At 49.6% G+C, this 121,896-nt stretch overlaps 2 protein-coding genes across 6 annotated transcripts; one reads left to right on the top strand and one right to left on the bottom strand.

The window, feature by feature from the left end:
* The first annotated feature begins 9,352 nt into the window (after positions 1-9,352).
* On the top strand, positions 9,353-78,161 carry LOC144161584 (high-affinity choline transporter 1-like). The gene is made up of 11 exons (XM_077692229.1): positions 9,353-9,596; positions 10,873-10,980; positions 11,893-12,048; positions 24,075-24,223; positions 28,466-28,615; positions 30,168-30,473; positions 37,553-37,682; positions 43,142-43,359; positions 59,107-59,308; positions 75,982-76,201; positions 78,158-78,161. The coding sequence occupies exons 1-11, from the start codon at positions 9,353-9,355 to the stop codon at positions 78,159-78,161; spliced, it is 1,887 nt and encodes a 628-aa protein (XP_077548355.1).
* Positions 78,162-82,423: 4,262 nt separating this feature from the next.
* Positions 82,424-114,297, bottom strand: LOC144162598 (ribonuclease P protein subunit p40-like). 5 transcript variants are annotated; one of them, XM_077693204.1, is made up of 7 exons: positions 114,096-114,297; positions 109,486-109,627; positions 104,009-104,077; positions 101,056-101,151; positions 87,996-88,329; positions 85,346-85,486; positions 82,424-82,715 (listed from the first exon to the last, which is right to left on the bottom strand). In XM_077693204.1, exons 1-7 carry the CDS (start codon positions 114,207-114,209, stop codon positions 82,541-82,543), a joined length of 1,071 nt encoding a protein of 356 aa, XP_077549330.1. In that variant the 5' UTR covers positions 114,210-114,297; the 3' UTR covers positions 82,424-82,540. The 5 variants fall into 5 exon arrangements, with proteins under 5 accessions (XP_077549330.1, XP_077549329.1, XP_077549333.1 ...); XM_077693203.1 differs by having other exon boundaries at positions 103,943-104,077; XM_077693207.1 differs by lacking the exon at positions 104,009-104,077.
* Between the last annotated feature and the right edge of the window lie 7,599 nt (positions 114,298-121,896).

Here is a 121,896-nt window from a genome sequence, read left to right on the forward strand (position 1 = left end):
CGGAAGACTGATGTTGAGCGGTGAAAGCAAGCTTTGGGCATACACACATTGAGGACGATTGTATCGAGGCCATGGATAGTTAAAAAACAATGCTGGCTGAGCCACCATCAATGACAAAGGTTTGCTCAAAGGAGACTCGAAGATTCCCGTCATAGTCTGCACTGTTAAAAGTTTAAATCGACTCTAGACACGGCGAGCGGGCCTCTAAATACAGAATGCTGTTTGCCACATATCGCGGAAGGCCGAGGCACAATCTCAGTGCTCGTCGCTCCAAAAGAATAAGAGGACGGAGTTTGTACGTTGCTGCACCCGAAAAGAGGACACACCCAAATTCTAAAATGGGTCTTACATAACCACCGTATATAAAGAGTAGGGTGTCCCTCCGCATGTCAATCTTTCTGTTGCTAATTCTACGCAACAATGCTAGAGCTCTTTCCCCTTTTGTCGAAATGTGATTTATGTGCGGGCGCCAATCAAGCGTACTGTCATAGATAATACCCAAGTACTTCAGAGCAGTCACCTGAGGGATGTTCTTCTCGCGATAACTCAAACAAAGGTTAACAGGAGTGGATAATGGTGTTGTGAAATGGTTTATTGTTCAGCAGCGATTTAGATCTAGCACCTCACAGTCCACCCAGTTCGCGCATCACAGTTCCCGCAGCACCAACAACCCAGTCCCGTCGGTCCCGTCGACCCGCACACAGAACCCGTCTCCACCACCATCTCACTCCGCCATCCTCTGTTGATGTCCATGCCGCGCCGATCTCCGGTGGGCTCCCTCCGCTTGATCGCGATGCCGCTGCTGATCTGCCGATGGGCTCCCGCCCCCTCACAATTCTCCCCCCCTTAATCCGTGCATGAGGGCTTCCACGGCGTGTGGTACGTGGCAAGTTGGTCTGCGTTTGCCAACCCTTTCTGTTTCCCTGTGAGGGGATCTTTGAGGGCATACGTGTTTTGCCCTACACGGGCAGTCACCACGAAGGGGCCTAGCCGTCTGGGTGCAAGCTTTGCGGTGAAGCCTGTCCGTGCATTGCTCAAAGGGTGAGCAGTGCGAAGCACGAGGTCTCCTGCCCTGAAGGCAAACGGTCTACGTGTCCTGTTGTACTGTCGCTGCTGGAGCTCCCTAGCGTGGTCGACCTTGATGCTGTTTGGCCATTTCAAGAGCATCTTGTAGGTAGATCTCGAGCTCCGCTGCCAGTGCATGAGAAGCGGATGGCGAGGTGTGCTCGCTGCTCAGCTGCTGGCGCTCAGCCCAAGGTGTTCGCAGCTCCCGTCCATAGCAGAGGAATGCAGGAGTGAAGCCTGTGACCACGCTCTCTGTGGTGCGCATAGCAAAAGCTACTTCTGGCAGTCTCTTGTCCCAGTCTCGGTGAGATGCACAGTAGTTGACGATGGATTGCTTGACCGTGGCATTGTGCCGCTCCACTGGCTGGCCTGCTGGTCTGTAGGGCACAGTGTGTCTCTCGTCAATGCCCCAATGCTTGAGGACTCCTTTCCAGAGGTTGCTGACAAATGGCTTGCCGTTGTCGCTGGAGATGGCACTGGGTGTACCGTGACGGCAGAAAACTTCGACCATTTTGTCAATGATAGCCTTGGAGGTTGGTGCTCGGAGAGGGAATAGCTCGACAAATTTTGTGAATGTGTCGAGCACAACCAAGATGTACTTGTGCTGCCGAGGCGTTGAAGGCAGTGGCCCAATGAGGTCCACGCTCAGTTGCTGCATGGGTTGTGTCGGCCAAGTGCTGTCCATGAGGCCCTTTGGCTTCTGTCGGTCCGGCTTGAACATCTGACACTGCTGGCAGGCTCTGACATAGCGAGATGTGTCCGAGCGGAGGCCTAACCACATAAAACGGCTCCGGATCCGCCTCAGGGTTTTGAACAACCCTGGATGGGCGCTAAGTGGGTGGTCATGTTCCATTTGGAGAACTAGGGCCCTCAAGTGTTGTGGCAGCCAGACAACCCGCTTCAGACCTGCTGTGTAGTAGAGAAGTCCCTCCGGTGATACAGAGCTGTCCTCAGCTAAATCTCGGATGCGTTTCGCCTCCTTGGTGTCATCAGGCAAGCACCCCGTCTGAAGATACACTAGCAAGAGCTGCAGCAATGGGTCTTTCTGCTGTTCTGCCACAAGTTTGTCCGGCTCGGAAAGCACAGAGGTGTCAGTCGAGCTTACCAGGGCAGCCTCTTCCAAGATGATGGTCGGCGGTGGCTCTGGTGTTTCAATGGGGAACCAGTCCTCGGCTATGCCAGGCGGCGTTGGGTCAGGAGAGCCGGTCGGGATCCGGCTCAGCGCGTCGGCCGGTATGTTGGCACGGCCTCTACGGTGCCTGATCACGCAATTAAGACCCTGTAGTCTCAGGACCCACCTCCGTACTCTGCATGATGTTTGCTCCGTGCTGAACATCCATGCCAAGGATGCATGGTCGCAGTGAACCTCAAAGGAGGAGAACTCTATGTAAGGCCGGAATTTATCAACTGCCCACACCACGGCCAAACATTCCCACTCCTGAACAGTGTAGTTCCTCTCCGCCGTGGTGAGAGTCCTGCTAATGAAGGACACTGGTCTGAGTTGGCCATTCACCTCCTGCAGCAAGACTGCTGCGATTCCTGTGCCGCTGGCATCAGTCTCAATGATGAAAGGCCGGTTCAGATCTCGCAGGGCTACAACAACATCACTGGCCAGCGTTTCCCTCAACTCCTGAAAGGACTGCACTTGTGAATGCCCCCAGCTCCAGCGCGTACATTTTTTGAGGAGCGTTGTGAGAGGCCTTGCTTTGTCTGAGAAGTGGGGTATGAAGTTCCTGTAGTAACCCACTAGTCCAAGGAACCTCTGGAGTTCCTTGACTGTTTTGGGCTCTGGGAAGTCTGAAACAGCCTGCACTTTGTCTGGATCTGGACGGCAGTTCCCAGGAGAAATAACGTGACCCAGGAACTTCAGTGACTGCTTACAGAGGGACACCTTAGCTGGATTGATCATAAGATTTGCTGCTTCAATCCTGCGTAGCACCTCTGAGATGTGCTCGAGGTGCTCTGCAAATGTGTTGGAGTAGACCAGTACATCATCCAGGAATGCCATACAATAGTGGTGCTTAATGCCCTCCAAGACCTTGTCCATTAAGGCCTGAAATGTTGCTGGACCACCTGCAACGCCAAAAGGCATCCTTTTAAACTGGAAAATGCCCTTGTGGCATATAAAAGCAGTCTTAGGCCGATCTTCAAGAGCAATGGGAACCTGAAAGAATCCCTGGGACAGGTCCAGGCTCGTGAACCACTTGGCTTGACCTAGCTGTGCGAGCACCCAGTCAGTACGGGGCATAGGGTGCACGGGCACTTTGGTTCTTGCATTTAGTGCCCTGTAGTCAACAGCCACCCTGTAGCCACATGTTTTCTTGCCCACCAGAACAGGCGCGCTAGCCCACGGCCCCGTGCATGGTTCGATGAGATCTTGGCTCAACAATTCATCCACACCCTGATCAAGAATCTCTCTTTTGCGGCCATTGGCAGGGCGTAGCTTGCAGCGTACGGGGGAATGTGACCCAGTGTCGATGTTGTGCACCATTAGTGTTGTACAACCTGGTTGGGCAGTGAACAGATGCCCAAAAGCATGTAGGAGCTTCTGCAGTTGTGCCTCATCTGTAACGTCACCATCAGCTGCACTGTGGGACTCTTGCAGTTCAGCATCCTCTTGCTGTGTGGCAAACAGTACCGCGAATAGTTCTGTCAGGTCTAGGTCGTCTTCACGATCCATTTCACTGCTGCGGCCCCGCGAAGTGACCACGGGCATGGGCTCTGTAGCAATTTGTCGGGCCTGTGGTGGTTTGTCAAACTTTACAACTGGCTGTGGGTCAATGCCCAGGGTCCAGCCCCCTAAGCCCATGTGCAAGGAAATGTTGGCAACTGCCAGAAAGTCTCGCCCAAGCACAACGTCGTGGCATAACTCTGGCATGAACAGAAAATGCTGTTTCCTCGAACCGCCTTCCCACTTAATGCGGCACCGCACTGCTTGAGCCGTCTCCGACCATCCTTTTGCCAGGCGAAGCGTGCGCTTTTCCTCCGTGATGGTAGCCCCCGATGGCTTGGCAGCACTTAAGGCCCGCGCATTCATCAGGCTGACACTAGCCCCTGTGTCTAGCAGCGCATAAAAGGCAGTTTGCCCAACCAGAATCTCCAGCAACGGTTCTCTGCCCCCAGCTGTCGCCAGTACTTGGAGGGACGATGCGTAGCTGCTTGCCGGAGGGGCAGCTACGCCTGCCCGTTTCCCGGGCAATCCGCTTGCCTGTGGCCTGGGCGGTTGCAGCTGAAGCACCGCGAACGAGTCGCACAGGCCCGGGCCATGTGGCCCCATCCGCCACACCGGTGGCATTTCACCTCGCCTGCTCCTGGGTTGCCTCGGGGTGGAGGTCCTGGTTGCCTAGGAGGTGTGCCGCCGTGGTAGTAGCCCTGTGGCCCCGGCGGGGCCAGGCGACGCGGTCTTCCTCCGGGTGCCTGCTGTGGTGGGAGGCTTTGCAGTCCGCTGGCTGTTGGCAGCGAAAGATGCGGCTCCGGTGTCTGACCAGAGGCCATCACTGCAGTCGGCTGGAGCGACCACATGTACGGCGTCGAGACATTTGGCATGGCCGCCACGTTAGTGCAGGGCGCACAGCCAGCAAACGCAAGGTCAGCGGCTGCCTGCGTGCTTCTTGGCGGCGGCGGTGCATAGCGGAGGCGATGCCACGCCCGTTCCATGATGGGCCCTGCTGCCGCAGCCATGTCCTTCAGACTAGCGAAAGTCATCCCCGCTGTCAAATCCTGGAATGTAGGGTGCATTTGTCGGCGGACCCTCTCCACCTTGTCCGCTTCCGGGACGGATTCGCCGATGCGGTCATAGTATTCCGCGATCACGTGGATGAAACGCTTTAAATTTTCGGAAGGGTGCTGCGTTCGCTGGTCGAGCTCAGCCTTTAGTTTGGACTTGTAGTCCACACCCGCGAACTCGGCCTCGAACGCCGCCGTGAACGCGCTCCATTCCGAGAATCCCCCAACAAAGCGCCACCATTGTTTGGCCGTGCCGTCCAACGCCGCTGGCAGCAGCTGCACCCGGCTCTCCGTGGGGATGCCGCACACGTCGCAGTATTCTTTGTAGCGCTCAAGGAATTCTCTTGGCGACTGTCCGTCCTCATAGCCAACGAATCTGGGGAGTGCGATGGGAGCACCTTTGAGGTTCAGAGAGTCGTGGCCAGCGTGGCTGAGAGGCCTAGCTGGCGCAGGCACTCCCGTGATGGTGGCGGTGGCATCGTCCGCTGACGGGGCCGCGAGTATTACGTTGCGAATTTGCGCGGCAAGGCGCTCCAGTTCTATCGGTGTGCCCGACGTGCTGTCCCGTAGCTGCTGTAGTACTTCGGGTGGAATTAACGGCGCTGGTGGCGTTGCTTCCGAGCCGTCGATGTTATTCATGGTGGCCGGCGACCGGACGAGCCCCCACTTGTTGTGAAATGGTTTATTGTTCAGCAGCTATTTAGATCTAGCACTTCACAGTCCACCCAGTTCGCGCATCACAGTTCCCGCAGCACCAACAACCCAGTCCCGTCGGTCCCGTCGACCCGCACCATGCTTTTTTTTCCTCCATGACCCGCACACAGAACCCGTCTCCACCACCATCTCACTCCGCCATCCTCTGTTGATGTCCATGCCGCTCCGATCTCCGGTGGGCTCCCTCCGCTTGATCGCGATGCCGCTGCTGATCTGCCTATGGGCTCCCGCCCCCTCACAATGGAAACACCAGGACCGCGCATTTAGCTACGTTAATGGACAAATTTAAACCTGTAATCCACCTCTCGATAGAACCAAGATATGCCTGTAATTGTTCATATAGATCGTGAATATTCCGCGCAGCAGAAAAGAAGGCTATGTCATCAGCATATACATAAGAGAAAACTGCCTGATTGATTGGAATAGAACTTTGGCCTTGCGCCATTAAACACTAACCATCATCATCATTGGAATAGAACTCAGCAATATATTAAAAAGGATAGGAGAAAGAACCGATCCTTGCGGAACACCCCTTGTTTGCTGTCGAGTCGATGAATTAAAACCATTTTGGGAACAAAAATATTGACGATCAATTAAAAAGTGTTGTATCCAGGAGATGATGTATTTGGGAAGACCAATCCTTGAGTTAGGCAATCAGGATGCTATACTCCACGCTGTCATATGCCTTGGCCACGTCCAGTGTGACCAGCGCGCAAACCTGCTTACATCTGCGGGAAAATTGTATTCTGCTCTCCAAGTCAACGTGAGCTGACCAAATAGAGCAGCCTGGGCGGAAGCCGATTTGATGGGGACTAAGGATATTTTCTTTAGAGAGGAAGCGGAGTAAACGGCCATGTAAAATTCTTTCCACCAACTTGACCAAGTTGCTAGTGTTACGAATCGGCCAACGCCGCCGTACTTTCCCGCATCACTCCTCGGCTGTGCGGCGAAGCCACTGCTTGCGCCTTTCACCCGTCAGGCGCCACCATGTCGGTGACAGGTTTCGACAAGCCGAGTCAGACGCTTCGCTTTCGGCGCATTTCAAAACTTCGGCGGCTGCCGGCGAGGCTCGTCTCAACGCTATTCAAGGACACACATGCCCCGCGATCGCACCGAAGTTCTCCTCTCTCCCCTCTCCCGGACTCAACGTGCGCCGAGGCTATGAACTGCTTACGAACTCTGGAAAGAGCGTTGTGTGTGTCTGTGACGTTCGTGGCGTGTTGCCGCTTGTTGGCGTTTTGACCGTTACCGCTTTTGGATATAAATAGACCCCCGCAAGCGCTGTAAACCATTACTGTTAGAGCAGCGAATCCATGCTGTCACTCTGATCGAGTCCTGTATTGTAACCTCGCCCGTCGGGGCATTGTTCTTGGGCTTTGGCTCACCTCTCGCTATGAAGTAAACAGTTACGTTAGCCTACGGCCTCTGGACTTCTTCACGGCTGCAACAGCGGCTGGCCGCTCGCATCATACATGCTACCACTCGTATGTCGGAGGCCACGGAGCTCGGATCGGGTGCCCCCGCCCGGTCGCAACACTAGTCAGAGCGATTGGACGAATGTTGTCGGGGATAGTTCCTAGACTAGGGTTTTTTTAGCAGAGTAACAATTTTCGCAATTTTTTAATCTGCGGGGATCCATGATTTTTCTAAGGAAGTATTGACGATATTTTACAGATCCTCAGGTGACTCCTGAAAGAGGAGCTTTATACAGGCGGTAGAGATACCATCGGGCCCTGGAGAGGAGTCCGGGAGACGCATGATGACATCAGCCATTTCTTCCATCGTTACCGTGGAAAAGTCTGAACTTGGGTCTTTTTCAAGTATAATAGAAGGAAGGGTTGCAGTAAACCTTTTTTTGTAATTCCCTAGAGATCTGTTAGAGGTAATCTAAAATTTCTTCCGGCTTCTCTGTACTTGGATTACCAGTACTTTTACGGTTGCGCAGGAATTAAAACAACGCACGCCGGTTTTTCTTTTCTGAAAGCGCGGAAAAGCGACTTTTATGGAACTCCTCCTTCGCAACAGATATAGTTCGGCGGAAAATGGCAGAGTAATATTTGAAATTCACCCAGTTATCAGGGCTTTGATTGTGAATAAATTTCTTCCATGCCGCCTTTCTACGACGAGAATCCCTGGCGCAGTCCTGATTCCACCAAGGACTGACTCCGTCTTTTTTGGTTGAGGAGGAGGAGGAATAAACTTTATTTCAATATTAGTTTTTGTAGTAGTGGCAATGGGGGGTCTTCTCAGTCCAGAAGTCCCTGGGCGGTCGCTGCCAGGCGGGCCCTTTCAACCAGCCGAAGCTGATCGCCGGGGTCCGGGCTGGCTAGCATGCCTTCCCACTGCTCATGGTTGGGGGAGGGAGTAGGGGGGAGGGATGGTGTGTGGGAGCACGCCCAAGAAACAATAAATTGTGAGTTTTTTAGTGAGCTTTTTAGTACTGTTGTTACCTCCAGAGCCCTCGTTTCCGCAGGGTCCTTAGGTAGAGAGGAGAGGGCTGAGCGTAGTTTTCGTTGCATTACCTGATAGTTTATTAAAGTGCGCACTACACGATTTGGTGCGCTCGGGGAGACTGCTACATTAAAAACAATGACTACATGGTCGCTACTCAAGGGGCAGTCAATGGTACTTCACGAAGAAATTAATCCGCCCTTTGCAAACAGTAAATCGAAAACTGAATGCGTTTGACCCCTAAAGAATGTCGCATTGCCCGAGTTGAAGCAGACCAAGTTATTTTCTGCGGTCCAATCCAATAGCCGGCAGCCGCTTATGTCTGTTTTGAAACCCCAACTAACATGATGGGAATTAAAGTCTCCTGCGACTATGACGTTTTGCTGACAGGATGACATGGCCGAATCAAGAGGATTGGTGGCAAGCACACCGGTAGGGAAATAAGCATTAAGTAACGAGAAGGGCACACACCCAGGGAGGAAGATATCAATGGCCATGAGTTCACACTCTGACGAGAGGTACTGGAAGGACAACTTGGCTTTGCGGCAAAAGTTTGACGCTATGAGAATCAATAATCAACCACCTCTTGTTGACCTGTCTAGACGAAACACACTAAAATTTGGAAGCATGAAGTGCTTGCCGTGAGATAGCCAGTATTCTTGTAGAATAAAAACATCTGGGGAATGATTGTGGATAAGATATTTTAGATCCGCGTGGGCCGCTATTACTGATCGACAATTCCACTGAAGAATGCGTAGGGACATTAAGGGGAGTTGATGGCAGCCACAGCTGCCTCCAAAATGCTTTCTTTGAGTTTAAGCACGGATTGGCCCTTTTTTGCTTTTTTCGTACGCACTTCTGAAGGGGACGTGGGCGGTTGTCAACTGGCTTATAACGAGAAGAGGCTGTGTCCGTGCCACCCAGTGCTTCATCGGTGTCGTCGTGGGTCTCCTGGAGCTGCTACGTGCCCGTGTTCACTTCTGCTTCCCGTAGCAATACCTTGATCTTATAAACCACGCATCAGTACAGATTTAGATCTTTCGTAGACGCGTTTACTTAGTGCGCGAAGAATCGCCGCACTGGTTCGTTCTTCGTGTGGACTTCGATGGTTTGACGGTTGACTTAGGCGCACTTTTAGCGAAGGCTGGACGCACTTCTAGGCACAGTTTTTACTCTCTTTTGACGCACTTGATGGGAGAAAGCTTTCGCGCTTCTCTCAGCTATATTTAGGATGGGATGGTGACGTTTTTTGTGTGAACATGCGATTGCAGCTTCAATCTAACAGTATGGTGCGCATATTATCATCGTTACTGTCACGGTCAGAGCTCGCGGTTCCACGCGGTGTAAGCGCACGCCCTCCGCGAGCAGAGGAGAAGGGCAGTCGAGAGCAGCAGTCATGGTCCTGAACACGTTCGCAGTGCTGTTCCTCGTCGTGTACTACGCAGTGCTGACGTTCCTGGGCGTCTGGTCGGGGCGGAAGGTGAACGCGGTGTCGGGCGCCACCCGTCCGGGAGGCCACCGCGACAGCCGCCTGTGGTCTCGGGGAAAGCTGGTCGACGACGACGCGGACGCCTTCTTCCTCCGGTACTTCGCGTGCGACCGCAAGCTGTCGCTCCTGGTGGGATTCACCTCCATGACGGGTGGGTTAACAGCAACGTTCCTAGATCTTAGGATCTAATAACGTTGGGTTACAGTGTACTAGAAGATAAGTTGTGCCGTGCGGGGAGGGAACCAATGGCGAGCGCGGGTCCCGTTTGCGATGAAAAAATTGTATCGAGCGCAAACGTTCCCCAGAGAACTCCTGCTGCAGCCAGCGCCACCTATAAGTTTTTAAATCAAACTAAACAGTTATTTGACGGGTTTTATAAAAACTTAAATCATGAAATAAAGAAATAAGACTATCTAAGGCAAAAGTACAGATTAATTTAACAAACAAAACTTCTGAAACGAACTGGTAAGCAACGGCCTCCAGGGGCGCTGCTTACAACAGGAGTTCCTCGGCAGAAATTTTCATCGCAAAAGTAACCCCCTTTATCGTGCCCGAATGACACACCACTCACTAGGTGGGTACTCTGCGCCCCTCGTGTGGTCGGGAAAGACCCGATGGCTTCAACAACTGATTGTTCTTAACGAGGCCACGAAGACAAAACACGAGTTCCTGTGTTTGAAAGAATTAGCCTTTGGTAAATCACTCAGCTTCATTCCAGCCACGACTGCCATCTATCACTAGCTACCGCGAAATACTCCGCCACTACAGGAAGGGTAGGGCACGTTTTCCCCCACCTCGCCACTCCCTCACTCGACAAGAACAATGCATCTATCGGCAAATTCAAGCCGGGTCTTTTCCACACCCTGTACTTCAAAACAAAATTTACCCCGCGCGATACCACAAGGAATGTCCTTTCTGCAAACGACTCGGCAAGCTCCGCAACGTAATTGGAGAGTGCGAATTTTCCCACGCCATCAACAATTGATTGCCATCAACTCGTATTACGCGTTGCTTGCTTACTTGATCTAATTTATTGTTTGTTGTTATTCATGCAGGGTCCCATTACGTTTTTCACTTTGGAACCCTCGCATATATAATACTATTACTGTACTACTTTTTTGGAATCCCTAATAAACTGAAACTGAACTGAACTGAAACTGACACGCTTCCTTGATAAGAAAGTAATTGTTATCGCTGTGCTTGCTGTTAAACGAAACGAATCACAAAGTACGACCTTCGTGTAAAGTTTGAGCATGAACGGAGAGGCGGTTTCCGAGCAAATTTTGTTTCAAATACGGTAATGTGACGTTGTAACATCCCGTTACGAATTGTTAAATGCGTTTCCTTTCAAGCGCAAAGCGCCGATGTTTAGGCGACTGAGTGTAAGCGCAAAACAAGATAACGCTTCCCCGACATCCATTTTGCAGCCACGTGGGTCGGAGGCGGGTATCTCAACGGAACGGCCGAGGCCGTCTACCGAGACGGCCTGGTTTATTGTCAGGCGCCATTCGGGTACGCCGTCAGCCTTCTCCTCGGTGAGTCTGTCTGTCTGTCTGTCTGTTCTTACCCTCTCCCTGCCTTTTGCCGGATTCAGGTACTTTCCACCCGGCCGAAAATTGGACGCGTAGCTATTTACTAAAACGTTAAAAATGCTTTCACGGAGAGGTGAGATACAGCGGCACCGCTCCAACAGAAGCGCGCGAGCATTTCGAGTGCGGGAAATTTTAATTTAATTGAACAAACCTCCATTTCATTCATCATGGGAGAAGTGATAGGGGAGGGCAATGGCGTCAGCAATCAGAATGGGAGAGAGAGAAGAGAGAGCTACGTGCGTTATGTGGCAGCAGGCAGTCATCTCCGGATGGCATCTGCGGGAAAGGAAGCAGATCTTTCTGTTTCTGTTCACCGATATAATTCATATAAAAAACCTAGCGGCCACCTCAGGATACATTACTTCCCGTGAGAGAGAGACAGACAGAGAGAGAGAGAGAGAGATGGATGGATGGATGGATGGATGGATGGATGGATGGATGGATGGATGGATATGGGGGAACCAACACTGGTTCAGCTCCATAGAATGTATGAAACGAATGTTAAACTCTTCTCTATGGACGGGCGGATGGATGGACGGATGGAAAGTATAAAACCAATGTCAAAGTCTGCTCTAGTGCATTTTCGATGTGCCGCCCTAGGGCTATGACAGCTATGGGCTATGACAGCTGCGGCGGTGTCTGGAAGTCAGGTAAGCTTGGAGTTTTGTAAGGACATTCCCATAGGACATACTGCTGATCGGGATATCCACCACAATGTTTACGCTGTTGGTTCTTTTGTAAGTTCCGCGAAGTACGTGCAATACCACAGGCAGGGATGTAGACGCGCGACAACCGGGAAACTACGAGGCGTTCTCACCGAGTGAAGCTGCTTCGTTTTCGCCCTCTACTCGCCAGGCGGGTCCTTGTTCGCGGTGAAGATGCGTAAGACCGACGCGATCACCATGCTGGACCCGTTCCAGCGGCGCTACGGAAAGTGGGTCAGTCTCCTGCTGCTGCCGCCTGCCGTCTGCGGCGAGATCGTTTGGACGGCCGCGATGCTGGCCGCGCTGGGTGAGTGCGAACTGCAGCTCTCTCTTCCAACCCCCTCACCGTCTACTATGGCGCCTGCACTTCCCCCTTCCCTTTGGCTGGTGCTCCATCCTGTCACCAGGGGAAGCGAGCACTCCTCGCGTGAGCCCACTGGGCTCTCTTAGGCGAGGTAATGGTTAAAGGCGAGGAAAATATGTACAGGTGAGGACATGCGTGGAAGAGGAGAAGCCCACCTTTCCGAAGCACTAGGGGTTCAAAGGTTTTACGCCGAAAGTAAAGCTTCAGAAATGTGGAAGTGACTAAGGGAGGTTAGACTACATGAGCAGGAGAACCAGAGAGAAGAAAGTACCGTAGACCAGATTGAGTCGCCCGCTAAAAGCAGCGCCAGGATTGGAAGGGTAGTATTGAAAGATGATGCATAGAATACTATGGTGAGAACTCCCGGCCGGCGCACCAACACGAAGAAGATTCCACAAAAATGAAAATCCGATGTTGAGTTTGAGGCGTGCAGACACCAAGGAGCACGCAGACGATAATTTCGATCCAGGGGTACGGCCTGCAAGGATGTTTGCTTACTGTGCGGCTACGGCCACAAGAAACTTTTAGCCTTTTTCAGTATCGTCGATTTGCAGAGCCGTGATCCGCCGCGATGGCTCAGTGGCTAAGGCATTGTGCTGCTGAGCCTCAAAGACGCAAGTTAGTTTCCGGCGGCGGCTGCCGCTTTTCTGATGGAGGCAAAAAGCGAAAACGCCCGTGTGTCGAGATTTCGCCGCACGTCAAAGGTTCCCAGGGAGTCAAAACTAATCCGGAGCCCTCCACTACGGTGCACCTTATAGTCCAGGTGTAGCTTCCAATCAATCAATCAATCAATCAATCAATCAATCAATCAATCAATCAATCAATCAACCAATTTTCAGAGCATCTCCGAGCCCATTCCACTTTTTCATGGGCTGAGCAGAGATATATCCTCAACGCTGGTGATCAGTACGTGCAGGTGCGAATTACGAGTGCCCACATATTTCTGCACGGCCGATTATAGGGCTGACTGCGCGCACATAACAATACTACATAGCCACACGCACGTGAGGTTGCCACTACTTTTTTGCCTCTGCCTCGCCGCACGAACAGGGCAGAATTAATACTTCCTCGCCTTGATTGCCGTATCGACATTGACGAAGACCACATCTCTCAGGCCGGGGAAGGAGCGCTATCCAACGTCAGAACTGCATGTGTATTCGATTATGTGGAGTCGTGGAAGCAATCTCCGAAATTATACGAAAGAATGAAATTTCTATGCATCAGGAAACTCTTCGAGAGGTCGAAAAACGAAGAGGAGCACGGGCGCGGTAGCCCGTGCCGGGAAAGAGAAAGCGCAGCGCTAGATGAGGGTTCTGAGAGAGGGCTACACTGCAAAATAATTTACCCCCTTGTAAATCACTGTCTTTAAATAACACTCTTACACCCTACTAAAGAAACAGGGGAAATGCCCTTTAATACTGTTTTGTTATTTATCGCACCCTTAAACCCTAGCAAAAACACAAAAAACACTTTTTTAAAAGGCATTTTATTGTTACTTACACTATTTCAAAGGGTGTTTTTTTGTTTTCGATAGGGTGTAAGGGTGTCCGAAAACAACCTTTTCAAGGGTGTTTTATCGTTAATTACACCTTAACAAAAGACGCTTTTAGTTTTTGATAGGATGTAAGGGTGTTAGATGTATAGACAAAAAATTAACGCCTTTCCACTCAACGTGAAAGCTGTCGGAAGTGCAGAGCAAAGATTCGCCACGGGCTGTGGCGCCGCTATCCGCGCACTGCTACCACCCATCACTCTCTTCGCCTCTTTATCTCGCTCCTTTCTTGATGAAGTGAACGGAGGTTTGTCCAATTTTAATTATTATAACTCTTTCTTCGGATGGGGAGACTCAAGGTCTATTCAGGTATGGGGAAGGCGGTAACGAAGGTGAGAGCGTCCACATCCCCTTGTGCATCACCGTGGTATACTAGCGAAAGTCCACAGGGACATAAGTCTTTTTTGGCTGAGTCCGGCCCAGAGGAGGCGACTCCCACTCCTGGAGGGTCTTGACGTACGGCGGAAGATGGGCACTTCTCTGCTCCGCGAGCCGCGAGCACTCTCACAGAATGTGCTGCATTGTGGAACTCGTTGACGCGTGACACGAGGAGCAGGTCACGATGATTGTCTCCCGGAAGTTCTCGGAGTGTTCTCTCAGGTGTCTCGAGCGTCGGGGAGCGTATGCCCGCCCCTTTTCGAGCACGTCCTCCGTAAGATCAGCCCCTGCTCTTATTTTGTGTAGCAGAACTTGGGCCCCCCTGGGAAGTCCTCCTGGCAGTGGTCGTGGGTCATGGGGTGTAGCGGCACGGAACTTCGCCCTGCTGTCTTGCTTGGCAGCGGCTCGGTCGTCCGCAGGGTTTGAGTCGTGCTGTGCTGGGGGGAACAGGATGTGATGGGTCGGGGCGGATACTTGCTTCACCGCGTCGCCCACGTGTGGGCGGCCTCGCTTCCGACGCCACCCGCGTGTCCCGGCACCCAGTCCACCCGCACAGTGAAGTATTTCGTTGTGCGAAGTCTCTTCGAAACCGTCTTGATGAGGTGGCTTGTGCATCCGATGATTGGCGTGCCACCGAGTCTTGTCACGGCCTCTCTACTATCAGTGTATATGGTAAACATCCGGCCCCGGTGCTCCTCCGCCTGGTAGCGCTCTTCGATGTGGTTCGCCGCCAGCAGTACCGCCTCCAGCTCGCATCGCACTGTGCTGGGCGTGGTGTCAAGCTGAAACGTCCGCCTCGCCCGAGATGGCCTATCTGCACAAGCAACGCTAACTCTGTTGGTCGCCGCATCGACGGCGGCGTCCACGAATATGGCACGTTCTTGCAGGTCGGCTCGCGCCGCGGCGGCGGCGCGCTCCTCTCTGTGGTGGTGCTTCCTGCAGAGCCTCGTAATGGGTTTGGGCGTGCGTCGGATAAGCTCGTCCTCCGGAGGGGGGATAGGATTCGGCGGAGGCAAAATCGGCGACTCGTCGCTTGCCGTGTCGTTGATGAGACGCTGGATGTGTGCCCCGGCACTGGTGGACCCGTGATAGCTCGCAGGCACTCGCGGTGCAGCGTTTCTAGTTGCACGTGTTGCGCTTGGGTGAGCTGGAAGCGGACCTTCCCGTAGCATGCCTTCAATGTAAGCACCGCCTGGATCAGCGTACGTATCACCTGCGTCAACGCACCGCCGAAGCGAATTCCCATCCGTCGGATGATATGGAGCTGCTGCCGCCACGTAACCTTCAGCTGTCGGATCCACTCGTCGGCTCCGCACTGTTCGTGCAGTGGGACCCCTAGGACCCGGATCCAACGGGAAGCAGCCCGCTCGATGCGGTGGCCGCCTAGCCTGATGTCGATGGCCTCCCTAGTCTGCTCAGTACCACCTAGAACAATGCACTGGGTCTTCCCTGAAGAGGCGTGCATGCCTGTGGCCGTTAACCCCCGTTCAATGGCGTCCAGTCCACGCTGCACCGCCGCAGTGGCCGCCTTGACGTCGGTCGAACCATGAGTCCAGATCGTGATATTGCCCGCGTATACTGTATGGTTCAAGTGGTCTCTTGTATCGAGCTCGCCAGCGATGTCGCTCATCACAATATTAAATAGCATAGGAGACAGAATCTCCCCCTGTGGCACCCCGACTACATTGTTGAAGGTCTGTGGTTCGTGGCTGTCGGTGTTAATCTCGAATGTCCGATCTTTTAGGAATCCTTTCACAAAATTGGTGATGCGTGGGCCAGCTCCACACTCGTGAAGTATTTTCACAATCCGGGTATGGTTGTTCTTCAGGTCTAGGACTACAACGATGGCTGGAGTCTTGGTGGGGCCGCGACGGTGCCCCACCGTGAGGCGGAGCATTTGAAGGCTATCGTGCGTAAGAGCCCTGGCCGAAACCCGGTCTGCGTGGCCGCAAGTATCCTGTGTGGTGCTCTACTATGTAGGTCAACCAGGCCATCACCATGCGCTCTAATAGCTTACATATTGTGCACGTAAGCGAAATGGGTCGGAGGTTCTGCACACTGTCTAGTCTCTTCCTGGGTTTAGGAATTGGGCATACGATGGAATGGCGCCACTCTGCGGGCAGTTCTCTGGATTGCCACACAGTGTTCAACTCGTCCAGGAGCTGTGTACGGCCCTCTTCGTTTAGGTTCCGCAGCATTTGCCACATTATACCGTCCTTGCCTGGGGCGCTGCGGACGTTTACCGCCTCTAACGCCACAGACAGCTCCTGTAGCGGGAACAGAGCGTTCTGGTCTAGTTCTTTCGTCACTGGCTCTGGTTTGTATACGCTGGGATTCGGTGGCGCCTGTGGTTGTGGGAAGAAGGTTTCGGCCGCCTCTTTCTCAAATTCCTCGATCCTCAAGCACGTGGCCAGCCTTATGTTCTTGGTGGTGTTTGGCACCTTTGTTTTGCTGACCATGGCACGGTACGTGCGCCACATTCGATGGCTGCCGGTTTTCTCATCGAAAGACGCGCAGTGTTCTATCCAGCGAAACCTCGCCAGGTGCTTGGCCTGTACCGTCTTGTTGCGCACACAAACAAGATCTTCATATCCCTTCTCATTGGTGACGTAGCGCATGTGCAGCTGCTTGCGGGTCTCCCAGAGGTTGGCAAGATGCTTGTCCGGTGTGGGCAGTCTTCGTTCACTTCGGTCTTTCGAATGGCGGTCTCCACCGCTTGGCGCAGCTTCCCCGTGATGGGTAGGTTTCACTCGCACTTGCCTATGGCCTCTAGAAAGTCATCCCAGACGACGGCACACGCTGTGCGTCCGCTTGTTTTTATCTCCAGTGTCCTCGCAGATACAGATTGGGTAATGGTCGGAGCCCATGAAATCCACGCCACACCGCCATTCCCGTACAGTTCACTGGTCTGCCCAGGCTTGGTCGGGCTTTGTGTCTTGCTTCCCGGCGTGTAACCGGTGTCTTTTTCGGTACTCGAGGTCATTGGTGAGCATCAGGCGCGCTGCCTCCGTCGTCTCCTGGAGCTTCGAACCGCGTGCATCTGCCTAGAAGTGTCCCCAGTCGAAATGGTGCGCGTTAAAGCCCCCAGCGATCAGCATCTTGTCTGACGGGTGGCGTCTTCGAAGGTCTAGGATAAACTTGTACGTCACCCCGCCACGAGGAACATTTCTGTGACCTACGCAGCTGGAGTCAGGGCGAGCGCAGTACGACACCAAAATCACATTCCGACGTCCCAGCGTTGCGCGAGCTGCCGCTATTTCTTGGCGTTCGGTACAGTGTTCGGAAGTGTCCAGGTTGGCATGTGGGACGTCCCGCCGCACGAAAACCGCGGCTTCGGCCTCCGTTCTTGTTTCGCTTGACCCCCGTGGAACTGTATGTTCGATTGTGGGTTGGAAGTATCCGACGTATCCAGAAATTCGGGGAATTTCGCCTCTGATCTCCTGCAGCAGTAGCATTGCCATTCGGCCGGCGACGCGGAAGAGCTCGGTGATCTGTCACACATCCTCGAAGAGAGCGTCAATTCCACTGCAGGACGTCCGGGGCATTAGGCGTAGGTGGGCTGCTCTTGTCCATGTTGGTGCTGGAGGTGCTGCTCCTGCGCGTCCTGTGGTTGTGTCGCTGTCACCGCTGCTGTTTGCAGCGGTATCTGTGCGATGGCTTGCATTATCCGCTGTAGGGTGCCTGTTGTCTGCTGTTGCATCTGTAGTATCAGCTGTTCCGTTTGCAGCTGCTGGGCCTGCATCTGCTGCTTTGCATCTGTTGTTGCAGAGCCTGCACCTCGTGTTTTTGGGCTTGCTCTAGTCGCTGCAACCACGTAGGTGCGTCGGTAGCGGGCGTGGGCGCTCTCGCTTCCTCTCACGACTGCTTGTGTTGTTGAGATGAACATGTTTCGGTTGCCGGCACACCTTCCTGTGTTTGTTGTTTTCGATGCGAAGCATCTCATGGTCGGGGCTATGTCCCTCCCTTGTTGTTGTTGCGCCGTCCACACCCCCACTGCGTATGCTCGGCTTGCTGAACGCCCGGTGGTGTCTTACCCTTTAATGGCTCCTGGAGCGACAGTGTTGCCAGTGTCTTCCTGGGCCGGCACGAGACGAGCACGCTACCCCTTTAAGGGCTCCTGGAGCGACAGTGTTGCCGGTGTCTTCCTGGGCCGGCACGAGACGAGCACGCTTCCCCTTTAAGGGCTCCTGGAGCGACAGTGTTGCCGGTGTCTTCCTGGGCCGGCACGAGACGATCACGCTTCCAAACGTTCACGTGCAGGAAAATGGCGTGCCTCAAGGTGGCGTTTTGAGCTGCACCTTGTTTATAGTAAAGATGAACTCTCTCCGAAAGGCACTGCCGCCAACCATCTCCTTCTTCATGTTTGTAGATTACGTTCAAATATCTTTTGAATCATGTAACATGTATACATGTGAACGTCAGATCCAGCTTGGGGTTAACAAACTTGCTCGCTGGGCAGACGAAAATGGGTTTAAACTTCATCCTTCTAAAAGTACCTGCGTTGTATTTTCAAGGAGACGTGGGATGCAAGCAGACTCTGATATTAAGCTTCATGGCGACTCGATTCCCGTAAAAAAGGAACGCAAGTTTTTATGCGTAGTCTCAGATGAAAAACTCACATTCATTCCACACATCAAACAACTCAAGCATAAATGCCTCAAAACGATAAACATAATAAAGGTCCTCTCACACCAATCATATGGGGCCCATGAGCAACTACTCCTGCGTGTTTTTACCAGTTTAGTGGTATCTCGTTTGGACTATGGGAGTGTTGTGTATGAGTCAGCCACGAAAACCCAGTGCTTCCCGTGGGGCTTCGCCTCTCCTGTGGCGCATTCCGTACGAGCCCTGTCTAGAGTCTTTTACGCAGAGTGTGACAAATGGTGCTTATCACGCCAGCGAACCTATGTTGACTTGTTATACGCCTTTAAAATTTCATCAATGGACAACCATCCTTTTAAACCTTTTTGAGTGATACATCCACGTCCCAGATCTTTTTATATCGCCCAACCATTTCTGCACCTTTCTCGCTCAGAGTCAAATAGAAGGTGCCTGAACTTACTGTCTCATTTTAGATACCTATAAAACGTCCCGTAGCACGCTTTTACCCCCATGGCAAGTTCGCCCAGTGCTATGCGACTTATCATTCGTAAAAATTGAGAAAAATCAAGTTCAAAGAAGCGCAAGTTTGCAGCACTTCTTGTTTTTACAGGATAAATATCACCGTGTAGAATTTTACAGTGATCCTCCCCCGTGTCTTGTGCTGCGCACGGTCCCAATTTTATTGCAAGTAGAACTATGAATATAAACACCAGTATCTTTACGGCGGAGGCGTATGTCATTTTTCTTGTTACAAGTCTTGATACAAGTCTGTAATTTAAGTCTGTAATTTATACAGACTCGTCGAGTGTGGTGCAAACATTGGGGATCCTTGATTTACCAGTCCTGGACGGTCCGCGGGCAGTCCGAGGACTACCTTCAGACCGGAAGTCCCATAAGAATACACGAAAAAATCGAGCGCCGCATCGCGTCTCGGGCAGTCCGCGGACGATTCGGGACTGATAATCGAGGAAGCCCATTGTCGTCCACAAAGTCATCCAAAAACTATGTCATCAATCTCATCCTAAAGACCATTATCTCTGCATATGCCTCAAATCTTGAACTGATTGTGTTGGGTCCCTGGCCACTCTGGAATAGCCGGAACGAGACCGCGCGATCAGATGGCCGCTGCTGCTGTACTTTCAAATACACTGCACATGCCGACATTACCCTACACTGACCTCAAGCCACACATCAGAAAGCAAGCAGACTGGAATACCGAGACAGACAACAAGTTACACCTAATAAAACCACACTTGGGACCATACAATACGGACACACGAAACAGGCACTCTGAAGTCACCCTGGCCAGGTTACGGATAGGCCACACACATGCGACGTACTCACACCCGCTCACTGGGTCTCCAAGGCCCGTGTGTAGCAGGAGTGGGGAGGGTCTATCCGTACTTCACATCCTCATTACATGCAAAGCACTCCAGACAACAAGACGCAAGCACTTCAAAGAACAATTCAGACAACACATTCCGCTGCACCCTTTCTTGTTTTGGGTGACAATGCCATGGTTTCCAGGAAACGCGTTTTTAAATATTTGTATGATGTTAACTTTTTAAACCTCATTTCTTATCATGCATAATCAAAACTGGCCATATACACTAGCCATCACCATTGTCTTTAATTAATTGATTTTACTGTTATTCTGGCTTACAAATTTTAGTAGTTACTGTTTACTGTTATATACTTTTGTTTGGCGCTCTTTGCCCCAGCTGGCCTTGCGCCAAAAAAAATCCAACTATCATCATATTTTGTGCCTGCCCTAAGAGAAATCTCGAACAAACGAGCGTTCTCGCTTTACGCCTCTATCATAAAAACAACTCCCCTTGTACTTTGTACTTGTACTTTCCTGAATAAAATTGAATTGAAATTTGAATTTGAATTGAATCTGCTTAGGTATTTATGTCACAATACACTGCAGGCTGATTTAGATCCATTTTGTCTATAACCACACTGTAACATGAGTTGCACCCTTAAGGGTGTAAATACTGTCTATAGCTAACACCCATACACCCTAGCAAAAATGTAAGCTTCCGTCGTTCTTTCGCTACAACGCCCATCACAGGGTGTTTTTCTTGTTTTTCTTATAGGGTATATAAGGGTGTCAGACAAAAAATGTGTAAATCATTTAACACTGTAACACCCTCACATCCTTTCTAATAACAAAGAAAAACACCCTTTCAAGTGTGTAAATTACGATAAAACATTCTTCAAAAGAGTGTTTTCTTGTGTTTTTGCTTGTGTGTAAGGGTGCTATAAACGACAAAACACCATTCATGGGTGTTTTCTTGTGTTTTTTAACAACGAAGGTGTTGAGGAAATCGTTGTGTGTGGTGTCCGCAGAAGAAAATTCTGAGCACTCGTGCACGCGTTCCTCGAGCGCACGTTCGTCAAGCCAAGCATACCCACTTAGGGAGATTGGCCAAAATTGGCCACAAAAAAAATTGGTCGCCATCCCGCGCTGCGAACATGGATGTCCAGCAAAGTTGTTGTAAGCCACTACAAATGGCGGTGGTGGAGGAGGGCATTAAATAATTCTCATCGTCTCGGCGGGCTTGTCGCTTGCGCTCGTCTATCGTCACTAGATAAGGGTACAGAGTATCGGCACTCTTTTCTCCTATTGTTCCGTGCCGCCGCCATGATCATTGGCCAGTTCGCATTACGTGACATTTGTTTACACTGCGACGGTTCATGGGCGCCGCCATTTTGTTGTTTACGCGTTTTGGTCGCTCATCTGTAGTAGGCTTAGCTTTTCCTCCCTGCTCGGCGGATACGCGCGACTGACGTCGTTCCGAATGCAAATCAAAGATAACGCCTGTAACAGCATTTCAGCGGCGGAAGTGTGTCGAAAGATGTCATTGTGCTGCACCTCCGGTAGTGTTGTTAACAAACGACCCGGTCGAAGTTAACGACGATGTATGTATGTATGTATTTATTGTTCTTAGGAAAGGAAGATCCACCAACAGGCGTAAATTGGCTCGCCTAGGGGGCGGACACCGGAACGCCTGCTGGTGTAGGGAGGGGGGGGGAGGATAGGGAGAAAAGAATACATAGGAATAGGATGATAGGGGAGAAGGTTGGCATTACAATGTATATAACACACAAAAGGGTAAATATAAAACACAAAAGAGGAAAAAAAGAGGAATAAGAAAAAAAAAGAGTTACACATTGAGAAAATTAACATTACAGAGAAACACTACAGATATAGACAACACATGAATCTACAAAGGACAATGTTTAGCACACATGTAAAAGGGGTCACACACACACACACGCACACACAAGTACAGAAGCTGCTTCAGCAGCAGCACTCCACCACAATCTGGGCAGCAAGGCAGAGTTGTAGTGGAGTGCGCTGTGCAGCCCCGAGGCCCGCAGGTATGTACCCAGGGCCTCGAGCACTTTGTCTCGCTCCCTAGCACTGCCCGGGGGCCAAAGCAGCTCCTCAAGTGGCCGCACTCCGTGAAGCACGACCAGCAGCTCTGCCCGCCCTGCCGCAAACTTGGGGCAGGGCGGGCAACTTGGGACTGCACGGGCGCTTGGCAGTGAGTGCAGGCGGGGCTGGTCACCCGCCCCAGACGGTGCTTCCGCTCCGCCGTCCACACGTCCCCCACGCGGAGGCGCAGGATGGCCAAGCGCAGTCGTCGAGGCAGGCGTGAGGCCCGCACAGGCGGCAGGCCCCCTCCGACACGCAGCCGCGGGTCCGGATGCCTGGTCCGGATGTGTCGCTGGATGAGCAGGCGGGCGTCGTCCGCTGCCGCCTGAGCCACCATGTCCGACGGAGGCAGCGCGTGTGCCCCGGCGGCCAGCTCGTCCGCCCGCTCGTTGCCATCCAGAACAATGTGGGCGGGGACCCACTGCAGGCACAGTTGATTGCCCCGGTCCGCCAGCTGTGCCGCCTTCTCCCGGATGCCACGCACCAACAGGGAGTGCGAGTCTCCGTCCTGAAGACGCACCAGGGCCACTCGGGAGTCGCACAGCAGGGCGCAGCGCTCGGGCAAGGGCTCCATCTCCAGCAGCAGGTCCAGGACCAGTCCGACCCCCACCAGCTCAGCCGTGGCCGAAGAAGAGGCGACAGCCGCACCTGTCGGGTGGCCTCTCCCAGCACGGCGGCCGCTGCGGCCTACCCCTGCTGCTGTCGCACCGAGCCATCTGTGTAAACTAGGGCGTGGCCGTCTAGGTCGCCCCCGACGACACCCCGAGCCAGCTGCAGTTGCCCGCAGTGGGGCGTCCGCCACTTGCTGTGCAGCCCCGCAATGTCCAGCCGCACGTCAGCTGCCAGAACAGGACCGGGGCCACCAGGTCCCTCGTCCACGGGGGCCACCACCTCCTCGTAGAACATCAGCATGCGCCCCATGCGCGAGTGGTGGTGGCTCTTCAGCCGCCGCAGCAGCGGACCGCACCCCTCGGCGCGTCGCAGCCGGTCAATCTGGCCAAGTGCCCGCAAGTCAGCTGTCATCTCTACGACGATACCGTAGATGCGGCAATGTCGCAACAACGCCAAAATGACCGCCATTTCTGACTTGCGTTCCTCAGTGGCGGTACTCTAGTACCTCATTTGCTGACACTACGCTCAGCTTGTCTGGAGAGGTATACAGCTTTGCTGTAAAAGTCTCGTCTCTTTGAAGCACGAAGCATTCTAGCCCGAGGTGTTGGAAAACTAGTGTCTCGAGGTGTTCCTTTAGTACGCGTTTTCACCCACGTAGATGAAACGTGTTAGCATGAGGCGTTGGAAAACAAATGACGCAGTGTGTTCTTTTAGTGAGCGTTTTTGGCCACGGAGATGATTTTTGCCCACAGAGCCCCGGAGATGAACCCATTGGGGGTAGATATATGTAAACAGCTTTCCCGTAAAAACTGCAGCGTTCGCCCTATCGTGGCAACACTTGCTCGGTACGAGAAAGGCACGTCATAGCGTACGCCTCTTGTTGGTTCGTCCTCGTGCCATCGTGCGAATACGCTCTGTACCGTAGAAGAGCAAGGATTTCAATGTCGAAGCTGCTGATCATTCCCTACACACGGCCCGGCCACCGATAGTTCGCATGGCCGAGGAAGAGGCCGCGCTTCCATAGGCTGGGCGTGCAAAGCATCCTCTAGAGACGATTAGTGGCGCGTGGAGAGTGTCGTACGAAAACGTCGATCAAAGCGACGAGCTCACTCTGGCCTTGCTCAACATGAGGTCATTGAAATGCCATGCCGCCGACGTCAACCACCACATCACAAGGATACTAAAAATCAACTTTGTGTCCGTCATTGCTCACCTACAACAGCTTCAACATTCAAAAAGATTCCCTGAACATTTTTTTGCTAGGGTGAAAAGGTGTATAGTCATAGACAGTGTAAATCATTTCACAGTGCACATAACAGTGAATCAGCATTGTTAAACAATCCTTTCACCGCTTCCGCTTTTCTTTGTATTCTCCGGCAGGATCGACAGCTGAGGTCATTGTGGAGCTGGACCAGGTAATCGCCATCGTCGTGTCAGCCACAGTGACATTTTTCTACACCTCCCTGGGCGGCCTCTACTCCGTGTCCTACACCGACGGCTTCCAGGCCTTCATCGTGACTCTCGGCCTGGTGAGGAAAACATTCTCAAGCGAAGCTTGTATTAGCTGACTTGTGCCGGCGGTGGTGGCGCCCGCCAAAGCGCCTAGCGGAAGAAACAGCTTTGTCCGGGTGGTGTAACGAAGATGATGATGATGCCCTCCCAATGCTTATCACGTATCCACTCGGGGGGATCGGCCAGGAATAAAGTGTTGACTGTACCCTGTTGGAGCTTATAGATTGAATTATGAAGTCACGGATGTGACGGGAGCCCGTCCGGTAGGGATGCATTTTGGTCAAGAAAGACAAGGACGCCAACCACAAGATAGTTGACTTTGAAAGGAAATAACGTTTCGGCTGCCACACGGAAGCCTCGGCCACAATAAAATCTTGAAGGGAGATAATCGCCTCATATAGGTTTCACAACGCTGCGCAGGCAGTTCGCGTAGATCGACGGCAGGTTTCCGGAGTTGCGATTCAGCGTTGTGTGAATTACAGGTTTCGCAACTCCGGAAACTTGCCGTCAATCTACGCGAACTGCCTGCGCAGCGTTGTGAAACCTATATGAGGCGATTATCTCCCTTCAAGATTTTAGATGCGAACGCATCTCATTCACTCGCCTTGTCCCTGCATCCATCCGGCGTTGTCGGCGTCCACCCCTCCCCCATTCTCCTCGCCGCGCCAGCTGCGCTCTCCGCCGCTCACCCCCTCTCCTCTCCGATAGCGAACACTCTCTCGCGAGAGGCATTGGATTGGAATTATTGGATTGGCTTGGCCTGGCTTGGCTTGGATTGGATCTGGATTGGATTAAAGTGGATTGTGTTGCGTCATAGCCGCGGCAGACGCACTGGCGCCGGCGCGTCCCCTCACCGTTATGCGCGCTATAAAACGCGGTGCCTGCGCCGCTCCGCTCCATCGTTCCAGCGCCGTTCCTCCGCTGTCCAACGCTGCAACGTGAACCCCCTATGCGTCGCATCTACACAGGGGTTCCCGGGAGGGGAGGTGGGAGTTTTTATTGTGGCCGAGGCTTCCGTGTGGCAGCCGAAACGTTTATTTCTTTTAAACTCAATGAACTTGTGGTCGGCGTCCTTGTCTTTCTTGATTAGATTGAGTTATCCTGGGCGCAGCTACCTCTCTTTCACCGTTCTTAACCGGCGCGGGTGTGCGCGCACAAGTGTCGCGCTATATCACCCCACATCGCAGGTGCGGTCGCTCGCTCTCGTCATGCAGTTCGCCTTGTAGAGCGGCATGGGTAGGCCGCGCGCGGTGAGGTCCGCCGAAGCCGTTGAGCAGCCGATAAAGAACGTAAACGTTCTTTTGAAAATAATATCCGCACTTTCGCGGCACTTCAAGTTACCAACACTCTCCAACACAGAGATATAAACGCAAAGTTTAGCCACGCGTTTATAACTCGTACCGAGTTTCGATCAAGGAAGGCTCCACGTATCGCATTCCAAATGTTCACCTACATGTTCAGTTCAGTTGAGTAACCCTGAATGTTCAGTTGAGTAACCCTGCGTTCCCTCTTTTGTATGTATGCATTACACACTGCTTTACTGCTTCTAATCGTTTTCCTGTTTTGTTATTTTTGTTTTTTGTTATTGTTTTTTTCCTCTTTTCTCGTTTCTTTTCGCCCCCACCTTCCTTTTCTTTATATTTTTTCCTGGTGTAATTTATAGTGTCCTGACACTGGCTGCCGGGTACAGCCCGACAAGCCTGTTTGGCTTGGGCCGACCCGTCATGTACTCTGTACATGTACGACAAATAAAAACATTTATTGTTATTATTTATTATCCGGGATGCTTCAATGACAAGTCCCGTCTGGTTTCGCTTAGATGAGTGGCAACCTGTGAACACGCTGTATAAAAATTAGCCCCCTTCGTTTTTCTGTTAAGAGGGTGCAAAGTTCAAATAGAAAAAAAATGCAAGAAGCTCACACTAACGCTTACGACTTGAAAGTAGCAAAGCTGTACGAAACCTTCATCACCATCGCGACGGTTTATGTCCAAGATTGCTGCAATTTGCTTCTTCTTCGCTGCAGCATTTGTATACATATACTTCTACAGAGGTTCGAATTACCTATAAATTCCGATAATTGAATTCCGAATTAACGAGCCTCTCCACTGTATTGCTTGTACAGTGAAAGCTCGTTGATTCGAACTTCAATAATTCGAATTTACGAACAATTCTAACAGTCGATTTCGTCCGGTCAAGTCTCTAATCTATGCATAAAGTAACCCACTAATTCGCACCCGTGTAGGTTCCAGCACGCATATTTTGAACTACGCGCCACCGAGCGGCGCCTTGCACACGGCGACAGAAACGCATTCGCTTCCTACGCACGAGGCTCTGTAAAACGCAGAAGGAAAAATAGGGCAAAGCAATCTGAATTTCACACGACGTACGTTGTGGAAAACGTCACCTTTGCGCACCACGGCAACGTGGACACGAATACAGTGGCCTGTAATGGTACACTGACAGTTGAGGGCATCGTATCTCAGGTGAGAAGCGCTACCATTGACGATACCATTGACACTGACACTTGATTGACATTGACACTGAATTGACACTGACACTGACACTGAACATTGACACTGACCATTGACACTGTGGCTACCATTGACGACAAGGAGGACGAGGACTAAGGGTGGTACGGCCGTCATTTCCGAAATCGTGGCAGTATAGAATGGCTTCCGTCTCTTCCTCAGTTGTGAAGAAGCCGAAGAGGAGGATTTCGTTTGTTAGAACAAAAAGTTCTGGCTGTCACCTTGAGGCACAAAGGGCAGGCCACCATCACGGGCATTTTCAAGCATCAAAGTTTTTAATTGCCTTACGGCCTCCAATTTCAGTGTACTGTTGTCCTCCTTCCCTTTCGTTAGTTCGAACTTTTGTTACTTCGAACTGAGATGGCGTCCTTTCCGGCTTCAAATCAACGAGTTCTAACACTAAAGTGTTTTGGTACACGAAAAATTCACATACGTCATATCCGTCACGGAAGTGACTCCAGTACACCCGCCGCGGTGGCTCAGTAGCTAAGGCGTTGTGCTGCTGAGCACGATGACGCGGGTTCGATTTCCGGTCGCGGCGGCCGCTTTTCTGATGGAGGCGAAAGCAAAAAAAATCACGCCATATCCACGGAATGAATGATGATAAGTGCGGCGAAGCTCGAGAGGGGGAGATCATCGGTAACCGTAACTCTCCCGTGAAAGTTCGCCCATTACATCATTAAGAAAGACGTAAGACTGTGTGCGTACATTGTACAAATCAACTTTTATTTTCGGAGTCAATGCTCCCAGGCCCAGACCTGGTGAAAGACCCCGCGCCATCGAGGACTACCCCGCACATCCACCACAATTTGTCACGTAGGATGGGACACAACGGTAAAGAAAGAACTTTTATTTAGGGCGAACTTGTGCCCGAACAAGACGAGAGGAAACGAGCAAAGGTCCTTGCGTCTCGTTCGATCTCCGAGAACGACTGCCTGCGTTCGTGGCGTCATCTCTTGCGTGATCTCCCCCTCGCAGTGCACGTGCGCTCGCGCCTCCGTTGGCGAACACAGACAAGCTCGCGCTCCCGGTGCCGAGTTTGCGCTGCCGGTTGCAGCCGGTTCTTGCGCGTGCAACGCGGCCCACTTTGCGACATCTCCGAAAGCATGCGGCGGTCACGTACCACGAGACACAAGGGATGGACAGACCCATGGCTTTAGGAGCTTCGCCCCTAAAACGCCCGTGTGTATGAGATTTCGGCGCACGCTAAAGATCCCCAGGTGGTCAAAATTAATCCGGAGCCCTCCCTTACGGCGCGCCTCATCGCCTGCGCTGCGCCGGCGCTTTAAACCATACAATCAATCAATCAGTGACTCCAGTACAACAAAGCAAGCGGCCTGTAAAGGGTGCACCCCTGCAGACAGGGTGTTCTTGCGGGGAAGCAACCTGTAGTACTAAAGAGTACGTTATATTTCGGGTTGTTCGTTTTCATGTTTTATATTTTAAGACCAAAGTTTTTTATGCCGGGATACACCAAGATTTAACTGACGTCATATCCGTCGCGGAAATGAGCCCAGTACACCTTTGCCGAAGGGACCCGCCAGCAAGACGTCACTCGCCAAGCACACCCACAAAGCAGCCGCCGTCCCGAAAATCATGCTCAGCTGCAGATTTCGCTCCACATTTCGCTTTCGTGTTCTACCGATTCCTATGACAGAGGAACCAGCCACAGTTCTTTTCACCGTACTTTGCCCTTGGGTGAACAATGTCGGCGGCCGCTTCTCCCCAGTGGGTGTGCGTTCCCTTCTGCCTGGGCCACCGCGCCGTGGGCAAGGCTCCTCTCCCGGATCGAGCCTGGGCAGGCGAGATACGCTTCGGCGACGCGGGAACGCTCGTCGACCACTTCGCCACCACGGCACTGGGTGGAATACCCTGGCAGGCAAGTACGCCGGTATACCGTCCTTTTGGTAACACCGAAGCCATCACTGGGTGGATAATTTACAGACGGAGACTATCGGTGTGTCTTAAATGGGCCAAGGAGAAATAAAAAATAAAAGGTTGGTTTATTAAAAATTTTGTCGCGGTAACAATGGTACTAATTTTACCACAAACTTCCAATCCAGGTAACAAAGAAAACGAACGGGAAAAGCAGAATTTCGCGTGTGGTATTCGCAGCCGCCAACTAAAGCCACCGCCAAGGACATGCCTCTGCAATGGGGCCTCTAATTTAATTTTATCCTATATTTTGAATGCTTACGGGCACTTAACGCGCTGATAACTTTGTTTTGGTGTTCCCTCTATAGCATCGCTGCTGACGTCGTGTGCAACCAAAATTAATGTTTTGATTATTTTCGGCGTTTTTATATGTTAAAATACGTGGCTGGAATTTAGCTGAGTCAGTTACTAAACGCTAGTTCTTACAACTTGAGCAAGGTTGTATTCTTTATGTATTTCTTTATGTATGGTATGTATGGTTGTATGGACCCTTTAACAGTGGACAGCAAACGAAAAGCAACACTTTTAACAGCGATGCTGTTTAAGCTGGTGGTTGGGCCGGGGAAACGTGCGCAGGAAAATCTCGCCGAGCAGGCGGGACTCGTGTCGCCACCTGTCGGAGGCGCGACACAACCGGTACTTGGAAACGCGTCGCGGGGTGGCTCGCTCTATCGCTTGTTGCGACGAGTGGTGTAGTTTGACAGCGCAAAAAGAAGAATCATAGCCAAAATGAAAGAAGCCAAAAGGTCTAGTATCGATAACGTTAATAAACTTCTTAATTACCGTCTCACACGCCAGACCACAAAACGAGTTCAAAAATTTTCGACAAAAGCTCGTCCCCTTGCGCCCTCCGCTACTCTTGGAGCTTCCCCTTAAAGCCCGTGGGCACGCGTACATTGAACATAATTTTATGACAAAGAGTCCATTTCTCTTTGGGTGGCTAACGACGACACCACGTAGAAAACTTGACGGAGTCTCGAAGCATAACAAAGCAGAAAAAAATTAAAGCCGTTCCACTCAATGTGAAAGCTGTCGGAAGTGCAGAGCAGTGATTCACCATAATGGGTGGTACCGCCGTTGTCCGCTCACTGCTACCACCCCATGCAATTCAAATTTCCCGCCTTCGCAGTGCTCGCGCGCCCCCTGCCTGTTTTGTTCTCTTTGTGCTTTTCTCCCCGCACGGGCCGGCGTTGCACTGCCACGTTTTGCGTTTACTATCGTAAAAACCAACCCAACTGGCGTCCTTAACTTAATGAACGCGGGCGCTGCCAGTTAATTACGTATATTTTTCCTCAAATGTACCTATAGTTTTCTTTGCGCTAAAAACAACGGGAAGATGTATGACAAGCGCCATCGTTTCGCGAGTTTCGAACGCTTATGACTATATAAACCGCTTGGCTTTCGAAGCCTCTGGGGTACGCCGCGAACAACAGCGTTACCCGTTAACATCCTGTGTCGGAAAACTCACGGAGCATATCGTCCTCGCTCGCCTCCAGCGTCACATAGACGACCGGGATCTCATGCCGGCCTCTATGTTTGGCTTCAGACCTCACCTCGCCACCCAGGACATCCTCCTCCAGATCAAAGAACAGGTCATGACCCCGGCCACCCGGCACTCCCCCACAGCGATGCTGGCATTGGACTTCAAGGGGGCATTTGACAATGTGTCTCACTCAGTCATTTTGGCCCACCTGCGAGAGCTGCATTGCGGGGAACGCACGTATGCATACGTGCGAAACTTCCTCACAAACAGGCAAGCAGTGATCCACGTCGGTGAAGCAAAGTCCCACCCCATCAACCTGGCGAGCAGAGGCACTCCACAAGGAGTAGTACTCTCACCAATGCTCTTTAATATCGCCCTAATCAAACTGCCACAACGCCTTGCGGCTCTTCCAAAAATTAAGCATGGTATCTATGCCGACGATGTGACAGTCTGTATAGGCACAGGCTCATGGGGGGACATGGAAGCTCGCCTTCAAGAAGCAGCCAATGTGGTCACTGAGTACGCCAAATACTGCGGACTCTCTTGCGCCCCGCAAAAGTCGGAACTCCTCGTGGTCCAACCAGGGAGACCCAAACGGGACCCACTCCCACCGGTCAAAATACACCTACAGGGCCACACTATTCGCCCCACACCTGAAATCAAGATCCTTGGAATGATCTTCGAGCACGACAAACGAAACTCCACTCTCGTAACTCGCCTCAAACACACTACGGGCCAGGTGTCTCATATGCTGCGCAGGATCATCACGAAGAGGTGTGGCTTTGGGGAGCATGCGGCGCTACGTCTCGTGCAGGCCTTCATTATTTCCCGCATCACCTACGCAGTCCCATATGCTCTGCTCAACAAGCACGAAGAAGAATGCGTGAATACAATAATCCGAAGATCATACAAGCGCGCACTGTGTCTTCCCCCGAACACATCCACCTCGCTCCTCCTTCAACTCGGCATCCATAATACGTAGTCGGAACTAGTTGAAGGACATCTGCTACAGCAATACCAACGGCTCTCTCTCACCAAGGCTGGCCGCCATGTCGGTCAGAATGGGGAATAAATACACCAGGCTACAACGGCCCACTTCCAGGGCCCCTTCCCCGACATATTCAAGAACGCATTCAAGTCCGACCGTTACCGCGTAACATGCACCCGGAACACCACAGTGGACGACGCAAGGCTCGCGCGGAGGCCATCTCACGCCAGTACAGTAAAGATGCTGATGCCGTCTTCACAGACGCGGCGGCATACCCCTCCTACCCAGCGTTCGCCCGGGCAGTAAGCCCCGCCCAAGGAGGACCGACTATCACTGCCTCTATAAAAACACACTCACCAGCTGAAGCTGAACAGGCGGCAATCGCGCTTGCCATCTCTTCAACCAAGGCTACTACTGTAGTGACGGACAGCAACAGGCCTGCCGGCACTTCCAGGCCGGAACGGTGCACGCTACGGCCCGCGCAATACTACTACGCCACCCCCCGCAGCGACAGATCCAGATCGTATGGACTCCAGCCCATCTGGGAGTGAGAGGGAACGAGACGGCCCACGACCTTGCGCGAGAAATGACACGCCACACGAGGAGTGAAGACGCCGCCTTGGAGAGATTTACTCCCCTTCTGGCATACAGAGAAATGACCCAACATCTACGCCTGGCCCGACGCACCTTTCCCCCACCCCACCGACACCTATCTATAGAGCAGGCACACCACTACCGTGCCTTGCAAACAAGCACCTTTCCCCACCCAAAAAGAGTCTGCCACTACTCCGAACACATTACGTCCCCTAAGTGTCCCTTCTGTGGAGCAGACTGTACTCTTTTCCACATGGTTGGTGGATGCCCCTCCCACCCTCTCCCCAAACCGAATCCGTACAACTCTCCCGAGCTATGGAGGCGCAACCTGTCCAGCTCATGCCTGTCCGACCAGCTTCGACTGGTGGTGCGGGCTGTAGCGGCTGGCAAAGCATATGGGGTCCTGGACTGAGGACTCCACCTCCTGAAGACGTCACGCAAATTGACTACACAATAAAGATGTTTATCCTCCTCCTCCTCGGGACGCCGCCTTGGGGCTCTATATACTTGGGTCGTGCTAAGTAACTCGGGGACGAATTGCAAAGCATGCTTTCCGCACACGACAGAGTAGAACTGTGGGCCTCAAAATTAATGTGCAGAAAACTGAAGTAATGATCAATAACATCGGGACAGCACAGCGCGGTTTGAGATAGGTGGCGAGGAAGTGGAAATCATAAGCGAATATACCTACTTAGGTCAAGTTGTGACCCCGGATCCCAACCATGAGGCAGAGATAATTTGAAGGATCAGAATGGGGTGGAGTGCATACGGCAGCATCCTCAGATAATGAATGGCAGCCTACCATTGACCCTGAAAAAGAGCATGTATGACAGCTGCACCTACGGGGCAGAAACTTGGAAGCTCACTAAGAGGGTTCAACTTAAATTGAGAACGACTCAGCGGGCAATGGAACGGAAGATGATAGGTGTAAAATTAAGGGACAAGAAGAGAGTGGAGTGGGTCAGGGAACAAACGCGTGTTAAGGACATATTAGTAGAAATTAAGCAGAACTGGGCTTGGACAGGGCATGTAATTCGAAGGCAAGACAACCATTGGTCATTAAGGGTAAGAGAGTGGATTCCCAGAGATGGCAAGTGTAACAGGGGGCGCCACAAAGTTAGATGGTTAGATGAGACCAAGAAGTTCGCGGGGATAAATTGGTCGCAGTAAGGGAAGCCTGCAGGACAAGATAGGGACGCTCTAGGGAATGGAATAAAGTGCCCGCAGAAGACGCGAGAGGCGAGTACTTGCCAGTGGCGCTGTTGTCCGAAATCGCTAATCAGGGGGCGCACCCGTGGTGGTAGCTGATACACTTGCTTTGTATAGAAATCGCGCTCCGCGTTTTTAGCTTCACGCGCAAACGATGTGCCGTTGACGAAGTTTGGTACGTTTCCCCAATGCCACTTGTTGGCTTTCCAACGACCTGGAGCTTTCACAATTGCCACCGAATGCCAACTACAGTCTGTTTGGAACTGATTCCGGCGGCCCACGACATCCGTCAAAAGCTGCTATTGCGATAAGAGCGAGCCGCCAAAAGTAATGGCAAATAAAAACTGAATCCAACCATAAAATTTACAAAAAAAAAAGACGTTTCGGCTATCATGTTTTCCCGACCAAATGGGCTCCCCTCCAGCTCTCGCCTTCAAAAATATCGGCGGCGGCTGCAAGCACATGCGCAAAAAAGGTGCATTGGGCTAGATGGTTTTGCACTAATAACGTTGTGAGTGCACTCTTTTCACCCTATACGGCTTCCCATCCCGAGAGGCGGCATTCCTTTCACAGGAACCGTTCGCGCAGTCCGTCATCCTTCCTAGGCCGGGTGCGCGTCTGATTTCAGCATTCTATTTCGATATTTTACATCGACAGGCACGACACGCTGGATTGGACGACCTGCTACGACCTCTTTTGCACCGAAGCTGTCTATGGCTAGCAGCAGATTATCTTCGGCAGAGAATGCAGCAGATAACCTCCAGCAAGAGAGCTATGTAGACAAGAATCGCACGCCAGCGTAGCGCCACCTTGCGGTTCCCACTCAAATACCCGAGTTATCGTGCAACTGTTGCGCCTCACCTCCAGTGTACGAGAAAAAATTAGCAGTGGCTTAGCTCGGCCATGCCAGGATATAGATAGCGTGAGTTAAGGTTCAGCTGGTTATTCTTAGGTTTCCTGGTTGTCTAGGATTAGCTGATTGTCATGCTTACTGCTGCTAAACTGCATTCTAATCCAATCCAATCCAATCCAATCACGGCGGCGGCGGCGGCGGCGGCTCCGGCGCACCAGCTGTGCGCTGTGAGACGTCACTGTTCCTCGCGCATGCGCAGCACGGCTCTCCAGCAGCCACGCGAAACTGCTCAACCTCGGACAGTGTAGCTCACTCTACAAAATTCATATTTCCCCCGAGAAATATCTTTGCAGCAATGCATTTATGTTTAGAGGTGAGGCGGACTTTCAGGGTGTCGGTGTAAGCTTGGTTTTCGTAAGCCGGCTTTTCCACGTGGCATGAAGAATAGTCATCTACGGAGGTGGTATGACCACAGAAAGCGGCTATAGGTCTTCGGTTTTCGAGTGTATTCCGAAACGAATTATGTGACAATGATGCGCTAAGACGACTCTAATTTCTTCCGCTTTCATTCACTTGTCTTAACTTACAATGAGATTGTAAACGTTACAAAATTCCCGCCTGCTGTCCATATATGGCCATCTACGGAGGGAGCATGGTTGCAGAAATCGGCTTTAAATGTTCCTGTGCCGGAACTTTCCGAAAGCTAAATATATGGGAATTAGCCGTTAAGACGAGTTCAACATTACGCGCCACAGCTTCTATGCGCCATTCTTCTTCACGCAGTGGAAGGACATTGAATTTTTTCGCACCCTTTTCATTACCGAGCTCTATAACTACGAAAACACCCCAAACAAGTCCGGTTAGTTTAGCTGGTGTTGATGTACATTTGACGATGTGTTGACGTAAGTAACTCGGTGGACGAATCTCAAAAAATGATTACCTAACTGGACAAGCAGAGTAGAATCGTGGGCCTGAAAATTAATATGCAGAAAACTAAAGTAATGCTTAATAGCCTCGCGAGAGCACAGCAGTTTGAGATAGGTGGCAGGGCATCGGAAGTGGTGAGCGAATATATCTACTCATGCCAAGTAGTGATCCCGGATCCCAACCATGAGGCAGAGATAATTAGAAAATTAAGAATGGGGTGGAGTGGATTCGGCAGGCATTCTCAGATAATGAATGGCAGCCTACTATTGTCCCTGAAGAAGAAAGTGTATGACAGCTGCATCTTACCGGTACTCACCTACGGGGCACAAACTTGAAGGCTCACTGAGAGGGTTCAACTTAAATTGAGCACGACTCAGCGAGCAATGGAACTGAAGATGATAGGTGTAACATTAAGGGACATGAAGAGAGCGGAGTGGGTCAGGGAACAAACGCGTGTTAAGGACATGTTAGTAGAAATTAAGAAAAAGAAATGGACGTGGGCAGGGCATGTAATGCGAAGGCAAGGTAACCGTTGTTCATGAAGAGTAACAGACTGGATCCCTATTGAGACGGCAAGCGTGGCAGGGGGCGGCAGAAAGTTAAGTGGGCAGATGAGATCAAGAAGTTTGCGGGGATAAATTGGTCGCGGTTAGCACAGGACCGGGATAATTGTGGATCTATGGGAGAGGCCTTTGCTCTGCAGTGGGAGTAGATATGATGGAAATGATGATGATTATGATTATGATGATGATGATGCACCGTCTCCGTCTTGCGTTAGGCCATTTTACTTTTAGGCCAACTTCTGCAAAGAGCTGACATTTTCCTGTCCTGTTGTAGTTGTCTGATTACACGGGCGTTCTGCACATAACTGGACACGCGCCGGATTTACAAGCAAAGTTTCTTTTAGAGAAAAATTGCTTGCTTGCTATCCTCGTTATAACTCAGTAAACTTTGTAATGACTTCATAAGAGCCTTACGACTTACGTGAGAAGGAGTAACCGGCGCGGGCGGTGCACGGCGCAACCTAATTTCGACTCCCCCGTTCCAGTCCAACTTTGCGGGTGCACTTGCGGGCTTCCCCCTTTTTTAAATCCCCCGCGTTCGAAACGACCGTGCACGCTGCACCCCTTCCTTCTCCTGCAAACCAGGGACAGGGGGGTGCCGCCCCGCCGTGACTTTTGGAACTGCGCTGGAAAAAATAAGTGGGAGAAAGTGGTTGTTCGAGGTTCTGGCTTGTTTTTAATGCTGCGCGGAATTTTCAGGGCCGCGTAGCAGCAGCGCGGCAGGACTATTCCGCGGGGCCCAGTTGGCCACAGTGTAGGCGCACTGGTGACGGTTTTCTTCCGTAGAGATGGCAGTTTTGGCTAGGCTCTTGGCCTCTTCGTTGCCGTACAGGCCGACGTGCGAAGGCGCTGCCTTTCCCTTGGATGTCGCGCAGCTTCCCGGCAAGCTGCTGCACAAAGGGGTGGTAGAGGGTTGAAGGGAAATGGTGCAGGGAGGGCGGAACCAGATGATAGTAATAGAAGGAATTGCCTGGTATAGGTTGTAAGCGCGATTAATGGCAACCATATGTGCTACTACATGGAACAATATCATACGTGATACGACTGATGCTATGTCGTGCACGGTATAGGCACATGATCAAATGGAAACAAATTGAAATAGCAAATGAACCAAAGTGAATGAGTGAAAAATTGGTAATTACGGGTAAACACGGAAAATGGGTAAACAGGCGTTCCTAAAAGAGGCGTTCCAAGCAGGGGAAGGGAGAGGGGGAGTCTCCCCGCGTGGCAAGTGACACTCGGGGGAGTCGGCACAGTGATTTTGCAACGGGAGGATGGCCTGCGGGGGCAGCGTTTGACAATTAACCGCTGGCGCTCCTATCTGGCGGCAACGTCTTCTTTTGTAGCGTGAGCTACACTGGCCGAGGTTGAGCAGTTTCGCGTGGCTCCTGGAAAGCCGTGCTGCGCATGCGCGAGGGGCAGTGACGTCACACGGCGCACAGAACGTTGCTCGCCGCCCGGCGTCTAGCTCTCACGCACCCCCACGCGCCCAGCGTCTTCGCCGACCTCCATTCTGCACGTGGCGGCCCGGTCCACTTGATGATCATGCGAGGGGTGGCCGGGTGTGGAACCGATGGCTCGTGCGTCGCAGCAACACCGGCGTGCGCCTGTGGAACCAACTTAGCTCTGGGATGATTGGTGACGCTGCTCCGGATCCGCTTGATAAATATACATGTGTCACATAATGCGTATGCCGTGTGTGTGTCATTGAAGCAGCAATAAGCATGATAATCAAGCTAATCCTAGACAACCAGGAAAGCTAAGAATAACCAGCTGAACCTTAGCCCACGCTACGTATATCCTGGCATAGCCGAGCTAAGCCACTGCTAATTTTTTTGTCATGTATTAAAAAAAACATTGTTTTGTGTATGGGGTTCTTACGCCTGATATGCGTTTTTTTTTTTGTTCCGGTGATAACTGTTTACTAAGGCAAAGTTTCTACATTGTAGCGGTTTAAAAACGACAAGGGGAATAAACATTCGCTCATGTCGGGCCACAATCTGTGGGTGTAGGTGCTTGTACGCAGTGAAATATTGTGCTAGCAAGGTTAGTAACTTGACACATACCCGTTTTAATAGGCGGCAATGTCGCGCAGGAAAGGAAGTATTCTAATTCCTGTCAGTTGTGCAAGGGAAAATTTGACATCCAAACATTCGCAGTTGAAGAAAAATCCGTCGTGGTCCAGCGTTTTCCCCGGCAGAAACTCATAACTCACCTCGGGGATTCCCCCAAAACTGGTCGGTCAATGCCGGTCAATCGTGCAGGTGTACTTCGAACGAACGCAAGCCTGCCCGAGCATTTTCATCGTCCACATGATGTCGTACGTGTCAGCGTTCGGCGTCCTGTTCCTAGCCATCCCACCGATGATCATGGGTGCTGCAGCCAAGACTGCCAGTGAGTCTTTTAGGGGTATTTGAGCGCATCCCAGCCCACACCTTTTCTGCGCCGTATTTGTCTCTCGTGGTTGGGCTCTGCACTAACCAACTGTCTCAGGCAGCTAATCTTTTAAAAATTTCTACTGACGGGGTACAACAGCACCCGACATTAATTTGTGACCCCACCGCTGAAAGACAGCGTTTTATATAGCGGAGTAACCACAGGAAATTTCTCAATAAATTGGCGGGAGTAATTTTAATTTGGCATAAAACTTCCTGATGGCGGAAAGGTGACGACATGTAGTCTCTAATCGTTACACTACCAAACGTATCCCGTGGCTTCCATGATCAGCTCCGTCGGTTTCAATGCGTGACTCAAGAATCACGTTAACGAATTGGAAAGACTGCACTTTATGACTGTTTTGTCTGGGGACGAGTTTTAAATGCAGAGCATTTGTATAACTCACGATGTCACCCGTGCGTCGGCGTCCGCAGCAGCCAGCCTCCCCCTACACTATAAAAAGAAATAACAGTTACCGGCGCCTGGTTTCGATCCCACTACCCTGCGGGCGGAACGCAAGGTACATGGCGCTCTACCCACTGCGCCACAAAGCCGACACAGAATGGGAGGCTACGAACGCGCCTTATATCCTTGACTCATTCAAACTACGTCAAGAAGCTGCTGATACAACGCATTCACTACCTGTGGGCGGAACGCGAGGTACATGGTGCTCTTCCCACTGCGCCACAAAACCGACACAGAAGCAAAGGCTACGAACGCGCCTTATATCCTTGACTCATTCAAGCTACGTCGTCAGCGGCGTGCGTTGGCGACTCAGCGGCGTGCTAGCGGCGTGATAGCTGCGTGGTGTACACGTGATAGCACCAACCCCCCAAACACTAAACGTTAACGCAATACACCCACCCCCTATGCGACGCATTTACTCGAGTCCCCCTCGCGGGGAGATTGGCCCATTTTTTAAATAGCTCTTTTCATCTCACGTGCAGTTAAAAGTACATTGCTAAGCGTATCACCGTTATACTTGCCAGCATCCCTTTCACTTATGTCTGGTAGATCTAAAAATTCCGCTTTCATGCGATCTGAGGCCATGTCAGGAAAACCGTTTCTGCTCAATTAAGGTGCTTCAGGTGATGCCCTATCGTTTCGGATATAGAGCGCAAGAATCGGTTGTCTGTCCTTTTAAACCCCACAAAATATTAAATTCTTCACCCTCTCCCTTCGCTTGGTAGTTTGTGTGCCGTCGTTCGATGCCTGGAAGCAGTGCTTTCCCTCAATATTACCGTTTGTTTTCAGTACGGGATCTCAATGAACTTTTATGACCTCTCTCTTATAATACAGTGTTATCTCTATCTCTTACGACCTAGAGCTAGAAAAATGCGCTGTTCTGCATTCCAGTCCAGTACTCTTTTAACTGCACGCCTGCGCTGATTTTTATTTGCAGTGTCTTTTGTCAGCGCAAATAAATTGAAGAGGTGTGTTAATACGGGTTTGTTGGTACATAGTTTGGTAACAGCGTATAGGACAAGACACACAGGAGGCGACGCAGTCTCGTGTCGCCTCCTCTGTCTGTAGCGCTGTTATCAAACTAAATCGGAGAGGTTTGTGCTATAGATTGTGACTGAACATGTTAAAAGTTTCCCGCCACGGTGGCTCAGTGGCTAGGGCGTTGTGCTGCTGAGCACGAGGACGCGGATTCGATTCCCGGCCGGCCGCTTTTCTGATGGAGGCGAAAAGCAAAAACGCCCGTATGTACGAAATTTCGGCGCACGTTAAAGATCCACAAGTGGTCAAAATTAGTCCTGAGCCCTCGACTACGGCGCGCCTCATCGCCTGCGTTATGTCGGCGCGTTACACCCTACAATCAAGCAACATTTTAAGTTAAAAACTAGCTCGTACGTACCGCTTCTTGTTTTGCAGGGAAGCTGTCTATGGCTGGAGTGCGGGACATAAACGCGACAGGAAACGCTGACCTGAAAAATTAGCTTAGAAAAACGAAGCTTACACCAATGACGGCCCCTTCATACTTTGATATTGTTATGTCCGCGCAGTCAGTCACGAGCACCCCTCTTTCATAGGAATCGGTCAACGACGAAAGTGAGGTGTGCTTTCACAGGAGAAGTTGACTGCTTATTCTGCATCGATATGAACTTGCACATCGCTATTTATATTTCATTGGTATGACACCTTTACACGCATCAACATTAGACACTGGATTACACGCGCCGGAGCACTGCGTAAATCCGATCGAAACCACAGGCGCTCGCAAACTGTGCGAACGAAACCGAACGGGTTGTCAGCGAATCGTTTGGTGAAGTCGCGGTCCGCTACAGCGAAAGGAGCATGATTTGCGGGTTGGCAGAAGTCTTGTGGGTGTGCTTGGCGAGCGACGTCCTGCTGCCGGGTAGCTTCGGCAAAGGCGCGACCGTACGCCAGACGCTTGCGTTGCGACGAGCTCAGCTTGCGGAACACCAAAGGTATACAGTTCGTAGCTTGGACCGCGAATACGTGAACGCGTTCCGCTTCCAGCTGGCGTGTCTCTCGTCACACCGAAGCAGTCACGAGTGCGCGACATTCGCCAGTCGGCGTCGTTGCCTTTCTGCCTTAATGCAGCAGTTTTCCTACACGGGGGCACAGTGGAGGAATTATTCCTCCACCGTGCGCGGGGCCATCACACCCGCAGAATAGTAGGCGGCGGATAAACACCGCAGCTTAGCTGCTATACGCTGCCCTATCGAGGCGCCAACTATCGGCGCTCATTAGCGTTATGACGCACTACTCCACTTCACCTCTCGTAGACGGCAGCACTATCTAAATGGAGAATGTTATAGGGAAGGATATAAGGCGCGTTTCGACGAGCTATACAGGCTTGATTTCATGGCCGAATTGGCAGAGCGTTTCGCACTTCTCGTTGCGGTCAGGGTGGGCTCGAATCGAAGCGAGGCCGCGTCAATGAAACTTCTTCTGGTGATGTCATTTCCGTGACGGATATGACGTCGGTGAGGTCTTGCTGTACCCCGGTATAAAACACTTTCGTGTTAAAATACGGTTTATTCTGGCACAAGAAGAGCACGGCATTTTGCGACTGGGTCGATGGGCGGTCCAAAAACGTCTCACCGTCCATTGTCAATCTCCCCGCGGAGTCTTGGGCGGTTTTGGCAAGGGAGGGGTATGCCCTCTCGTCGAGGGGACACTAATTGTCGCTGTGCCGGGAGGCGCCGAGCACAGAACTGTGCTTCCGCTGTGGAGCACAGACGCAACAGATATGAAACAGGATATTTTGCCCCTGGAAAGGTGTCTTCGCAGAGATGCACTTCCTTTTAGATGTGCAGCTGACTTTTAAGGCAATCGGTGTCAGCTTCGTCAGGTTACAAAGACCAAGCTTTCACCGATAAGGTCCTAAGCCTTCATATGTTGATATAAGATCTCTTACATATCCCCCCAAAAACTTTTCCCAGCAGTGCATTTGTGTTAAGATGTGAAGCCAACTTTAGGGAAGTTGCGCGGCGAACGAGAATTGGCGATGCTTATCGCGAGCCCGAGAATGCCGCAGAGTGCCTCCAGCGCCAGGTGCCAACCTCGGTGAGGTCGAGGGTGCGTACGCCAGGTTCCCAAGATACTTTCCCAGTTGTCATTTCGGGTAGAGTTGCAGCGTGTGCGACTGTATGTGATTGGATAACCGCCTGACCGCAAACATGGAAGTACGACACACAGGCAGCTTTGTTGGACAACCACCTTCACAGCTAGAGTCGAATGACCGGTGAATTTTTCTGTATTTCAACCTGGCCGTAGACAGCGTTAAAGCGACTACTAGCACAGGCATACTTTCCTGCAAATCAGGTCTCGTTAGTTTGCTCGCAGTAAAAGAAGTGCGCTGTGCGCTCGATTCAACGTCTTTTCACGTCTTCATCGTTTCTGTGCTACTTCCCACATACCAGCTGCAACAATGCCAACAACCAACAAGCTATTTTCCAGAATTCCAACATCCACTCCGCTGTTATCTAGCGGGCCGACATCCATTTTGCTGTCCCAAATCCCATTACAATTATCCGGTACTACGACGGACGATGAATTATATAGAATCTAAACATTTGAATGTATCGATAGAAACGAAGTTTTGCGTACTCTTCGACGTCGTTTATTGCACCAAACCAGGATGTCGCAGCTCTTTTGGATGCGCAGACAGAGCTTAAGGGGCCATAAAGACAGAATGCAAGTATGGTTCATTAAAAAAAGCTGTTTTTTTCGGGGGAAATGTGATATCAATTTCATGTCAGATTTTAAATAATCTAGACATTAAACAAAAAAGATAGCGCAGTGGGCCTCCTCTGTTATCGGTCCATGACCGTGCGCAGACTTACTGCGGACTATCCAGGACTGGTAATCGAGGAGGCCCAGCGACGCCCGGCCAGCCACTGTCTGCCGAGTTGTCTATGACATCACAGAATCCTGGTTTACGTGATTGGCGGCCGCGGACCTAAGCCACCACCAGGAAACATGACTGGGCGATTGTAGCGGGACATCTTGTTCCGTTAGGTCGCATCACTTTAATAGTACTGTGCGGTTTACGCAGGTAATTATTCTTAGTGCTGACCTCTATTGCGTCACTGAAGCGCGAAATTTGAAAGTCAGTCAACACTCCTTGCACTTTTTCGATCAAAGAAAAACGTCCTTCCGTGGCTGGAGTAGTGCTAAATAAGTTGCCAAAGGCAGGTGATTTTAAACTGAACCATCGTGCACCAATGCAAAAATATTTTCAGATTCATAAAAGTGCTCCCAACGGCCCAGTTTGGTTATTCTAGAACTATATCACTTCTGTACAGAAGCAAAAGAGTAACAAGAAATACACTTCAGTTCAACCAGTTTTCACTATATGGTGCTAGCTGTCTAGCAAACGAGAGCTTTATTTTCTTTATTGCAGTACAAAAGAGAAATATTTTTAAAACAAGCCAACTAGGCCCTCAGGAACACTGTCATGGATCTGCAACACCTTTTTGTGTGGGTGCACGATGGTTGATAAGCCCGTGGGTGATGAAATAGTAAGTCGCATAGGAACGTGATCAGGGGCGGTATTCTCGTAACTGTCCCTTTTGAAAACGTCCCTTTTGCGTCCCTTTCATCGTGACGTACTTCCGGTTAAGCAGTGGCCTTTGATTTAAACACCGTAATTGTTCTTGCAAACGCATTTTAAAGAACTGAAACCGTATCAGAGTATCTTTTATGTGTTTATTGTTCCGCGAGCGAACCAACAATTAGGCGACGAAAAATCGTCTGCTCCGAATCGTCTGCTCCGAGTAGCCACGGCTCATAGCTCCGCCGTGCTTGCATGGCGTCACATCCGGGTGTTCGCTTTTAGCCAATCAGGGCTCGCTCAAAAGGGACATTTTCGAAAGGGACACAAAAGGGACAAAACACGGGAATTCTTATCTCAAGACGACCGCCTAACTGTGACGATGCAGACTTCACAATAGCTGGCTACCGGGGTCCCTACCGACTGCCGGCCAACGATATGCCGGCGGTATTACCGCACGCCATACGCTACCTCACGCCAACCATCGTATCCATCCTGGGCCTGGGCGCCATCACGGCGGCCGTCATGTCCTCTGCGGACTCATCGGTGCTGAGCGCATCGTCGCTCATAACCAAGAACGTCTACTACGCCCTCCTCAGGCCGCAGGTGAGCTCGACCATAGTGCGCTACTTGTTCGCTGTGCCGCCACTATGTGCCCCGATTTGCGCAGATGCCGCTGCCAAATAGAAATTGGTGAAAGTGACGTGCGCTTCTGACGGCGGCTGTCCAGTCAACCGGAGGCTGGCCTAATCTTGCCAGGCCTAATTCTCGATCAACGTTGGGTAGCAATTGTGAAGACAGAATACAAGTTGGGGTCATTAAAAATACTGCTTTGTCCCGATAACAATGGCATCGATATTATTGCAATCTTCAAACAAATAACGGAGATATTGAAGAAAACGATCGAAGCACTGCCGCCCCCCCCGGCCACTTTCCGGCAGCTTTTTTATGACGTCACAGAATCTTGTTTGTTCGACTGGCGGCCGCCAAACAAACCCATCGCCAAGAACATGACTGTGTGATTGTAAGGGGCCTCCTGATCCGTTTCATCGTATCATGTGAATGCTGCATTGCATTTCACACACTAGTAACTGTGTTGTTACTGCTGGCCCCTATGACGTCACTCCTGCTCATATCACGTCATTGTAGCGCGAAGTTTGAAATTTTTGCAGTACTTCTTTTGCTTTGGGGTCAAACAACATCCTTCGTGGCAGTAATGGAGCTGAGTGAGGTACTCAACACTAGTTCCTTCAAATTAAACAAAGTTGAGGTTTGTCTCCGTGGTCCTTTTAACGTTGAGCCTAGTCACGTGATATGCAACATCAAACCCATTGCAACGCGGTCGTCCCATGGTCTCTTGGAATGAGGGACCACTCCCACATCACCAGGTTCAAAGTAGTTTTTACAACAAGCGGCGTGTACCAGTTGTCGAGTTTTTTCAAGCTGAAAGCCACACGCTATTTGGAGACATGGCGCCAAAGTGAAGTCGGGGAAGCGTGATGGACTCGGATTCTTAAAACCACGCGCGTTCGATTCCCATCTAGTCGAGAATCGCCCTTTCATTATTTTGCAACTTAACACCTAGCCTCGGCCACAAAATACGGCAGCGAGATCCAGACACCTTCGCGGCACAGGCCTGCATCCTGGGAGACCCCCTGATCTCCAACGATGGCTGTGGGGGCCACTGTCTTCTGGATTTCCTCCGGGAAACGGGTGCCAACTTGTACCTTTAGGACTTAAAGGGGCACTGACACAAAAATTTAGCATCTTGTTTTTTTTTGTTGCGATAAGTAGCTAGTGACCTACTTATAACCTGTAGAAACCTCATTTGCTTCAGCGTGCGACGGTTGTTTAATTAGAGGCATTTTCAATGCGGCCAGTCGCAGTTTCGGTTTCAGCGAGTGCCGCGAAACGATGGATTTTGTGGATTTTGTGTGAACAAAGCTGACCACGTGACCGTCGGAGGGATCACAGAGCAGAGCCGCCGTAGCCCTGTCGAATCCGCATCGACGGCAGTTTCTGCGAATGCCCCCACGTACTGATCTCGTGAGGCGCTTAATTAAAAAGCGACCGTGGATGTGACGCAGGCGCTGCGAGTGCAAATGCTACCGCGGCTAAAGAACGACGCGCGACGCTCGAGACGGTGGGTGACAAGACGCGCGCTGGGAGCAGCCGGCCGGTCTGCCTACAGGTCCGCCTACAGATGTGTTCGGCTTAGCACTGCGGCGGATATTCGAGTGCCGCTCTCGTAAGCGGTGCAGATGACAATTTTTAATGCAACCCGCCATCGCATCACTAACTCCTTTCTCATGTAAGCCACCATGGTCGGGATTTGGGCACAATTTCGTGCAGCGGTAACAAGCTATCACTCGAGCTACCTGCGCCGGCCTGGGCCACTTCGCGGCCGTGGCCGCCGCCTGCACAGCGACCGTGCGGCTAGCTCAGTGGGCTTTTCGTGCCTCCGGCGCGTTTTCGCATCCAATGGTAATAAACAGTAATAGAAACAGAGTGCCTGGAATCGCTGTAGAACTTTGGTCGCGGCCAGCTGCCCGATGAGCTGACGAAATCACGGCGCCTCCGCCGCCAACGATCGGGTCGTTCGTTCTCGAGAGCAGAAGCTCCGCCCTCCGGCCGTCCGATTGGAGCGGCGAGCCGGGCGAGCCGGCGAAAAACGCCGGCAGTGCGGAAGCGGCAAACACAAACTCGTGACGTGTTTGTGTGTTGTTTATTTACACAATATCCTCGGGATGTCGATTGCGCGTGGTCCTCTGCTGGCTGCTCGGTGGCGTTTCGCACACTTTAAAATTGATTTTAAATATGTTCTAGGCTGTATTCGCCGCTGACATTTTGCAGATGATGTATATGTGTTCCAACCAATCTATCTCCGAAGTTATCTCGCCTTCAAAATTTTGTGTCAGTGCCCCTTTAAATCCGAAGAGCATACTATCGCAAAAAAAAAAAGCACACTCTCAGTGTTCCACAGTAGAAGACTGCCCTTGCCCTTACCGGCCCTTGCTTGTGGGAAACCTACCACGCACTCGTGAACCGCTACAAATGTAATGGGGGCGATTTCGGGACCTGAACCGAGACGGGCCAAACTTAGAGATTAAGAAATACAAAAAACAACTGTCCCTCTTGCGTTGGACGGAATACCGTGATCGCTTCAATAAAGACACCTCTACTAAAAGCTGTGGAACACATTTCAATTCCTAAACAGCAAAAAAGGCTGCTGACTTTGTTGCCAAAATTGCTCCAAGCAGTGGGTGTTGTATAGAAGTAACTGAACAAGACGCGGCTTACTTCTTCCCCAACGCGAGCCGTATACGGCTCCACCTCCCCACCCCCCATTACTGTTACCAAGAAAACGAAGAATCCCCGTTCACTATGACGGAAATGGAGACTGCCCTCCACAGGTTAACAAGCGCAGCGCTCTTGGCAAAGACGGTATCACGTGGACTATGCTTCAAAACTAAAAATAACAAAACAAACAACTCCTCCTCCGGCTGCTCAACGATGTTTGGAAATCTGGCTCCATCCCTGCCTCCATGAAACACTCGGTTATACAATCGATCCCCAAACAAGGGAAACCACCCAACCACGTCCGGAACCTCCCACCAGTGGCTCTAACCCTTACCGTAGGTAAACTTTTTGAAAAGATGGCTGCCAATCGCTTCATTTGACAAACCCCTTTCACTCTGGCCAAACTCGTTTCCGCACCAACATGGGGACTCATGGAAGTCTGTGGCTTCTCAGACGGCTCATCAGCTCAGCTCGATTAGGCCCGCCGTCAGATCAACCACACATTTTGGTGGCAGTTAATCTGAAGGCTTTCGACACGGTGCGTCACGAAGCCATGCTGGCAGAAATCAGGAACCATTATCCGGGGGCAAGCGGATGCACAATTACGTTACCGGTTTCCATGAAAATGGAACCTTGGAGATCCAAACGGCTGCACCACAAGGCTTCATAATATCCCCTCTCCTCTTCAATTCGATCATGACGTCCACAAATCCTGCGCCGCGTGCCTCACCGTCTATGCGAATGATATCACGCTGTGGTCGGAGCGAGGCGACTGTCCTACACCACCGACAAAGCGTGCCTAGACCTTCAAGCCGCCCTTTTTGCCCTGGAAAACGCCATCCAGGCAGCAGGAATGCATTCCTCACCGGAAATTTCCAATCTGCTTCTTTTAGCTGGCAAAGAACGCGACAGGCAAAAAGTCCATCTTTACCATGAAAATCAAGAGATTCCTCTATCTTCCCAAGGTTGGATCCGCCATCTCCGCGTTCCTACCAGCCACAAGGGCAACGCCACAGAATGACTCAAGCCGGTCCGACAGGGCTGGGATGCCACCACTTTATTCACAGAATCGGTGCAAACTCTGTGATGCAGGCACCGCCCTGATCCGGAACGTCGGTAGGGCCATTCTATCTCCCCGGTGTTACGACTGAGCCCGTCGCTGGGCTTCGTCTCATCACTCCTCGGCTGTGCGGCGAAGCCACTACGTGCGCCTTTCAAACAAGCCCCACCGTGTCGGTGACATGTTTTCACGTCTCGACAAAGCCCGGGCCAGACGCTTCGCTTTCGGCGCGTTTCAAACTTCGACGGTTGCCGGCCCGGCGAGGCACGTCTCAACGCGCTTCAAGGACACAGAGGCCGCTACTAGCGTGCGCTAGTAGCGTGCGCCGCTACTACCGACTGCTCACGAACTCTGGAAAGAGTGTTGTGTGTGTCTGTGACGTTCGTGGCGTGTGCACAAAATAGAGGGAACGCTGTTTCGACCGTTCGCGCTTTCGGAAGGCACCGGTCACTGCTCAGAGGGCGCGACGAATAACATACAACCAGCGCCGCCCCGCGGAAGCTTGAGCTAACTTTGGGTCGGTGAGAGCCAGACGGCGGGCGCGCGTTCATATGTTCAGCACCTCTCGGTTGTTTGTTTTTGCGTTTCTGCGATTGTTTTTGAAAGGTGTCTCGTGCTTGAAAACTGTTCTGGCAAATAGTTTCCGCATGTCTCAAGTGCTTCTGTGCGATTTCCGGACAATTACGGGGCTGAACTACTACCAGAGTCCCTTAATACCGTTCTGGTCACGAAACTTCTCCGTCACTCTATGGGAGAGCTTGATATGGTGCCAAGAACGGCCGCTACGCGGCGCAAGCTGTCTTAGGGGGGCCATCCCCGCTGCGCCCGGCGGAACGCACTGGCAGCGGCGGCAGCCCGAAGGCGTTGTGTGGAGGCAGCTCGGGGTATTCCTTCCACCAAAGTTTGTGCATCAGCGTCACGCGCACTTCATGTGCCAGTGCACCGCGTTCAAGGTTGACGGCATGAAAATTCGAATGCACAATGCCTAAGACGTGCTGTGTGACGGGCTGCAGCTCCGGATACCGAAGCAACAAGGAAAAGGCGTCGCTTTTTTTCCCCCCATGCAGCGCCGAACTTCGAGAGAAATGGAAGAGAGCTATACCGCGGTTGGAAGCTGGCGGTTTCAACTTCGAAAGCAAGAACGTTCGGGTTTGCGAAAAGCATTTTGATGCTAGCGACGTTGTAAGAGCCGACGAGCACATCGTGAACGGGGTGGTCGTGTCGCTTCAGCGAGGGAGACCGAGGCTTCGGACGGATGCCGTTCCAAGGATTTTTTACGGGCTCCAGGCCTACCTGACAAAGCCTAAACCGCGTTACCGGCCAGCGAAGAGGCGGCGCGAATTGTCTAAGCGGCGTATCATTAGCACCAAATTTAAGATTTATTGCATGCTTTGAATCATAACCGCCCCACCCCCCAGCATCCAAAAAATTTAAAAAAAAATGTATTATGTGGTGCCTCGGTAGTGGCAAAGGCGGCCGAGAAGCCAGCACTGGCATCAAAAGGAACTTCCAGATTAGGCTGTTGTACTTCCCTTCCCGAGGAAATCACGGGCTGTCGGCCAGTAATTAATTATGCTAGAAACAGTAAACACAAGGAAACGTCAAGCGGCGGGTGTCCCGTGTAAATTGCGTAGAAAAAAGGGATGAATCAAATGTTAGGCACGTGAAACTCGTTTTTAGAGCGGTCGCGAAAGCGCTCGGCTGCTATAACGGCGCCTTCGAAAGTCACCGCGTCAAGAAAGCGATCAGCGCTCACAAACGTGCGTCCAAAACAACTGTGCATTTGGGTGTAAACTCAATTGAAAGATCTGGAATAAAACTTCTGGCTGGACCATTCACTTCATTTGAATACTTGGGTAGCAGCGCGCGAGAGGCAAGCCGGATATAAACCAAAGTGATTGCTCCTGTACTACCCAGTCGTGTCTCATTCCGTTCACCCTCCTCCCCCTTTTGCAGCACTACCAGAATAGAAAGCTCACCTACCGCATCAAAATAATCGCCCTTTGGCCAGGCGCAAATATAAACACGATGTCGAGCAGATCTAGCAGTAGTTGCTCGCATCGGTAGCATGGTGCGTGAGCATCATCTTTCAACACTTGCGAACTATGACGTACCGCTTCGAAGCATCGTAAGTGCGCATATAATTGGGCTATGAGGTAAATATTAACACAATGCGTTATTGCGTGGTGTGAGAACACTTTAAATGCGCTGCTGTTTATTAGGTAGGCCCGCACTCCCAAGCAAACTACGCGTGCGTTCCAAAGTAAACAGGTCTCATTCGTCGTCGACACTGGATCCCGTTTCGACTTATTTATCTGGTGGCATTGATGCGTTCAGAGACGTTTAAGAAAAGGTAACAGGAAAAACAGCACGCACATAATCGCGTCGAAACGTCGGCAGTAGTGCGCATACAAGCCCAGCACTGGCGGCGGCTTGTGGCCCCCCTACGACGGGTGGCGCCCGCTAGCGAGAGATTTTGCCTCTATATCAACCTCCGGGCGGAGTTTCGTGACCAGAAAAGCATTGAAGGACTCTGCTACTACTGTCGGCCTCGCGTGCGCGAGAAGTTAGATTGTACGTTCCCGCGCGCGTGTGCGCCGTGAAAAAAATTGATGGAACAGACATCGTTGTGAAGTCCCATTCTCAGCCAGGAAAGCTTATTTACTGCGTCAATTCAGGTCAGTATTGATTTTTTCTTGTTTTACAGCCTAATAAAGTGACCCCAGCGTATCAACGGCGCTCCACGACAGAAGCGTGTTTGTGTTGTTTCCTCTGTTCGCGTAACCACACTGCAGTTACTTTTCTGGTTGCCCTCCTTCAGCTCGGTTGGTGTTGTCACTAATTAACAACGTATTCCAAACGTTATTAGCTGATGACAAAGTAAACACAGTTCACACAGTTGGATTAGCTGATGACAAAGTAAACGCAGTTCACACAGTTGGAAATCTGCTTCGGAGCTGCGGTTGTCTTTACGAAGATTCCGTTTAGTTTCGGCTTCTATCTTGTGAGGAATGTTAGTCTTCTTAGCGGCTAATTGTGATACAGTTTGTTCAGGCCGTTCAGAATTCTCCAAAAAAGTATTTCCTCCTCCTCCCCATCCTCTGCTTAAACAATAGTAACCTCAAGTTTCAGAGTACGCAAAACGCATTAAAGAAGTCAGCGCGAGTGAATGCAACCTTGCCTTTGATAGCTTGCCACGCTCTCGCTTGGAATGCGTGGCCGAACTCTGTACACTTCAGGGAACAAAGTAGGGCAGTAAGCGGGATGCGTATCTTGGCATTGCTTTTGGCATCACCCGCGAAGTGCTGTGAACATATTCTTGTGCATCCTTTGACATCCATTCGGTGCCGTGAATGTCACTAAAAAACGTTACTGCTGATAAAACAATAGTGGCGGAAGCCCTAATACCTTGTGTTATAAAAATACTACGACGGCATGCGATTCATCGCAGCGCGCTATGTGTATGGAACACTGAAAGCAAACGTTTTAGTTTTACGGCCCTTCGTGTCTGCGCTGCGCATAAACAGTCATAGTACTCATAATTTTACTCCTTCCACTGACAAAAATGCCATGGCTTTCTTACTGCTGAAACCCATTTCTTACGACGCTTATTCTACAGGGCTGCCCGAGAAACCTGTACAGAACGATGGCGGCTGCCTTTCGCGATTGTGGCAGTCCTGCACGCAGCAGTAGCGGCGTGGCCACTAATTCTTACCTGCAACATTTTGATCCTTTCGGACCCTGCAACTTGCAATTGTAACTGTTTCTTAAAAAACTTCCGCCACACAACGTCGAACCGCACGCAGCGCACGTGTTTTTACGTGCGCTGAACGGCCGGTCGCGACATCCACCGACCCAGAGTTGCTAAGCGGCGGCGAGAGATGGCGCTGCAGTCACGCGCAAACTTCACTGTCCGGTGCCTATTGGCCGCGAGGCCCACCACTGGAGAGGCCGGCGCTGCGATCGTTTTGACGTCACTTGTGGGATCACCGTTCCTATCTTGCTGCGTATTTGGCTTGCAGCGCGTGACACTTCGCTTAGGAAGCGCGTTCTAAAAGTATTTCCGTGTTAATTTCCTTCGTTTGAAGTTAATTCTCAGTGCGTCAAGCGCAGTTCGGCCTCATGGGGACTTTATAACCGTATCAACTGTGGTAGATTATCCGCAAACACCATGAGCGTGGTGGTGTATTACGTATGCGACCGAAGCGTAAGCAGCGGGCGTAAGCAGCGGCTTGTTTCCCCGATCAACAAAGTGGACTACGACGATAGCCGAGTTAAGTTTTTAGATTTCCCTTGTTTGCAAGAAATGTATAAAGCTCCTGAGGAAATCGTGAAGCGTTAACTGCTCGCAGAAGCACACGCACCCGCCGTGCCTGCCCGCACGACCGACGGTGCGGCTCGAACCGACGCAGGTCGCGGCAGCAACAATTTGTCGCCGCTTTTTAAAATCACACAAGTCGTGAAAAATAAGTTCCAGATTGGTGAAAGTGGATGTTAGTGTGATGAAAAATTCTGATAGGTAGTGTCATCAGCTGTGGTTTTCAAAGTGATGCTCAAATATCTGCCGCGATTTACGCCGACCGGCCGCGTAGGTCGGTCCCGGCAGCGCCGGCCCGTTCACGCACGGTGCGGCGATCGGCCGAAGGATGGCTATGCTAGCGGGCAAGAATCTGCTGAGGCCGTGCAGGTACATCTTGATCGTCGATCGCTTCAACGGAATTCACCGCGCTCACAGAGTTCCCAGCGCGGTGAAACGTTCTGTTAGGGACTGTCACTCGCAACTCTAACGGCGATGAAATATCTGCTGCGACACCAAGCCTAAAGTTCCCAACATCCGATTACGTGCATCCGAAGCCGGCTGCGAGCTTTTGGGGAAGGCCCTCCCGTCGCGCACGCGCGTGTTGCATTTGGGTTCCTCTAGCTCCTTGGGGGCGCCCAACGCTCGGTTCTCCTATTCTAAATCTCCCACTACCCGAAATCATTAACGACGTGTTTCGCCTCGTACGCAGCCTCGCCTTCTGTGAGCAGTCGTGAGTTTCGAAATTGATGCTTGAGAAAGGCCGGCTCACTGTAAACATACAAAACACGCTGCAATTATATGACCACGCCGAGCACCTAATGAAAACTAAATATGGCCTTGTACAAACCCGCTCGAAGGCGTTAAAAACTCGCGTTCATACCGTTCATACATTGCGGACACGTTGTCGCCAAGCAGTAAACATCATCCGTGCAGAGTACAGGCTACAGCAGTGATCGTTAATCAAATCCGGGCATGACTATAAAAAGATCGTAAGGGAAATAGGCACTGATTAAGCCAAACTGAAGACCATAACAATACTTTTAAGCATGTGCGGCGAAGCAATCTGATCACCGTTCTCACGTAGTCATTCATTTACCAGGCAATACGAGCAGTTCGCGCGGTGAGATCATGTGAGCGACGCGTTTCCGTCGCTGTTACAAGGTGTTTCCTTGCACACACATGTACCGTCACAAGTATTTCATAATGAATTTACAGCGTACTTTTCTCGGCATCAGCTGCATCGTCCTTGGCGTTAGCTGGCTGCGTATGTAAGAGCTGTGGGTCGCGATGGTAGCAACTACCTAAACGCGGCGGTATCGCCGGGAACAAGCGAGTCGCTGATTGCTGGCATGGATTATTTGGTTTACAGACAACTTTTTCAGTAATTTGCATCAAATCCACAAGGAGGGGGCGAGACGGTGGCCACAACAAGAAAACACGCTTCCGCATACGCACGGGAAATGTGTTGTAGCAGACGACAACACGATTCGGCGTCCTACAAGTGACGTCACTCGTAGGTGGCGCCACGGTATGTCCTCGAGGCCAATAACTGCTATAACCCATTCCTGTTTGAGCGGTGAATCAATGCTGTCACCAGGGGCGGATCCAGGTTTTTTCTGAGGGGGGAGTCAGCTTCTACCAGTGATGATGATGATGATAATAATAAAAAGGAGGATGAGGATAGTAGTCTTTTTTATTCACTGAAATATTTCAAACCACAAATACAAGAAATAGAAAAAAATATTCAACTAGACTTTTTCTACGACCTGAGGGGTCATCTTCTAGGGGGTACAAATTCCCAAATTGAGGGGGGGGGGGAGGGGTCAGGACATCCGGACCCCCCTCTGGATCCGCCAATGGCTGTCACTCTGCTAGAGTCCTGTTCTGTAACCTCGCCCGTCGGGGCATTGTTCTTTGGCTTCGGCTCACCTCTCGCTATGGAGTAAACAGTTACGTTAGCCTACGGCTTCTGGACTTCTTCACGGCTGCAACAGCGGCTGGCCGCTCTTCACTCCACGCTACCACACGTATGTCGGAGGCGACGGAGCTCGGCTCGGGTTGGCCCACCCGGTCGCAACACCGGCTAACATATGGCGCGACCTGCTTCAACCTGACTCAAACCCAACTAAACAAATGCCTTCTAGAGGTGTGAAAGAAACTGATGACACCGTGGAAATTTGCCGGGCGCACCAGTCTAGTAAAAATGACCTAAATCACGCGCACCGTGTGCTGGGCGGCCGCGCGCAGGAATCCAACCCCATCCCGCCAGTGGTTTATTCCTCTCGCCTCCTCCCTTACCCCGCGCATGGCGTTCGACCTCTCCCTTCTAAATAAATTCATTAATTCATTCAATTACACTAAGCACTCGCTATTTGTTACTTCATTAAATGCAGACATTACTTGTTCACCGCGCACTTTAGCGGGTACGATACAGAAATCGGAATAAACTAGAATAGGGAGATTTCGTAATGAAGAGGTCTTGCAGCTGTTTATTGTCTCCGCGTGGTTTGCCATTCAAGAAGCCGTTTCCCTGCAGCTGCCACCGGATGTGGCTGTACTACTGAATGAGCCATTTAATGTGTTCGTTATATTGCTGTGCGAAGCAACGCAGATCATAAGGCAAACGAACACACGACACAGCACCTATTGTTCGTGTCTGTGGTTTCACGCAGTAGTGGAATGAACCAGTAGCAAGTAGCCCAGTTCGTTGTTACTCCTAAATTTAATACTTACGCATTTTTAGAGGACATTTAGAGGTTCAGAAGGTTCTACAATATTGCTAAGTGGCGGCATTTGACATGTGCAAACGCAGAAAAGTTCCAGCCACGCCCCCCGCCGGTCTTTTTCAGCCGCTCGATATACCTATTGAACCTTTTTTTTGACTTGGTTTAGATCCGTTTGCGGTCCCTTTCCCTAGTATAAGAAAGGCAATGAGTGGATTGCAATGGCCACTGATTATGCGACACGATACGCAGTCACGTGGACCCTTACAACCAGCTGCGCAACCGATTCCGCTGATTTCCTCCTGCATGAAGTCATCTTAAATCACGGTGCTCCTCGCCAGCTACTGTCAGACCGCGGACGATGCTTCCTTTCCCGAGTAGTCGAGGTCATCCTCCGCTCCTGCGCAACCGATCACAAACGTCTACCTCCTACCACTCTCAAACCAACGGCCTCACACAGCGCCCTAACCGGACTTGTAACATTCTTTCTGTGTACGTTTCAGACGACCAGAGAGACTGGGACGTTGCCTTGCATAACATTTGCGTACAACCCGTCTCGCCATGATACTGCTGGACACCCTCTCTTTTACCCCATTTTCGGCGGAGAGCCGGCGTTGCCGCTGGACACCTTACTCCAACAATGCTCCACCTTCCGTATACATACAAGATGCCATCGGCCGCGCTGACTTTGTATACCACATAGCTCGCCTAGGCTCACTTCGCCCCAGCGCTCTCAAAAGGACCGCTACGACTGCCGCTACAGCACCCGCCACTTTGCACCTGGATGCATTGAGCTGCTCTGGTGTACTGCACGCCGCGTGGAGTGTTCGTAAAAGCTCCTAGCCAGATACTACGGTTCCTACCGTGTCCTAGGCTAAGTGGCTGGTGGTTAGTTACAAAATCGCCTCACTCGTTTCGTCAGACTCGTTTCCCGCTCTCCGCAAACAGACGTCGTTCACGTCGCGCCATACCGCTCGCAACCTACAGCTTTACCTTGACATGCGCCGAGACGGCGCTCCTACCAACGGGGGTTGTGTTACGGGTATTACACGCCCCGCAAACCGGACGCTACATGTGCTGTGCTACGCAGAAATCATGAAGGAGGGCAGATGAAGACGCTGACGGTGACGCGCGTGCAGTTCTTTTCCTTAATTCTTGCGCGGCGCTCTTTTCCACCGTGCGTTCTGTAAATACACCTTTGTAAATATCGCTCTACGCCGTATCAATATGTAGCAAAAGATAAGGCACGCCTATGTTGGATCGAGGTGTTTGTCGATAGTCGCAGAACCGGTCTTGCCCCTTCTGCGCACGCGCTGTGGTGCCGCTCGACTACCGGGTCCGTACCGAGACCGGTTTTCCGCTCTGCTATATGTCTAGGAGCGTGAAGGAGCAATGGCCTAGCCATGGAGGAAAGTATTCTTTCCTCCATGGGCCTAGCCCATGGGGCTGAGGCGGGGGCTATAGGGGGCGGACCTACAGCGACTACTAGAACGAGCTATGGCTTTGCGTGCTTCTTGTCATCGCCATCATACGACAGCTAGATGGAAAAAACGTTTATTATAGAATAAAAGGTGGAGAAGGAATGGGGAAAGGGAGCAAAAAACGAGAGCTCATGGGCGGAATCCGAGATCCCAGCCTCCAAATGAAACGGCTCCTGCCTTCGCCCTCTGGTTCAGTACACGAGCGCTGATCATGAAGGGACGAGCTCTCCAGGTCCGCCTCCCATGTCTCTGTAGTCGTTTTGTGTGTATCGTTTGTGCTATATCCCAGGGCAAGTCTAGGATGCGTGAAATAAAGTGGGTTCTTCTATGCACTGCTGACGATTTTTATTCGCGGTTGGATGCTTTCGGAATACAAGTGCCTGCTCACCGCGATTTATGAGTAAAAGTCGTAGTCTGAATTTTTCTAAGCGCTGTGGCTTCACTGGCGGTCAAGCCCCTGTGAGGCTCGGGGAAAGAACGTCGCCTTAAAGGGTCAGACAACCGATTTTTGTCGAGTATATATTCTCTATCCCAAATGAAAGGGCATCACTTAAAGCACCTTGACGAGAAACGGTTTTGCTGATAACGCCCTAGAACTTTTTAAATAGAATTTTTTTATCTACGAACCGTATGTGTCCCTCCCAAAACTAATCCTGGCAACCATGACATAGAGTAGCTCGGCAACATACTTTTGTCTGTATGCGAAATAAAAAACACTATTTAAAAACTTGTTCCCACCTAAAAAAGTTTCAATCGCAGGCTTTCCTGTTCCTTTATGTGTCTTTTTAATGCAACAGTCTATTTTGCACGAATGCGCCATCTGTTGGGATAGACGATAGGTAGAATGTGGCTTCCCGTTGTGGAGGCGGGAAGTTCGATTCTCTCCGGGCGCGACGTTTTTTTTTTTTTTTTTTTAAGCTGCCGTTGGCGTATTTGGAAAGTGAAATCAAATATTTTGGCAGAAAAAACGCCTCTGCCTCAGGCAGAATCGTCAAAGCTCCTTCTCTGGGTCTGTTTACTGAACGCTGCCGTTGATTCTGGGCATGGAGGCTCAGTTAGCCACACTGAGAGCAACCCAGCGGCGGCGGGCGGCGTGTCTAAAAAAATTTCAAAATAATGCTAAAAAATACATATACAATTTAAGTTTGTACAAATACTTGTGTTAAAAGGTTTCCAGTACGTAAATAAACGTTCTAGCAGTTACAGTAGCTGCTAGGTTTGCAGGTCACGTGACAGGGACACATATTGTAGTGCCAAGTTTCGACACTACGAACCGCCACCCTTCCGTTTTCAGGAAGTTTGCTGCCAAATTAAAATTATTTCCGCCAGTTTGTTTAGAAATTGCTTGTGGTTACCGGGCTATATAAAACGCTGGCTTTCATATGAGCTAGAGAACATATACGCGGCAAAAGTCGGTTGTCTGTCCCTTTAAGCGTAGGCTGAGGAGACGCTCTCCAAAGTTTGTGGTGAGGGGAACGTGGTAGTCGTGGTCATAGGCGGCGCGGTGTGTAAGATAGAGCGCTGCCCGGTCGGCTGCCTCGTTTCCCTCCAGGCACTCGTGCCATGGGGTCCAAGTAATATGCGTCTTTTAGATGCGAAGCATCTCATGGTCGGGGCTATGTCCCTCCCTTGTCGTTGTCTTTGTTGCGCCGTCCACCCCCACTGCGCATGCTCGGCTTGCTGAACGCCCGGTCCCTTCTATGGCTCCTGGAGCGACAGTGTTGCCGGTGTCTTCCTGGGCCGGCACGGGACGAGCACGCTTCACGCGCCTTCGACGTTTCATCGTCGCCGGCAGCGGCGTGCGTCGGCGGGTCTCGGCGGGCCGAGACCCCCCGACAATCATCACCAGCCCACAACCATCCGGGGAACGTGCACCGACCTCATCTTCAGCAACTTCAGGGTTCATTTACTACAACAGCCCTTGACTTTACATTTCACAGACCATAAGGCGGTCATAATCAACCACAGCTCGACGTCACCTACGTTGAACATGATGATGATAATGCCTAAATAAAGGCAAACTCATACCACGTACAACGTCTCTCACTAAAAATTCTTCTGAAAAAACCTCCCGACCAGCCCGTGATGTTGCTGTGGACCCCGGCTCACACTGGAGTGGGAACCAACGAGGTCGCTAATCAGCAGGCCCGAGCATTAATACCCCGGGCGAGCACTCCTCTTTGTCTTACGCACGGAGCAGTCGACGTCACTGGGTACGCCCTCACCACATACCGAGACATCACACAACACTACCGCCTCACCCGCAGAACACTACCCCCACCCAACGCCGAACTTAAGATAGAGGAAGCACAGGTGTGGCGCACTCTACAAACCCACTCCTTCCCCCATCGCACGCAATTACAGCACTCCCACCCACACCTCTTCCTCTCCGCAGTGTGTCCGAGATGCCGCAACCTCGACACGCTATACCACTCCTTATGCGAGTGCCCCGCGGACCCCTACCCCTCTTCCCCACCCCCACCCACTGGGAGCAGGCCTTGGGTAGCTCTTGCCTCGTGGATCAACGGACCCTGACGCAACGGGCACTACAGGTCGCTTCGGCCATCTGGGCTGCGGCCATCCCCCCAACCTGAACCTGGTGTCTCACCAATAAAGTGCTTCTGTCGCCAAGAAAAAGGCACCTTGCGACACGTCATCGCAGAGTGCACGTCACTCAAAGCCCCCATCCCACAAATCCCATTCCCAACCACCACCCCCCTACCCCCTTCCCCCAAAGAGCGATGGGAGATCCTACGGTCCAGCCCCACCGCAACGACCCACGCGGCCCTAGTGGCCCGGGGCCTGGAGGTGTTGGCCGTTTATGGGCCCTGTGAATAAGGGACCACCCCGTCGGAGGCCGCCTCAACGGTGACCTCAAGGGCTCGAATAAAGTTCTATCTATCTATCTCTCTCTCTCATGCCTCTCCACTCTAACACCCCCCCCCTTCCCGTAGGGGAACCCTGAGTAGTATGCGAAACAGCCATGGGGTCAACGCAATTTCCCATTTCGTGGTTCCGGTAAGTGACTCGTGGTAGTTACCATGGAAACCAAACGGTAAATATGACGGTAGCTACGTACCTCAACCTGACGGAAACGACGAACTAAAAACTAATGGGCACTTGAATCGACCCCATGCCTGCTTCGCATACTACTCAGGGTTCCCCTACGGGAAGATGGTGTAATTTTTTTCACGGATGTCATCTACAGGCTGACTGTCAGGCGGGGCAGTTGCCACTGATCGCACGAAGTCGCACGTCAGCTCTGCTTTTCGTTCTTTAGGGCCCCCTCGATTATCAGTCCGGACCGTTCGCGGACTGCCCGGTACGCGATCCGGCGCTCGATTTTTTCACGTATTCCTAGGGAACCTCCAGTCCGGAGGCAGTACTCGGACTGCCAGAGGACTGCTAAATCGAGGATTTCCATGGTCATTGTGCCCACGGGCGAACTGTATAAGGCGTGCTCTGCTCTCCCGTGCACTTGGTACGCAGGCGAGCCCCGCGGAGATGACCGTGGTTGTTCGCGCCACCGTCGGCCTGGTGGGAGTGGCGGCGACCGTCATGGCACTCAGCGTCCAGTCCGTGTACGCGCTGTGGTACCTGTGCGCAGACGTCGTGTACGTGATGCTGTTCCCGCAGTTGCTGTGCCTCTTCTACCTGGACCAGCTGACCAACACCTACGGACTCATCTGCGGTGAGCTGTCCTTCCCTGCTGCTTGCTACATACGCCGCGGCATCAGTGCAAGGCTCAGAACACACCCGGAACAACATTTGAACGGGCCCATGAAGACAAATGAAGCTTTGTTCAGTTTGAAAGAACTAGCCCTTGGTAACCTGCGACGCTCCATCTCAGCCACGAAAGTCGTTTTTAACAGCACAGCAGTTTGAACTTGAGCTTGGTCCATTGGCGTTAGCAAAAAATGCCGAGAAAAAACTCGCCCGACGCGAGGTCCAGGGGCGATGTTCGCGCAGTGGCTTTAGCAAAAACAATACCGGGCGCACGTGAGCGTGCGCCTCGTGAGGAGCGCCCGGCGTCGTCCAGGCTTGCGCATCGGCCTGCGCCACCGGAGGGGCTCTCGCCTTCGTTGTTATCGTCATCGGCGCAGCGGATCCGAGGCGCGCCGGTCGCGACACGGTTCCCCGCGTAGAGCCGGATGCCGTTGTGTTGCCCACGTTAGGTTTTTGTTTGGTTGAGCTTGGGAGTTCCAGGTTGGGCCCGTTGAGACAGGAAAGCCCTGGATGGGTCAGAGGGAGGCGACTCAGCGGGATTGAATCGGTTGGCGGCGACGACGTTTTGACGGCCGTTAATGTCGAGGGTGACAGTCTTGGGTTTCCACTCGCCGTACGAGGAACGTGCACAGACTTGTTCTATCTGCTCTCTCTCTCTCATGGGATCCGCTGTCAGGGCGGGGAGAAGCTAGGTCGACCCCAGCTCAGCTGTTTCTCTATATATAGCCTTGAACCACTTGAGCAACCTGCGGCAATTTTTTAGCCGAAAAACGCAATAAATATGAGGGTGTCGAACCGGAACTGAACCGGAACCGAAACGGTATTTTTGCCGAAACATAAACCGAACGCGAACCGTTATTTTTTGATCCCGCTGAACCAGAACAGGAACTGAACCGAAAAAAAAAGAATTAACAGTTATCGGTTGCAGACAAAACGCTTCGACCGTTCGTTGTTGATAACGGGCGGTCAATGTCATTTGGAACTTTTCTCTTTCATGCACCATCAACTTCGCATTCGCTCGCGCAATTTTTTCCTACAGATCAGTCAGACCACTCGCTTTGGGGTAGCAATATTGGGAAAACATTGAGCACTATTGAAATGACACGTTGTTGCTATTTGCGCAAGCAGGGGGCAAGGCTGGGAAAAAGAAATGTTGCACTCTCGGTGCAGCGGGTTGAACCAATTGCCCTTCCCACGCTAAGACTAGAAGAGGCAACTGGTGCACGGCGCACCGGCCAGGGCTTAAACCCTAAATGTGCTTACTTGTAGCACCTCAAAAGTTCTGAAATTTCGCCAGGCAATTGGAACATAATCATAAGAATGTAAATAGCTAGACGGACAGGACACAGGAAGAACGAGGCTCACATCATGCGCTGACTATGGAAACCGTATTAACACGAAAGTGTTTTATTCCCGGATACACGAAGATTTCGCTGACGTCATATCCGTCACGGAAGTGACGCAAGTACAACGAAGAAAGAGGCCTGTAAAGGGTGCACCCCTGCACACAAACTGTTCTTGCGGTGAAGCAACTTTACTAAAGAGTACGCTGTACTTAGGGTTGTTCGTTTCCGGGTTTTATATTTTAACACGAAAGTGTTCTTGTAAGGTCCACTTATGAGATTAGCGGTCAGGCGCCCAGGCTGCGCGTGGGAACCCGCCGCCCTGTCTGACGACGTAGCACTGCCAACACTGCAGAGCAGTCGACGCCAATTCGTCACGGCCCACCGCATACCTCAAGGATAATCCCCCATTGAGAAAGCAAGCAGCGCCGCCGGGAACGTCTGCTCGACGCGCGGAGGTGGTGGGATTACCTACGTGTCTCCATTGTTGTCGCGCCCTGGTCAGCATGACGCACGGTCGCCGTCTTTCGCTTTCAGCCCGCGGGGTCGCGCGAACCTGCTCGTCTGCGGGCGTGCCGTTGTTGACCCGAAGGTGGCGGCGCCTCAATGAATATTCCGTGGCGTGCTGAGTGACAGCTGTCTACGTGAATTCGGGCACTCCCATACGCGTGTACGAACGCTACAGGGGCGTTCCCGAGAGAGGGTGATCGCGAGGTTTTAGAAGGCCGAACTTGGCCGTTGGAAATCGTTCTTGTCTGAGCTGGCAGTTCCCGGCGGGACAAGGAGTCTCGACCGTTAAAGCTAGGTTGGGATTTGGGAGCCCCCTAGTCGAGGTTAAGATCGCGTCGGAGGTTTAGGGTGCAGCGCCGTACCGGGCAACTAGACGGATCTTGCGGCGAGACAGGGTCTCGGCCGTTGTTTCTCGAGCGGTTTGTGTACGCTCCGAGAATAGGAGAGTTAGACGAAGTTGAGGAGCTCGAGTGATTTGTGCGCACTCGGAGCTAGTGTCTAGCTGAAGTTTGAAGTTTTTCTTTTCGTTACTCATGCACCCAGTTTTCCTACTGTAAATAGCTGTATACAAACTCCTCGTTTCATTTAATCAACCTCAACGCCTCGAGTTCGTCAATTCGACCGCCGTCTCCAAGAACTTCAACACCATCGCCCTGCCAGCCTCCTGCCAAATCAACCGGAGCCCGGGCGATTGGGTTCCTGATCGACACCGGACTTCGGGGAAACGATCTTTACTGTTGTATTCCGCGACACCCCAAGATTTCACTGACGTCATATCCGTCACGGAAATGACGCCGGTAAACCTTTGCCGAAGCGACCCGCCAGCAGGACGTCGCTCTCCAAGCACACCCACAAGACAGCCGCCGACACGCAAAGCACGCTCAGCTGCAGATTTCGCTGCACATTTTACTTTTGTGCTTTACTTATTCCTATAATGGAGGAATCAACCGCATTTTTTTATTGGCTTGGAGCATCTGCTTTATGCAAGCGAGGCGAACCCCATGCAAAAAAGAGGGGAAAAGAAGGCGAAAAGGGGCCACAAAATTAAGCTTTAAAACATACAACAGGGAGACAACGGAGGACACGTGGTAATGGTAAATTTAGAGAATTGAGAAATCCGCCCAAAGTTTGGCACTACACGTTCGATTTGGATATGTATGCAGCAGAGGAAAGGCTGTTCGAGATGTTCGAGATTTATCCACCAGAGGAAAGCCCTCCGATAGAGTCGGTGGGCTTGTCGCAAAAAACCAGATATTTTAGCGCTAATTTTGGAATTATGCATTTTAATCTGAGCATATATAAATCGCATGCAAATTTGCAAAAACTATTTAATCACGAGGTAGTTATTATGTTCAATAAGTCATAGAATTTTATTAAATACCGACCAAATATTCCCGCCACCTCAACGCCCTTCAAGAAGAATGTTCATTATTTCAACACCCTTTTTCCCACAAGGGTGTAAAGCTACAAATTAGGGTGTTGGAAACTAAGAAAAGGGGTGTAAAAAAGGGGTGTAAGAAAGACCACCAACTCAGGAAAAGGGTGTAAGAGACCTCGAATTTTGGAGGTATTTTGTAGCTGTTTACACGAATGTATTGAATATCTTCTACAAGCGGGGGGATGTTTTGAAACTCACGATGTTTAAGTGAATATGAATTGGCCTTATTACCAGACAAGCTGTTCAAGCTTGAGCTAGTTTCGGTGGCTTTAGCAAAAAAATACCAAGAAAAATAACTGCGCGGCCTGTTAAGGGGGCACCCCCGCAGATAGGGTATTATAAAAGTAAAGCCTGCTTTCAAGCCTGTTCGGGTGAGCACAAGGGGCGCATGCGTACACGCGCACCTCTTATTATTCGCACCATTTCAAGGGTGCAAGGATTTTTGCGATTCCAAAACGCAAAAAAACTTTGGCCCAGCTTGCAGTGGTGGTGCACGGCTGGAGAAACAGCAGACCTAGGAGTGGACCTATAGCTTGTTTCCCCCTTGTATCCGCTGTCAGTGTGGGGGACACACTGGAACAGCCTTGTAAAATCCTGCTGAACTTGGCTGAACTCAGCACACAGCCTAGCCTAGCAAGAACATTGCTAAACCTAACCAAACTTATCAAAGCCTAGCAAAACGTAGCCAAACTTAGCAACACCGGAAGAAGCAAGTTCAGCCCTCAGCTCCACTGTTTTTAGGGGCGAAGCTCCTTAAGGCGTGGGTCTGTCCATCCTCGACGTATGTATGTAGCCACCTCTAGTTTAGCTCTTGGATTGTTTACTAGATGGCGTGGCTACCTCTAGTTTAGTTTTTGGATTGTTTACTAGATGGCGGTACTTGTATATGATGAAAAGATGCGCTTGGATTGTTTACTAGATGGCGTGGCTACCTCTAGTTTAGTTCTTGGATTGTTTACTAGATGGCGGGGAGCGTTGTAATAAAATCCGTTCGCTGTTGGCGCGCGCTCGGAGTCGCCCGATGGATAAGGCTGTAGATGTGCGAGCCCGCGAGGCAGAAGCGCTCCGTGAAGCTGCACGACGCCGCCGCCAAGATCCTGCCGTACGAGAGCGGGAGGCCGAAGCGTGTCGTCTGGCTGCGCGACGACGCCGCCAAGATCCCAGCGTTCGAGAACGAGAGGCCCAAGCGTCACGGCAACGGCGCGAGGACCCTGCCGTACGCGAAGAGGATCTCCAAAACGTCAGAGAACGGGAAGCGGCGAGAAAGCGCGCGTATCGGCAGGCAGACCCCGATGCAGTGAGAGCTCGTGAGGCGTCTGCAAAACGCATCAGGCGAGCTCAGCCCCAAGGTGCCGACGCGCGGTTTAAGCGAGACTTTTTAGACGTTACGTTCCGACACAGATGTAGTGGGCGAACTTTCACTGAAGAGTCACGGTTTTACCGATGATTTCCCCTCAGGAGCTTCGCCCACTCATCATCATTCACCCCGTGGATATGCTGTGAATTTTTTTTTGTAAGTGAACACCTATTCACACCCTTAAGAAAGCCAAGCGCGTTGCAGTCGGTCAAGAACCTTTTCGCCGAAGAAACATAGTCGTTTTTAATTTTAAAAGCTGAAATTGATGTTTCACGTGCCAAAGCTAAACTTTGGCAATGAGGCGCACCGTATATCGAAACGAGCGATCTTTAGAACATTTCTTACAAGGTGGAGAGGAGGGTATAAGGGGATCTCTTGTACTTCATAGTGCAATTATACATGCATGCATGGCGTTAATCAATCAAAAGGTTAACACTTTTTTTTTCACCTTTCAACACACTGAAAAACCAAGGGTGTTGAAGTTGGTCAAAACCATTTTTTTCACACAAAACGGGTGTGCAGCTACGAAAAGAGTATTGAGATTCAAGAAAAAAATGTGTAACGGTCTCCCAACACCATTTTTCCACTTATGCTACACCCCGGAAGTGGAAAAATGGTGTTGAAGTTGGTCAACAAGCTTTTTTCAACACAAAAAGGGTGTGCAGCCACGAAAAAAGTATTGAGCTTCAAGAAAAAGGGTGTAATGGCCTCCCAACACCCTTTTTCCACTTACGCTACACCATGGAAGTGGAAAAAGGGTGTTGAAGTTGGTCAACATCCTTTTTTCAACACGAAAAGGGTGTGCAGCTACGCAAAAGACATTGAGATTCAAGAAAAAGGGTGTAATGGCCTCCCAACATGCTTTTTCTACTTATGCTGCACCCTTTTGGCCAAAAAATGTGTAAAAAAGTTTAGTGTGTATGCTTCCCCTGTATGCAAGGACGCTCAACACGAAGTGCTAGGTACAGCAAACGTTTATTATATATTTTAATTCGCTTCTAAAAAGTACTTAAATGCTCCTTCTGGAGATCCAAACCCATCGCTAGCGCCACTAACCATGACGTCAATGTATTTCCAGCACATGGAGGGAAAAAAAGTTTAGGAGGGAGCGTCACGTGACTATATATCGTGAAGCCTACGCATAAGAAATAAAAAGGAGAAACTGATGGAAGATGCCCCACCTCACGTGACAGGCAAGCGGTAGTTCTTTGCGCCTCATGCGTGCGGCCGCCCGCCTGCCGGCGCGATGGTGCGTCGTTCCGTTCGGTTGCCGGGCCGTTCGGGTATTGGCCTCGAGGACATACCGTGGCGCCACCTACGAGTGACGTCACTTGTAGGACGCCGAATCGTGTTGTCGTCTGCTACAACACATTTCTCGTGCGTATGCGGAAGCGTGTTTTTTTGTTGTGGCCACCGTCTCGCCCCCTCCTTGTGGATTTGATGCAAATTACCAAAAAAGTTGTCTGTAAACCAAATAATTCGGGCAAGCAATCAGCGACTCGCTTGTTCCCGGCGACACCACCGCATTTAGGTAGTAGTTGCTACCATCGACCCACAGCTCTTACATACGCAGCCAGCTAACGCCAAGGACGATGCAACTGATGCCGAGAAAAGTACGCTGTAAATTCATTATGAAATACTTGTGACGGGACATGTGTGTGCAAGCAAACACCTTGTAACAGCGACGGAAACGCGTCGCTCACTTATGATCTCACCGCGCGAACTGCTCGTATTGCCTGCTAAATGAATTACTACGCGAGAACGGTGATCAGATTGCTTCGCCGCACATGCTTAAAAGTATTGTGATGGTTTGCAGTTTGGCTTAATCAGTGCCTATCTCCCCTACCATATTTTTATAGTCATTCCCGGATTTGATTAACGATCACTGCCGTAGCCTGTACTTTGCACGGCTGATGTTTACTTTTCGCGACTTGTCCGCAATGTATGAACGGTATGAACGCGAGTATTTTACGCCTTCGAGCGGGTTCGGACAAGGCTATATTTAGTTTTCATTAGGTGCTCGGCCTGTTCATTTATAATTGCAGCGTGTTTTGTATGTTTACAGTAAGCCGGCATTTCCCAAGCATCAATTTCGAAACTCACGACTGCTCACAGAAGGCGAGGCTGCGTACGAGGAGAAACACGTCGTCCCCCAAGAAGTTAGAGGAACCCAAACGCAACACGCGCCTGCGCGACGGGACGGCCTTCTCCAACAGCTCGCAGCCGGCTTCGGATGCACTTAATCGGATGTTGGGAACTTTAGGCTTGGCGTCGCAGCATATATTTCATCGCCGTTAGATTTGCTAGTGACAGTCCCTAACAGAACGTTTCACCGCACTGGGAACTCTGTAAGCGCGGCTGGAAGCGATCGACGATCAAGATACCTGCACGGCCTCGGCCGATTCTTGCGCACAGGCATAGCCATCCTTCTGCCGCTCGCCGCACCGTGCGTGAACGGGCCGGCGCTGCCGGGACCGACCTCCGCGGCCGGTCGGCGTAAATCGCGGCAGATATTTGAGCATCGCTTTGAAAACCACAGCTGATGACACTACCTATCAGAATTTTTTTATCACACTAACATCCACTTTCACCAATCTGGAACTTCTTTTCCACGACTTGTGTCATTTTAAAAACCGGCGACAAATTGTTGCTGCCGCGACCTGCGTCGGTTCGAGCCGCACCGTCGGCCGTGCGGGCAGGCACGGCGGGTGCGTGTGCTTCTGCGAGCAGTTAAAGCTTCACGATTTCCTCCTTTATACATTTCTTGGAAACAAGGGAAATCTAGAAACTTAACTCGGCGATCGTCGTAGTCCACATTGGTGATTGGGGAAACAAGCCGCTGCTTACGCTTCGGTCGCATACGTAATACACCACCACGCTCCTGGTGTTTGCGGATAATCTACAACAGTTGATACGGTTATAAAGTCCCCATGAGGTCGCACAGCGCTTGACGCGCTGAGAATTAACTGCAAACGAAGGAAATTAACACGAAAATACTTTTAGAACGTGGTTCCTAAGCGCGTTCTAAGCGCGCTGCAAGCCAACTACGCAGCAAGATAGGAACGGTGATCCCACAAGTGACGTCAAAACGATCGCAGCGCCGGCCTCTCCAGTGGTGGGCCTCGCGGGCCAATTCGGGTTTCGGCGAGTCCCCGTCCGGGCGTTGCGCGCAGCGCTGCCTGCAACCCTGAACGCGCAGCGGGCTGATCGTGCAGGCAAAGTGTTCGGACGGGAGAGACAGAAAACATCTTTATTTATTGAGCTTTGGGATCCGTCGAAGTTCGTGCCGCAGTCGAGAGAGAGAGAGAACAAAACTTTATTTAAAAAAAAAGAAAACCGGGTTAGCGAGGGGGCGTGGCGGAGGACCAGAGGTCCGCCGCGACCGCCAGAGCTCGGCAGATGACCAGCACTTGGCTGGACTCCTCGGAGCTGCCCAGGGCCTGCTCCCAGTGGGATGAGGAGGGGAGTTGGGAATATGGGTCAGCAGGACATTCGCAAAGAGAGTGGTACAGAGTATCCAGCTGACCGCACTTGGGGCAGTGGGGTGTGTGGAATTGATGTTCCGCCGCCGTGCAAAAAACGGAGATGTCAGAGTACGACATCCGTGCCTCACATTTTATTTCACAAAAATTCCGCCCACCTCCCCTCGCGGGAACCCTGGTGTGATGCGACGCTGAGGGGGGGTTCAAGCGCAAGCGGAGAGCAACCGTCGACCGAAAGGCCGCCGGAGAGCGGCACACCGGTTATATGCGCAGCGCGCCCGAAGGAGAGGAGACCACGGAGAGAGAGAGAGTACTGCACATGCGCAGCACCGCGCGCAGCGCCGCCCACCGGCGGAGTGAGAGCGCGCTGAGCCGCACACCCGCAGATGTTGTGAGAGAGTGTTCGCTCTCACCTGGGCACGCGCCGGCGCCAGTGCGTCTGCCGCGGCTATGACGCAACACAATCCAACAAAATCCACTTTAATCAAATCCAATCCAAATTCAATCCAAGCCAATCCAATCGAATCCAATCCAATGCCCCTCGCGAGAGAGTGTTCGCTATCGGAGAGGAGAGGGGGTGAGCGGTGGAGAGTGCGGACGCCGACGACGACGACGGACGCACGCAGGAAGGACAGGGCCGCCGACAAGAGATGCTCTCAGCGTCGCATCTAAAATACACTCACTTCCTTGGTTCCGGTCATTTTATCGTTTCACCTCCCAGGCGTAATTTAGCGTTCGTTGCCCATATACCTATCGCACGGATTGAGCAGTACTCGGACAACCATCCCGCGTTCTGCCTGCGACGCGAGGCGGAAAATGATTTGTTCTTCCCGCGCCCGCACCCAACATCAGTGGTTCTGCACCTTTTGTTTTCTAATGCACTGAAGGAGACAGCAACGCAAAACAGACGTCGTCACGACAATTGTGGCACGTACAACGTGCTACCATGCCGGAGCACCAATAAGGCGAATGTATGCAAATGCGCACGCGAGCGAAACCAAAGCTTTTCGCACCACCTATCAGCTAATGGAACACTGGTTACAGCGCTATGATGTAAAGGGAAGGTGGCGCGATAACTCCCAGCAGAATTCCAAACGCAATCGTCAAAGCACACCTGGCAAACACCACGCACCCGTAGGCCGCTCCGTGCTTGTGAATGTTTACAGCGGCGCGTTCGAGCAAAGCCGGTCGTGGTTCCAGCGGTAAGCGTCAAATTCGGCTCGCAGCTCGTGTAGGTGCTTCCTGAGCGTGGGATCTACGTCTCGTGTCGCTTTGAACAGCGACAGTACTTCCACGATACGAGGGTGGGAGCGCAACGCTGGCGAAAAATCTCGTACGGCGCCTTCGGCAACGCCACTCGCCTCCGCCGGCAGCCAGCCCGAGTCACTAAATGCTACCGCGGGCCTGAGAGTGGTGCCCGAGGAGAGGAGAATGCGGCGGCAGAGGAGGTTGGCTTGCCAAAGCTGGGCCGCCTGACGTCATGCTCCCTCCTGACATTTTTCTTCCTCCATGTTCCGGCATCACTACAGTGATCTAGTTCACTGTAGCATAACGAAGTTTCAGTGACAGTATACCACGTTAGCGACACGAGCGACGTCAACGTGAACCTCAGTTACCTGTTTTGTCGGATCAGCAAGCGAGTGCGAGCGATGCGCGAGCCCCAGCTGCTGTGCTACGAAGCACCATGTCTGGCTATGTGTTATGGACTACTGTCCATGTTATAAACTACTGTCATAACGCATGAACACATGTTGTGTGTTATAGACTACTGTCCAAGCAAATTTGGGGACCCTGTAAGCTCACAAGTTCTTCCGAGACGAAGCACAGAGAGGCAGCTGGCCGCGACTCATGTTCTAGAGCGGTTCCAGGCACTCTACTTTTATTGCTCTTTATTACACTGGACGCGAAAACGCGCCGCGCACACGACAGGCGCACTGAGGGAGCTGCGCAGGCGGTGGCCGCGGCCGCCAAGTGGCGCAGGTAGCTCGAGCGATAGCTTGTTACCGCTGCACTAAATGGGACTCAAGAGTCAAGTCCCAAACAAAGCTGCACATACGAGAAAGGAGGTAATGATGTATTGGCGAATTGCATTAAATATCGTCATCTGCACCGCTTACAAGAGCGGCAATCGAATATACACCGCAGTGTTAAGCCTAACATCTGTAGGCGGACCTGTAAGCAGACCGGCCGGCTGCTCCCACGCGCTTCTCCCCATCCACTGCCTCTCGCGTCTTTCTCTAGCCGCGGCACCCTGCACAACGTCCACAGCCGCTTTTTGGGCAGCTGAGATCAGTACGTAGGGGATTTAGCATAAACTGCCGCCGACTCGGAATCGACAGTGCTACTGCAGCTCTGCTCTTCGGTAGAGCTTGGCGACTGCATATTTGCCCGACAGTCGCATCGTCCGTGTGAGCGAAGGAGCTGGCCGAGCGGAGGTCCGCTTGCGGTGATGTCACGACCTTCCTCGGATTTCTCCGCTGAAGTGCTCCCTCGTTCCCGCCTCAATGCTAGTGCTGGAGTTGAACTGGACGCCTCTGGGTCCGCGGATCCATGGATACGTTTCGTGCGCTGTAATACTGCCAAGACGTTGCACCTCTTTCGACGGACCACCCACAAGACCGGCGGTGCCTGTAGTCACAGGGCACGCATCCTAGTCCAATCTGTTTCGCAACCCCGGTTGATATACCAAGCCCAATTTCAGCATCTCACTCGAAGGGACTGGGACCTACTGGAAACTTAAAGCGAGAGCCTATGCGGGTTATTACAGGCCTGCCTCGCAACACCCCTATTCCGACCCTAGCTGAACACCCTGGAAGAGCTTGTTGAACAGTGGAGGAGTCCACGTTGCCTAAAAATTAAAAAAGTTCCCGCTGCTGCGGCATTGGCCCACTACTTTGATTTTAGGTCACCTGTTATACCACAGAAATCGCGTGACTTTCCCCCTTGGAGCCAAAGCCAATCCACAGACAATTGGCCACTTATCCCGGATACGCCGATTTCATGACCAGGCACTGCAGCCCAACTCCCTTCTCTCGGAGTTGGATGGCACAACCGATGCACTGCAAGTGTACGTCGACGTAGGAATGGCCCAAAATCTCACTTATCCAGAAGTGCAGCAGACCTGCTTATAGGCTGTATTCGTTGAAAAGTTTTGCGGTCAATTTCTTCGCTTGGCAACACTGAAAACGGCCACAGACATGGCCGATGCGCCACGTACACGGCGCGGCTTGGGCCACTGCGCCCGCACGCCGAAGAAAATACCGGCGTGCGTCATCTGCTCCGTTCCAATCCGATTCTAAACGGTGGCGTCAACAGAGATGTTATTAATTGCACTCACATTGAACTCGAGGCAATACTTTGCGTTCGGTGAGGTAGAGTTTCTAACGTGAAACACAGTCATGCTTAGCATGGACAAGTATACCACCATCCCGCGGAGCCCGACGTAACGAGTGAGGGCGCACCACAGCCGGGCTAGAGCGGCGGCCTTCGCAGCGGCAGCGAGAACAATGGAGCCCAGTCTCGACGTAAAGTTCCGCCACCAACGCGCGCACGCCGCTGCTCTAGCCCGGCCGTGGGCGGTTGCATGGAGAAGAGGGGTGCCTGATCTGCAGTCCATGCGCACAACGCCGCCTAGCAACAGACGCTTGGCCACAGATATGGCGGCGCACAGTAGGTTGCCTGCATGCATTCCACGCCATTGAATACCGGCTATACCTCACCGAGGCACCTCTTCCTTCAATCATGGCAGAACTTGTTGCTATACGAGATGGATTATCCTCGTTAGGGCCTCGCCTACGCATAAACCTGCCGTTGCGCCTTCACCTGTACGCAGACTCCACACAGGCAGTCCGGGAACTCCGGCACGTCGCCAAGTCGCTCGACTTGACATGCGATGTGCATCGCATTGTGAACTTATTTCCGTGCCCCGTGCGAGTTCTGTGAAATCGACGCTCGACACCTGCCCACACCAACGCTGGTGCGGCCTGCCATCCCCAGAGGGTGAATAGGCTGCTACCTCTGCTGCTAGCTGCTGATGTTGATTAGTGGCTCCCTTTGAATCGGGGCATCGGTTGTCAGCATCTGACTTGCCTGCTTCATTCCACTTGCTTGCCCTAATCCCAGCTAACCTAATAGATTTGCCTCCCCCCTCTCCCCTGTTTTAAACTCTCATCGCTCCCATCCCCTTTTTTCCTTCTCCCGCTGTTCTAAATTTTCATCCGTATGATTACTCCGCCAGCGCAATCAACCCTTCCCTACTTTTCCTCCACCCCCACTCCAGCCGCCTCTTCGTCACCTCTATGGCTCTGAAGTTGAGGCTCTCCCTCACCCCAAATCCCAAAGCCTCCGCCAGCGTCGTTTCCCCCTCACCCCGCGGTGGCCGTATCTCTGTGCAGCTCCTGACAATATGGTCTATAGTTTCCCGATCACTGCCGCAGCATGCACACGTTTCATCCTGCTGCCTCTAGTTAGCCGTGTATGCTCGTGTTCTCAGGCACCCCGCCCGTGCTTCGAAGAGCAATGCACTGCTTCTCGCATTGCCATAGAAACGTTCCTTCCTGATTTCTAGTTTCTCGGACCTATAGTCTCCAGGGTTTTTTTCGCTTCCATTCTCGGTGCCCACTTCGTCGTCTCTGCTGCTTTGACCTGCTTTTTAACTGTTGTGTAAACCCCACTTTCCCCTACCGACATTCCGTATTGCTTGGTCAACTGTCTGGTCCTCAGTCTCCACCGCGTGTCCACGCTCCTCTTATACAGGTACTTAAACACCATCGCGGCCAATTTTTTGCCCTCCATGTCACGAAGCCGCTCCTGAAACTTTATCGTGCCCTGCGCCTTCCTTGTTACCAAGGGCGACCAGACCATATCCCCCTGTACCGCTTCATTCGTAGTTTTGCTATGGGCCCGTAGGGCCAGCCCGCCTACCACCCTCTGATTTACCTCCAGGCCCGCTTGGGTCTCTGACCTCATGCATACAATCGAATTTCCGAAAGTTAACCCTGGTACCATGACCCCCTTCCAGACTCCCCTTACCACCTCGTATTTGTTGTAGTTCCACAGTGCTCTGTTTCATTATAGCCGCGTTCCGTCTTCCTTTTGTTTTAAGGTGGGCCTAATGCACATGCGTGTAATCTGCGCCGTCGTTAAGCCATACTCCTAAATATTTATACACCTTTAACCATGGTATTTCTACTTGTTGAACTGACACCGATCTGTGCTCCGTGTCGTCGTTGAAAATCATGATCCCTGATTTTTTTTCTCTGCTAAAGGATAACCCAAGGTGCGTCGCTTCCTCTCCGCATATATCCATCAGGCTCTGCATACTTATCCGGTCGTCCGCCATCAACAATATGTCGTCTGCATACATTAATTCTGGAATTCGCTGTTCCGCCACCTGTCCGTTTTTAATGTATGATAAATCGAATCCCCTCATACTGCCCTCTAGCTATACGTACGTTTTTAACCCTGCCATGTGGATCACGAACACCAGGGGAGAAAGAGGACATCCTTATTTCAAACCCATGTAGGTGTATACGGTCTATTGTATATCCCCTCCAACAGTATTTGCACTTGGCTCTCCCAGTAAAGCTCCCTGAGTAAATTAATTCTGGCCCGACTCCCCGTCCTCCAGGATACTCCATAGCCGCTCCCTGTTTACATTATCAGACGCCGCTTTAATGTCCAGAAAGGCCGCCACAAAGGTCGGTTTTGCATCTTCGCCACCTCTATGCATTGGCTTACTACAAATACGTTGTCATCTAATCTTCTGTCCTTTTGAAACCCATTTTGGAGTTCCTCTAGTATCCTATTTTCTTCTACCCACTGCTCTATAGTTCGAACTTCACTGCCTGCATTGCTAACCTGTACAGCACTGACGTGACGGTTACCGGCTTATACGAGCTAGCCTTAGCCCTGTCTCCTTTGCCCTTGTACATTAAGTTCATCCTGCTCGTTTGCCAAGTGTCTGGTATTGCCTTCTTTTCTATCCCTGTTCTGATGGCTTGCAGTACCTTTCCCTTGCTCTTTGGTCCTTTTCGTTAATCAACTCCACCGGTATCCCATCCGTGCCTACCGCGGTATTTTTGGGGACCTTTTCCTGTTTTTTTTTTTTAAATTTAGGCTTGTCCCCATCTATTTCCAGACATTCCGGCCTACCTGTCGTGACAACTGTGGTGTAGCTGCTACAGTTATCGAAGAGCGATACCCTTTTCATTCACAAGGAGACGGCGGCGTTCCACGCATGCCCTTCTTCCTCCGCGTGGGTCTGACTTTCCTGGCGATTTAACCCGCCGCGATGGCGCTTAGAAGAATCCGCGTGGGCGCAGCTTTCACCCCGGCGATAAAGCCCTCACGGAGGACGCAAGTTCCACCAGAAACATGCACCTTCTGCGAAGCCCCTGCCACTGAAGCCACTCTGGACCATCTCTTGGTGGCATGTCCGGGTCTCCAGACAGCATGACCACCTGACCTTCACCGCTGAACGCACGGTCCCCAATACCGGCCTCTCCTGAACTTTATTGTGGAGACGAGACTACTTTATCGTATTTGGTTTATGCCGAAGGGCATAGTTGCGCAAAAAGAAGTGAATACCGCTCAACGTGTGTGCGAGAGCAGACGCCGCAGTGAAGTCACAGCGTACCGCAGTGCCGCATGGTAGACACATTCGGCAGAATGTACTTGCAACCAACGCTGCTTGCTACAGGAGGCTATATTGCAACACTGTGACGTCACTGCTCAAATCTGCGTCCAGAAACCGACACCTGGGGCCTAATTCTCTAAAACGAGGCCGTCGTTTCGAAATGACGGGTTAGCGCCATGCAAATGGTTTTGGGGTTGGGGCGCCACTCTGAGCTGTTTCGGGATGTGAGAATCCCTGCCGAAAAGCACTGTGGCAAGGGCGCTAGCGACGGGCGCCGCCCCCCGTCGTTTCGCTTTTCGCATTCTGCCCTTGCCACAGTGCTTTCCTGCAGGGATTGTCACGTCCTGAAACAACTCAAAGCGACGCCCCAACCCCAAAACATGTGTACAACAAAAAAACGCACAAGCAACAAATTTGATGTCGCAACCCCTTTAAGCGTCCCTCTCCTCTACCCCCCTTTCGTCCCACCCATCGCCATCGCCATCTCAAGATGGCGCCAAAGCTTCTAGAAACGATTTTCTTCCTTTATGTTTTTCGGACGCCGGAAGCATAGGCGCCGAGGCTTTTCTGTCGGCGTTCACACAAATCGTCAAATCGTTCAACTTGCGCGCTTGATAACACCAATGGCAGCAGCGGCTCTCACGCGTTCAAAACGAGCGGTCGGCTGAAGCATGCGCCTCTGAAGAAACTCGCGGGATGGGCGTATGCGGCGTGGGCCACGATCCCATCGACCATGGTTGAACCTTCGTCCAGAAGTGACATCGCGAACGCACTTGACGGCGCCGAGGACGAGATGTTGTGGTCAGCGGAGAGCGACGAGGAGTGAGATGAGTGAAATTACTTCTGGAAATAAATCGCCCGTTTCTCTTGCATTCGTTTTTCTTGCTCAAGTTCCGTGCGCGTTACAATCGGAGGTGCAATATTTTTCGGTGTTTTAGACAGGAAAATCGGGTGCGCGTTAGAATCGGGTAAGTACGGTAATCAGATCTCTGAAACATTCTTTTCTATGTTCGGAACGAAGCCGCATTCATCGCCTGTGCCGCAGAACGAAACCAAGCTCTTAATGCGCCAGTATCAGGTCTAAACGAGGCGACAACAGAACTGATTTGTGCCTGAAGTATTCGGAGGTGACAGCTGCCGCCGTTGTAGACATCCGTAAGAGCGGCCAAGAAGCGCGCAGAACCGCGTCCCCGGATAGCTCTTGTTGGCGTTCGAGCACTCTACCAAGACGCAGCCGTTTTTGGAGGTGCCTTAAACATACTGTTTAATTACAGAGGTCACGATAACAAGTTGCTTAGTGCGCGGAAAGGCAAAAAGAAGTGAAACAGAACCAAAAGACTGCATGAGCCCCTATCAGCCCCCAGCACTCATCCCGTAAAAGTCGCGGATAAGCGGCGCCAGGCGGCGCAGCCATCGCGAAGCTCAAGGCGTAAAGTCTCTTGTACAGGAAAAGCTACCCTTCACAAGCGGATAAAACGTCCTGTTGTGCGTGCGTGCGCTTTACATTGAAGTGTTTTGTAGATCGTTTTGATGTAGGGATGCAAGCAACATTCCCTTTTGGTTGACGTGGTAAGCCCAATAACGAAGGGGGCCCGCGGCCCGTGGTCGGCGATATTTCTCTGCTGCATCTCCTTACACGCTGGGATTGGTAGGCTGTACGGACCACCAAGACGAAGCCCACTTTGCCTTATTGAAAGAACTAGCCTTTAGTAACAAGTCCCTTGCCGATATGCAAGATCTGTACCCTCTCATGAAAGGCAAGCCCCTTCCCGATACATAAGTCCACGTCCTTGTTGTGTCCAACTTCTCACTCATACTGCATATGCACATAGCTGCACGAAACGTTGCACAGCAAGCGGCCCCCTCTGCAGGCGTGCTGACGGGGCTGGTAGTGCGTGTGCTGTGTGGCGAGCCGGCCATGCACATGCCCGTCTACCTGAGGCTGCCGCTGTTCGACGAGGCCGAGGGGCAGAAGTTTCCCTACCGGACGCTGTGCATGGTCCTGAACCTGCTCGTCACCGTCGGGGGCTCGGCTCTCCTGCACAGGCTCTTCCTGCTCGGCATCCTGCCCAGGAAGCTGGACTGCTGCAGGTACTGCACACTTGCTGGGGATGGGGCGCGCATGTCGAGTACGAGCGCATACGTTCAGGCACGCCCACACGCAGAAATATGTGGTCACGTAGCCGAGAACGACGCAAGTTCCTTCAAGGAACAAAAGCTTATTGGACGAAGCAGTCAACTATGTGACATGCATAGGCAAGTGAGTGCCGTGAATCGAGTGCCATGGCGTTCGCCTTGAGAGCATTTATCTTGCGGCATTAATCATTCGAGAACCATCTATGGGGTGTTTGCCGGGACCGCAGTGATCCGTCGTAAGAAGCGGGTCGCCACAAGACCAGCCAACGTATCAAGAGGGTTGCACTGTAGCAGTCAACTGCTGAGGGGGAATGCGTTTTGAGATAGCTATCACTGTGCAAACAACTCGTCTCCGCTCCACCTGCGTTCCTTCTGCTGCATAGTGGAATCTTATTACCGATTCTGCAATCACAAACTGAAAGGGTGATTTGAACACGAGATGGAATTCTTTTGGGGCAATGCTCCTTGAAGGGGCCTTGCAGACAAAATACAAGTTTGTTTTATTCGAAATATTTGGTGTTTTATAGTGCCGACAGCATTTTTCCAGCAGCTAACGATGCTTTATTCAGCAAGAAATTAATAAATTTAAGTTAAAATTTTTATTCTCCCACCAAATCGTGTTTCACGACATCTGCGATGACGTAACAAGGACAGGCCTTCAAGCAAACATTACTGCGCTGTTTCATTTGCAGCGGACTGCGGAATGCCTTGTTTACCGTTAGTTCTCCTAGATGGCGCCACCATACTGCGCCTAACCACTATCCGCCTTTGCTTTGTTCTTGACCGCATTTGCACCTGGCTTGTTTTTGTTATGGTAGGTAGTAGTCGTTTCATGAAACATGGGGTATGTTTGACAAACAGGGTCACGTAAGACAATCTCCTATTCTAATCGGACAGAATCATGTGACAACCCCAAAGCGGCAGTACCAACAGCAGTACGCACTGGTACTTCTATGTGTACTTTCGTAACTTTCATTGTTTACCTCACCATTCTTACTGCTCCAAAATGAATATGAATTACATTGAAGCGAAAATAGCTAGTTCGGCAAGCTTATAAGCCCTGCCTAACTTGCGTTTGCTTTTGCTGGCCTCAGCCAAATGCACAGCTGTGCATATTACGACACAGGTTCTAGTGCAGGAAATGAGCAAGTGAGTCGCACGGCCATTCCCTTTTTTCTAATTATGTAGCTTATTTGAGTGAAGTTTACGTTGAAAGTGGTGTCAGTATGATTCAAACCAGGAAATCTTTTAAATGACCAAAACTTGCGTTTTGTCCGCATGGCCCCTTTAATTTGTGAACAGCAGACTCCGCAATTCGTCAACTCCGCAAAAAGTATGTATAGCAGTAGCAGCAGAGTCAGTGAGTTGAACTAGTCAGTGAAAATGTGTCTCCGAAGACAAAGCAGTGCTGAAAGAGACGAAACAGAACTAGCTGAAAAAAATGAGTGCTGGCTAAGTGGGGCAGTGCGGAACTGTCCTGCCTTTCTGCGTTTGTATTCTGCTTTAGTAATGTGTTTTCTTCCAAGACAAAATCATGCTGTGACTGCAACGTTGGCAGATAGTTTTTTGCAAAAGGACAAAGTGGCACTATACATGAGCAGTGTTTTCCATCTTCTCCATTATCATTATTCATCAGTTAAAACTTACACCAACTTCTCCGCTTACACATCCTGAAAAACTGAAAATTACGCCAGGTACCACGCAGTGAAAGATTGGGCGAGGGAGGAATGTCCAGAGCGAAATTTATATTTTCGTTTTGTGCTCACTCGACAGCTAAGTCAGCAGAAATGAGCACAAGGTATTCATGGGATAACTACACGTTGAATAATTTGAAACCACGTGATTGGCCCATGGAAACATACTTGTCAAAAAGTGTTGGTGCGTTTGATGCACCCAAGCTGCTCCTGACAGGTGAGGCGCACCGCATACTGCACGGCCCCACAGTAACTTTGATTACCTGTGAATCATTATCGTGTGTCAAAACATCGACGCATGGATGTTTTTGTTTTCATCTACGTCAGAAAAACAACCTTCAGGGGTGGGAATCGAACCCGCATCCTTGCGGTCAGCAGCCAACGACTTAGCCACTGGGCCACTTTTGCAGGACACACCAGTCAAGTAATAATGCCTTCCAGGTGTGTGAACTTGCAAAGGAATTTTCGAAATGCAACAAGGAGGCACGTTTAAGGTGTGGCCCTCCACCATACAGAAGTGGAGCACTCCAGTGGCCTGGTTGCCCCTCGGACGCAGCGAGGGAAGGGCAGAGTCAGTTTCATTCGCCTTCAGGCAGCCAAGAACGGGACATTTCGTCTGCTCAGCCCTGCACTCTGCTCGCATGACCAGCAGCAACATAACATTCCAGCACTGGCATGTGTCGCTTTCGTCAAAGGACCCTGCAGCACTTACCACACACTGTTTGGGATGCATTTTTGGGTATAAAGTCTATCATCCTAGCAATCTCCTCCTGTAAGAACTATAAAAATCTTTTAAGTATCGCCGGATCTACGCGAGATTTAAAATCGCTCATCATCGTTCTCTCTCAACTCGACTACATAACGAAGGCTGCGCACTCTCTCCTGCAGAGGGAGGTTGCTTGCGATGCTCTCTTTGGTGGCCTTGATATATCACAGGCCCGGGAGTTTTCTCTTTTGTACACAACCTGGAGTAGTCCATTTCTGGTGTGATGCGGTAAGAGCAGGCCCTGGAGCCAGCTCGCAACCACACACGCTCAGGCTGGCAGGGCGCTTTTCAACCAACAAGTGCTTGTTGTTGAGTGGTCTGGTTGAAAGTGAAGAATTGAGTTCATCACTCCAAATCCGCGCACATTAGAAACAAAGAAAAAGGCCAAAGCTGTACATACAAGTTCTGGCACAAAAAAGGTTGGTTCACAGTGCCGACGACACCGGACCATAACCAGAAATGCGAAAAATAAACCGTGACATTGTCCAGCAACAGCTGATATAACAGGCATTGCTGTGATGACATAATTAATTTAAGGCATTGCGAAATGAGGGAAACTAAAAAGAGCAGGGTTGGTTTTCCCGAATCTTTCTTAGTGATCTGCGAGCTTAGCGCTTCATGCGCACGTGTAATATTTGCGAGTACAGATTCCTGGGCTAGTTGGTGTTGCACTGTCGGAAAATTCATAGCGCATGCCGACGAGGACAAGCAAGGAAAGTGACACCCCGGAGCGCTACTTTCAGCAAGTTTTACTTGAGAGACCTGCCATATCAACACAATCACACACGCTGTAGTAATCAACTCAGAGTTGATTACTAGAGCATGTGTGATTGTGCCGTCATTAAGTTTAGCAGATAAAGAGTTGACATTTCCTAGCATTGCTGAAACATGTGGACAGTGGCAGTGAGAGTGCGATAAGTGTGTGAACATATAAGGCAGATCTTTTAAGTAAAACTTGCTGAAAGTAGCGCTCCGTGGTGTCACTTCCCTTGCTTGGGAAAAGTTGGTTTTACTGTCTCAATGATCGTCTCAGGACTACAGTCAAACCCGTTTATAGTGAATTGCAATATGCACCGCAATTAGTTCGATATATCCAATAGTTCGATATAGCCGAACCCGCCTATAATGAACTTATCGTTACAAGTTCGCAATCCTCGGGCAATCCTCCTCCTCCTCAACTCCACCATCCCCACATGCAAAAACGAACACAGTAAAGTAGCCGTTACCATACCAAAATAATCCATTTATTGCAAGTATTAAAGCTACTTTCCGCCTAAACTGCCTACTTTGCAAAGAAAAAAGCGGTGATTTTTGTTTCCACTTTCGTTTTGGCGGCTTCAACAAGCATAGCATTGTCTACACGAAACATTATTTGCACCAGTTCGAGTCCGCGTCCTCCAAAATCTAAGAAGCATTGGCGAAGCACATTGACTGCCGAAAGCGCTTCATTATAAGCGTCGGACGACTTTCACTCGCGACATCATCGGGAATGTGGGGGAGCTCTTCCCACAGTTCACCGATGCTGCTGTCTTGGTCCGGACTCGCTGACTGCGCGGGTTCTGTCGTGAGTCCCGCGCGTCGGAAACAGTTACGGGAAGTGTCGGGCGTCATGTCGCTCCGTGCGAGGTGCCATGTCTAAGTCGCAACTCTTGCTCCGTGGTCGCGGCCAATCCACATCTCAATCGCCGCTCTGAGACCATGCATTTCGGCGGACGTTCTAGGCGCGCAGAGTTCGATATATCGGATGTGAACTTCGTTATAAGGAATATGTTTCTCATGTATTTCCGTAACTGAATTATTTTTGTTCGATATATAGCATAATTCGCTCTACCCGGGTTCGTTATAGCCGGGTTTGACTGTATTTTGACGTCCGCTCACACTCAACTCACCTTAATCCACCTCAATCCACCTTAATCATTATAAATTAAATTTCATAATCATTAGTCGCCCATTAAACACGGCTGGACATGCTTTGGCTTGCTTCTGGCCTTCCTTGGGCCATGTGAAATTTTCCGTACAGTCCTATACATTTCCTGGTGACAGTCAATTAAAGACACCATCCATCCAATGAGGCATACGTACAAGGCTACTGCCTTAAAGGGACACTGAAGTGAATTTGTCAAGCTCCCGTTTTTGCTTGCACTGCATAGACTGGCTCAAATTAGCCCACTTTTCATCGTTTATCCGGTTGACAAATCGGTAATTATTTTACAAAGCGCGAAAGAAGAAAAACTACCATGCGCGGTTTGCGGCGGCCGTTCCAACTAAGCTGTGACGTTGAGAGGAGGGGCACCGTGATTGGACGATGCCCAAGGTTAGCAATCACACAAGTTTCGGTTTCGGTTCTGTAAAACAACATGTTTGACATCCGATGGCGTCGTTGGATGGGCATTCTCAATATCCCAGTAATCGTAGTACCGCGCTTTTGCCATGTTGTCGGCTGTAAAATGCATAAGATAAGCCTCCCAGGACGGCTTGGAATCGTAGCATTCACTAGCCGAGGCCTACGATGTGCATGAACGCCCTCCGCGTCCCCGCAGACGCACAAATGCATGCGCTTTTCCCCCATATTTGGAGCTTGCCTCACTCATGCCTCTATCGTAAAAAGTGTGTTCGCACCAGGCCAAGGGTCTGTTGATTCTGGCCTGTGCCCACTGCCCGCAAGTAGTCGGTGCTTATGGCAACAGCATGCCAACGAGAACTCGCTAGAGCGCCAGTGCCAGGCTGCGCGAGTTCTGCGGACTAGTTCGTGGAGCAGTGAACGTTGCGGCCCAAAAAAAGGCGAACTCAGTATAGAAAACATCGGCGAAAAACGAAAAAGTTACCTTATAAAAAAAAAAAAAGCTTGTGCCCGTGGGGATTCGAACTTGTGACGGGCAAAACACTTGCGATTACATACCTAGCGCACAAAACCACACGGCCACGGGAGAGAACGCTGCGGAAGGTGGAAATATAAGGTATATAATGTAAAACCAGTTTACACTTTCATTCAGTTTTAGTATTTCAAGCAGCTTAGGTGACTATTTGTTGTATTGCGCTCGTGCAGTAAGCGTACCCCGAGTTTCCACAATAGCTCACGTCTAGCAATTGCATTTCTTAGACGGAAAAGCGTTCGCAGATGCGTAGTCGTGCTGCTGACCGCTGTGCTTGTTCGCCCAGCGCAAAAAAGTGCTTCCCGCACCCTAGTTTACGCTGTACGGTAAAAATATCAGTTGATTTTATTTCCTTAGTACCTATATTGACTTCGCTGACTCTTCTAGCCCTTCAAGAGGCCTTATATTTTCGTACTGGCGTACCAGTCAGCGAAGCGTCGCTTGTGCAGCGCTTGTGTGAAGCGACCTTGACTTGGAGCTAGATACAGAGTACAAACTAACGAAGTAAAGAAAGGCGCATTCTTCCATTCACAAACGTGTTGTGGCTTAGTTTCAACTGATCGAGCGTACTGCCATGAACCGTCGGCGGCCGGCTGACTAAACGTTGGGCCGACTGACTCGGTCGCGGAAGGTCGGCGAGCCGTGCAGTAGCGCAGCCAATTGCCAGCTCCTCTCCTGCTGACGTCACACGAAAATGCCAAAGAAAATGGGTGAGAGTGCAGAGAGGAGGACAGCATTTTCGAATTGATTTTTCTACTAAATAAATTCGCGTAAACGCGCTCAGAGTGGTCGAAACAGGACCTAAGGACTCCGGACTACAATTTGCGCTCGTAATCCCGCATTGTTTACAAATCACTTCAGTGTCCCTTTAATAGCCTCCAGGTCACGAAAGCAAACCCTCCACGTCTGTTTCACCTGAAACTGCATTTTCACAGACTCGGCATTCACTCATTCCAGGCAGTCACTTTGGTGATCGGAAGAGGCAGTAGCGTCCATTGGCCGCACACACGATGCTCAGTTCAGAACTACGCCCAAGCAGCAAGCTTCGATGTTTGTCACACGGCTGGGTGGGGTCATCGTCGAACCTGTGAAGCACCAGGCAGAAGAACGGCCACTCTTCCCCAACCATGCATTGCCTGCACAAAGAAAGACCCACAATATGCTCAGAAGTATCAAGGAACAAGTGGCAGCAAAGGCGACAGCAGCCCACACTGCGGCGATAACGCCGACCATTTCACATACAATCAGCCCTGCTTATGTTGCGCATATGCAGGGGTGTGCAAATATTCAAAACTTAATAATGTACAAGCAAATAACGCGATACTCAAGTCGGCTTCAAATCAAGCAGCACTATTAAAAAATTCGAAAATATTTCCCAAGTATTTCGAAGTTTGAAAACGCTAAGGGAGAGTTGTTTCAAGGAGCTCGGTTAGACAAAATTTCGCCTTGTTGAAAACAAGAAACACCCTGCTAAAACACATGCTGCAAAACACACTCTTTGCAACAACTTAGAACAAGTTGGGCACTGGACGCATCACACTTTAGACCGCCACAAAAATGCACCAGCAATGTCTGCTTTTGGTGAGGGCTTTCCCACTCGGCACCGGTGACATGCAGGTAAACGGCACGGGGGAACGTCCTTCTGGGGAGGGCGTCTTGCCTCCTTGACATCGGGTTCACTTTTTTGTGCTTTTCCTTTTACATCCTGATGGCACCGTCACCCTCATTAACACTCTCTACGTAAAAAAGCCCAGCTGCGTCCTGATTTAGTCCCTGAGTCTCTGGTTGTCTGACCAAATGATGTGCAAAGTTCATCTTGTTTTGAAACCTATAATGCTCTTTTTCTTTTTTTTTTAGACTAGAATATAAGAAAAATGATGAGTTTGTAGAGCATTATGCTCCAAGACACTGAAAGTAGCCTTCTTGGCAGGAAGGCGTTGACACTGTGGTGGCTTTTACAGAGCTGGTTTAACCTGTGTGTTGTTATTAGTCACTTGAGGACATTTTGGCCTCTGCTTTTTTGATGAATTTATATTAGGCATGACATGCCTTTCGCGGAACCCATACTTGAGACTCTTGTGTGTGCTTGCAGGGACATTTGTGGCACAAGTGATTTTAAGATATTCTTCTGGCGACACTGGTGGCGCCATCTGGCAATGGATCTGGGAAGCACAAGGACGTGCGCACTCAGGGCCACTGCCAGGTGGCGCCACCAGTACCGCTGCACTCTGCGTTTCGTTTTTTTCCCCCTGTACTTTCTGTAATATTTTATTTGCTATTGCAAAAATTAAGCATCCATGTATTTCGCAATAAAGGAACACTGCAAATACTACTTGCGTATTGGGGTTCTGCCTCAGATATGCGTAATGATTTGTTTTTGATCAGCAATGTTGACAAGTATAAACACTGTTACCAGATTTAGATGCTTAGACATGGATTTGACAATAAAAACGTCTCGTTCAACAGCTGTCTCAGCTTTGGCCAGGCAACTGAATCGAGGGACACAGACAGACGAACCGAAATTTCCGCATCCAAGTAGCCCAAGAAAGACTGCAGTCTTTAAAAATTCGTGCACTTGGTACTGGGAAAGGGTCCCATGACCAACTGCAAAACAGGGATGATGCCACCACTCCATTAAGGCATGCTGACGAGGGTTTCACATCAGGTTAGTTTTTTTATGCCTTGCATTTCCCTATACATGGAATTTGCTTCCTAAATCTAACAGCTTCCAAAAATATTTTCACTTATTATTAAACAAATACTCAAAACACTTGTTGTTTTAAGGTCACTACATGAGATGCGAGTTGCCCGCATATAAAATATATATAGTATCCTAAACAGAGCCAGGAGTAGCAGGATGGCTTCTATATCTGTTTCATGGCATAGAAGGACTCCACAAACCCTTTCGAATAAGTCTTTTTCTACAGGCTAGTTACCAAAGAATGCTTAAGCAATTGCAGGTTCCAGTTTTCTTCAAACAAAATCACTTACTTTGTATTTGTTTCAACGCAAAAATCAGTACGTATTCGCACATCCCTATTGATGTGTGGTAACTTGTTTTTGCTAGAAGCAGTGCTGTTTACAAACTCTGCGCGCAGCAGTAGGCAATGAGCAGAGCAAATCACGATTGATGGCACATTTCATGCCGCACATTTTCAGAGGGATACTGGTTGTACTGCACAAAGGCATGCCACACAAAACACAGCCTCCAGACACCACTAGACGTCCATTCCCATTCTGTAGGCACACTTGTAGGCATGATACCTTATAGGCTCTCGAGAGCATTGAGTAAGGGGGATACAAAAATCAATAACAGGGCGGCCAACAAAAGAAAAACACGCAAAAAGTAATACGGAGACTACAAAAATAGAAGCGAGAAAACAGGCGAAGCAACTTGCACTCAGAACTCATAAAATAATGAAAATGCTTCGTAATATGTGGGAAAAGTGGGGGAAAAACAGAACTACGAGGTACATCAAGCAAAACACGATGAAGTAAAACAATCCAAAGGCCTAGGTGTTCGACATGCACACAGGTATCCCAAAAAATCTGTACCACCCGGCATCACCAACTGCAAATGTGAAGCCAATGTGTGTACAACAAGATTTTCAAAGAAAATGCAATCTGGGCAAAGAGTTTGAGCTGGGAAAATATATTGGTCAAATATAAAAGCATTACTAGTGGTACTGTAAAATATGGCTGCACACGTGTTCACAAGATGAGACGCCGGATCTGTGACAGGGGAGATACAATCGAGCCATGTCACCTGAGAAGGGAGACGAGGTGGACGACACAGGCTGGCGTGAAGAAGCCCCGCCAGTCGGCCACCAAGAGCCGCGACACCTCCGTGCTGGGCTGGGGGCAGTGGTAGCGGCTGACAAATTCGTCGTCCAGATTCTCGGGGTCCCTGAGTGGGTGAGGAGGAGGAAAGCCAGCAGAAGGAAGGCTTTTGAGGGGCAGCCAGCAGAGGCACAACAACACCTTAAAGGGACCCTGCAACACTCTTTGAGCAGTGCAAGTAAACCTGCGCGACGTTTAGATTACACTGCCAGGAATACCTGAGCCAAATATTACACGTGCACGTGAAGCGGTGAGCGCGAAAATCGATGTGAAAGACGCGGAAAAACCAACCGCTCTCTCTTCAGTTGTCCTCATTATGCAACCCCTGGCATGGCCTAAGCAACGTCACTGAGGCCATGGCATGGCCTAAGCAACGTCACTGGGGCCATGGCTGCCCGATCGGCTGTCACTGGTCAACTTCGTGGCTAGATTCTCCCATTTCCGTTGTCGTCATCGCTGTGTACGAACCTCTTCTATGCCTGAACCTGTAGGCACAGTTTTTCCGTTTCTTTTGTGTTTTGAGTGCGCGCAGAGCTTGAGTGATGAGCTCAATACTTCCCTTTCAACGGGACCACTCGACTACAAGTGTTTATTGCTTCAAAAACGCCCTACCAGCCCGAGCGCGCACTTGCGAGCAGGCACCCATGCCTGCTTTTTTGTGGCACCAGACTGGAAATAGGCCCCTCCGCGTTGCGGAGAAAAGGAGAAAACTACCCGGCATGTGATATATCGAAGGCCGCCGAAGAGAACGCCACGAGCCGCCCCCCTCTCCGGGAGAGAGCGCGCAGCTTTCGTCGCGTTGTCCGCGGTCGAGTTGAGAGGGAACGATTATGCGCGATTTCTCATCGCGCATAGTTTCGTTAATTGTGAACGGATTTTCATAATTCTTGCGGGAGGAGATTTCTGGGACAATAGACTTTATCCCAAAATACATTACTAGTAGTCGATGGCAAGTGTTGCAGGGTCCCTTTAAAGGGTCCATGAAGAGAAAATACAACTTTGTTTTACTTTAAAGAGTTAGGCTTCAGTACCTCACTCAGCTCCATTACGGCCACGAAAGACGTTTTTAACCGATAAAAACGCAAGAAATACTTTAGAACTTTCAAATTTCGCGCCACAGTGACGTGTCATCGGTGCGAGTGACGTCATATGGGCCAGCACTAAAAACATAATTTTCAGGGGTTAGGTGCACGTTAGCATTCAAGTGATTTGATCAAAGAGAACTAGCGGCCCCACTACAATTGTCCAGTCATGCGTCCTGGCGATTGATTAGTTCGGCCGCCGTCAATCGCCCAAACAAGATTCTGCGACGTCATAGAAAAGTTGCCGGAAACTGGCTAGCGAGTTGCCACAGCTCCACACGTTTTCCTTAATATCTCCGTTATTTTTTCGAATTTTGCGATGAAATCGGTATAATTTTTATCAGGACAAAGCAGCCTTTACTTATGACCCAAGCTTGCATTTTCTCTTCATGGCTCCTTTAACAAGGCACAGAACCTGCATCATTATCCCCTGCCATGGTGCGTCTAGATAAATGCAGCCACAGGAGCTAACCACCTGAGAACACCACGTTTCTGGCTTTCAACAAATACATGCGCCACTGCTTCAGCAAATTGAACATTAACAAAAGGCTTCCACGTTACTGGCATAACATCACCGTTTAATTTCTTGAAACCATTAATGAAAAAAAAGAACTGTCTCCAGTGGCTGAAAGGATAATTTAAAAGAGCTGCTTGCACGTGCCCATGAATGCAGTCAAGACCCCTAATAACAAACTCAACCGTCACGCTGAAATTGCTTGTCATATACACAGTTCGTTGTAAGTGTAATAAGCGTTTTTGCGCGCAAAAACATGGCACACATACGGCAGGCGCCTTCATGCGGCCGCGGATATCGCCTGGACGGTGCGCGACGATAGCAGCACGCTGCCTGCAGCCATGAAGCGAAGTTTGCCGCTTGCCCGCCAGAATGGAACTCCTGGCCCAAAAAGAATTTAGACAAGCTGAAAACATAGCTCATAATATATGCACAAGTGTCCCATAAATTGTCATTGGGGCCATTGCTGAAAGAGGCCAGCAACTTCCAGCCACAGTGGTAACCTGGCTCTCTGAATGCTTTACAATCACCACCATTAGTCGGGACACACTTGTGCGACACTTATGATCGGGGCACAGTTCGCTACGCTTATGGGTCGTTCGTACAGAAACTGCTTCCAGAGCACAATCACTTATGCAGGCTGCTCCTCCACCCAGGAACCACTTGGCAAAAAAGCGTCAAAGACACAATTGCACGATGAGCAAAGCCGAAGTTAATTTGCAGAAGAAATTGGTTATGCGCACCTGTTTAGGCAGACCGGATGCTATCACAACGCTCTCCAACTTGTCCAACACGGACATGTGCTCTTTGCCAAGCGACCTGCTATGAGTTCCCTGAGTGATGCACCTTGAGTGATGCACCTGTTAGTTCCTTCCCCAGTTTTCCAGTAATCTCGACTTGCCTACAGGGGGGCGCTTGCTCAGAATATTACAGCAAGGCTTTGGCTTCAATGAGCAACAACGACAGAGACAACAGTGCACCTCGAGGCGATGCCACAGACGACAGCTCCGAGCCACTCGTGCACTGGCAGCAGATCCTCCTCCTCCAGATCCAGCGTCTCCAACGCTGCGGGGGTGGACTGGGTAAACTCCACGGATGACCGGTGGCGAGGCTTGCAGGTGACCACGTTGTAGCCAGCGTGGCTGAAGTGGCTCTTAGCCGACAAGGCAGGCAGGCTGGGAGGCTCTTCCGGGGGCTCCCAGCAGACGGCCACATTGGCTACGAGCTCGCCACACCTCTCCAGGGACTGCCGCACCCGCTCGTAGTTCTTTTTCTCCGGACGGAAGCACTCTTTCCGCAGGTCTATCATTGACCCTGAAAGAGGAACAATATTTTCGAAGGTTACCATATAGGTGGGAATATAGGTCGAAATTTTTTACCCCAAAATGTTTGCCGAACCCGTCGACCTATATACCGGTCATTGTCATAACATTAGTGGTCATCTGGCAACCAGACAGCCCATCGAGCCCATCCAAACTGCAAAGGCGCCATTGCCACCAACATCAATTGAACTTGCCACCATTTCCTTTTTGTTGTTGCTTCTCTCGCTGTCAGTGGGCATGTGCATGCTATTTTCTTCTGGCTCAAGATAAGTTAAGGCACTTAGCACCAGTTCACAACAGCATTTAAAAGAAATGTTGTATGGTATGCCCAAGCCGACGGCAATGTGTCCGACTAGCGCCAGTACAGTGCCGCCGAAGAGAGTGCATGCTACTGGCATAAGCTGAAGGGCCAGCTCTCAGTATGCAATGCTCGAAAGACCTCGTTTTGGGGGGTGCTGCTGTGATGTGCCCCTGGAACTGAGGGACAAGGTGGCCACTTTTGTCAGAGAGCATCGTGCGACGTCTCTACAAATGGATGGCCGGGGGCAACACCGAGACGTTTGCTGGCCACCTGCGCAAACCGAATCTCGTTGCGGTCTGCACATGGGTGTCCCATGCTTGGCGCTCGCTTACTGATGACATGGTCTTGTGAGTGTTTAAAAGAAGCGCTCCATAAGCAATTTCCCGGACTCCACCAAGAACGACTTGCTGTGTGGGGGACAGTCATCTGACAAGATTTCTGACAGCTCTAATGACAAAAAGTGCTTATACCCTCAATAAAATGGTAATATCTGCATAATTTTCCATCCAATTTCTCGGCCGCAAGGTAAGGGGGTCGACCTATATTCCAGCTTGACCTATATATGGTATTCATTCAAAAGTTCAGCAGTCAATTTCCTCGTTTGGCAACACTGGAAACGGCCATAGACATGGCTGATGCGCCACGACATGGCGCGGCTTTTGCCACTGCACCCACACACCGAAGAAAAAAAAAAAAAGACACCGGCATGCGTCGTCTGCTGTGTTTCAACCCGATTCTCAATGGTGGTGTCAATAGAGATGTTATTAATCGCACTCACATTGGTTTCAAGGCATTACTTTGCATTCGGTAGGGTATAGTTTGGAACGTCCAAAACAAACCATGTGCTTAGCATGGACAAGTACCACCATCCCGCGGAGCCCGACGTAACCAGTGACGGCACACTCACATGGTTGCCGGCATGTGTGCCTCACCAGTGAATAAAAGCTATATTCAGACCTATATGGTAACTATTCTTTAGAAGGAACCTGCCAGGATTGGTTTTTCTATCAGGCCCAGACATGTGTCTTGCCAGCTTGGAGGATATTTGGAAAAACTGTGGACATCGTGCAACTCATCAAATTTTACCGGGGAGGATGTGGTGGCTATGATGTAGTTGATGTGACCTCTTGAGTGAGCATTTAAAAGCCATCCGCCTGCTGCTCTTTGGGCCGGAAGTGAAGGACGCCCTTTACGCCTAGACAGTCCCATACATCTCTCTGCCCCAAACTCACCCTCTCACAGAAACCGCTCTACGATGGCATAAAATTCAGCCAGTTTTTTCTAGAGCAAATCAAAGTTGAAGTTTTGTGCTCTAAAGGAGATGCACTTTGGGCATGAGACGTGCCTAGTACTGGACTATGCAGATTCGATTGATTAATACCACCTGTGGTATGCAATAAAACTTTCTACACGTGGACATTTACGCTTTTCACCTTTATCAGGAAAATGGCCAACTGGGAGCGTACTCCCAAACACTCGCTCAACAAGGCAGACACGTGGACTCTGCAAAAATGATCACACATCACATTTTCATCATCTCAGCAGAGTTTTATGCGTTCGCTGTGGAACAAACGGAATGCCAGGAACCTGCAGAATGGCTTTCCAAGCATAACCCGTCAAACTATACACACAGAGTTCACGTTAATTTCACGGCTCTTTGAGTGCGTTTTCAAAAACCACATTGCCCGTTAGAAATCTAAACAAGACTAATGTTCAGAGGGAAATTGGGGCTTGAGATGATAATCATCAAAAAACGGGGAACATTGATGGAGCTAACATTTGAAGCCCCCCTTCGTGAAATGATAGCTCCAGTGGAATTTCGTTCTTGGACCATTTCTCATAATTGTTTGTTACTGTTACAGTGATAAATATAAGCACTTTAGTGTGTTACAAAGTGCGAACTTTTTAGATGCCACGCATCTCGTTCACCCGCCTTGTCCATGCATCCGGCGTCGGCGTCGTCGTTGTCGGCGTCCACCCCTCCCCCATTCTCTTCGCCGCGCCAGATTCGCTCTCCGCCGCTCACCCCCTCTCCTCTCCGATAGCGAACACTCTCTCGCGAGGGGCATTGGATTGGATTCGATTGGATTGGCTTGGATTTGGATTGGATTAAAGTGGATTGCGTTGGATTGTGTTGCATCATAGCCGCGGCAGACGCAGTGGCGCCGGCGCGTCCCCTCACCGTTATGCGCGCTATAAAACGCGGTGCCTGCGCCGCTCCACTCCATCGTTCCAGCGCCGTTCCTCCGCTGTCCAACGCTGCAACGTGAACCCCCTATGCGTTGCATCTACACAGGGGTTCCCGCGAGGGGAGGTGGGAGTTTTTTCGTTCATAATAGACCACACAACACTCACTCACTTGGTCCTTACGTAGACTTATGGTTCTTTCATAAGTTTATTTGAACGGAAATATTCCAGCAAAGACGCCTACAATCTAAAAAAGAAGAGGCACATAGACTCACTAGTGAAGAATAATTCACCTCTTCACCTTATTCCTTGTTTCCTTTGGCTTTGTTTTCGTATCTGCACATGACGCAGCGGTCCTAAACGTATTACGCCCACGACGGAAAATTAGGAAAAATGTCACATAAACACAGCAGAAAAGTGCCTCCACTGGGTGACTCGACTGATGACTGTTAGAGTTATTTAAAAGACATGAAATCACCCTCCACCTGCGATGGCGTTTCCTCTTCTATCTTTTTAAATAAACAGATTTCGAACCAAATAAGTCAACTATATATATATCCCTTTCTCTAAACAACAATGATGGGGGAGTGCGACGTCTAACGTGCCTATCTCCTATTGGTCGAGTCCATGGTGGAAGAATATTATAGGTGTTTGAACGAAGGCCGCGAGGGCGCTGACGGTTTAGTCACACTTCCGCTCCTTCCGGCAGGTGGCAGCACTTGTGTCAGGGCCATCGTAGCCGGGCTCTATGCATTGCCTGCGCCAGTCGGGGCCGTGAAAGGCAAGCGCAGCATCCCTAACTCAATCGATGGCTTGTGTAGACTGGGTGAGCAGTAATGGGCGTCTTTGCTCTATTCGATGCAGCACGAGAGGTCGTAAAAAAACCTGTCTCCAACGCAACGCAGACCTTGAGAGCGAAATGATTACAATCAGCTGGCGCTATGTTATGTACACATGGCACGCGACCGCTATTTTTGTTTAGCCTGCATCAGAAATATAGCAGCAGCGCAGGGGATGGAATCTTTAACACTGCTGTAAATGCTATACCGCACCCACGAGGCAGGCACTGCTGTTGCATAAAAATAGGAAGCTAATGATGACTTCCATTGAAAACTCAATAAATTCACTTTTGCGACTGCATTTCTCCTCTACCCGCCGCGGTAGCTTAGTGGCTCTGGCGTTGTGCTGCTGAGCCCAAGGACGTGGGCTCGATTCCCAGCTGCTTTTCTGATGGAGGTAAAAAGCAAGAACACCCGTGTGTTTGAGATTCCGGGCACGTTAACGATCCCCAGGTGGTCAAAATTAATATGAAGCTCTCTTCCACTACGACGCGCCTCATAACCCGGGTAGTTTCGGCGCCGTAACCCCATAAAAAATCAATCAATTTCACTTTTTTATTGAAGACATGCGTGTATAAACAATCCATCAGTGTTTATGTACAACAGAATTTGCACATTACAGTACAGCACAATGAAACAGAAAACACAACAAGAACTTCTGCGCATGTCCTTCCCCTCTTTGTGGAAAACAGGCGTGTAACAAACACTGCTTCAGCAATTACACACAGTAAAATCCACCAAATCACGTCAGCTTTGCAAGCTTGCGCAGTTGCTGGGCTTTGTTCTTCATTTGAACTAGCCTCTGCTTGCAAAACTGCCTCATTCTCACATGTAGCAAGGTAGCCATGATTTCTTCTTTGTGGTTTGGACAAGAAATGAAAATTGGTGCTCTTCAAGCACACTCTTGACAGTGAGTTCATAAACATTCTTGTCAGCCTCATCCTTATGAAACTGGACTTCTGCGGCTTGCAGAAAGTGGAAAACATGTCACTTCGGGTGCAGAAGGCCACCTCTGGTTTTGCACAAAACAAGAGCTCCTTCCGGTTGTTTGTGAACTTCGCTTTCTTCAACAAGGCCTTCTCGACATACGAGGCACAACATATTGCGAAGAAGTTTCCTACACATGAATCCTTCAAGGCAGTAAATGATGCAGTCAGAAGGGACTTCATAAACATGATCAAAAACATCCTTGCACTCGACTTCTGCTGAAACTAATCCATCTAGTTCCTCTTCAGCTCCTGGAGCTTTGTCGTCTGTGCACCAGCTTCTTGGAAAGCAAGCTTTAAGTCTGTCAGTGTTAGTGCACAGCATTCCAGGCTACCCTGAAGTTCGCAATTTCCAAATTTCGGTGGCTTCATTGGACTATAAAAGGACAACATATTATAAAGTTGAAGGAAAGGGGGCATAGAAGGCTGCTCATTCTGACCGCCTACATGGCGAATGACGCCAAAAAACCGCACTAGCACATCCTGATTGAACTTTCCCGTCAAAACGCACTTAAAACAGCAGCTTTTTAAGAGGTATCGCGACAGCTCCAGTGCTGAGAGAACTGTCGCACGAAGGCCTTCAGCCGTCTGGTCGGTTAAAAAGCTTGCTCAGCTATCTTGCCTGACGCTGCCTCCTTTTCCCCCGTATTTAGTCAATGCGGGAAGGAAGCAAGAACCCTTCCGTTGGTAATGCCCTCCTTGGGATGGTACCTGTTCAGTGCGCCAAAGAGGTCATTGAACTTTTTTGTGAACCGCACTGTCCCTTTAACATTTTGAAGGCCATCTGTTCCCCTTGCCGAGCAGCATTCTAGGCCATCCGCTACGCTTTGGCTAAAAATTTGCGTGGCCAGCTTCACACGTATCTTTTCGGTGTTTGTGGGATTGATGTGTGCAAAAGTTATCTTGGGGCAGACACGCAGGTGGGCAGGTTGCTTCACATCCTTAACAAATACTAGCTTATCATAATGGGACCAATGAGCATGCTCACTAAAGTACATTAGTGGTGCTGCCTGCAATGGCCCCAAAATCTCTGTAGCCACTATAGGTCATTGTCTTGGAATGCACCCTCATTTCTTCCTTGCGTACTTGCATTTCATCAAATACAAGGATACCGTGCCGCTGAAACTCGTTCTTCGTAGCCAGCCTCTTCTTGAGGGCAGCGAAAAACCTGCTGTCAAATCCGCATTGTGCCCTAACCAAGCTCAAGTACTTCCAAATTGTTGTTACACATGGTAAAGGTAGCACATCATTGCCACGAAGGAAAGAGTATGCTGCAGGGCTGCGGATGTGCAATAGGAGGCACATCAAAATCCAGTCTTCTGTGTAACGACGGCTTTTCTTATTCTGAAATCTGGCTGCTGCAATGCACTCTTTGACTGCGGTTAGTTGTGCGCTTGGAAGATTCATTTGACTGAGTTTTGAATGCGTTGACGAGCTTGCTTAAGTTCTGTAGAAAGGTTCTTGAAACTCTTGAGAAGGCGACTTTTCGATCTCCCTAAAGCATAATTAGCACGTCGCAGTGCTGCTATCTTGTCTTTGTTCTTGTAGCCATGTCAAAGTGCACAAACCCTGAGCCTTCCCTTTGGATTTGTTCTCTCTAGTTTTCTTTTCTTGGTGCATCTGCAAGGTGTCTGAAAGGCTGGCGCATTTTTGGCAAACTGATGAGTCCGTGTTGAGTATGACCTGGCAGCTGTTGTGTCGCCATTTGTCATACATGTCAACAAATGCACTTTTTGGCTCCACATCTGGATACTCCAGCGTACTTGGCCCTCCAGCACAGAGCCTGATTTCTTCTACATGCTTCACGAGGTCTCTGACATTTTCAACTGTGGATATGGGGCCTGAATGCTGCCTCTTTTCTATCACAGCACTGCCTTTCCTAGGAGCACCATCCTGATGTTCGTACTTGTGTTGATCTTCACAATTCTTGGTGCCACCAATGATGATGCAAAGCTTGCGGCTCCCAAAGAACATGACGCAGTTGCGGCTGGCTGGTCGACATGCGGTGAATTTGACGCACCTTCACCGGCGAATTTCCCGCACTTTAACTGGGAAAAGACGACGCTTTTTGATTGGCCAAATTCAATCCTGTGAAAACCCCACGTTTTCGATGGAAGGCAGGGTTCCAGTGGGTTATCAAACAACGATCAGAAAGGGCGAGGAAACAGCCTTCATTGACAAAGCTGGGCCACTTTGCTCACGCTCACCTGCAAAATTTGCACTTTTATTGGGCTGCGCCGCGGAAAGTGGGCTGGAGTAGCATCCTCCAGGGTCTGGGCCAGGGAGATCATTCGGCTGTTCGCGCAGCTCCTTCATTACAGGCGCGGCATTCTTCTTTTTCGCTGGAGAGGCTGTCGTTCCATGGGTTGCTCCCTGCTTTTGGTGGTCTTGGAAAGGTACACAGGGCAATCAGGAAACTTTGTTGGCACAGCGTCCTTTGAAAGTTCCGCACGTCGTGTTACGCTTATCAGGACGTGTCCCTTATATTCGGCAGTCCATGTTTTCGATAGAAGGGGTGGCTCAAAATGTCTGTCACACACGTGGTCCGTCGGTTGCAGCACCCGGTCTTTCCTTGAAGGATTGCATGGCGCCACACGTTCAGTCGATCCTCTTCTTTCGGTGCCAAAAGCAGGAAAAACTTCTCGCAAGAGGACTTATATCCTGTCGTGCAACGAGGCACGAAAACTTTTTTCCCATCACGGAACTTTATTCGGCACTTCGAACAAAAATACGGCACTCAATTTCGCTGAACATGCCCGTGAAACGAGTCGTTGTCGCAGCTTTCTTACGTTCCGATGCAGTTCAGCAGGCCACTGGATATGCAGCGCCATCTAGTGGAGCTCCTCAAAAGCACGAGCAGGCTGCATGCGCGCCAGCCAAGCGGCGAGCCGGCCCCGTTGAAACACCTTGTTCTTCCACCGTGGTCGAGTCGCACCCCAGGCAGGAGATGCCTATAACTATACCGGCATCCAAAAGGTGCAAAAAGAGAAGCGGGATGCCCAGATAACAAAGGGGTGTGCTAGAGAGCGCGGGTGAAACCCGGCATTTTTTTTACCGAGATGGAGTAATAATTATGAACTATGACCAACACAGGCGAAGTTCCATACTCTGCAATTGTTTAATACAACCCAGTCGCATGCATATACAGCAGCATATTCAGAAGAACAAGAAGCGCTCAGCTAAGTGCAAAAACGAACTACGAAAACAAGGTAATCACAACCCACCCTACCCCAATTACACAAAAGATCGTAACACAATTACTTAATGAATCAGGCAGGAAGTTTGAATGTGAATAAATTGAAAATTACATACAAGAAAAACAAAATACAGTGCTTCATTGTTGTGTGACTAAGTACACGCTATCTTTACTACATACGCTATTTACACAGATGAAGCCAGTACAAAGACACGCACCGAGAGAGCTACACACACACACACAGTTGAAACAAGAAAACATAGTACTCATTGCACACACAACAGCAAATATCCCGTCAGAAAAGAGAATTAAGCAACCTGTATACCGTTATAAATAAGCATTACCCCCTGCACTACACCTTAATGTCAGTGGCACGCCATAAATGAGAAAAGCAGCGCTGTATTTTCCAGTGATCTTTTCTTTTTCTCTCCGCCAGTTGTACTTTGTGTCGGTTCGGAAATCCTTTTCAAGCCATGACCATTCGGCGTGGTTTCTGCATAAACGTCGCAAAAATTCCGTCCACGCTGACTGGTGCCCAATGAATTGACATGAGGGCTAACCCGTTAAGGCGCTCTTCAGTGGTTCGGTTTCGTAGTTACGTCTTAACCCTCTTTAATGTTGAGAAACTGCTTTCTGCCGTGGCGGTTGTCACTGGAAACGTAGCCAAAAGCTGGACCAGTGTGTGAACGTTCGGAAACAGGCTCCCATCGCAAGCGTCGGTGGCATCGTGCGGCATCTCCTCGACTACCATTGCTTCCCATTTCATTTTGCACATTTCCCACTCTCCTCTTAGTGCGGGGATGTGCGTTGTCCACGTGTCCTGTATGTAAAATTGGAATGCCAGCTGCATGGACTCAAAGTTTCCTTTAGAGGCGTGTTTGGGTTAAACAAAGTGCAGACTACTCAAAAGTGACCTGTGACTTGCAAATCGGCGCTCGAGGGAAGCTCTCAGATCGTCCATGTATGGAATAAACGTCACTCGCCTATATTATTCCTCTGCTGAAGTTGATGAGAAGTTATCGCGATGTTTCTGCATGCCGACTACTCGCGGCCTTTCACAGTTTACGCCAAAATCAGACACTGTCTTTTGACATACGGAAAATTTTTTCTGAAACTCAACCTCAGAATTAACAGCCATTTCTTCTAGCTTCTTCAACACGAGGTCTACGTAGTCTAAAGCGACGTTCATGACAACAAACGCGCTCTGTAAGTACTCGGACGAACTATGTGTGAAGCTTAAGAAGGTGTCACAAACACTAAGACATGTGAGAAAGTTGAAGGAGCATACTCGATGGTGGAGGGATGATGCGGTGGAAGTGCTGGTTGCATCGCGGGCGATCTCAATGAGCTCTTCTAGTGCGGCAACTATTTGGGGAAATGCCTCACTAAACAATGAGACCGCCTCATGGCATTCTCACCTCGTTTCACAATACCATTGTAAGCGGCAGAAGGATTTCGAGGCAGATTCAAGGCGCCTCTTCAGGACCGCAGTTCTTTTAAGCGAACCCGTGAAGAAAGTGCAAACTTCCTTGATCGTGCCGAAGACGCGTTGAACGTCTTTAACTTTGGAAGCATCGCTCAGGCAGAGGTGGAGGGAGTGCGATGAGCAGTGCGTGTACAACGCAGTTGGAAACTCTTCTCGAATGATCGCCCGTACACCGCGGAATTCTCCACTCATCACCGCCGCGCCATTGTAACCTTGGCCTCTCAGGTGTTCCAGCTGAAGGCCTAGCTTAACAAGCTCACTTTTCAGTTGTGTGAGCTAAGCTAGAAGCACTGACATCTTCCACAGCTAAAAAATGACAAGAAATCCTCCCGAATGCACAAAGTGTCGGGGATCGACGAATCGCACACACAATGAAAATTGTTCTGTTTGCGATATGTCCGATGTTTCGTCTGCTAGCATGGCAAAAAATTCTGCTTTGTTGACTTCTGTGACAATTCTATCTTGGATCAGTTTCCCAATATAATAGAAATGATTTCATTTTGTACGTGCGGACTTGAGTACAGAGTGTTGTTTCTGGCTGTTTGAACATGATCAATCAGCACGGTGTCCCCTCCATTTGCTCTGTAGCGTAAAAGCGCCCTGAAGTTGCCATCGTTGTTTGCTGGCTCTTCAAGAGTAAGTCACCCTGAATCTTTGTCGCCTCTGAGAGCGAGGTCTTGTCTTTGCACAGTGTGATAGTCTCAACGATTGCACGGAGTTTAGCCTTGCTGTCCTCAAACAAATCCTTTGCTTGCTGGTTGAGCTGCATATGGACGCTATCATCCACTTTGCCTCTCATCACATCGAGGAAACTTTGCGCATCAAAAGTGGCTTCCATAATCTGTCCGCGAATGGCTTTCGAAAGTCTCAATGGCGTGCTTCCACTTTCTAAATGGCGTGGTCATGAGACTTCTGCACGGTTGGTGAGCCCCTTTACCAGCTTCCGCTTTAGCACAAAAAAGCACGCAAGTTTTGCAAAATGCTCCCTTCTGAACATCAGAAAAAGCAAACCACTTATATCGTTGAAGCCAGTGGCACGAAAACTTTCTTGTCTTGCCGTCACTAAAAACCGATGGCTGAAATTCGTAGTCGGAAGGCGGTGTCCAGGCTTTGGAGTATGCCCGATCTTTGACGTCATCAGGTATGTCAGCGCAGTTAACGTAGAGTCCAATGTCGTATTCACTAACTGGGATGGCAGTTCCTGCTGTTTCTTCGACCTGATCAGATGTCCCGGAATCGTCGCCTGTCGCTGCTATGGTTCCGTTTGATGAAGTGGAAGCTTGGGACGAGCCAGGGTGCGACTCCTATTAAGAGGAAAAAATTAATTTAAATTAGGCCCAGCTTATAGCCCAACGTGAAGCATGTAGACATTGTTGAAAGCCTTTCTTTGAGTTACGATGCTCAGTCTCACTCAGTAAGGTTACATGGCCTGACTGCTGGCCGCCATTAGATAGCACCACGCGATTATCTTACAATAGTGTCCCAGTTTTTTTTTTTAGACATGTACGGTCGTGGGCAAAAAGCATGTAGCCAAAGATAGTTCAGTCAATTTTGTACCGTGTACATTAGATCAGTTTGCGCGGAGCGCAGCAAAAAACTTTTGCGATACACTTTATTTGTTTTCGAATATAAATACGGAGCTTCAAAAAAAATTACCTCTACACCAAGTTTGCAAAATTAAAAAAGAACAGAAGTAATTAATATAATTACAACAATAAATGTGCGTACTGATCAGTAACTATACACTCCATCTGCTAATATCCTAAGGCATATTTCCGGAGCATCCTATATGTTATACACAATTGAAAGTGCATATGTATAGGCGCTCAAGAGTTCAGATCTCTGTGGAAAACCCCTTGCGCTTACATAGTTTCCTCCAAACAAAACCTGCGACTACTAGCTAGTCATAAAGAAAGGAAACAGAATGCTAGGTAAATCGGAGATGTCATCTACTAGTCATAAAGAAAGGAAACAGAATGCTAGGTAAATCGGAGATGTCATCCGCCTAATTTCGTGTGACATTACCCCAAACCACCGTCAAAGTTCAGCATTTAACGGCCTACCATTCAAAGCACCAACGATTCAGGCCTCAGAAATTGCAGTACGGAGATGCACTGGACTGCAGTATACGCAGAAAAAAAAAAAAAAAAAAAAAAAAAAAACGGCGGCAAGCGTCAGCGCTTACCTTTGGAAGTTTTGTGAAGAAGCTTGTTATTTCCAGGGACGCGCCTTGTCGCTTCCTCGGTGTCGAAGCATGGCTTGTCCTGCTGTCTTCGCCCATAGCAACTGCTCAGGATGCAAGGGGGGAATGAGCTTCTCCTCCATTCTCTCGTTCGGCCCGTTGGTGAAGTAAACTCATTGCTATCTGCCGACACCATGACGATATTCCGACATCGCAAGACCACAATATGTTTAGTGTGTCTTGTATTCACATCCTATATACACAGGGTTTTATAATCTCTCTAATACAAAGAAACTGTTCACAGTTCAATGTTGACGCCGAAATTTCTCTCGGCCAAAAGTCTGGTTGATGTCCGTCGAGGTGTCCGACCCGTGTTCATTTTCACCAATGACCCGCTGCACACCCGTCTCTCTCATGTTGACCATTGGCCACCTTGACTCCGTGCCCTTCCCCGCTCAAGCCCTGTGTTCTCGAGGTCTGTTCATAGGAATGCAGCTCGGGGTCTGTAAACCTGATGTTGTGCATAGAAGCCATTACCACAATGGCTGCCAATCAACGATGCCGCTGTCACTGGCTTTAGTTGTCCGAAGGACTGCCGCCGGTGTCTCATGCCGCCATACAACTGCAATGCGCGCCTACACTTTGTCACCATGCCGTCGTCAGGCTTTGTAACGTTCTTGCGCTCCCTTTGTGAGCCATCCTTCTTGTCCAAACGGACGTTCCGACGGTAGAACAGGGCTTTTGTACTCCCACGGCAATTTTCCTTAAGCGGGCGTAACAGTCGTTAGAGGAGCCAGGCGATGAGTCAAGCATCCCCTCGCGCCACTCCGCTCATCGCTATGGCGACACCACGCATGCCATACGAGTGCAGTTTGCAGAGGAGTGTTTCATGTCGGAGGGAGTCAAAGGACTTAGATAAGTCTACGTAAATTCCTAATGTTAGATTGTGATCTGAAAAATTCTTAAGAATGATTTCTTTTTTTGTCATTCAATACATGTCATTCAATAGTTTTGACTAGCATTGCATTTAGGTACAGTGACAAACTTTCACTTTTTACTCAAATTCACATTAGATTGATTTGGCTCCTTTCGAAAAAACGTCTCAAATAGCTATCAAGCCCGGAATTTATATGGCGGCGCTTTATAATGTGTGCAATGAGAAGAGAGGTGGCGCAGGGGAGGGGGGTGCTATGGTGCAAAAAATTTTGGGGGGTGCAGCCAGGCCCCCCTGGGCCCCCCCTGGGTATATCCCTGCACCCCGATTTCGTAGCTTCGCTAAGCCATTAATAATGTGCTACGCTACACTAAGCTTTCAACAGATTTGCACAAATTAACTGACACAGTAGTATAACAACTAACCTGGTTGACATTTTCCTTGTTTCTTTCCCAGAATAGTTACACGGGGACTTTATCCAGTTCAAATACAAGTAGATCAGCTTTTCTTTTCATGCTTCCACTCCACACGCCTTCTTAAAGCTTAGAACTCAAACAAGACCTTTTTATAACCTCTGACAAAAGATTGATAAAAAAAGTCATCCTACCGTAAACACGATGCTCCTTGGAGCTGCTTGACAAATGCGAATATTCAAGGCCTGTCCCGTGAAAGACGTCCTCTTGCAGAGACAGCCAAAGTTGACCTGAAAATTGTGTAATGCGAATAAAATTACTGAGTGTCAAAATTATAAAAAGGAGGGGGGGGGGGGGGCACTTGGCTCAAATGTTTCTAACCACATTATATATAATGACAAGGTTGGTTCCTTTGCCTTGTTACAGATGTGTTTTGTAGCCACTTTAATATAAAGCACTACAGAAAAGATGTATGTGGGTGTGCGAATAATTTTTAGTGTTGAAGCAAATGCAAAGTGAATACAAGTTGTTCGAATAGCTGCTCATCAAAGCAAATATTTTTTAATCGTAGCAAATATTAAGTAATTTTCAATACGAAAACTGAAATATACAATTACTCAAGCACACTTCCCTGACGCAGAAAACTAAAAGGCTCATTTAAGAGGGTTTACGTAATTTTCCTGTGGAATAAAACACGCATGAAATAGCTATGCTGCTGCTGTTAGCTTTGTTGGGCACTGTATTTTATATGGGGCAGCTTTCATCTGACTTGGTGACCTCAACCTCAAGAGCATCAGTGTATTAGTGTAATTATAGGGCGCAACTACATATTCTGACAACTATTACTAGCACCATTCTCTCATGAAAAGGTGATGCAAATGGCGGTTTCATCAGCTCCACAAAACAAAAACAAAAAACTTGGTGTACGGGGCAAGGCAAAGCACAAGAAATTAGCATGATACATAAGCCCTCTTAGGCATGCCATCATGGTGTGCAAAAGTCTAAAATTTTACTTTCAAAACAAACCTGTGGCCCGCACACACAAAAATGTTAAATGTGGGTTCCGAGAATGAATGGCAGGCATTTCAGGCCTAACGTATCAAAAGAGTTCCGACCAAAGTTGACCTAAGTGCATCATAACAAGCCAGTCTGCAAAGTAGCTTTTTCAGGGCAGTGTCAATGCCTTGTAAAGAAAGCCTTATGGTCCTTTCTTGGAGTAGGAAGCCTGCGTTTTGGTAATAGAATGTGACAAGTTCGCTGTAAACAAGCTTCCCATTAGACGGAACGCTGCAGTCACGTTCCGTCGTGGGTGCTGCCTTGGCAGTGAGCGATGATCCTCGCCTACTTGACTTGGCTACCCACATGGCTTCTTTTCGCACCTGAAGCCAAAACCAACCAATTTTACATTTTCTTGTTTGTCTTGCATAAAGCTTCCGAATAATCCCTAACAAAGAAATCCTTTTGGAACTCAAATTTTACAATAATTCACCACATTTAAACAATCTTTTACACTAAAAATTATGCCTTTTTAAAGCCAAAGGCAACTTTTTAGTCTGTTCATGAGCCATGTCAAGGACAAGTGGAACGTGCCTCCCTGGTACATGATGGAATGCTTGCTAAAGCGCGACTTGCCTTGACAGTGGCTCCAGGTTTCCCTCTGGTATATATTAGTATGAAACTCTACGGGTTTCGTATGCTGGTACATGATGCCAGCACCACTCAACGTGTTCTAGGCCTCCGAGCCACTGGTTTTCTGATCAAATGACGTGCGACACTGACTTTCTTTTCTAACTTTGCCCATAACTTGATTATAAAGCTGGTACTATGGCTGTAGGCAGCTGGCTTTCTTATCTCGAGGGCGTTGATCGGAACACCTTTGTTGTGAAAAGAAAAGCATGACGACGCAGCTGGCTCAAGAGATGGATCTGAAGCGATGGCCAAAGGCAACTACCTACTTCTTTTTGCAGCTTAGCTGCACGCCACTGGTGTACTGTGGGAAAGACCCCGTCGCGAATGGCAGAAGTAGCTTATTTGCATTTTCGAACTCGGAGATACTTCAACAATGCTTCGATAATTTTCTAACAGTACTATTCCATTCAAATCCAAATTAAATATCGTGGAATCCTTTTGGACAGTTAAAATTTTCGAATATTCACCCACCTAAACTTTTACACGGAAAAGACATTCCAAACAACTATAGCTGGTGACACACATAACACAAGTCAAGCCCCTTCAGCAAGACGAATGCGGTAGGCATATTTGGGGCAAGAAATCAATGCATAACTGGTACCAGCAGTGTCCTCTTAATTGAAAGTATACATGGGATTGCGCTTTGTGGTAGCAAATGTCACCGAAGAGAGGCGAGACAAAAGCAAACACTACAAGAATGTTTCCTCGAGCTGTCCTGCAAACAACGGGAACGGAAAGGCCCAGCAGACGCCACATGAGCAGTGCAAATGTGGGGAAACTTAGTCTAATAGAGCAAGCTTATACCCCTGTCACACAGCAAATCTAATGTCATTCAAACTGAATGACATTAGCTGTAAATGACATTCGGCTCGGCCGTGCGGGTCTACACAGCGGAACAAATGTCATTTGATTGTGATAGCGGTGACGATTAGCGAGCTCGCAAAACCGCAAAATTACATTTCAAGCGCATCTAGAATGTTTTCACACGTAATATATTTTTTAAAAACGTAACAAAGGAATACTTTTTAAAAATAAAAACAAGAAAACCATTGACTTAGGTGAAATCAGTAGACATCACAAGCTGAGACGAGTCTGCAATAAATCCAGATTAGGCTAGCGCGCGCACTGGAGACGAGATTTTCTTTTTTATTAGTACTTGTTTGTCTTTCTTTATTTGAAAAAGAACACAAAGAAGAAAATGTAAGTATAAGTCCACACTGACAGTTTTTAGAAACAGTATTCCTTTGTTTATTACTGAATTTTCCTGTCATTCGCCTCAAATGTCATTCGGTATTCTTGTGTAGCGCCGAACTAACGACATTTAGAGCAAATGACATTTGCTGTAAGTGTCATTAGATCTGCCGTGTGACAGGGGTATTAGTTTGCACTCACCATGAAAGGGCTCGGTTGAGCAATTTGTAGCTGAACCGTTAGACAGTGCTGTCAAAGCCGACTCACCTGCTGGAGTCACGGCCACGCAGTTCCCCTCGGACATGCTGGTATTGACTGACAACAGGTGCAGCTTCCCTGCGGCGTCACAATGAGCGAGGAAAACAAACATGTAACAGCCGTGAAGCACCATTGGCTCATTTCTTGCAAATCCAGCAAAAGGGCTTCTTTTAGGTTGTAAAAACGCATCCCTCTGAACGCCACCAAGCCGCCGAATTGGACATCAGAGAGGGTTGTCACAGTACGCAACTTCCATATGCTGTCTGAATCAAAAAACCTGAGCAGCTTCCTAGCAACTCCCTTTGGTTCTGCTCTTCCTTCCACCTTATCTAAGGTCGTTCGCCTAAAATTCTTCACAGACCCACCACAGTGACTCGGTGACTAAGGCATTGTGCTGCTGAGCCCAAGGACGCCAGTTCAATCCCGGCCGAGGTGGCTGCTTTTCAAAAAGAGGTGAAAAGAAGCAAGAATGCCCTTGTTTCGAGATTGTGGTGCACGTTAAAGTTCCTCAGGTGGTTAGAAGTAATCTAGAAGAGCCCTCCACAGTGCACCTTATGGTCTGGGTAGAGTGTCGGTGCATTAAACTCCCAAATCGCAATATTTCTTTTTCCAAATGCTTTCTAAACTAGCCCTACAAAGCCTACACCAAATGCCATACCACATTGGCTGTGAAATGTGCCTCTGTTCCGACCTTTTACCTTTTCCCCAAGAAGGCCTATCTGGGCACAGCACGTCAATGCACATGAGGAATGACAGCTTTGATTGATTGATTGATTGTTGGGTTTAACGCACCGACGCAACGCAGGCGATGAGGCGCGCCATATTGGAGGGCTCCGGGTTAATTTTAACCACCTGGGGATCTTTAACGTGCGCCGAAATCTCGTACACACGGGTGTTTTTGCTTTTCGCCTCCATCAGAAAAGCGGCCGCCGTGGCCGGGAATCGAACCCGCGACCTCGTGCTCAGCAGCGCAACGCCTTAGCCACTGAGCCACCGCGGCGGGTGAGGAATGACAGCTACACCCTAAAACAATAACCATGCAGCTAGAAGAATGGAAAGTCCCTCACTGGTCTACACCAGTTATGCCGTTCTGTTGACCAGTCATTGAGCAGAGCTGATCGAACTGCTAGCTCATTGCGAGCAGTATTTTGGGGGTGTTACTGGTGAAAGAGTGCTTGCAAACGCAAAAGTGAGACTGCATCATGCTCCTCACACAACGATGCCGTACAACAACAAAAACACTTGAGACAACCACCTCGTTCCCCCGTCCTCTGCCCTTTCCGTAAAGCATCAACTTACCAGCATAAGCAGAAAAATGCTGTCGCATCAATCGTATTCTTCGATGCAGACCAGAGTTCATTTTCACCGCGACAACTTTTTCCACACACACGCAAAGATTGCTATCTGAAGGCACTCCTTTGCTTCCGGTCACTCTTTGGGGACCCTGCCCTGCCATCTGTCGTGCAGTGGGCAGCAGTGCTTCTGTGGGCCCCTCTGTAATCTAGGTACTAACATAAGCGAGCATTTTGCTCACTCAGAATGCAATACAGTGGAATGACGACAGCAGCTCCTTCACAACCCTTCATAACCTTCCAACATACCGCCTTTTCTTTTTTCTCACCCTCTCTTACTGGGCATTAACTTTCTCAGACCGTTTCCAGATTGTTCAACACGAGATGTGGCAACTTCTCCCAAAACCACAGGACCAGCACAAATCACTCTGTCTGAAATTTTTCTACACGCACTTTGCGCAGTGCTGCAAGTGACAATCGAAGTGCCCTTCACGTCCAAGACTGAAAACCCATTCATGGCATAGCAAGAGAAGACTTGCAGTAAGCTTTCCGAGTTGAGAAATAGTACAAAAGCGCCCCTCCCATCACCTGAGAATCTTGAAGTCTAGTTTTTGAAGTTCCCCTGTGAGTGAATTGGACATTTTTGCAGGCCCAGAATCGAAGGAAAGGTATAGCAGAACATTACGCCCATCCTGATATAACGGGCAGTACACAGTCACTGCAAGCACATGCAACAAGATTTCACCATTCTGTTTACGTGTAGTAGCAGCAGTCAGCTACCGAGTACTGTGTTGAGACTGAATCTCTGGCCTGTTTGATATAACACCCCAAAATGCCGCAATGAGTACCGTATTTGTTCGAATATAAGGCGGTCACGATTATAAGGCGAGGGGGGAGTTGAAGGACCGGAGAAAAGGAAAAAAAAGTATAATATAATATAACACTAATATAAGGCGAGAGATCCCGCCAGAAACTTTATTCAAATTCCTACCTTTGAAGTTTGCAAAATTCAGCTGCGATACCACATAATCACGAGCTGTCATCGTCTGAAGCATCACTGCTGTCCTTGTCACTGGTGCACTCCCAAACTTCGCTGTCGTCAGTGCCGTCCAGCGAGTTAGAAATGCAGCACTTCTTGAAAGAAGCTGCCACCATGGAGTCGGGTATAGCTGCCCAAGCGTCGGCTATCCAGCGAGCCACTACCAACGGAGATGCACGCTTCAAACGGCCCGACGGTGTTAAGGCCGTTTCGTCGGAGGCCATCCATTCGTTGTAGAGGCGTCTTACATGGTCCTTAAAAGGCTTGTTAATACACACGTCCAGTGGCTGCAGTTGGCTAGTCATGCCTCTGGGGATGACAACCAGATCGGTGGCTTCTTCCTGTAGCTTTTTCTTGACCCCCTCGGTCAGATGGCCCGGAAAAGCGTCAAGGACGAGCATTGATCGGCGAGCCAACAGTGCCCCGGGGTGCCGGCACCACACAGTTGTAATCCAGTCGATGACGAGCTCCTCAGTCATCCAGCCTTTTTCTTGGCAGCGGATGGGCACACCCTTTGGGAAATTTTCGTTTTTAGGCATCGTTTTCCTCTTCAGCACCACGTAAGGCGGCAGCTTGTGCCCGTTGGCGGTGCACGCTAACATTACGGTGATCCGCGCTTTTTCGCACCCTGCGGTACGTATGCGTACTTGGCGATCACCTTTCGTGTGTACCGTTTGCGCTGACGGCATGTCAAAAAATATCGGGGTCTCGTCCGCGTTTCCGATCTGGCCGAGGAGGAAGTTGCGCTCTCTTCGCAGTCCGATGATGTAGCACTGAAAAGACAGCAGCTTTTCTTCGTAGTCACGGGGAAGCTTTTGTGTAATAGAAGTCCGCCTTCTAAGTGAGAACCCGGCTCTCTTCATATACTTCTGAACCCAGCCTCGGCTGGCCTTGAACTGCGACCCGGAGATGCCACGATCTTTTGCGAACTCTCGGGCTTTCATCTGTAGCATTTCCGTTGTCACAGTCAAGTCACGGCTCCTGGTTTGTGTGACGAATTCAGTCAGACTAGCCTCCACTTCGGGAAACACACCTTTGCGCGGTCCTCGGAAAGCTTTCCTCGTCGCAGCGCAGGCAAAGAGGGCCCCCTTCTCTTTTCTCCAACGACGCACGTTGTTTTCTGGGACGCCGTACTTCCGACCTGCAGCGCAGTTGCCCAAAGCTTCGGCATCGGTAATCACATTTCTCTTGAATGCCACATCGTAATGACGACGACGACTTGCCATGATCACTAGTCACAACGGAAAGGTTCCCGTAGGTAATCCAGTCAAATGCCTCGCCGAACGAAGGTAGAGTACACTCTAACAAAGGTCACGGGAGGCTGCCGCTACACACACACCAGCGAGGGAACACACAAGACAAGCACATGCAAGCGGCGAAGCGCACGTGGTAAACTGGCTGCGGCATAGAGAAAGAAATATGGCTGCGGTTTTGAACTCGGTTTGTGGATTGAAACATACTGGATTTTTTCTGGCTGTTTTTGACTTTTTATGACTTCCCGCGACGCGCCGTTCCTGATCTCGGAGCCCGCCCTCGAATATAAGGCGGGGGTAGACTTTGAGGCCGCGGTTTTCGGAAAAAAACCTCGCCTTATATTCGAATAAATACGGTATTTGTGCTCTCAAAGCTAACAGGTGCATGTCTATGACGACCACCTGAAAATGCAGCATTGATGAAAGCACACACAAAACAAGTCTTCGGGAATCTGCTATGGCTGTACTCCGTATTGGTGCTTGGTTCACTTGGTTCATAGTGCTTGGTTCACTATATAGAGAAACCATGTTGATTTGTTCGGCACATCTTGGTGCAAGTGCATAGCAATTGTAACCATCTAACACGAACTCAGAGAGGCAATTCAGCCCTTTGTTTGCTCAGTTTTGGTTCCCAGCCATAAGCGGGCCGATATTCAGTACATCTGGCTGTGTGTAGCATTACTTTTTCCTCAGTCAAAAAACTTGTCGAAAAGCTCGCATGCACGAAAAAATGCAAAAACTTCCCTTGATAAACAAGAACTAACAGGAGCTTGAGTTAACAGTTATCAAGTTAACGGTGTTTGGCAGTTTTACCCCTCACCTCAGGACAGAATCATGTTCACTCTCATTATCAAGTCTTTCTGATACCTCCCCTCTTTTGGAATCCCTCAGAAGTCTGTACCTGGAAACGTCTTCCCAACTCGCTTTCCGTGACCTTTCCGAACTCTGAATATGCACGAACACTCATAGTAACAGCGCTAACAACACGAGACAAAGAGAAGAGGGCACAAGCACAGCTATTCTCTTTGTCTCGTGTTGTTAGCGCTGTTACTATGAATATGTACCAACTCGAACAGTCTTCCGTTTTAGCATGAACACTCGTTCTTCAGACCAAAGCCTTCTCAATAAGACTTCAAACCAGGCAGCATGTACAATAAGTGCTATTATATTGCAAACTGAGTTTATAAAAATGAGTGCAAGCTACTAAAATGAAGGCCAAGAAAGCAATCCTATGGGTCTTTTTGGCATAAAAAAATGGGGGCAGACATCATTTAAATAAAACTTCTGATTGATTGATTGTGGGGGTTTAATGCGCCGACACAACGCAGGCGATGAGGCGCGCCGTAGTGGAGGGCTCCGGATTAATTTTGACCACCTGGGGGTCTTTAACGTGCGCCGAAATCTTGTACACACGGGCGTTTTTGCTTTTCACCTCCATTAGAAAAGCGGCTTCTGCGGCCGGGAATCAAACCTGCGACGTTGTGCTCAGCAGCGCAATGCCTTAGCCACTGAGCCACCGCGGCACATTAAATAAAACTTCTAAAAACTTCAGAAGTTAAGCATAAAACTTTAAGATCTTTAAACCCTAAAAAAAACAATATACAGAAGCATCGTTCACAAAATGGTTGTGAACAAGGCTTTTGTAGTGAAGTTGATACGTCTCTTGTTGGCTTCAAAGTTTTAGTGTTCTTTGAAGTTTTAATACTATTTTAGTTTTATTTAGTTGGTGCCTATATTTTTCGCCGCAGTATTTCGACCCAACTGGACGAGCTTCTGTTGAACCCTCGATTTTGTTTCGGGCCTTTTTTTGCGGGGCAGAGCGCACAGGTCTCAACACCTCACAACCTCAACACATGCTAGTCTTCAAAGAGCACACGCACAATGTCTTCCAGGTCAGTTTACCCTGTCTCGCAAAGGTCTGCACAAAGTCCCAGGAAACCAGGTCCTTGACAGGCATGCTCTGTACGACGTGGTACTCCTGGGATGCCATCCAGGAGTTCACGTCCTCCGGAACCTTAGTCATCCCTGGAAGCACCAGCTGCACCTACAAGGTTGAAGGGGGACAAATTACAAACCAACAGACCTCAGGAACACCTCACAGCAACATTTAAATTGAAAAGCATTATGCATAAAACTGAGTTGTAGGAGCAGAAGCTTTATGTGGGCAAGGTGGTTCGACATGCTTGAAGCACTGGGGACAGGGTTCGTACGGGCTTCAAAAGCAAAAATTCAAGGGTTTTCAAAGACTTTCAAGGACCAGAAAACACATTTTCAAGGTCCCCATCCTATGTTTTATCTGGGGTTATTTATAACTTTTTCAACACAATGCAAAATTTTGATATTGCCTAATACCTAAGAACATTAATGCACATTTAGATAGGCGCTAGGAATTCTTGAATGCTCCCCCAGCTTTATTTTTTATTTCATAGTTTATATTTAGAGGTTTTTTCTTTTCTCTTGGTGTTTTGCTGAGGCTGTTTGATTTCAAAACTTAGTTAATGTTGCCTGCATCTCCCGCTTTGTCAGAAAGAGTATCAGCTGAAATTAACTCAGCAAGTGTTGCTGCAAAGCAGGATGAACTATGTACACGTCCACCATTTGCACGCAAAAGCAAACGCAGATGGAGCGTATGAGGCACAGCAAACATGCAATGAAAGGCCGTCCACAAACTAGATGGAACATGCAAGATAGAGAACAGAAGCCGGCTTTCACGGGATTGTATCGTGATATGAATTCTATTGAGCAGTGCTGCTCCCAATGTTGCCTCGTAATAATGAGAATCCACACCTCATAATTTCACGCACTACACTGAAACTTGATTGTTACAATGTTTCTTTACATTTTTAACACCGAAAATTCACGACAAACATTTTAAATTCTTGTGAATAGATTGGGCTATGGGTTCTCTCCAGAAATATGAAGGGTTTTCACGGACCCTTTAAAAATTCCAGGACTTTCCAGGCCTTGAAATTTACACTTCTAAATTCAAGGGTTTTCAAGGTTTTCAAGGACCTGTGCGAACCTTGACTGGGGGCCACATGTCCAAACATTGTCAGGGTGGAATTGGACTCCCATGTTAGAGAAAAGCCACGTTTATACGCAGGTCCAGCGAAAAGCAAGGTATTGCTGTATCAATAAGTCTTTCTGAGGGAGAGACAGAATTTCCGGAAGCGTGAGACCAAAATGTAATTGTGAGGTTCTGGGCTCAGGCCATACCGTTCTTTTTTTTTTTTTTTTTTTTTTTCAAAAATGAACATCTGTAAAAGTGCCGCTTTGCCTGCAGTACTTGCATTTATTTCGTGCTTTTTTTTTTTTGCACCTTTAACTGATTTCACTTTGAGTAGGAACTTTGCTCTCCCTTACAGACACCTCCTCCCTAGCTAGCTCTTTACTAGACAACCACAAGGTCCACCACATTCATTTACAGCCCAGTGATGGCGTGCTCTGCCATTGTAATGACCCAACAGCGCATAAAATCAAGCAGCACTTTCTGTCACACTAGCAAAGCCGACCAGTCAGTAAAGTCTGTCGAGCTTAACGATTTTATATGGTGGTGTGACGAAGAAGCAGACGGCACAGAAGACAGACAAAGGTGATCAGGTGAAGAAACAAGGCTAGCCAAAAGTAGACAGCACTATCCACTTCTGGACTACACCACCAGAGCAGCTGAACACTGGTTAGGAAATTAATAGGAAATTCGGCGTGCTTTTAAACACAATGCCCTCAATGCGCACACGTCCATACATAACATACAAGCTGTTTCCAATTCTAGCCTCACTCCCTGTGTACCTCCTTGCCCAAAACACACAGCAGACATAAAAAGGAAAGCTGCACATGTTCATGCCTGCACATGCATGGTGTGATTACACTTTGTACGCTGCCCCACGACAACAGCACTACCAAAAATCTGCGCCAACAAATCTAGTGGACTTGTGTCTCGCACATCTCAGCATGACATCACAAACGCCAAAAGTTAATGGCCCACTTTTTTGAGCTGTCGGGGCTATCCTTGCTCAAGCTTGTATACGTTACCACTCACCAATTCCAAAGCCAAGAAAATATTGCACTGTAAGTCAAATATTGCAACGTAACCAAAAATGCTTGGCGATTGAGTACGCAATCGAACACCTTAACAGAACAGATCTATGCCTTAATGACAAATGTAAGTCTTAATGCTACGTACAGAGTGGCAGTGTGCGTGGGCCATTACATTGTGCTTCAATGGCTGCCTGGTCATTTGGGAATAGAAGGAAATACAACATCTGATGCAGCTGCCAGCGCTGGCCACTCTCTGCGTAACACAACACAGCTTCCTTTCTCTCGCGAGGATGGTTGCGCTCTTATCTATAGAACTCGATGGAGTGAGCAAATGTTAAAGTGAAAGGACCCTCGCAGTGGATATCCACCTCTGTGAGGCATTGACCCTTTCTGTGAATTCCGTGTTCCACCTGACCTAACCAAAGCGTCTTAAGGTGCACTGCATCATTTGTGTCTAAACGTGGCTCACACCCGAAGATTCAAGTCTAAAATAGGGTGGGAGGATTCACCACTGTGCCCCACGTGCGCTGTGCGCGAAACTACCGAGACTTGTTGTGTATCTGCCCCTAATTAGCCTAATTAGCCACTGTGCGAGCAAGAGCAGCCAGCTGCCTGTCTTGTGTACGACGTGGAGCAAGGCTTCAGTTGCATCACTTTCTTGAACCCTGCGCCAACAACAATGACTCATCTTTAGGGACAAAAATTCTGCAGCATTTTTTGTGGGATTGTGGACTAGACAAAACTCGATTTTGATTGATTTGATTGCAGGATTTAATGCGCCGACGCAACGCAGGCGACAAGGCGCGCTGTAATGGAGGGCTCCGGATTAATTTGGACCACCTGGGGACGTTTAACGTGCACCGTAATCTCATACAAACGGGCATTTTTTGCTTTTCACCTCCATCAGAAAAGCGGCCGGGAACCGAACCCACTAGACAAAACTTTGTAATTCTTACATTGTGCACATGGCTACATCTGTACGTGTTTGCATCGTTATGTACGCTTTTTCTGCTTTTTGTTGTTAGACGCACTGCGCTTCCTAAGCACCATTCGCTCAACTTTTTTGCTTAACTTTATGTAGAGTTTTTTTCCTTGCATTTATTTGCGGGCCATTTTTTTTTAATTCTTCTTGTCTTCTCTCTAATTGTTGCCTTCCCTATCTCTCACATTCACTTCACTGCATTGTAATCATCCCCATTTGGCGTAGCAAGCACTGCCGCTAGCAGAGCTGACCCTGACCCTCCAGCCCACATTAAAAAGTTCTCTCTCTCTCTTAATACGTCTTGTGTAGGCACCGCTGATACGTGCACATTGTCATAGCTAGACATTTCTACCTTGAAATGTGCACGGCTAGATGGAGCGAAAGCTGGTGAATTAGTTTAGGCTTAAAGAGGTGCGAAAATGCACTAACGATTTGATTGATTGATTGATTTTAGGGTTTAACGTGCCGACGCAATGCATTGATTGATTGATTATAGGGTTTAACGCGCCGACGCAACGCAGGCGATGAGGCGCGCCGTAGTGGAGGGCTACGGATTAATCTGGACCACCAGGGGATTTTTGACGTGCGCCAAAATCCCGAACACACAGGCGTTTTTACTTTTCGCCTCCATCAGAAAAGCGGCCGCCGCAGCTGGGAAGCGAACCCGCGACCTCGTTCTCAGCAGCGCAATGCCTTAGCCACTGAGCTACCGCGGCGGGTGAAAATGCACGAACGAAAGACTGAAGTTAGTTTATACCCCAGCATTTTGTCCGCGTCTTTGTCCACCTTCTTAAACATAAACATAAACCAACTCACCCATCTTTTTGTTTTGATGCTGGTGAATTAGGTGGAGAAGTTTTTTCCAATTATGTTTTTTGGTGAACGGCACATACTGAATCACGCCACTTGCAAATCACAGGGTAAGAAATTTCCCCCTTTTTTTTCCCCCGTCGGTACATGACATATGCACAGACGGCACTTTCGACAAGTTATTTTGGAGAGGGTAAGGACAGACAAGTGTTTGGGAATCAAAAAGCGACTCAGTTAATCCTAAATAAATATTACGGCAGCACAGCTTCAAAATGACTCCGAAAGTTGAAGTGCGCCCCTTTTACCCACTGAACATGTATTTATATTCAGATTTTTCTTGACTTCTCCACTGGGTTCCGTGCTTGTTTTACTTGCACTTGCGCACTGCTCTTTCTATTCGCCCTACCATCGATGGCCCTACTAAATGAATACACTTTAACTCTTTCACTAATTCCCGAAGGATTGATGGGCCGTGCGTGCATTCAGGTAGGTTACAAACCGAGAAACACAGTAGTGCACCGCGCGGGCATGTCAATTCGCAGCAGCGCAAAATGAGGACGAATAAGAAGTGCGCAGTTCTGGCATACAATGTATCGCGAAGCGAATGGCACCTCCGACCCAGCGTTGGCTGGAGCGAAGGGCTTCACAGCAACCGGAGCCCGGGAAATGAAACGGTACGCACGGCGTGTATGAAGTTGCAGTTGCTAACGGCTTCTTTCCAGCGCTCGCTGGCATCTCCAAAGTGCGACACACAGACCTCGATGTCCCATCGAGGGTGCGGAAAATCTGGCCACATGTTTGAAATTTCGCACGACCGCACGTTGAGAACACGTGCGCAGAAGTTCAAAACCAACGCCTCCTAAAAAAACTTCAAAACACACACATTCCGCGCCAGCTGCGGATCGATTTGACTTGGCTCGGTGCGGCGAATAAACTTTCTCTATTTTTTTTTCTTTCTGTAGAGCTTGTCTTATTTTTCCTTTTATCTTTTACATGCTACTTTTTTGTCACTAAAAAAATAGGCATTATCTTGACTTTTGTTTTGGGCTTGCGTCCGTTTTTCTGCAGCATTTTTGCGGGAAATTTGAACACATGTAAAGTAACATTCGAAAACAAAATACCGCATCTCTGAAGCACTTTCAACGTACAGCTACTCAATGGCCATCAGCTTCTTCTCGTACTTAATTACATTCAGCTTTGCAAATCGCCGAGTAACCTCTTTAGCCATTTGTTAGTAAACTGAAAAACGGAACATAAACCGAAAGCAAACTTAGGTCGGCCCAACGAGCCATGATAGTATAGTGCTTAGAATATACAGTATATTCTAGTCACTATAATGACAGGAGTAACGGTCAGCGACAGGAAACTATCGCATCGTAGATCATGGAGAAAACTCGAGTATGAGATATCGTAGTTCAAATCAAGAAGTGGACTTGAGCTGACACCAGGCCTAGGTGGACCTAGAGGGTAACAGAATATACGGGATTGGAAGAAGGGGAAGGCCATTAACTCGACGGAGAGACGAATAAGAAAATTTGGAGGTCAAGAATTTGGAACATTCCCGCCCGATGACAATGACATCAGGACTATAATGAGGGCTGCCCAACGGACTGCGTAGTGCAGCACTGGTGTAGTCAACAACTCTGTGGTGAATAGCTATGAACATTGGGACCCAGGCTGGGCCCGCAGGCCTATTTGTATGGGCACACTGCCTTCTGCAGCCCTTGCAGGCTTGAGTCTCCCAGAATAGGTATGCTAATAAAGTATTATTAAGAATGGACTTGGGCAGTGCAGGGCAGGAGCGGGTGGAGGTCAATGGGAGAAGCCTTCGCCCTGCAGTGGACCTAAATAGGCTGTTGTTGTTGTTGTTGTTGTTGTTCATGATGATGAAGAAGGACAAGAAGATGGTGATGATGATGATGAAATGGTATTTTTCTCTGCACTGAGTCCACGCGGGAACTGAACCGAAAAAAAAAAACGCTAACCGGTACACGACGAAACGGTTCAACCATTGGGTTGCTAGTGTCACTGGGGGCATTCCTCTTTCGCGTACCATGCGCTTTGCAATCTGCCACGCAGATTGTGAAGTTGGTAGTGTTGATAGTTAACACTATCAACGCTCATTTCGTGGGCGCAACATGGGGAAATGGATGGGCGCCAATATTGGAGCAGAGTGCAGGGCTGGGCAAACAAAAGTTCCTTTTCTTGGCAGCCTGAAGGCGAGTGAAACATCAGCATTGGCGTGCGTGCGCTCTGACTGCGCAGGACAATCTGACCCAAAGGTTGCTGCACTGGCGCGAAGACCCACACCCTAAACGTGCCTCCTCGCTGCGTTCAATCATTTGCTTAAAAAAACGTTGCGCACCTGGGAAGTGCTAATACTTGACAACATGTGACCCGCTTGAAAAAGTGACCCGCAAAAGTGGCTCAGTGGCTAAACCATTGGCTACTGACCACAAGGATACGCTGGTTCTATCACCGTCCCCCGAGGCCATTTCTCAGACTCAGACGGTAAACGAAAACGTCCATAGGCGTGCGCACAGGGGGGGGGCAGGGGGGGCAGCCGCCCCCCCTAATAATCTGGAGGGGGGCGCCAAATTTGCCCCATGCCTTAACTCAATCGAACCTGTCCCGTAGGGTTATGAGTCGACCACGCGTGTGTTTTCACGATCATGGCAGCCAAAGAACCCTCAGATTACCTTCCAAAAGCTGTTTACCTTCAGCCCCGGAAATGCGGGGACTAGGTCGCTGTGAGAAACACGTTATCACTTAATTTTCATATTTGCAGCTACTGCGGAGCTTGTCCTCCTTCTACTTTTCCTCGCAAATAACGTGCCTAGTACCAGAGCCATTCATTGCTTTACTGGTCACGAAACTTCGGCGCTCGTTTCATATAGGAACCGCGGGCGCCACTACAGGCGCCACCGCCGCACAAAGGGCATCCAGCCGCCGCGCGTGCGGCATATTGGTCAGCTGTTGGCGTGCAAACGCTCGCTGCTTTTGGTGTCTGCGCGCTGTTTAAGTGTGCTTTTTTCGTAGTAGTTAGCCATGAATAGTCCAGTCATTCTCTATATCACCTCCCTTCAATTGGGTTTTATTTTTCCAAGTAAATTACCGTAGACTTCGGCCGCGAACGGCTTCTGCGTCCTCTGGCACAAGCGCTTCGCCGTCGTGTTTACGGATTTTTTGAATCTCTATTGTAAATCTCTTAGTTTTAAATAGTTGTACATCTCTTAGTTGTAAATTTTTAAATCTCTAGTTGTAAATACCACATATACGGTGGCTCCGTAGTCACAGACTGCTGCGGGCCTATCGATACTAAAATAAAAAATAAACTGAAAGAAACCAAGTACGCGTCGTTCAGACTACGCTATTAATGAATCCGTTGATTGCTCTGGAATTCACAGAACGCTAAAAAAGATAGCCCAATAATACTGTCGTTTCGATTAGTCGTTTCGAACAACTAAAAACGCTATTTTTATGCCAACGGGCATTCTATCGCAAAAAAAAAAAAAAACTAGAAACGCTGCAGAAACGCGAAGGATCAAAACACGAAGAGATATATGTTGCACAGTGTGTCTTTCCGCTTCCATGCTTTGCAATCCTTGCAAAAAAAGGAAGCGAAAAAAGAACAGTAAAACTGATTTTATCCCACGCAACAAAAAAATTCAATATTACGAAGGGAGACAAAAGAGCGTGGTCCAGCATACATTTTTTTTTTTTTTTGCGCTGCGATGTGCAGCACACGGAGGGAACAGAATATTTCCACGTAGCCAAGAACGACGCGAAGCTTTTCTGAACGAAGTTTATTAAAGCGACCTCCTGGTCTACAAAAGACTAGAATGAGACACAAACGTCGAAGAAGCAGTCCGCATTGTGACGTGCACAGATGAACGTCGATAGAGTGAGTTGCGCGGCGCTAGCTATGCATGCATTACTCGGAACGTTATTAATTTCAGATCCATGGAAAAATAGGATCGAGAACATTGTCGAACAAACAAAAAATCAAGTTAGCGACAAGGTGACACCCTTTCCATATCAAACAATATTGCCCGACAGGATGTACGACAAAAAGAGCAAACGGGCGCTCCGGTTGAAACGCCAGATTAAAAAAACCGGAAGCGGCCACGCGCTGTTGCAAAACAAACAAAACGAAACTTAAGGGCTAATTCGCGGAAATATGAAAAGTAAAAGCACAAGGACGTTCCAAAGCTTTTTTTACATGCGAGCCCAAGCGCAAGGTTATACAAGTTTGCAAACAGGTAATGAAACACCGCTACCACCTGACTGATTGTACAATTATAGTTCCAGGATGCTCTCAAAAAGGTACATTGCTTTTTCATTCTCACACACAGTGCATTTCCACACATTGTCGCACACTTATAATCGAAGCTGAAATCTCCCGTTTCTTGCCTTGGAATGGCGCGCCTCCATTTCTTACGCAGCTCCCCGTCGCTCGGTAAACAGAACAAGGAAACATTTTCTAGAAGAACTGCGAGTTGGGCTTGTTGGTATAGGTTCATAATGGTTTCATAATGGTTCATAATGGTATAGGTTCATAGTTTCGTTTTTGCGCTGTTTCCCATTATAAACATTTTCTGTTGTATCGTTGTACAAGGAACGACATCCCGGGACACAACACGTGTTCGGCATCGTCGTTGCACTACTTAAGTCGCATCACAACAGCGCGAGATGCACGCGACATTTTTTCCCGCACAAAACAAACAACTCGCCGCGTCTCCGCCGTTCGAGCCAGCGCAACGCCGCCCGAGGAGTGACCTCAGTGAGATGGCGGCGCCACCGCGCGGCGGCCAAACGCAGCATATGAAGCTCTCCCATTGAGTTACGGAGCAGTTTCGTGACCAGTAAACCATTGAAGGACTCTGCTTGTACTGAGCAAAATAGCCGCGTAAAAAGGATTTAAGAACAGACAATATTACCTTCTTGAATTCTTACGAATTTCAAAAGCTAGCGTTCGAGCGGTACGCACGGGAACCACGTTGCAGTTTACAAAAGACAGATGTGTCATATGTTTATGTGCTTTAGGGAGAATGGAAGTTATTTCGGCGGGTCGTTGTGAAATTGATGCCGCATCCGCCCTGGGACCTGCCCCCTTTGCCGATGTTACATTCCTCGACTTTCCACTGCGTTCTGACCGGAGGAGGTCGGAAGTCCCGAGGGGAAGGGGGGAGGGGGGGGGGGGGCGCTCAGGTAAGACTTGGCCCCCCCTAATCGAGAACCCTGCGCACGCCTATGAAAACGTCCATGTGTTGACATTTTAATGCACTCTAACCGTAGATTGCCTGTTATTCTGGAAAATGCGGTGCGCATCATAAAACACAGGTGTAGCTTCGGGGCATCAAACTCGGCCGTATTTCTTGACAAATGTGTTTCCACGGTGGAAACAAACAAAGGCTTTTCTCCTGGTTTTAAGTTATTCCGCACAGAGTTTATTTTAATTTCATGTATTTCAGAATACCGTCGATCCCAGAAGGGATTGTTACGGGAGGGGCATGTCAGTAATACAGTGTCATTTCAATCAACAACAACAAAGAAATGAATCGTACTAATCACGTACAGAACATGGGAACAGAGAATCACGTGATTTCAGATAAAAGTTCAAGGGCGATCACAATTCGTTCACTTATCGAATACAACGAACTAACGATAGCAACAGATCAACACAGAAACAAGAAGAGAACGAAATGTGAAGAGCTTACATTTGGAAAATAATGCAGTCCCGGTGCATACAAAAATGTCACACACTTGTTCATGTGAGCAAGTGCTCACCAAGGCGCTCACAAATCTTCTCGAGTGTTGGCTGTTCTATCAAGAAACCATCCAGTGCGTTCCATTCCCTTATAGTTCGTGGGGAAAAAAACAGATAATAGAAGACATTGTTCGTACAAAGATATTCCTCGATAGTTAACATGTGTTTGTGTCGCATTTCCCTTGTGCGAATAAATGTAAGAAATGATCCGGAATCTATTCTCTGCTTGCGATGAATCAGATGATACAAGAACTTTAGGCGGTGAAACTTCGAGCGAGTTTCAAGCGATGCAAGTTTAGCGCAACGAAGCAGAGCGGTTGGGGAGTCGGTGCGTCTATATCCGTTAAAAATGAAGCGAACAGCCTTCCGCTGTATTCGCTCCAAAATAGTGATGTTTTTGTTTGTATCGGCGAACCACACTATGTTCTCATACTGCATCGACCTGATAAGCGTGACGTAGTTTTGTGTCACAAATTGTGTAGTTGAGGGTTTATTTTAGGTAACATGGCTTGTTGAATGCCTTTCTTGTTACATTTTGTATGTGTGCAATACAACTAAGGTCAGAGGAAGTAGTAGTCCCCAGGTATTTATACCATGAAACATTTTTCAAGAGGATGTTGTCAATCTATGGGAAACTAAGAGTCGACTTCTTTTTTGATACTGACGTTGATAAGGTTTTGTTTGAATTAATCATCATTGACCAGTCCCGACATCATTGTGCAGTGCAATTCAGTGCATTGTTCAGTTTAATTTAGTCACCAACAGTTTTTACCTCTCGGAAAAACATGCAGTCGTCTGCAAGCAGTTTAACTTTCACGTCAACAACGTTTGTTAAATCATTTATGAAAAGTAAAAATAATAACGGAGCTAAAATAGAACCCTGTGGAACCCCTGACGTGACGGGAACAATATTAGAAGCATGGTTGCCGAATTAACAAATTGATGCCGATCTGATAAATAGTTAGCTATCCATTGGAGGATAGGTCCGTCACCCAGTATTTATTTCAGCTTAACAAGCAATTTTCCGTGCGAGGCGCGATCTAACGTCTTCGAATAGTCCATAAATAATGCTTCAGTCTGAGAATGATCATTAATGCACTGCGCAAGGTCATGCACTGTCTAGCTGTGTTACTGTGGATAATCCACTACGGAATTCGTGCTGATCCGGATTAAGAATGTAATGGATCAATAATCTCTGCTCTCTTTCGCCGCCTTCAGTCATTGAATAAGCACAGAACCAAAAGATAGACTTTGCTCTAGACACCCTTTTTTTCTTTGTCCGACACCAAACGGGCCATCACTGTGGAGGCTGCGAGCGCTGTGGTGCCTGGTATAATCTTCACTGTGTCAGGACGCATAGAACGGACAGGTTCTCATTTTTAGCGTATTCAGATGATAACAGATGTTTAGTACCTCCTTCATACGTATTTTGGAAGAAACTGCCCCACGGCCTTGCAGGCCCTACGTATTTCGTCTTGGAAGAAACAAAAAAACAGTACTAATGTCTAGATGACACATGAATGCCAGGCCAGGCCGGTCTCGCAGTGTCCCATTTGCCATCACATCGCCATTTCTGCGTGCACTGCAGTTTTGCTTTATCTTCGGAGATGCACTTTTACAGACTTCTCCAACTGGCTATTCCGTCGCTACTTCTGCCCGTACCGGAGGTGCCCACAAATTGAAGAGCGTCTTCTGAAAAGAAGTTCCATCTTGTGCTTCATGCGTCAAAAGCCATTTCAGTTTGTAATCGCATTATATTCTGTAATAAGATTCTGCAGTGTAGCGGGAGGAACTATGGCTGGTGTCAGGCCGAATGGAGACGCGTTCATAGTAACGCACGCATCCATGTTATCTCAAAAGTATAGCGCACTTATAATCAAGTTTTGACTTTACACCTTCGAGCAGGTGATTTCTAACATGATTATCGTAGGTGACCAAACAATGGAATTCATAGGTAGCTTTTGCATGGCAAATGCAAGATTTTTGTTCTTGGTGTATACTACTGATAACAAACTATACCGCTGGTATTTAAACATATCCCCTGATAATGTTTGGGGGTGGAGCGCCATTAGATTCCACTGAGAGGATTGCGATTTCAACAACAGCAAAAAAGTGAATGCTAGAAAATACATAGCTCAATGGACTGGCTCTACTTGAGAGGAGACTTCAGAAAATGGTGATTTATATACTGTAATCGCATTTGAAACGAAGACCCAGTTCAGATGATTTATCAATTTGATTGATTATGAGGTTTAACGCCCCCACGGTATACACCGGCGATGAGGCGTGCCGTAGTGGAGGGCTCCGGATTAATTTCCACCACGGATATTAACGGGCGTCGCGAAATCTCCAACACGCGGGCGTTTTCGCTTTTCACCTCCATCGGAAAAGCGGCCGCCGAGGCCGCGGTGCAGACAGTCAAACCCGGTTATAGCGAACTGTAATATGCACCGCAATTAGTTCGATATATCCAATAATTCGATATAGCCCAACCCATTTATAACGATTTTTTTTTTGTTACTAGTTCGAAATACGCGCGACACCCACCCCCCCACCCCCCACCCACCCACCCTGCCGTTCCCACATAACGAAACGAACACATCAAGTAAGCCATTACCTTACACAAAACAATCCATTTATATTGCATGCACTAAAGCTACTTTCCGCCTTAACACCCGCCGCGGTGGCTCAGTGGCTAAAGCGTTGCGCTGCT

The sequence above is a fragment of the Haemaphysalis longicornis genome, unplaced genomic scaffold (assembly GCF_048455015.1).
Source record: "Haemaphysalis longicornis isolate Haplotype H1 unplaced genomic scaffold, Haemaphysalis longicornis Haplotype H1 scaffold_12, whole genome shotgun sequence".
NCBI classification, from domain to species: Eukaryota; Metazoa; Arthropoda; class Arachnida; order Ixodida; family Ixodidae; genus Haemaphysalis; species Haemaphysalis longicornis.

Coding starts and splice junctions, on each gene's coding strand:
- LOC144161584 (XM_077692229.1), top strand. CDS start 9,353: ATGGTCCTGAACACGTTCGCAGTGCTGTTCCTCGTCGTGTACTACGCA. Junction 28,616..30,167: donor TGGGTGGAATACCCTGGCAG/GCAAGTACGCCG, acceptor GCTCGCCTCCAG/CGTCACATAGACGACCGGGA. Junction 43,360..59,106: donor ACGCCCTCCTCAGGCCGCAG/GTGAGCTCGACC, acceptor CTTGGTACGCAG/GCGAGCCCCGCGGAGATGAC.
- LOC144162598 (XM_077693203.1), bottom strand. CDS start 114,209: ATGTGGCCAGATTTTCCGCACCCTCGATGGGACATCGAGGTCTGTGTG. Junction 101,152..103,942: donor CTCAACCGAGCCCTTTCATG/GTGAGTGCAAAC, acceptor CACAATTTTCAG/GTCAACTTTGGCTGTCTCTG. Junction 82,716..85,345: donor CACCTCGTCTCCCTTCTCAG/GTGACATGGCTC, acceptor TTCTTTGTGCAG/GCAATGCATGGTTGGGGAAG.